At 55.7% G+C, this 129064-nt stretch overlaps 1 protein-coding gene and 2 long non-coding RNA genes across 3 annotated transcripts; 1 reads left to right on the plus strand and 2 right to left on the minus strand.

Annotated features, from left to right (window-relative positions):
- Positions 1 to 10140: 10140 nt before the first annotated feature.
- On the minus strand, positions 10141 to 11296 carry LOC142876371 (uncharacterized). Its single transcript, XR_012923267.1, has 2 exons — positions 11207 to 11296; positions 10141 to 10594 (listed from the first exon to the last, which is right to left on the minus strand). It is a non-coding gene; the product is annotated as an uncharacterized LOC142876371 (long non-coding RNA).
- Positions 11297 to 72720: 61424 nt separating this feature from the next.
- LOC105867360 (uncharacterized) lies at positions 72721 to 74960 on the plus strand. Its single transcript, XR_012913789.1, has 3 exons — positions 72721 to 72903; positions 74130 to 74381; positions 74594 to 74960. It is a non-coding gene; the product is annotated as an uncharacterized LOC105867360 (long non-coding RNA).
- Positions 74961 to 79024: 4064 nt separating this feature from the next.
- Positions 79025 to 115614, minus strand: SDC3 (syndecan 3). Its single transcript, XM_075995965.1, has 5 exons — positions 115372 to 115614; positions 87167 to 87284; positions 85910 to 86538; positions 83734 to 84025; positions 79025 to 82940 (listed from the first exon to the last, which is right to left on the minus strand). The coding sequence occupies exons 1-5, from the start codon at positions 115507 to 115509 to the stop codon at positions 82774 to 82776; spliced, it is 1344 nt and encodes a 447-aa protein (XP_075852080.1). The 5' UTR covers positions 115510 to 115614; the 3' UTR covers positions 79025 to 82773.
- Positions 115615 to 129064: the final 13450 nt, after the last annotated feature.

Here is a 129064-nt window from a genome sequence, read left to right on the forward strand (position 1 = left end):
GGGGCAGATGCGGGAACACAGGTCCACTTCATCCTCCTGCTCAGCCAGCTGGATCCTCCCTGTCCCTGGGGACCCGCTGGGGACTTGGGGTTTTCATGCATCTGATTAGCATAAATTAGCAGCTGTCAGCAGGAGGGAGGAATGCAGCATTCCAGAGGCCCGGCCTTGTTTTTGGAAACCTTATCGAGTTCTGCTGAGGGCTCGCCTTGTTCAGCGGCTGCGGAAGGCGGACGGGTGTTTGTGTACCCAGCAGAGGCCACCCCAGCCCCTGGTGAGCACAGGGCCCCCAGGCCCCCAGCCCCGCTCCAAGGACAACACAGAGGTGCAAGGAGGGACGCAGGGCCAGGCTCCCACTCTCCTCCCCCGACACTCCTCCACACTGAGAGCCCTCTGTCCAGGGTGGGGGGTGACGGGCTGAATGGCCACTAGCAGTTTCCCCACACGGGGAGCAGAGGTCATCCGGAGCTTCCCAGGCTAGGGCCACGTCCAGAGAGGCCTACCAGCTGGGCAGCACCAGCCCAGTTCTTTGGGAATAAAGCTGATCTTCCTGATTCTCCAAGGAAAGGGAAGAGGAGCGTCCGTCTATTCTACAAGGCCTAGTCATGCCAAGCCCCGGGTTGGGTGACTTCCCATGGGTGGTAGAGGGGACAGGGGTTTTATCTGCCAACATCCTTCAGTCCCACTTCTAACAACTCCACAACCTTCCTTCAGGTGAACCAAGGGCATGAGCTCTTAAACCATACCGGGTTCAAATCCCAGCCCCACCACTCACCAGCAGTGTGCCTGTCTGCCTCGGCTGCCTCACCTAACACGGGATCCTGCTTTTGGGACTTGGACGAATTGGGCCTTTAAGGTGCTTAGCGCAGCACTGGCCCAAGTGAGTGATGTGTCAGCTGTTACTGAGCGTTGCCCTGACCTAGAGGTTCTGCTAATGCTGCTAATCACAGGACCCCACTTCCAGCCACTTCCAACCAGGACATGTGACCTAGAGCCAGCCAATTGGAATCTCTCATCTCTAATTGATCACAGGGATTGGTCCAGGAATAGACAAGCCCAGCCAATCAGACTCTTTCCCTGGGACTTTATATTTGGATGTCATTAGAGAAGCTCTCTCTTTCCCTGGGATGGCTAAGCTGGAAAGATGTAAGCCCAGTGCTGTCTGTGGTCCTGCCCTCCCGTCCTCACCTGCCACATGGAGGTAGCTTGTCTGCAGTAGACGGTGAGGCCACCACCCAAACACAAGCAGAGCCCAGAGATATCAATATGCAGATTGAGAAAGCAAGAGAAACAGGGTGCCAGAGTAAATCATTGGTAGGGAAGGCTATACCCCATCATTTCCATCCCTGAGAACAGCTGTATCCTGTGATTTCCCCTACTGTGAGCCAGGACTTTCCCTTTCATTGTTAAAAATCCTGAATGCTCCAAGGTTTACTATCTCTACTGCACATAAGAGGAAACGGAGGCTCAAGGGGGTGGAGTGATGCCCATGAGGGCAGAGCTAGCAGGGGGTGGAGCCAAAGGCAGGACCCAGGCCTTGGAATCAAGGAGGTAGGGAGAGAGGCAGGACAGTCTGCTTCCTCATCTCCCTGTCCCTCCTTGGACTGCACACTAGCCCTATGTGGATGGCCACCTGGAAGGAGAGAGAGAATCCGGGTTTGAACTCCAGCTCTGCCATTTTCTGGCTTGTGTAAGCTTTGAGCAACTCACTTCTCTTCTCTGAAACCATTTTCCTCATCTGTAAAATGGGAGTAATGTTCCTTATTTCACTATTTGGCATAAAACAAAATGTCACATTGGAAGCGCCCAGTGCATAATTAGCACCCAATAAATGTTCACTTTTCCATTCCCCAAACTAGAGCATCATTCGTCTCAGCCCTCCAGAACCCTGATGCCTTGCTTGGAGGGTCTTCCTAGAGCATGCTCTCAATGCATCCTCAAGGCAACAATGGCAACTCCCATTTTAGGGATGGGGAGACTGAGGCTCAGAGAGGTTTGGCAACATGCCCAAGGTCACGCAGCTTGCTGACAACATTTCTCAAACTTCTATCAAGTGGCCCTGAGTTCCCACTCCAGACTTCTTTGCAGCTAGGGGCTGGGATCCCAAGTAGGAGATACAAGGGTAAGGTAAGCAGTGTGAACTGAGGGAGCCTGAGCCCTGTGAGTCTCTGCTCCCCACACACGCCAAGCCAGCTTAGACTCTGGGTCCTTGGTCATGGGCTCCCCCTGCTGGCCATGTGGAGAACCCCATCCAAGCGCCTGATGAATCCCAGGGAAGATACATAGGCAGGCAGGCAGGGCAGGAGCGTAGCGCTCAGACTACCTATGACTTAGGGCAAGTGATGCCCTAAGTTTCCTCATCACTAAATGGGGATAATCATAATGTCATAAATGAAATAATGCCGCGAAGTGCCAGCACAACGCCCAGACCAGTGGTTCTCACACCTGAGTATGCATCAGAATCACCCAGAGTGTTGGGTAAAACCCAGACTGCCGGCCCCCCACCCCAGAGCCCCTAATTCAGTCAGTCTTCCATGCAGGGCGAGAATTTGCATTTCCAACAAGCTCCCAGATAACGCTGAGGTTGCTGGGAGGAAAAGGAAAAATAAAGGATAGTTTTTAAAAGACCAAAAAGGGAGTCCAGGCATGGTGGCTCACGCCTGTAATCCTAGCACCCTGGGAGGCCGAAGCAGGAGGATCACTTGAGCTCAGGAGTTCAAGACCAGCCTGAGCAACAGCGAGACCCGGTCTCTACTAACAATAGAAAAATCATCCAGGAATCATGGTACACACCTGTAGTCCCAGCTACAGAGAAGGCTGTAGGCAAGAGGATCACTTGAGCCCAGGAGTTTGAGGTTGCTGTGAGCTAGGCTGATGCCACGACACTCTACTCAGGGTGACAGAGCAAGATTCTGTCTCAAAAACTAACAAACAAAAAGACCAAAAAGCACATGAAAAGATGCTGAAAATGTGAAAAAATCGGAACCCTCGTACATTGCTGTCGGGAATGTAAAATGGAACAGCCACTGTGGAACAGTTTGGCAGTTCCTCAAAACTTAAACATAGAAGCACCATATATGCAGCAATTCCACCTCTGGGGACCCACCCAAAAGCGCTGAAATCAGGAACTGGAACAGATATTTGGTCAACCCCATGTTCATAGCAGCCTTATTCACAATAGCCAAAGACAGAAGCCACCCAAGTGTGTCGAGGGCTGAACTCGTAAACAAAATGTGGTACGTCCATGCAATGGGATATTATCCAGCCTTAAAAACAGGGGAAATTCTGACACACGTTACAACACGGATGAATCTTGAAGACAACAGGCTAAGTGAAACAAGCCAGATGCAAAAGGACAAATACTGTATGATTCTACTTACAGAAGGTACATAGAGCAGTCAGCCTCAGAGACACAGAAAGCAGAATGCTGGTTGCCAGGGGCTGGGCAGAGGGAAGAAATAGGAGACGTTGTCTCATGGATACAGAGTTTGAGTTTGGGAAGATGAAAATGTTCTGGAGATGGATGGTGACGATGGCTGCACAACAATGCGAATGTATAATGCCACTGGACTGTGCGCTAAAGATGGTTAAAATAGTGAAATGTATGTTATATATACATGCTGTAGTTTGAATATCTGTCCCCTCCAAAACTCGTGGTAAAATTTCATGGCCAATCTGACACTATTGAGAGGCGGGGCCTTGAAGAGGTGCCTAGGTTATGAGGGCCGTGCCCTCACGAATGTGTTAACCCATTCAAGGATCAATAGAATAATGGATTAATGGGCTAATGGGTGGTCATGGAAGAGGGACTGGTGGCTTTATAAGGAGAGGAAGAGAGACCTGGGCTGGCACCCAGCCCCCCCACCATGTGGTAATCTCTCGGGACTCTGCAGAGAGTCCCCACCAAGAAGAAGGCCCTCACCAGATGTGGCCCCTTGACCTTGGACTTCTCAGCCTCCATAACTGTGAGAAATAAATTCCTTTTCTTTATAAATTACCCAGTTTTAGGTACCATGTTACAAGCAACATAAAACAGACTAATATATTATCACAATTTTTAAAAAAATAAATAAAAGAGCCTTCAAGTTGGACAGGATGAAGGATGGGCATTCGTCCAAGGAAGGGGAAGGTATTCTGGGCAGAGGGACCAGGGTGAGGCCAGCTTGGGAGGCCAGAGTCCCGGGGGTGTCCCGGAAGAGGCAGGGGCTGAGGCCTGAGAGGTCAGCAGTGACCAACTCACCTGGGGATGACAGTGAGGGGAGGATGCCACCCACCCCGCGGAGACAAGGTACCACGTCAACGCACCGGATGGGAGATCTGGATCTGTGGGGGGAGGACCAGAGCCTTATTTCTCTGAGGAACAGATGTTGGTGGCAGGTTTACATTTGGGGCCATAAAGCTTCTCCAGAAACATAGCAACCCAGACTCCACCCATCCCCCCAAAAGGAAAGAAAACTGCTTCTCCTGTGTCCCCTCTCTGCCCCCCAACCCCCCGCCCCCAGCCCCAGCCCCAGCCACTCCGCCCCCTCCCCCGCCCCAGCCCCCCCAGCCCCAGCCCCTAGCCCCCAGCCCCAGCCCCAGCCCCCCCAGCCCCAGCCCCTAGCCCCCAGCCCCAGCCCCAGCCAAAGCCCCAGCCCCCCAGCCCCAGCCCCCAGCCCCAGCCCCTAGCCCCAGCCCCCAGCCCCCCAGCCCCAGCCCCTAGCCCCCAGCCCCCAGCCCCAGCCCCCCGCCCCCAGCCCCCAGCCCCAGCCCCAGCCCCAGCCCCCCCAGCTCCCAGCCCCAGCCCCAGCCCCAGCCCCCAGCCCCAGCCCCCAGCCCCAGCCCCCAGCCCCAGCCTCCCCAGCCCCCAGCCCTAGCCCCAGCCCCAGCCCCCCCAGCTCCCAGCCCCAGCCCCAGCCCCAGCCCCCAGCCCCTAGCCCCAGCCCCCAGCCCCAGCCTCCTCCCCAGCCCCAGCCCCAGCCTCCCCGCCCCCACCCCAGCCCCAGCCCCTAGCCCCCAGCCCCCAGCCCCCAGCCCTAGCCCCAGCCCCAGCCCCAGCCTCCCCCTCAGCCCCCAGCCCCAGCCCCCCCAGCCCCAGCCCCCAGCCCCAGCCCCAGCCCCAGCCCCCCCAGCTCCCAGCCCCAGCCCCAGCCCCAGCCCCCAGCCCCTAGCCCCAGCCCCCAGCCCCAGCCTCCTCCCCAGCCCCAGCCCCAGCCTCCCCGCCCCCACCCCAGCCCCAGCCCCTAGCCCCCAGCCCCCAGCCCCCAGCCCCCAGCCCTAGCCCCAGCCCCAGCCCCAGCCTCCCCCTCAGCCCCCAGCCCCAGCCCCCCCAGCCCCAGCCCCAGCCCCAGCCCCAGCCCCAGCCCCAGCCCCAGCCCCAGCCAAGCAAAGAGAACCTGGCAACCCCGGCCGGGACAGAGCAGTGCTCCCGAGTAGCCACCAGAGGGCGCGCGGCACCCGCCATCCAATCCGCCTCCAGCTCACGGCAGAGGGAGGGACAGGAGGGCGATTGTCCTGGGCCGGGGCTTCCAAGGTTGTCGTGTTGAAAGCTGAGCTGGGCGCAGGACACCCTGAGTCATAGATTCAGAGCCACAGAGAGGTCGAGTGAAAAGGGACTGAGAATGGGGGCCTTTGTACAGAGGTGAGGCCCAGGAGTAGAAGGCCCCTGCCCAGGGTCACAGGGCAGGTCAGGGCAGAGCAGGGATGGGCACCCGGGGACCCACATCCCCAGCCACACCCACACCCACACCTGCTCCTCTCCAGGACCCCAGAGAGCGCCGCCCAGATGAGACCAGCGCCACGGCAAAACAGAACTGGGGGAGGGGCTATGGCATCCACCTCCACCCCAGTTCTCCCAGGATGCTGAGTCACAGGGAAACTGAGGCACAAAGAGATGAAGAGACAGAGGTTGCCTGCATCCCTTCTGAGCAGGTCAGGCCTCAAGGTGTGTCCCAGGGAGCCCTCTGTGCCCCTCCAGGAGGCAGGTTTGGGGACAGAAGCTGTGGTGAGCCAGGCAGGCCAGGCCACTGTGGTCCATGGCTCAAAGCCCAGCAGGGAGCCATTGATCCGCGAGACTGTGGCGGGAGGGCACTGGGGTCGGCCGTTGAGGGCCATGGATGGCAGACTCATGGGTCCCTGGGGCCTCCTCTGGGGCAGCTGGAGCTGGGGCAGGGGGTGTCCGGGAGCAAGTCCTGAGCCCCCAGACCTTGGGCTCCCCTCCCCTTTCAGGCAGCGCAAAGCCCGGCAGGCTCAGTGAGCTGGCCACCCGCTGCTTCTCAGTCAGGACGGCTGAACACACGGGACATGGAAGGAACCCCACACACTCCAGCCCTCCAAGTCTCTCCTCCCTCCCGCACCACAGGGCCGGGCATTCCACTATTAGGGATTCACTCCTTGGGATAAGAAGGCTGGAAGGAGCTCCCTGGGTGAGGGGGCGGCCCCTGATGAGAAGCCATGGCTTTGCAGAACTCAGCAGAGGCCGCCGTTGAGCTGCAAGTGCCTTGGAACATGTCGCCCAGTCAGCCCCAGCTCTGCCCTGGGAGCAGAGAGGGGCGGGAAGGAGCCCTGTGGAGCAGGCACCATCCCCGAGAAGGGAACATGATCCTCAGAGGAGGTAAGGGCCTGGCCCAGAGTCACACAGCAAGCAGCACCACAGAGCCGGGACTCGAACCCAGGCCTGTCCACTCCACCGCTGGCTCCGGGCTCTGGTCCCTGCTCTGTGACCAGGACAATTGTCTCCCCTCTCAGGCCTTCTGTGAAACGTGGCTGTCAATAGACACGATCTTGCAGGACCCTGCCAAGCTGGACACGGGCGCACAGCAGGGAGCTTAGGAGACTGCCGGGCCACCCCACACACCCCTACACCCCTTACCCATGACCTCGGGCCAGTTACTCAACCCTGCAGGGCCTTTGTTTGCTCATCTGTAAAATGGAGCCAATAGAGTCTCCCCTTCGCAGGGCACTGGACGTTCTGCACCTAGTGAGCGCTGGTCATCACCGGGCCCTTGGAGTGGGGGATGGGGGGTGAAGAGCGGGGCCTGGGGAGGGCGGAGCAGGGAGGCAGAGGAGGGACTCGCTCTCCGCCCAGCAGCAGCGCATGGACCATGTGATGGTGGTGGCGCAGGTCTGGGAGCCAGGGCTCCTGCTCTTTGGCCCTCGGACAGTCCACGAATCCCTGGACAGGCAAATCCCCGCCGGGGAGGTCCCGGCCTCTCAGACAAGCCCTTTGTCTGCTGGGCATCAGAGGCTACTTCCGGCCCCACTAGGACCTGATCAAACTGCAGCCCAGACCCGGAACAAAGGACCCTCACACCGGCCAGAGAGGCCCCAGGAGGTGCCCACTGTCCCCCGGCTTCCATGCCCCGGGTGGCTGAGCGGGGCCCACGCAGCCTGGCTGAGATCAGAGGCGTGGGGTGGGGTTGAGCCGGAAGGGACCCAGCGGGTGCTCGGAATCAAAGACTCCCAAAGTGCCCCTTGCAGGAGCCAGAGGGCATTTTATTACATAAATACGCGCTCAAAGTCCTCCAGTAGCTTCTGCCAGCCAGCCTGGCAGGCTCACCCCGGCCTGTGCCCCCATCCCGCACACGGCCCTGGCAGCCACCTCTCCCCCCGCCTTGTTCTCCAGACACACCAAGCCCTGCCTCCCTTGGGGACGTTGCCCCAGCTGTCCCCTCTGCATATAGATTTTTCCTCCAAGATGTGCACGTCCCTGGCTCTCTCCTTTCACTGGGGCTTTGCTCAGAGATGCTCGCTGACCCCTGACCCCTCTGCCACTCTCCCCAACCCGACCCTTCCTCTCCCTCTCCCACGAGGCTTTCATCCCCACTGCCTGGTCAAGGTCACCGACGACCTGCTGCTGCTGGGATCCAGCGGCCAAGTCCCTGTCCTGGGTTTAGGTGACCGGTCAGCAGCCTTTGACACAGGGCCGTGTCTGTCTCCTCTTGACCTGTGGGCAGCTTCTCTCTGGCTCCTCCGCCAGTGCCCTGTGCTCCCTGGCCTCCAGCTCAGCCCTGGCCCTGGCCCGCCCTCACTCCCTCCCTGCGGGCCCCACAGCCCCTGGCTTTCGGCACCGTGTCTCCCGGACCCATACCTCCAGCCCTAACCCGTCCCCAGAACCCCGGATGCCTGTGTCCACCCTCACTTCCAGGGTCCACGTGCAGAGTGACGGCACCTCCAAGGCCACGTGCCCAGACCTGCTCCCCAGCTCTGCAGGCGTGACCCCCTCACTCAGCCTCCATCCTGTCCCTCTGACTGCCCCCATCATCAGCAGATCCAGAACCTGACCGCTCCCATCCTGACCAGCCTGGATTTTTGCCAGAGCCCCCCAATTTCTCTCCCTGTACCCTTCAAAATGCTCCCGTGGCCCCTCACCCAGGGTAAAAGGCCATCGGGTGGCCTGCATGGCAGTCACAGCTGTCCCTCCCCAGCCTCTGCCATGACCCCTCCGACCTCCATCCCTGCCCCCCCCACTCCAGCCACCGGGGTCTCCTCTCTGCTTCTCCCATCATCCAGCCTCGCTCCCCAGGGGGGTTGGGGGGGGCCCTAGCACTGCTGTTCCCTCTGCCTGGCCACCCTTCTCAGATCTGCACTCTCGCTCCCTCACCTCCTTTGCCTCTCGGTTAAAATGTCACTGGAGCAGAGAAACCCTCCCCGGCCACCCACACACCCCAAAAAAGTGCCCCCATCAGCACTCCCCACCTCCTCCCCTGCTTAACTTCCGCCATGGCACCAATCACCGGGGACACTGTCTGCCCTGCCCGCCGCCCCGACAAGGGCGAAGCTCCGTGGGAACAGGGACCGCACCTGCTGTGCTCGACGCCAGCACCTAGAACCGTGCCCGGCACACAGTAGGGCCCGGAAACGTTGGCCGAGTCAGTGAGGGGACGAGCCTGAGCTGAGTGCGGAAGGCTGCGTGCGAGTCTGTCAGGCAGGGGCAGGAAGAGGCTCCAGGCAGCGGGAACAGCACGTACCAGGCTGAGGCACGAAGGGCGTGTGTGGTGTTGTACAGAGGGTCTCGGTGTAGGGCTGGGATCGGGCAAGGAGCCTGGTTATGAAGGGAATTTGTTTGCTCATTCATTCATTCAAAATGTTTTAAGCCCTGAGAGGAACCTGGCCCTCTGCCTATATAAAGGGATGGTACTTGGGAGCCATTGAGAGATCCAGAGCAGGGGCAGCACATATCACTTCTGGTGACAGGATGAAACCCCAATGCACCCCGGGTCCCCCCTGGCCCCAGGGCCCTGCTCTGCCATGGACTTCACTCCAGGGCAGCCTTTTGCAGGTCTGGGGAGAGCATGTCCTCTGAGGCTTCTCCTGCCAAGTCCGAAGAGCCACCGAGTCTCCACAAGAGCCAGCCTGTCAGTCTGTGACCCCAGTGTGTGAGTCCCACAGCCCAGAGGGGGTGTAACCCTCCTGAGTTGGGAGGACCGAGAATCCAGCCTCTCAGTTTCCAGGTGGGGCAGCTGAGGCCCACCAAAGACAAAGGACTCATTCAGGGTCACACTGTGCAAGGTCACACTGCGTAACAGTCACAAGTCTTTTGTTTACAAGTGACAAGCACCCAATTCAGACCGCTGTTTATATACACAGGAGAGGGGATTTGGCTCACAGAACTAGGATGTTGAAGAATGAACTTCAGGTACAGTTGGATCCAGGCTCAACCTGGGGCACATGTCACCCCTTGGACAATCCTTGGCCATGGGTCTGCAGAACTCTCAGCAGCCAAGTCTGGGTGTAACAGGTCTGGCCCCGGAGTTGGGGGGAGGCGGGGGAGTGTCAGCCCCACATGATACCCCAGGAAGGAGAAAGGGGCAGGGTTTTCCCAAAGGCAAATCAGAGTGCAGGTCCAAGAAAAGGGGGAAAGGAAGCAGATGTCCCCACACCCAGGGAGTCAGGGACAGAACCCCGAGCGGGACCTCACCCTCTGACTCCTGGCCACCGCCCATCCCACTTCCCCAGACAGCTTCAGGAGGATCAGCCAGACGTCAGCTTGGAGGACGGATTGGGCCAGGGTGGGGGCGCTGGAGGCGGGGGACCCGCGGGAGGTGGTCCAGGCAAGTGGTAATGAGCCCCTTGACAGAAACCGATCAATCTCCCACCCCCACCTCAGCAGTTTGCTGCGGGAAACACCATCGCGTCTCCAAGATGAATAGCACACCAACACCGTTATTAATGCAGCTTTAAGTGGTGTTTAGAATCCACTTCATTTTAAATAAAATGGCATAGATCTTTCCTGACTTGTGTAGACCCCAGAGGCCTGGCACGACTCGGCTGCTGCCTAAGCAGGGTGACATCTGGGCGTTCCCCCAGCAAGTCGCCCGACGCCAGGCTCACAGGACCGTGACAAACAGCAAGAGAATGCGCCCCCAGTGAGAAACCTAATGCTGGGGAGGACGGGCACGGAGAACTGCATCTGCCGCCGGTGGCAGTGTCAGGGCCGTTTCTCTGCACGGTCGCTTAGCAGGGTGTTGTCATTGCCAAAGAGGTCCGCACTCTTTGGTCCACTCATCCCGCCGCTGGGAAGACCTCTTAAAGCTGTAACCGGAGATGTGAGGAGAGCTTCGAGTGCCGCAGATGTTCATCGTGGCATTGTTTATAGCGGAGAGAAGGTGAAAATCACCTAAGTGTCCAACCAGAGGGGAATAGTTGTGCAGACTAAGGCAGGCCCATCTGTGGAATGTCCTGCCTCTGTTCAAAAAGGTTGCCTACAGCAATTATTATCTTAAGATCATTTGATTGGGCAAAGCAGAAATTTAAGGAAACTCAAATCAAAAGGAGGATGATTTTAAGCATCAGAGGAATTTCCTAGGGTTCAACATCCAGACGCACAACTGAGACACACAAAACCTGCCAGGTGCTCAGTTTCCAGATGGGGCAACTGAAGCCCACCAAAGACAAAGGACTTATTCAAGGTCACACTGAGTATCAGTCAGAGCTCTTTCGTTTACAAGCGACAATTCAGACTGACTTCTTTTAAAAAGGAGAAGGGATTTGGCTCACATAACTAGGATGTTGAAGAGTGAACTTCAGGTACAGTTGGATCCAGGCTCAACTTGGGACACATGCCACCCCTTGGACAATCTTTGGTCATAGGTCTGCAGAACTCTCAGGGCCAAGTCTGGGCATGATATGCATCTCCCCTGACCCCGCCAAGCCTCTCATCCCTGCTTCTCTCTGGCTGCAGTGTCCTCTCTCTGCAGACCAGTGTGACGGCTCCAGCCCCAGGGTTTACCTGCTGCCCTAGCTCCATCCCGCAGCTGTTGGATTCAATCTTCTCTTCCTGTTGAAAGAAAATGAGAGAGGGAGGAAGGGAGAGAGGGAGGGAGGCAGGGAGAAAGGGAGGGAGGGAGAAAGGAAAGGAGGAAAGAAGAAGGGAGGAAGCAGGGGAGAGAGAAGAAAAGAGAAAGAAAAAGAGAATTCCTGGAAGGGACACTTTAATTGGCTCAGCTTTGGTCAGGCGACGCTGCTGGTCCAATCCACTGTGCTGGCCCCGGAGGGCCACCATAGGCCACCAGGCCTCCGTTCTGGTGGAGTGGGGTGAGGTGAGGCAGGAGGACTTGACTGATATCAAAGATACCAGTACATAATCACAGGGTGCGTTAGTCGCCTATTGCCGCGTAACAAGTTGTCTTTAAAGCAGCATTTATTTTATCGCACACGGTTTCTGAGAGTGAGGAACTGGGGAGAGGTTCTTCTCAGTGATTCTGATGCAGGATTGCTCACCAGGTGGCAGTCAGAATGTCAACAGGGCCTTAGTCTTCTGAAGGCTTGACTGGGCTGGGGGAGCCACTTCCAAACTCACCCGCAGAGCGGCTGGCAGCAGGCTCGGTTTCTTGTTGGCCATTGCTGGAGGCTTCAGTCTCCCACACGGCTGTCCCCATGAGGCGGATCATGACGGGACAGCTGGCCTTTCCCAGGACAAATGATTTCAGAGAAAAAAACAGCCAAGACTGAAGCTGCAGTGTCTTTTATAAACTAATCTCAGAAGCGACAGCCCAGTTCTTCCGTTCTCATGAGTCACACGGACCAACCCTGGTACAGTGTCGGAAGGGATTACACGCGGGCGTGAAAACCAGGAGGAAGGACCATGGGGAGCCACTTCCCAGGCTGACACACCTGGGAAACGCTCATTCTATAACATGGTTTCAAGGCAGGCACAGTGGCGCATGCCTGTAATCCCAGCATTTGGGGAGGCTGAGGCAGGGAGATAGCTTGAGCCCAGGAGTTCAAGACCAACCCAGGCAACATAGTGAGACTCTGTCTTCTATGAAAAAAAAATTTTTTTTAAATCAGCCAGACATGGTGGCACACACCTGTAGTCCCAGCTACTCAGGAGGCTAAGGCTAAGGAGACCGGGGTTGCAGTGAGCTATGATGGCACCACTGCACTCCAGCCTGGGCAACAGAGTGATCCTGTCTCTAAAAAAATAAAAAAGTATAAAGGCTTCAAAGTGTATGCACTATATCTATTTTTAAAATAAAAGACTCAAGTGGAGTCCACACAATGCCCGAGAAAGCCTTCTTTCAAAAGAAATTGCCTTTGACTACTTCTGCTGGGTGACAGAGGAACTGACGGGCCAGATCTGAGATCTGCACGTATGTAGATGTGGGTTGAGTGACACTCAGCGCCTGGGTGTCCGTGTGCAAGCCCCAGGTCACAGACGGTGGCAGGGCCCTTGCAGCTTGCGCGGCTGGGGTTCAGGCGCGCGGGAGTGGAGTCCGGCAGGCTAGAGGCAGGCGCCTGGTGGGCCCCGGGCCGGGACTCGGGGCCGGGAAGAAAGTCTGCACCAGAGAAAGCAAGAGCCTGGTGGCAGGGAGACTCACAGCGGGGCCGGGATGGCGGGCGTCCGGGTTCTGCATAGCTCTGCACACCGGATTCCAGGACAAGCTCTGGCCCAGACACCTCAGCCGCGGCCGCAACCCCGGGCGAGCCGGCTGGGTGTGAGCAGGGAGAGCTGCCTCACAGGTGGTCCAAGCCGCCCTGCCACCAGGGGACCTCACCCTTGAGATGCGCCCACCCCTGCAGTGTCACAGGACTGGGCACGTGGGGCGGGCGGGCAGGGCGAGGCGCCGATGGGGACGTGGAAGGCGGCAGCGGCAGCGGCTGGGGAAGGAGATTGACCCACAATCAAGAGGGACGGGAGGCCCCCAGGACCCGGAGCTCCTACAGGACAAGCAGCAGGTGGAGCCAGCAAGACTCAGAGATAGATGCTGGAGCTACGGATGAGACTCTCATCACCTGAGGATTCTTAGAACCACAGAAGCCAGAGAAAGCACGCCCGGAGGAGCCGTGCTAGAAACCTAATCCGAACCCACAGTGCGACCAGCTGCTCGGTCTCGGCCCGCCCAGCAAGGTGAGCTCGCTCCTCCACAAGGAAACTCGCCCCGTGGTTGCACAGGGCTGGCTGGCAGAAAGTTCTTTCTGAAACTGTGGATAAACCTGTCTTCCTGTGGGGCCCTCTGCTTGGCCCTAGTTCTGCCCACTGATGCTTCGTAAAACAAGTCAGCACCCGCTGCCCGAGGGGCCGATGGCCGTCCTCGTCCCCGTGCGACCCGCTCTGCCCGGCAGGTGGCAGGCCGTCAGAAAGCAGGTGCTCTCCCCAAGCACAGCACGAGCCCTGCTGAACGCACTCCAGGCCCCTTAGAGTGGCACCAGCCGTGCCAAGCGTTGGTGAGGATGTGGAGTGACAGGAGCTCACTCAGTCTGCACGACCCACCCTTCCACTGCTAGGAATTTGCCCAAGAGAAGTGGAAGTATATGTCCACAAAAAGACATGCACACAAGAATGTTCTGGCACCTTCATTCACAAGAGTCAAAACTGGAACCAACACACATGTCCACCCACGAGTGAATGGAAACTCACACTGTGGTCTGTCCATACGACAGCAGGGACTCGGCAATAAAAGGAACACGACAATAGAGAGAAATCCCAAAGGAGATTACACTGAGTGAAGGAAGCTAGACACCGAAGTCCACATCCTGTATGGCTGCATTTCTAGAAGCTGCTAGAAAAGGAAGAGTGATCTATGGGAATGGGAATGGGCATGCGGGCGGAGGGAGGGATGGTGGCCAAGGGGAGCGAGAAGCCTGGCGGAGGTGCAGGAGTGTCAGACCCGCCCACAGGAGGGACGGGCGGGTGTGCAGCTGTCGGCGCCCACCAGGCCATGGGCTTTAAATGCGATCACGCTGTACACGGCGTACACGCCAAACATGCACCACGTATTTCAGGTTGTTCCTAGAAACTCTACCACGCAGTCCCTTAATGAATGATACCGCAAATGGTGGCCAAGCCGAGGGCCGTTGGGAACGAACGTGTGGACGGGCCTGAGCGAGGCGGACCGAGCCCGTCTCCTTAGCAGGTTTCCACCCGCTGGCCGAGGGCTCTGGAGCCTTCCTTCAACGCTTACGAAAGGCCACGCAGCAAGTGGACGGCACAGCCGGGACTTCGGCTCGCAGGCCAGACCTCCTTCCCCGCAGCGGAGAAGAAATAGAAACCAACGCTGGTGGAGTGCTTCGAGGTTCTCCAAGCCGCTTGACATCTGTAATCTCATTTCCTGGATTAATCCCATTTAACACAGTCGAGGGTGTAATGGATGAGACGGGCTGGGACAACTACAGCTTGCTCACTTACGGCAGGCGTCCACGCCGATGGCTCGCGGCCCGGGCCGGGCCAACCGCTAAGTATCTTGAATAGCCCTCCTGGGTTAAGCATTCTGCACTTCAGAGTCAGACAGATCTGGGCCGAAATCCAGGCACTACCACTAACTAGTGGAAGACCTTGAGCAAACCATTTAGCCTCTCTGAGCCTCGGTTTTCTCCTCCATAAAGTGGGGACAGCAGCAGTAACCCCCTTACACTGCTGCTGGGAGGACTGAATGACACAACAGCATCCGGTGCATAATAAACACTGTAAGTGTGGCAGCTGCCATGAGCACCGTCATTACTACTCATCCTCATAATACTCTTATGAAGTAGGTCCTAGTAATGTCCCCCATTTGACAGATAAAGAAACTGAGGCTCCAAGAGGCTAAATGATTTGCCCAAGATTATATAGCAAATAAATGGCAGAGCCCGAATTTGACCTTAAGTCCCCTGTGCAGCTGCAGAGCCAGCTCTTGCACCGTGGCACCACGCTGCTTCCTGCTCGGGCAGTGACAGGTGCAGCAGGGATTCTAAGGTGGGAAGGCGCGATCACAGCCCCCTCAGAGTCTGCTCGGTTGCATTTAGAGGCAAGGGAGCCCGAGGGCTGGCCAGGCAGGTATGGCCGAGATCGGGAGTCCCCTCTCTGGACCTTGGGCTCTGCCACTTTGAAAACCAGGACAGCACAGAGGACAGAGACCTTGAGCAGGGGTAAGCCCCCCACCCCAGCACGTCCCGGAGGATGACCAGGCCTGCTCTTCTACTAAGGTGCAACCAACACAGTCACCGGAGTCTGCGTTCAAAACAGCAAAAGGGTCAGGTTGGGTGACCCTAGTCAGGTCCCGGCTAACCGAGACCCCAACCCAGCCATGAGCGACAGTGGCTGGATAGGATGACCTGCGGAGTCCTGTTCAGCTCAGACTGTCCTAGTTTCCGAGGTGCCGGGAATGCCTGGGATGCAGGTGACCCAGCTCCAGGTGGGACTGGTCTTTGGAGGGACAAAGGGGATACCCCAAGGACAGCCCACTTGGAGTGAGGTCCCGGCCCCAGCCAGGGGTCACCACCCATCCAGACGGGCAGCCTGGAGGAAGAAAAGAACACCAGCTTTGGAGACAGCAGACCCGGCTTCGAATCCTGCTGTGCTACTCTCTAGCTCTGGGAACCTGGGCATCTCACTGCCTGTCTCTGGGCCTCAGTCCCTCATCCACAGAATGGGGGCAATCCCACTAGCTTTATAGGGTGTGTGGCACTTAAATAAAGTCCTGTAAATAATAAATGGTGCCCAGGGCCACTTTAATCACTGATTCCCACCTTCATTATCAGAAGTGGCATTTGTGCAGCCTTCCCAAGGGTCTGAGTCCCCAGATTCCAGGGACATCCACTTGGAATTTCTTCTAAATATCAGACCACAATCCTCTCTGCTGCTGCTGCTGCTGCTTGAATTCACAGAAGCAATGAACATCTGCAACAGGGTCAAGATCAACACTCAAGGAGAACTTAAGTCCTGATGCCTGAGACAGAGGCTAGAACAGTGGTCACTTTGGGGGCATCAGCTGGGAGGGCCACCAGGGAGCCCCTGGACCCAGGTGATGGTCACACGGTCGTATGCATATGCAAAACTCCAACATATGCATCTAAGGCTTGCAACTTTACTGTTTGTCAATTATACCACAATTTCCTTAAAACCCTCAAGCTCCCCCAAATGTCCAGGCACACACGTGAGCACATCCATGAACACACATGTCCGCCGTGTACTCTCCGGCAACGCCTGCCCGGACAACAGTGGCCGCAAACACGTGCCCCACAGCGGACAGTGCAGCCCCCCCTCCCCGTGCAGACACGGGTGACGTGCCTCCCCTCGTTTGCTCAGACACAGACGCTGCCTGGGCAATCGCCGTCACACACGGTGACCCTCACGGAGCCACGCGCCAGCTGAGCATGAGCACATGCGGTCTTGCAGGCCCCCGGGGGCTGGGAAGCCTTGGCTTGCAGCAGGCGTTGCTGGACAGACACGGAAAGTCGACAGCCACCTGGCTGGCGCGGGCACTGGCCAGCTCCCCGTCGGGAATTCCAAAGGGAGGGACACGTCCTCACACGCGTGGCTGGCGTCGGAGAGAGCCGTGGCCTCGGTGCTGTTCCAGCATGTTCCTCGTCCGCCCAACAGGTCTCCTGCACAGCCCCGCCCGGCCGATCTGGGGGGAGGAGAACCCAGGGTCTCGGGAGCATCAGGGGCTCCTGCCTGGCCCACCCTCTCTCCGGGCCAAGACCGCGCTAGATCAACCATGAGCCAGTGAGCACGCGAGTCCCCAGGAGGCCGGGCTGGGGGACAGGAGGTCAGGGTCATCGTGGCAGGAGGGGATAACATTTAAACAAATGTGCTTTAGAGCGGGACAACCCTGCTTTGTCCTCCAGCAAGGCCATTGATCAGCTGTGTGACCCTGGACAAGTTACTCAACCTCTCTGGGCACCAGTTGGCTCCCCCAGCAAATGGAGATGATAATATTATCTGGAAGGATGACAGTACATGGTGGGTAAGGAGGTGGGCAGGGAGTCGAGTGACATCACATATGCCCCTGGACATCGTATTAATAAGCACGCAACAGTGTGAGTCATTTTTATCAAAGGCCCAAGCACAGGAAGTGGCCTCTGGATATTCAGTGTCCCATGCATTGCAAAGTGACAGCCCACGAGCCCAAATGCAGCCCACAAATGGGCTTTGTCTGGCCCACACAGTATCTTTCTTTCTTTCTTTTTTAATTGTTGCCAACATTTAAAAATCAGATTTCACGTCGAAAAATCCAAATTTTCTGCTTCTCTTGAAAAGTTCAAAGACTTGGCAACGCGGGGCCAGGCTTCACCCCGGCATCCACCAGCCAGAGCTGCGTGGCCGGCATCCACCACGCCAGCCCCTGCCAGGTCCGACCGCCTTCCCGAGTCCCTGCTGGTCCACAGGGAGGAATGGGGCTGGGGGAGGGCAGGGACCCCCAGGGTCACAGCAAGCCAGCGCCGAGCTGGGGCTAGGACTCAAGCCACTGATTCCCAGTCCTTCCCACGCACCAGTGAGACTGCAAAGAAGGAGACTGGCCGTGCCCCCGAAGCTCCTGTGTCCACAGCCCTTGCTGGGGAGCCAGGCCGCCACCGGAGTGGGGTTCCCTCCTCTGAGCCTCAGTGTCCTCACCTGTGAAATGGAATGATCGCAGTCCCTCCATCACAGGGCGGGTGTGAGATGACTTTGAGTTCCCGCAGTAGAGATCTCAGAGCAGCCCCTGCACCGTCACTGCGTGGCAACGCCCGCCGTCGCCCTCTGCTCTCAACAGCTCCTGGCAGCGTGATGCTCACACAGGATGTCGCTGACTCCTCACAACCCGCCCCGATGTCACTCTACTCAGCTCCATCTGACGGATGAGGAGACTGAGGCCCAGAGCGGGGAAGTGAGACTCACACAGCCACTGGCAGAGCCAGGATTTGGGACTCCAGCCCGAGTGCAAGCCAGGACTTTCTGGCTCCAACACGCCATGACCAGAAGCGTCCGCACCATGCACACACGGGTGCTGAGGACCTGCCGTGTGCCGGGCACTGTGGCAGGCACCAGGGATATGGCAGGGAACACGACCGACAAGGTCCCCAGCCTGCAGGGGCTCACCATGTGAGAGATGGGGGCGGGTGACAATCAACACAGCCCCCAGGGTCTGGCAGTGGCGGCGCAGGAGGGTCTTGGGAAGTGCCTGGAGGGAGGCACAGCAGGAGCTTGGCTAGAGCAGTCCCGGGCTGCCCCAGTGAGGTGGCATTAGACAGGGACCTGCAGGCTGAGAAGGGACCAGCCATGCAGCAACTAGGCAAAGCCTTGGACACTTATCACACCCCAGAGCCCACAGTTTAAAAATCATAGTGCTCTCTGGTGTTCCCCAGGGCACGTGGTGACACCAACTGAGCCCTCGCCCCACACCTCATCCACCCTCCCCAGGCAGCCGTGAGCCACAGCACACAGTCCCTGCTCGTCAGGGGAGGACACTGAGGCTCAGAGAGGCAGACACTTGCCTGAGGCCACCCTCCCAGGAAAGGTGGGTGCAGGCCTGGGACTGCCTCGTGCTGCTGTAAGCCAGGCTAAGCCAGGCCCTCCCCGCCCCCCATCCACCGGGGACAGACCGCAGACCCACTGGCCTTGGTGTGGTCAGAACAGGGTCACAGGGTCACTGCCCAGCCCAGCAGCCCTCTTCAGCGGCAGTAAGGCTCTTGCAGCAACCGTTCCAGGTAAACGCAGGCTTCCAGCTCACGGGCATGGGCACACACGGCACACGCAGATGGATGCCTATGCACGCGCACGCACACGCACACGCACACTCGTACATTCTGTCCTCCCAGCCTGGAGGACAGAGGGGAGGGGGCAAGAGCAGTCAGGAGGAAACAGTGCTCTCCCCAAGGGGCAGCTCCTCATCACATCGAGGGGTGTGACCCGTCACCTAGGCTGGAAGCTTGGGCAGCACCTCAATTAGCACCCCTCCCATGCTCCCCACTTCCGGTCTCCATTCCGAGCCCACCCCAGCTCCGGCATCCGTCCGTCCCTGTCTCCTGCGTGGGAGAATCTTTCCTGCTCTCCCGTCCCCTCACTCGCCACCGCCTTACGCTGGAGAACCAAGGGTGGCAGCTCCTGGGGACTTGGGGTGGGGACGCTGGTTGAAAGGAAGATCAGAGCACTACTGGGGTGATGTCACCAGCTCAGGACACCTGCTGATGGACGAGGGCATCACCCTTCCAGACACACGCGTGCACACACGCGCGCGCGCACACACACACACACACACACACACACACACACACACACGGCTCCCGAGTCACGGCTATCAGGTTGCAGTGCTGCTGCTCCAAGACAAAACAGGAAATCCCACAACTGAGCCAGCCAGCTGGGGCAAGGGGCTGAGAATCTGAAACCCCCTCAGCTCTCTGCAACCACCCTTCCCCGTCCCCACCTCCTGCAAGCTGGGGCTCAGCTGCCAGGACCCTCCCTGGACACCACCCCACCCTAGGCGCTGACGGAGCCCGGACTTGGATTCAAGCCCCCAAATTCCTGCCCTGTGCAAGCCTCCTGCCCCACACAGGGCCTCACGTCTCCATCAGTAAGTCGGAGGTGGCTGATCTCTGAGGGTCCTCCCCGTTGAGATGCTCCAGCTCCACCTTCTGTGGACGTCTGGTTCCCAAAGACCCAACGACTGGGATTCTGCAAAGCCGAAGGTGCAGTCTGCAGGTGTGCCAGCAGGGGGCGGCCACGCTGCGTTTGCGGGAAGTCCCACCAGGGGATGGGGTTTCGGACTCTGTGAACGGGGAGTTCTCCCTTGTGCGTTTCCCACTGCAGTTTCCCTAGAGCGCCACTGGCACGCCTCCGTGCCCTCGCACCTGCAGTGCCCCGACGGGCTGCAAACCTGAGTGAGGCACCTCGCCTCTGGGGAAGCCTCTCCTGCCCCTCTCCTCTGGGCCACCAGAGAGACAGAGAGAGACCCACAGTGCCCGTCTGCCCCTGAGCAGGGAGCTTCCAACGGCTACACAGGAGTTCCCCAAAAGCAAATAATTTGATGTAGAAAGCCAATAGGGAGGAAAGTCATTTTTAAAAAAGAAAACACTCACTGAGGTCTAAGGGCTAACCAAACTCCTTTGGGCTAGGTGATATTACTCCCATTTTACAGAGGGGGAAACTGAGGCTTAAAGATAGCAGGTGCATTGTTCAAAGTCACCCAGAAAACGTGGGAGAAGCAGGATGCCGACTCCAGTCCGTTTCCATCTTCCTTCCACTGTTACCCAGGCCCGGCTCTAGCCAGGCGCCCCCTGACCTCCCAGCAAAGCCCTCTGGGTGGTCCCCAGAAGGAGACGAATGCAGACAGGTCCCAAACGGACTGGCAGCCCTATACCTCGCTTTTCCTTTGTTCTATCCCAACTCCAACCCAACTCAACTTCTAGCCTAACTGTGACTCTACTAATAGGAACGAATATGCACAACGTGCTGACTATGTGCCAAGTACTTTGGGTGCAACATTCAGGATCCTCAGCAAGGCCTGATACGAAGCACATTATTATCCTCATTTTACAGAGGAGGAAAGTGAGATTCCAAGAGGTTAAACCACTGGCCAACGTCACACAGCTAATCGGTAGCAGAGGCAGGATTCAAACCCAGGACTGTCCACTTCCGAAGCCCAAGCTCTTATCTGTGACTCACACGCATTCTCCCCGTCCTCCAGCAGAGAGTCCAGACCCCTGTCCTGGCCCAGCCTGAGCCGGACTCTCATCCTGGAAATGGGCCCTGCTCAGCCCGTGACAAGGCAGTCGAGGCCGCGACCCAGGCTCTGGACAGGGAGCTTCAGCGAAATGAAAAGGGGCCGTGTCCCCTCCCCGGAGGCACACGAGTCCCTAGACCCTTGTCCTACCTGGGCTCTGCACCCCACAGCCCCGCCTCTGTGACCAGCTCTCTCTGGGCTTGGGAGAGCCCTTTAATAGCTCTGAGCCTCCGTTTCCTCATCTGTGAAATGAGATACAGGTTGAGTGTCCCTTATACTAAATGCTTGAGACCAGAAGTATTTCAGATTTTGAATCTTTTCAGATTTTGGAATATTTGCATTATTATCAGCAGAGCATCCCTAATCCGAAAATCCAAAATCCAAATTGCTCCAGTGAGCATTTCTTTTCAGAATCATGTCGGCTCTCAAAAAGTATCAGATTACTTCAGATTTTCCAATTAGGGATACTCAACCTATGATAGTATCAGGGTCCCAGGGCTTGGGGGGCCTCCTGGCACACTCAGGGGCTCACCCCATGCTCCCTTCCCTTAAACCTCCTAATCTAGAGACCTGGCGTGGGATGCCTCCTGTCCGTTCCTTCTTTCATTCATTCAGCAAACCTCTGCACAGCCGCTCTGCGCTGGGCCCCAGCCGGAAGAAGGGGCAGCAGAGAGGGCCAGTAAAGACGCTAACTCTGCAGAGAGACCAGCCGTGCCTCTTAAGTGCCATGTGACCTCAGGCAAGTCGTTTCACCTGTCTGTGCTTCCATTTATCATCGTAAAATAGGGATAAATGTGGCGTCCGCCTCCAGGGTTGTTGGGAGAACTGAAAAGCAGGCAGGTGAAGTCTTAGCACAGTACCTCGCACTTAGTAAGAGCTCAGTGGTGGCAGCTATGTGGATATTATGGAAGTGTTTCAAAGTCAGAGGGGGAGAGGGGACAGCTGACCAAATAACTGACGTACAATGGGACCACTGCCAATACCAAGGCTAGCAAGGCACTGGGGGTACTCGAGGAAGGAGTCACACCGCCTGCCTCGGGAAATCAGGGAAGGCTGCCCGGAGGGGCGCCGTTTGAAGGCTAAGTAGGATTTCACCATGAGGATGAGAGAGGAAGGGCATTCCTGGCGAGGGGAACAAACGTTACAGAAGTTCGGAGACTCTTGGAGGCACAAGGAGATGCTCACGGTTGTGTCTGGGGAAGTTTGGGGACACAGAGCTGGAAAGGTGTGGGGAGATGATGGTGGACCACCTTGTTGGCCCGTCTGGGGGTTGGGACCCTCTCCGGGGGCACAAAGAAGCAGGAGAGAGACAAGATCCATTTGCCTTTGGGAAAGATGGTCCGGGTGGCCGAGGCTGGGGGATGGCACAGGGCAGACAGGAGGCAAAGACTGAAGCTGCACCTGAGATGAGACTCAGGGGATGAAGGAGGGGACAGTATTTGGACAAAGCCCCCAAGCCCCATGCCAGGAAGCAGGGGCTGAGGCAGGGGAGGGTGGGGCAGGGGGCGATCATGACCCCAGTCAGCCAGGACCAGAGCCGAGGCCGGGGGTGGGGAGGGGGCTGCCCGCACACTGAGTCACTCAGCTTATTGGATTTCTGAGAAATTGTTCCCCTCCACCGCCAAGGCCACTCCATTAAAGCCGCGTCATTGGTCAGCCCGGGAGAGGAACCCAGGTACTGAGCAGCAATTGGCTGGACAGGGAGGGGAGAGGTCCACGACCCTGGGACTTCTCCGAGTCAGCCCTGGAATTACTGCTCAGGGCTGACCACACAGGGAGAGAGGAGGGGAAGTGGTTAGGGGTGAGGACACTGGAGAGGCCAGCCTCCTCCAATCCCAACTCCACTTGTAACGGCTGTGTGACCTCAGGCCACTTCCTTAACTTCTCTGTGCCTCACATAAGGATAACTGTAGCACCAAAATGGGACAGAGGGTTGTTCTGCGGATTATTAAGGGAAACCGGTCCAGGGCTGGACATGCTGCAGCGGGCGGTGAGTGCTGCTGTTAGTGTTAGCAGTGGGGTTCCCTAGTGCCCGTGAACCCCAGCTCAACCCCCAGCCTTCAAAAGCGCCCCAAGATAAAACCCAAGCGCCTTGCTTGGCATCAAGATTGTTCCCACGGGCCCCTGTTCCCCTCTCCAGCCTCTTCTACCAGCCCACCCTGCTCCCGCCCCTCTGAACTTCCTGCAGTCCCTCCTGCCATCGTAATGTCCCCACCTCACACCTTTCCCTGGCCTGCTCCTTCTGCCAGGGGTGCCCTCACCTGGTCCCCTTGTCTCGCCGGTAAATCCCTCTTGTTTCCTCACTGGGCCTCGGCCAAGGCCGCCTGTCCTCTGGTTTGGGATGCATTCCTGCCCCCCCACCCCAGCGGGAGCGACCCCTCCCCCGTCTCCCACGCAGAGCCTGGGCTAACATTTGCCATCCGTGGTCCATGTTTGCTCCTTCCAAGACTAGGGACCCTGTAAGGGTGGGGGTCGGGCCCAAATTCCCAGGCCCAGCACAGCTGCAGGCCCTGGTCGTGTTGAGAGGCTGAATGAGCACAAAGGCACACGCGAGCCGGCCGCACGGGGCACTGCGCGCGAGGCACCGCGCTCCATCCTCACAGCTGCCCCAGGAGGCAGAGGGGACTATAGCGCCCACCTCACAGATGAGGAAGTCGAGGCTCAGTGATGCAGAACTGTCCGAGGCCACTCAGGTGAGAAGCGAAGATGAGAACTGGGGCCGACCTGCCCTGGGCCGGCTCACAGCCGCGGCCGCCCCGCCTCACTCCAGCCCAGTGGGCCCGGGCTCACCTGCCTCGCCCTGCAACCCTCCCGCTCTGGCGCCGACTAAACGTGCGGACTCTCATCCTGCCCTCTGCCGGGAGAAGCCACGTGGCACCAGAGAGACTTCATTTCCCACCTCGGCTGCCCTGTTTCTGGCTTCAGGACCCTGAGCGGGTTATGAGCACACCCTCTACGCCTGGGTCTCCGCAGTGGGGAGTGAGCGGCATGGCCCAGGGGCTATTGTGCCCGGGGTCATTGGAGAATTGAGTCGGGTGCACAGCAGGTGGCAGGCGCTTGGCTCCCCAGATGGGAGCTGATGTTTGTTTCGTTACTGTCTGCTTGATTGCCTAAGATGGACATTCCCCCATTCACAGACGAGGACACTGAGGCTCCAAAAGCAGAAACCACCTGCCTGCGGTCACACAGGTAGTGACAGAGCAGGACTCGGCATGGCACCTAGTCCCTCCCCCGAAGGACTCAAACTAGCCCTCAAGGGCCCAGTCCAAGCAACAGTGGCCAACATTCCCTGAGCACTTCCTGTGCGCCTGTTCTAAGCACTTTCCTTGGACCAACTCGCTTAATTTCACAGCCACCCTAATGCGGGCGCTGTGATTGTCCCCAGTTTACAGAGGGGGAACTGAGGCACGCAGCACTTAAGCTTCCAGCCACACGGCTGGCGAGAGTCTGGGCCAGGGTCGGAACCGGGCAGGCGGTGTCTGAGGGGCAGGTTGGCACAGGTTGGGGGTGAGATCGGGTTATGGATAAATAACCCGCCTGGTCCCGCCGCAGTCGGGACTCTGGCCACGCCTCGCTGAGGCTAAGCGGCCTTCCCCGGTCCCCAGCACTGCCGGGCGTGCCGGAAGCCGGCATTTCATTGCTGCCTAGGCCCGGCCCGGGGGCCCTTCCCGGAGCCTCTCCATCTTCTCCGCGCCCAAATGTCACCTCCCGTGGGACGCGTCTTCGTTCCTTCCTCCCTCGCCGCGCTCTGCAGCGCCAGGCCCCATGCCAGCCCCGTGCCAGCCCCTGCCCGGCCCTGCCCAGCCCCTGCCCGGCCCCTGCCCTGCCCCTGCCCGGCCCCTGCCCGGCCCCTGCCCAGCCCCTGCCCGGCCCCTGCCCTGCCCCTGCCCGGCCCCTGCCCTGCCCCTGCCCGGCCCCTGCCCGGCCCCTGCCCGGCCCCTGCCCTGGCCCTGCCCGGCCCTGCCCGGCCCTGCCCGGCCCCTGCCCGGCCCCTGCCCTGGCCCTGCCCGGCCCCTGCCCTGCCCGGCCCTGCCCGGCCCCTGCCCAGCCCGCAGACATGGCCGCTCGCCCGGGAGGCCGCTTGGTAAACAGACAATCACCCTCTCGTGGTGCCCTCCGGTAATAAGATCAATGAAAATAATAGCTCGCATTGGCGCCTCGCCTCCCACAGTCACTGTTGAGAGAGCTTTACATAAATTAACTCCTGCCTTCCCTCCCCCACACAACCTCCGAGGACGTGCTCCAACGCACGGCAGGGGAAACTGAGGCCCGAGGTCATGCCCTGCTAAATGGCGTGGGGGGGGTACAGGTCCAGAGTCCTCTGTCCTGGAGAAGGAGAGCAGGTGTCGTTTATGGAGCACCTGCTGCATTTGAAACCTCAACACCCTCACTCAGTGCCACAGTTAAATCCTACTTTTTGCCTCTTAAATCGGGAGGTGGATATGACAAGGACATTGCCATTCATCTTGGCAGGAGGTGGGGGGGCGGCTCTGAATCTGGAGCTAAACCGGACACCAAAGCCTGTGTTTGCCCCAGGCCAGGTGCCTCCCCGAGCTGGAGGTCTCTGCCGGAGGCCACAGGCGCACAAACAGGGAAGTGTCCGCAGAGGCTCCCTGGGAGGAGGTGACGTGTGGTGACATCTGTACTGGGTCTCGAAGGGTGACCAGGAGTTGGGGTAGAGGGTGCCCCAGCAGGTCAGAAGTCCTGAGGACAAGTCCCCATGCTCCCTTTTAATTGCAGGGTGACTTCTGCCAAGTCTCGCTACCTCTCTGAGCCTCAGTTTCTTCGTCTGCAAAATGGAAAATGGTAGTCCTGAGGTTGTCAAGACTGAGTGAGGTCGTGGAAGTAAAAGTGCTTGGTCGGTTGTCGCCGGGGGAAGGAGGAAGGTAGCTGGAGCACTGACCAACCGCTGCCTGGACGGCTTATCAGCTCCTCATGGAAATGACTCTTCTCTGCTCATGAAACAAGAGATAAAAGATATCTTCCTTCTACCAGTGGAGAAACTAAGGCCCCGTGGCCCAGAGAGGCTAAAGAACCTGCCCGAGATCACCCAGCAGAAACTGGGAGAGTCAGGATTTGAGCCGAGATCACCTGACTGCAGAGATCGGCACTGTGTCCCTGTGCCAGCTCTCCCGGCCACCCACCCCAACGGGTGGTTCCATCACAATTAACCTTCTCCCTGCAGGTGGCCTCTGGGGCAGTTTTCTGTTTCCCATCCACACAAGTAACGTTCCACTGAGCATCGCTATGCGCGACCCTGTTCCATAGTTTACATTATTTCCCTGGGACGGGCCCTCAAATAAGCTTACTGGTCCCAGAGATAAGAACATTTTCATGGCTTTTGATAAATATTTTCCATTTGCTTCCAAAAGGGTTACCAATTTGCAGTTCCACCTGCAGCATCTAAGAGAAATGTTTCCACTGGCTTCTCGCCAGTTATTTTTTTTTAATCCTCCAAATGTCTAAGATGAAAAATGGTATCGCATAGTTGTGTTGGCATTTTTTTTCAACTAATGAAGTAGAGTTTTTAAGGGCTGGAAACTTAATAGGGGCTGTATTAGAAGTCACCGGGCCTGGGAGAGAGACTGGAGTAGGTGTGAGGGCAGCGGGACTGGAGAAGGCGCGGCCAGGAGGACTGGCCGGGTTGCAGGGGCTTGGGGACAAGGCTCTTGCACTTGGTCTTTTCTCCTCCCTCCGCACTCTTCCCTGGCTCCTCCCAAGCTGGCCGCTCTGTCTCCTCTGGCTCTGGCTCCAACAGCTCCTGACAGAGGCCCTCCTGGGCCTCACTGGTCCTGGCCGCTGTCCTGGTCTCGCTCAGAGTAATTCTCCCACAGCCCTCAGCATGCCTGAAGCACTTGTCCATTCATTCCCCGGCCTGTTTCTGCCTCCGCCTCCAGAACGTGAGCCCCTTGAGAACAGGGATCTTCATCCTGTAATGCAGGGCCAGTGCCTGGAACATGCTGCTCGTTAATTAATTGTTTCCACTTGTGGGTCATCTCATCACCGGCCGGTGCTACCCTGCCTGCGTCATGTTGCCCAGAGGCACAGCCGGCCCCTTGTCCTGCGTCCCCCAAATCTGCCCCCAACACCACTTACCCAAGTCATGTGTGTACATAGCTGACTTCCAGGAAGTTTAGGGCAACAGGATTCTTTTTTTCGAAATGGGGTCTTGCTTTGTTGCCCAGGCTGGAGTGCAGTGGCTCGACCATAGCTCACTGCAGCCTTGAACTCCTGAACTTGAATGATCCTCCCACCACAGCCTCCAAGTAGCTAGGACTACAGGTGTGTGCCACCATGGCTGGCTAATTTTTTATTATTATTATTTTTTGTATTGATGAGGGTCTTGCTATGTTGCTCAAGCTGGTCTCAAACTCCTGGCCTCAAATGATCCTCCTGCCATGGCCTCCCAAAGTGCTGAGATTACAGGCGTGAGCCACTGCATCCAGCCAATAAGAAGTCTACGCCACCATGCCGTTCAGCCCCACTGCCCCTCAGGACTCTGCTTCCCCGGAGGATGGCTCCCCTTCCTCAGGACTGAGCCTCCGAGTTCAGTTCCCCTCATTCTGCTAGGACAACCTTACTCTCCTCTCTGACCAGCCTTTGGAGACACACTACCAGCCCTGCTCCACAAAAGGCCACCCACTCCAGGTCCCCCGTGGAGCGGCAGCTCAGGGAGACTGGCAGAGGCCTTGGAGTGTCCATTGTCCCCTCTCCCTCCCCCACTGGGCTCTGCACTGCAAAGGAAGTCCTCTAGGATTTATCTTCCCAAGACATGAATTACCACCCCATCGCCTGCCTTACAAGTGGAGCGGGAAGTGGAACAGACTGTTTTGGTTTTCAGCAATAATTTTATTTTCCTCTCTGTTCTCAAACGATGTCAGTCTACAATAACCACCACATAACAGTATTTCTCCCTTGGAGCCCCCCGGGAGCCCCTCTGGGTGCACAGGAGCTGTCTCTCCGTACAAATAGCAGGTGCCGTCCTCCTCCCTGCAGTTCCCCTGTGGGCAAGGCCCTGGTAACCTGCTGAAAGCCACCAGCGAGGCTCTGCTGCCAACCCCACGGAGATCACCAGTGGCACTTCCTTGGCTGAGCCTGAGTTTCGATGACGGCCCCAGAGGCCCCCAGGAGAGGGGTTCTGTTGGGTTCAAATGAGATCCCATGTTCTGAGAGAGAAATGACTGTTACCTTTAAGAAAAAACAAAACAGCTTGATCTGAATGAGTGGTTAAAACTGCAAGGCAAAGCAAAGAAGTGATTTGGTGCTAATGAGTATTGATTACAGAGAGGAAATTGTTTAATTGAGTGAGTTGGTAAGTTGGTTGCCAAGGTAACTTCTCACTTGGAATAAAGTCGTCACCACAGTGGCACAAACGGGACCTGGATAGGGCCATGAGGTGCTACAGAATCTTCCTTGGTTGGCGACCAAGAGTAGGCAACATCAAGACGTTGGGAAGTACTTGAGAAGGGAGGTTTAAAGTCTTCCCTGACGTAACCAAAGCTATTTCCTTTCTACCGAGAAGAGAATCTCGCATGAGCCTGAGAGCAGAGCCTCTGTCTTCACTGGACCCGTTGTCCACAGGACAGGGGGACAGAAACCTGGGGCACCTCTCTGTGGCCAGTGAGCAGCTCATCAACTTTCCACTGGCTAGAAAGAGTGGAAGTGAGAGAAAGGAACCATTTTCTTGAGGTTTAAAAGAAAAGCCAAGACTTACTTGCATAGACATTGATAACAGTTGAGCTTAGAAGAAAGGTGACAGTTTGTGCCTAAGGTTTATATTTCTTTACATTTTGCTCTATACTCGACCATATTAAATGCTGAAAATAGGCTGCTAGAAAGATCAGAGCAAAACTGACATCCCAATCCGGCAAAGTTTGGTATTTTGAGGCATGTGCTTTCTTCACTAGCTTTACCCTTTTGTCTTATGTATATACCCTTAGCTTCCCCTCACCCTGATTTCCTCAATTATTTTTACCCTAATAGAGTCATACGGTTTGGTAAGCCACCTCAAATTCTTTTTTGGAATGAGGGTATAAATAAATTAAATCTGTAATTTCTGTATGGTGGTATAATGATGAGACATAAATTTTTAATAGAAAAATTAAAGAGACCAAGTCCCGAAGTTTATTTTATTTTTTTTTATTTTTTATTTTTTATTTTTTATTTTATTTTTTTTTTTTTGAGACAGAGTCTCGCTTTGTTGTCCAGGCTAGAGTGAGTGCCGTGGCGTCAGCCTAGCTCACAGCAACCTCAAACTCCTGGGCTCGAGCAATCCTTCTGCCTCAGCCTCCCGAGTAGCTGGGACTACAGGCATGAGCCACCATGCCCGGCTAATTTTTTTTTATATATATATATCAGTTGGCCAATTAATTTCTTTCTATTTTTAGTAGAGACGGGGTCTCGCTCTTGCTCAGGCTGGTTTTGAACTCCTGACCTTGAGCAATCCGCCCGCCTCGGCCTCCCAAGAGCTAGGATTACAGGCGTGAGCCACCGCGCCCGGCCAGTCCCGAAGTTCATATGCCACCTCTTAGTTACCCCCTGCCTGGAGTGGGCGTTTCCGAGGTAGCTGTTACAGTGTTCGCCTGGCTGCAGTGAACAGAACCCCAGGGTTAATATCTAAAAAGATACTAGACCTCTATTTGCTGCTACCAAGGGAGTGAAACTGTCACAAAGCCTGCAAAATTTTGAGCGGTTGTTTTTCTGAATGGGTGTCATGTGGCTGTGGCCTCCGTGGGATGGTTAACAAAAAATAGCTGGGAATATATCCGTGTGAATTGACATGGGTGAGGTGCGATTTAATTATAACCATCAAAATCACGCTGGCTTATCACACGTCGGACTGTGAGCAGCTGTCCTCCATCTCCTCTGAGGACAGCAAAAAAACGGGAAGGCAACCGGCAGTGGCTATGTGTAAGAATTCTTAATTTAACGTTTTAAAAAACTCTGTTTTTATTGTTGCACAACAAAGTTTATCACCATAGTGATAAAAATTCCAGGCATTTCTCTGTGCACACACACAAGCATATTTTTTCTCAAAAAATTTGAGTCATATCATACCTTTTTGAAACTTGAGTTTTTATTTACATAATATGTCATAAATATCTACACCAACAAGTTACCTTCTATATCATTTTTAAGGCTATCTAGAAATTCCTTCTATGAATGGGACCATCTTTTATTTATGTATTTGCCTATTTTTGCACACTTAGGGGGTTTTTTCTTTGGTTTGGGTGGATTTGGGGAGGGGAGGGTGCTATTATAAACTTCAAAACATCCTTGCAACTAAATCATCAGCACATTCATGATTATTTCCTTTGAATAAATTCTAAGAAGTGAGATTTCTGGGTCAATTTGCATGCAAATTGTAAAGCTTTTCATAGATATTTCCAAATTGCAGAAAGTTTTTAAAATCAAATTTACATCTAGAAACCATTTCTTTAAAAAGATAATTATTTAAGTATACATAGAGAAAAAACAGAAAATAATTCGAGCAAAAGCATGAAAGTCAAAATCACTGGCAGTCGTGCCGGTAGGACGTCTGTCACCTGTCACCACCACCTCTGCTCTCCATGTTTCTCTTCCTCCCTCTCTCACTCTCTGACTCTCTGTCTCTGTCTCTCCTGTGTCTCTACCTAGCTCTCTGTGTCTCTCTCTGTCTCTCCTATATCTGTCAATCCCTTGCTCTCTCTCTCACTCCCTGTATCTCTCTCTTTCTCCTTCTCTGTCTCTCTCTATCCCTTGTTTCCTCTCTCTCTCTCTCTCTCTCTCTCTCTCTCTCTCTCACTCGTCAACACTGAGGTCACTCCTCACAGAGTCCCACAGCCCGGGCAGCACTAATAACTCCTGGCTCCTGGGCAGAGCTTGGGCGCCAGCAAAGCAATTTCACATGTTATTATCACCCTCTTCCAGGTGAGACTCTGAGGCTGTTCCTTGCCCAAGGCCTGCAGCTCACACCCGTCTCCAGGTCCAGGACTCTCAAGGCTCCAAGCTGTCCCCACCACTTTTGAAGACCACATGCACACACCTGCCCCTCACGCACACCCACCCGCCGCCTTGGGGAGCTGGACCTAGGGCCAGGGGAGGAAGCTGGGGGGGGGCATACAGCTCTTACCTCCTGCTGGGGCTGCAGTCTGCAAAGGCATCTCCAGAGTCTGCTGCTCCCTCCCTGTTCTCACCATCCACATCCACAACCCCCCTTCCCCCACCACCCTGCACCTCCACCCTCCTCCCTCTCCCCTTGCTCTTCATCAGAGAACTTGTCTGTCAGGCCTGGCCTTGCTGGGAAACCACCCCCACCCCGCACCGAGTCCAGTCCCTCCTCATCCTCAAACGGCACCCTGCTGACCCCTGGCCCAACACGCGCACCCAGGACCCAACAGCCAACCAGCCAAGTCTCTGCTGACCCTGGACTCAGGGCACGTGCTGCGCCTTCCGCCTGCACCCCAAGGACCGCCCACACAGGGGAAGATGCGCCAGCTGCCTGGGGGCTCTGCTGCCCTCTCCCCACTCTTCTCTCCTTTCCTGTTTCCCCTCCCCCTTTCTCTCCCCTCCTCTCCTGTCCCCTCTCCTTCCCACTGTCTATACTTTCTCCTCTGATCTCCTCAAGCCTCATGGCTTTAAATACCCCATCTACACTGTCAACTCCCAGATTTATATCCGCAGCCCAGACGTCTCCCATGAACTCCAGACCTGGGACTCCCCACGCAGGTGGCTCCCAGGCGACTCGAACATAACACATGCAGACAACATGCAGACAAGCTCTGCGGTTTCTCCCGCACAGCCAGCTCTCGGGCGTGCCTCGGCCAGCACCACCCGGTCTTCCCCATCTCAGTGAGCATCATGGCCAGCCACTGGGTCGCCGGAGGCAGGGACAGGACGAGGAGCTCTCCTCCACGCTGTCCTGCTCCTCACTCCCGACTCAGGCCCTCAGCGAGTCCTGTCTCTTCCACACCCAAACCCGTCCCGCTGAGCAGCTTCCCTCCCTCGCAGCAGCCAGCCCTGCAGCCCTTCTCCAACCTGGACCTCTAGCCTCGTGAGGGAGCTGCTCCTTACAGAGACCGGCCGCCTCGTCTCCTGCTGGGCACCTGCTAGAGCTTTCCAGGCCCTTAGAACAAACCTCGGGCTGCACCCAAGCCCAGGAGCCCTGCGTGATCTGCCCCTGCCTGCCTCTCCCAGGCCTCTCTCCCTGTTGCTCACCACCTCCACGCTCCCCTGGCCCCTCGTGAGGACACACCAAACCCATTCCCACCTCAAGGCCTTTGTCCCTGCTGTGCCCCTGCCTGGGTCCCTCCTCCCTCTCATGGCTGGCTCTTCTCATCCTTGTGTCACTTACTCAGAGATCTCATCCCTGACCACTTACCCCCTTTAAGAACATCCCCCTCTGGTTCCAAATGAAGAGTAAAGTTATTTTATTCTATATCTGTGAAAAATGATGTTGGGATTTTAATAGGGATTGCATTGAATCTGTAGATCAGTTTGGGTAGCATAGACATTTTAACAACGTTGAGTCTGCCGACCCATGAGCATGGTATGGATTTCCATCTGTTTACATCCTCTGCTATTTCCTTCCTCAGCGTTTCATAGTTCTCCCTGTAGAGGTCTTTTACCTCCTTAGTTAAGAATATTCCTAGGTACTTTATTTTCTTTGTTGCTGTTGTAAAGGGTATTGAGTCTTTGATTTGGTTCTCAATTTGACTGTTACTGGCATATAGGAATGCCTCTGATTTGTGTGTATTGATTTTGTATCCTGAGACTTTACTAAATTCATTTATCAATTCCAGGAATCTCTTGGTTGAATCCTTGGGGTTTTCTAAATATAATATCACATCATCAGCAAACAGTGAAAGTTTGATCTCTTCTGCCCCCATTTGGATACCTTTAATTCCACTTTCCTGTCTGATTGCTGTAGCCAGGACTTCCAGCACTATGTTGAATAGAAGTGGAGATAGTGGGCAACCTTGCCTGGTTCCAGTTCTAAGCGGGAATGCTTTCAGTCTTTCCACATTCAGTATGATGTTGGCTGTGGGTCTGTCATATATGCCTTGTATCATTTTTAGGTATGCCCCTTCTATGCCTATTTTATTAAGTGTTCTTATCATGAAAGGATGTTGAATTTTGTCAAATGCTTTTTCTGCATCTATTGAAAGGATCATATGGTCTTTGTTTCTGCTTCTGTTTATGTGGTGAATTACATTTATAGATTTGCGTATGTTGAACCATCTCTGTATCCCTGGAAAATGCTCAACATCTCTAATCATCAGGGAAACGCAAATCAAAACCAAAATAAGATATCACTTATCTCCAGTAAGAATGGCTTTTATCAAAAAGTCCCAAAATAATAAATGTTGGCGTGGATACGGAGAGATAGGAACACTCCTACACTGCTGGTGGGACTGCAAACAAGTTCAACCTCTATGGAAAGCAATATGGAGATACCTTAAAATGATACAAGTAGATCTACCATTTGATCCAGCAATCCCACTACTGGGCATCTGCCCAGAAGAACAAAGGACAATCTACAAAAAAGATACCTGCACTCAAATGTTTATAGCAGCACAATTCACAATTGCAAAGTTCTGGAAACAACCCAAGTGCCCATCAATACATGAGTGGATTAATAAAATGTGGTATATGTATACCATGGAGTACTATTCAGCTCTAAGAAACAATGGTGATATAGCACATCTTGTATTTTCCTGGATAAAGCTGGAACCCATACTACTAAGTGAAGTATCCCAAGAATGGAAAAACAAGCACCACATATACTCACCAGCAAATTGGTATTAACTGATCAGCACCTAAGTGGACACATAGGAATTACATTTATTGGGTATTGGGCAGGTGGGAGGGAGGAGGAAGGGGTGGGTATATACATGCATGATAAGTGAGATGTGCACCGTCTGGGAGATGGTCACACTTCAAGCTCAGACTTGTGGGGGGAGGGGGGCAAGGGCATTATACTCAACCTTAAAATTTGTACCCCCATAATATGCTGAAATAAAAAAAAGAACATCCCCCACCTGTCATCTTCTATTTTAACACACTACCTGTAACAATTTGTATTACTTTTATTTGCTCTTTTTTCCCCATCTCCCCTAATATATGCTCCTCAAGGTCAGAAATCAGGTAATTGAATAGTTGGTGCTTAATAAAAATTAACTGACCAAAGAATTGAGTGAGGTGCAACTTTGGTATCAGACACACCTGCGTTCTCCTTCCTGCTCTGGTACATGGCAGCTGTGTGGCCCTGGACAGGGTCCTCTACCCTCTTCATCTCAGTGTCTTCAGTGACAAATTGGGAATAAGAATCCTGTCTTATAGCGTTGTCATAAGTAGAGAATGAGATGACATAAATGCATTTCTTAGCATAATAAATGCATTAAAAGCAAATAAATAAATAAGTGCTCGATAAATCCTGACCTTATTAAGCACATCTATTGGGCGAATAGGTAACCAACCCTGTAAAGGGTGTAATTAGAGATGTGGAGTCCAGGGCTCAGGACAGGGGAGTGACCTGTTCAGGGTCACATGGCTAGTAATCGGCAAGCCAGGGCCCCTCCCAGGGCTGTCGGGGCCAGCCCCCAGCATGTTGGTTCCCCGACACAGGGTGTGTGTGGGCCACAGTGCACGGTGCTGGAGTGAATAGGTCAGCACCCAGAGAACAACTGGGCCGGGAGAAACAGTGAAGAGAAGGCAGCAAGCACCAGGACTGAAGCAGACCAGGACACAGGGACAGAACGAGCAGGACATCAAACAGTGGCCATGTAAAGACTTGCTCCAAATTTGCCTAAACATGAGAGAATTTGGGTCTCCATGTCCTGGTTTTGATGTGGGCTCCTGAAGCCACCCAACTGACCCTGCATGCCAGAATTCCACCTTGCTGACCTGCGGGACTAGCCCTGGAAGGGCAGGGCTTCAAGGTGGCAGAGTGACCACCCAGGCATCCCCTTGGGACAATGCGGCCAGGGGAGGCAATGCACCAGCAGGTGGGCTGGGGTCCAGGCCCATCCCGGAAAAGGCCGGCTGCGAGTTTCCATGGCGCCCGTCACCATGGTAACCAAACCTCCACGGCAGGACTCCAGCAGAGCCAGGAAAGACAAGCTCCTTTCTTGTCCATATCCCAGGAGCCTGCAGGGGGCGGAGGGGGGGGTGGGAGGTGTGGAGGAGGGAAGTGAGGACAATCAAGCTTTCTGAACCAGGATGGGGTGGGGGCAGGGAGAAGTGGAGGTTGTCTTCCTGCTCAATGGGTCAGCCACAAGCTACCAGGATGCAGCACCCTATTTCATGCCTCTGTGCCTATGCTCACGCTCTTCCCTCCCCTGGAATGCCCTCCCCCAGGCCTGTCTCCCCAGCACTCGAGTGCCACCAGCTGTCATCCTGCCTCACCAGCCCTTCCAGGCAGATCAGCCCTTCCCTCCTCTCGCACTCATCCGCAGCATGGCTGGGTCACACAGGCTTGGGGAGGATGGTGGCGGTAAGAGCAGAGGCTCTGGAGTCCGAGAGACCTGAGTGAAATCCCAGCTCTGCCGTGAACATGTTGGGTGTCCCTAAGTCGTTACGTCTCCTCTCTGAGCCTTTGCTTCCTCATCTGCCATTTGCCCGCTGTGTGATCTTGGGCAAGTTTCCAAACCTCTCTGAGGCTCCGTTTCTTCTGACCAATGTGGTGATGCCCCTGAGGGGTCTGGTGCACCATGATCGCTGGCACTTGCAGTGAGCGCTGCCTCTCTGTCCCCTGGGGAGTGGACTTCCAGCCCCCGGCTGGGCCTGGTTTCTCCCCACACTCACACCCAGCCTCCCCACCCCTGGACCAAGCCCTCCCTTCTGCCAGGAGTCCTGGCCCGGCCGGCCACGCCTTTCAGAGCAGGCTCTCTGAGAGGCACGGAGCCCTCCCCGCCCAGACCAGGCCTGGCGTGCGGGCACAGCGCTGACATTTCCCGCCCGAGAGCAAGCACTGTGAAGGAGGATGGACTCCCCTTGGGCCTCCTGACAGCAGGGCCAGCCTTTGGGGTGGCGTGTGTGTGTGTGTGTGTGTGTGTGTGTGTGTGTGTGTGTGTGTGCCTGAATGGCTGTCAGCGTGTGCTATAACACACACACACACACACACACACACACACACGAGTGTGCCCAGAGTCTCACAAATTCTCCCATACACATACTACACCCAAAACTGACGGGGAAGTGCAAGGACACCCCTGGCTACTAAGGCCAGTGTCCCAGGGACCACCCCATGACCTCATTTCTTCCCAAACTGCCCCCTCTGGAGCCCAACCCCGAGCCTCTCTGCTGCTTCTGGAGCAGGAGCAAGAAGTGGCCCTTCCTGGCCTCGTCAACTGGGACTCAACTGAGGGGAGTGAAAGGCCAGGTCATGTCCAGATGACTGGTCTACCTGTCCCCAGGCTCCACCTTTAGATGGTGCTGGGTACCTGGGAACATGCAGGCAGCACCCCTGCCCCCACTCCTGCTGAGGGGACTCAGCTAGGGGCTGTCACCTTGCCCCCACTCCCGCTGCCACCTCTTTTTGTGTTGCCTGGCCCAGGCTTGGGTCTCAGACCCCCCTGCCCCTTGGTTCCATCCTGGGCATCAGAGTCCACACAGCCAGGCCACATGACCTGCCTCCTGGTCTTCACAACCACCCTGAGAAGCAGGCAGAGCAGGTGGTCACCTCCCCAAGCCCCAAAGCTGACATTCATTGAGCACTTGCTTGATGCCAGCCACTGTGCTAAGCACTATGCCTGTGCTTCTTCCTTGATCCTCACAATGACTCCATAAGGGAGATTATTTTATAATCCCCATCTATACAATGAGCCGCAGAGAGGTTCAGAAGCCCAGCAAAGAGGGTGTTCCAATGAGAATTTCAATGCAGGCATTCTGGATGCAGGACGCAAACTCCTGAGTCCTCCTGAGTCCTCCTGAGTCTTCTTCTCAGCCACACCGAACACAGCACAGCTGGAATGTAAAGGGACTCACAAAGTGACATCCCAGTTCCCCTCCTGAGTTTCAAACCAACAGTGAGAGACATGCAGGTGACAGTCGATGGAAAGCAGAATGCCCGCTCCGATCATGCACCCAACAAACATTTACTGAGCACCTACTGTGTGCCTGCACTAAATGCTGGAGCAATGACAAAAGCAAACAAAGATCCTTGGTCCCATGGAGTGGTCACTCCAGTGGGGGGAGACACAATAAACAAGGTAAATAAATAAATGAAATAAATAGTGTGTTGGTGGTAAGTGCAGAGGAGAAAAAGCAGGAATGGAGAACAATATAAAGTGCCAAGAGGTGTGGGGGGCATTGTGATTTCGAGAGGCTGAGAGGGTGGTACTTGAGTTAAGACCTAAAATGAGTAAGTGAGGCCATGCATTCATCTGGGGGAGGAGCATTCCAGGCTGCAGGAACAGCTCATGCAAGGGCCCTGCAGCAGGAGCACGCCCAGGGAGTCCAGAATCAGCCTGGCCAGTGTAACCGGAATGAGACGAAAGGGAGGGGAAAGGCTGGAGCAAGGCTGGATGAGGCCAGAGGGGACCCAGGCCCAGATGCCAAGGGTTCTGCGGGCTTCCCTGCAGATTTGGCTGATGCTAGGGTGAGCTGGAAACGCAGTGACATGACATAACAGATAAAGCTGCCTGGAGGAGGAGGCTTTAGCCAAATGGCTAAAGCTGCCTGGAGGAGGAGGCTTGCAAATAGCACACCCCAGAATTAGACTTGTCCTCCCTGTCTCTGGCAGCACTGGGCAACCACAGACCTCTCCAGAGGGGCAAAGCCAGCCTGCTGGGGCTGGCTCCTATCAGCGAAACACCCAGAATGTAGCCCAACTCCAGGCTGCCTGGGCTGGAGAGAGCATGCCCAGTCCTGGGCCCCAAGCTCGCCCATCAGCTCCGAGGGCAGGAGCCAGAGAGAGGCAGAGGGACCAGGGATGTTACCAGTGGACACGTTTCTGCATTTAGTTATAAAAAGGCAGGACATGAATCTGGCCTGGGCATCAGCCAGTGAGGCCCGCAAGCATGGCCGTCAGCTCCCTTGACGGGATAACAACCCCTTGCGTCTGCAGAGAAGTATACATTTGTAATGTGTTGCCCATTTTACAGAGAGGAAAACTGAGGCCTGCAGCCTCAGAGATAAAATTTGAGCTGAAATTTGAAACCAGATCTGTCTCACTCTGCAGCCGGTGGCTCTGCCACATACCCTAGGAACTGGGGTAGTGTCAGCATTTCAGCCGAGCCTGCAGCACTGTGTATGTTCGGAAGCCGTATGGGAAAATGTATAAGATGAAAGTATTAAAAATAATAAAGTATGTGCATGTTACCGCAATAAAAATATAAACAAAGCAATAATAAAGACTAGTAAATACAAAATAGTATCCGTTTGTCAATAATCCCATGCAGTCCATAATGACGGTGGCTGGCGTCGGGAACGCCGATTGCTGTGCCCGGCACCCTACATACGTCCCCGTATTCATCTGTGGGACCGGAGACACGTGGGTGACCATCCCCCCTCATACTCCCACCTTTGAATCTGCAGCTCTCAGATATTTCTTGGGATGACTTAAAGGACCGATGTTCTCAAGAGCTTTCCCTTCCCTGCGCCTCTTTTATTCCTTACAACATCTGGGCGGAGTTGCAGCTGGCAAGACCTGCAGCCCCTCAGCTGAGGAGACCCGAGTTCAGGGTCTCAAACCGAATATAGACTCTTTCCCTGTTCAGCCAAAGCTCGGAGGAACCCGGCCCTGGGGTAACCACCCAGGAGGCCTCGGGCCTTGTCTAGCAAACGGAGGTGAAGTTGTTGGTATCGGGTTGCTCTGAGGTCTAAATCCGAGAGCTCATGTGAAGCAGCCGGGTGTAAGGAAGGGCATGGTTATTAGTGGGCGAGAGTTATCCCTACTGCTGGCAGAGACTGGGAATAATAGAACGCAGTTTACAGCAGTGGCTTTCACAAAAAAGGTATTGTACGTGCAGCCTCTAGATCAGTGGCTCTCAAACTCTAGCGGGGGGGCGGGGGGGGGGGTGTTGAAACACGGCCTGCTGGCCTGACCCGGAGTTTCTGATGCTGCAGCGGCTCTGGCGTGGTTCCCAGGTGATGCCGAAGCCGCGGGTCTGGGGCCCAGGCTTTGTGGAGCACAGCCTAGTTCACTGGCTCTCTCCACCCCGGCTGCACGCTGGCACCGACCGGGCAGGCTCCCGCCCTCAGAGCATCCCAGGGAATCACTCGGCGGCACAGCTCTGGCACTGAGAGTTCCAAATGCTCCCCAGATGATTCTAATGCAGCCAAAACTGAGGACCATTGCCCTAAGTAGAGGAAGGCGAACTCAGGGGACGTTGAATAAGCCCGCCTGTCGCACCTGCCACACTCACCAGTCAACTCTGGGGAGGGAGTCTAGAGAGTTCTATCATTGCTGATGACAATAGAGCTAGCATTCCTGGGGCACTCACACACGACAGACTCTATCTTACATACTTTGCATTGAGTAATTCATCAGATCCTCATTAACAACCCCATGGGGTCAGAAATAGCATTATTCGAAATTTACACTGGAGTGTGATACACAAGAAAGTTGGGTCACTTATCAAGAATCAAACAGGGCCGATTGCAGTGACTCACACCTGTAATCCCAGCACTCCGGGAGGCCAAGGTGGAAGGATCACTTGAGGTCAGGAGTTCGAGACCAGCCTGAGCAAGAGCAAGATCCTGTCTCTACTAAAAATAGAAAAATTAGCCAGGCCCGGTGGCACACACCTGTAGTCCCAGCTACTCAGGAGGCTGAGGCAGGAGGATCGTTTGAGCATAGGAGTTTGAGGTTGCTGTGAGCTGTGATGATGCCATTGTGAGGACGCACTCTACCCAGGGCAACAGAGTGAGACTCTGTCTCAAGAAAAAATAAAATAAAACAGGCTGAGCCTCAGTGTCCTTGATCTTGACCACTGTGCTAAGCGGAATGTATTCATGGGTAATTCTTGTGATATGAAGATTTTTTTTTTAGTGGGGGGTAGGAGTGAGTCTCATTTTATGTCTACTCTTTGCTCTAAAAGGCTTTCAGGGACATCGGGCCAAATACGATATGATGCTGGCTTGTAAATATCTGTTGGTTTACCTTTTACAAAGCATGCGATCTTATTTTGAGGCCCCAGTGGCATGATCTCCCTCTACCACCCTTCCCCTAGACCATGCTCCAGTCAAATAAACTGCTTTTCAGTTCAATTCAATTCAACCAACATTTAGGAAAGGCACACTTTGTGCCAGTCACCAGGCTACAGCCTGAGGTCTGAGGCACAGAGGGGCAATGACCTGCCCGAGGGCAAGTTAAAGGCAGAGCCTGGGACAGCTCATCTCAGGCTCTGGGCTTTGAGGAACTGAGGGACGAACTAGGGAAGGAAGGTGGAGGCGCGGGAACTGCGAGAGTGCTCTGCCCTGCTTGGGAAAACCACAGGCTGGGGTTTGGTGTGGCCTCTGATGGCTCCTGAGAAAGGCCTCAGAGTCGGGGGCTGGCAGGAATCGGAGAGGAGCAGGGATGCCAGGCTCGGCTCGGCTCGGAGCAGGCAGCAGCTCCTGCTCACACGTACGCCTTGGCTCAGTTCCTCCCGACCTCCATGTGCCCTCACCCCTGCTCTGACCCAGCCGGCAGCTCTCCTACCAGAGGGGCAATTATCCCAAGCAACCAGGAAGGTCATAACCAGGGGCCTAACTCCAAACATGGCTCTGATCTGGACTTTTCTCTCCCAGTGACATTACACACACAATCCTTGTATCTTTCATAATGTCGATTTGTAAATATGAACATGGTAAATAGCCACAATTTTTGTTAGCCTATTTGGGGCATATCTTTTTTTTTTTTTTTAACCATATCCAGAAGGCTTAAAAAAAAAGAACAGAAGTGGCCCAGGCCCCTCCGGCTCTGAGAGGCTCTGTTGACAGATCAGAGGACAGCAGCCCAGAAAAGAAGAATGACTTGCCCAAGGCCAGACCAAAACCCAGGACTTCTGACCCCTAGGCAGGTCTCCTTGGGATTACAAAGAACACCTGCACCTGAGAAACCTGTTCTTAAATGTCTCAGGCTCTAAGTGGCCTCATGCCAACTCATGGCTTCAGCCACCACCTGTATGCAGGTCACCCAGCCTAGACCCCTCCCAGAGACAGCCCCATCCAGAGATCCCCGGGCACCTTGAACACTGAGGGTCCAACTCTGAACTAATCACCTTTCCCTTGAAATCTGCCCCCACCTGTGCTCCCTCCCCCACCACCCTCAGCTGCTCAAGCCAGAATCACGGGGTTACCCTGGCACCACCCTCTCTATCACCCACAGCCCCAGTAAAGCAGCGTGGCCCGCGGGTCCTACCTGTCTTCTCCATTTCTTGAACCTATCACTTTCCCATGCCCTCCACCACCACACAAAGGCCGACCTCATCATTTCACCCTTCATGCATCAAAACCACCTCTCCCCTCCAGTTCACATTTTCCCTCAACAAGGGCCCGAACACTAACTAACTGTGGGCCTGGCACTGTGCTGGGTGCTGGGACGCAGGGTTGAGCAAGAGAGCCGAGATCCTGTCGCCACCATGATTGGGTGAAACCCCCACTTGACCACGCCTCTCCCCTGCCCAGACCCCTGCATGGCTCCCCACCACCCCGGGATCAGGGCAAACTGATTTTGAGCCCCGGGATCAGGTGCAAACTCCCCACACGGGTGTTCACAGTCCTGGCCCCTCTTCTCCCCATTGACTCCCTTCCCGACTGGTCTCCTGCCACTCTGCGCCACCCAGGCCCACCCAAACAAGCTGTTGGCCGTTCTCCCAAACATACCAGCTCAGAAGCCACCTCCTCTGCAAAGCCTGACTCAAACACCCGCCTGGCACGGTGAGTTTCACCTTCCCCTAGACACCTAGGATGTGTGTGGGGCTGTGTCTCCAGGGGCCGGGGGACTGAGCCAACGAGGCAGCGATATGCTGTGCTGAGGGGTAGCCCAGCAGACGGAACGGTAGAGCAAAAGCCCAACTACCTTTTTCATTCACTTGCTTTTGTCGTTTCCTGGAAATTCCTCCAGTTTTCTAACCTCCCCTGCTGTAATAAGTCCATGCCTTTCTCTTCTTGTCTAGGTCTGTCCTCCGAGCCCAAAGCACGGCCCATCCATCCTGCTTTCCCTTGACTGGGCCACAAGTCAAGGAGAACACACATCTGGTGAGGCCAACCAGGGAAAGGCCCGGCCCGGGGTCTCAAGGCCTCGGCCTGTGTGCCAGAACTTTCCGAGGCACTCGGGAAGACGGTGCCCCTGAAGCGGTCCCGCAGGCCGTGCGGTCTGAGGCGGTGAGTCACCTTCTGGCTGCAAGTCAAGGAGCTCTCACTGCGCCCTTGTTTGGATAAGCCAGGGACACGCACTCAGAGACGGGACCCCAGCCCGGAGACGGAGGGGCAAGGAGGAGGAGTCACTGAGACCCCGCGAGAGACGGGGAGACAGACACACGGACAGAAGGACCGGACAACCAGAGGCAGGACGGCAGGGCACGGGAGCGAGGAGAAGGACGGCGCAGCAGGCCCAACACAGAGGGAGCCGGAGCACGCGGCTGCAGCAGGGCCGGCTCAGAGCCGCCCGCGCTCGCCGTGCTCCCCACCGCGCTCCCGCCGCCCGACCGGCCACGGCGAAAGCAGGGCCAATGAGCTGCCAGACCGGGACATTACCTCACCGCCGCCGGCTGCCATTGGTTGGCCCCGCCGCCCGGGCAGGCTGTTGCTATGACAGCCCCGGCCGGCGTTGCAGAGGGGTGATAGGAGGAAGCTCTGGGAGGGAGAACCACGTCCAGCCTATGGTGGGGCTGAGACTCCCCCACTCAGCCCCGGGGACCCCTACTCGGGCCCTGAGGGCAAGGCCGAGCTCCTGCTGCCCCAGGGATCAGAACTCCTCTAAAGACGCCCCCTCAGCCCCCTGCCACAACCTGGCCCACAGTCCCTGCCAAGACCACCCCGCCCCCAACCCTGGAACGGCCCACCCGTCCATCCGCGCAGCCTGCAAACAGCAGTGAGCACCATCCACCGCCAAGTGCCACGCTGGGTTCTGCAAACGCAAACCCGAATGCTCCTCCATCCCTGCCCTCACGGAGCCCCCCAGTCTGGACAAGCAAACGGTGCCGGAGGAAAGTACAAGGCGCTGTGTTAAGGACCGAAAGCAAGCGAGCACGGGGACTGAGAACACAGAGCAGGGCCCGACTCAACCGGCCGATGGGGAAGGCTTCTGGGAGAAGGGGAGGCAGAGCCAGGACTGAAGGAGAGACGCACTCGAGGAAGGGGGGGAGGTACTGAAGGCAGGGGACGGCCTGCGCAAAGAGTGGAGACAAGAGAAAGCTGGGAGCACTTGGGGCACCGCGGCAGGAAATTAGGTGTGGGGGAGGGGCTGAAAAGGAGAAGGAGTTGGAAGTAAGGCTGAAAGGGGAAGCAGGAACAAGACCCCAAAGGGCTTGAAAGTCGTGTGGAGGGATCTTGGCCCATATCCTCAGGCAACTGGAGGGATGGAAGGGGAGGGGACTGTGGTGGCCAGGCTTGCATTTTAGGAAGATCTCTCTTGGCTGCTGGAAGATGGGCTGGAGGGGGCTAGGAGACCAGTCATTGCAGGGACTGGTGAGAGATAGGGCGGGGGCACTAAGACCCCTAACTAGAGTGGAGACCGGGGACGAAACTCAGGAGGAGGTACACAGGACATGGAGCCACAGGATGCCACCACCCTACCTGGGAGGCTGGGAGGGCTCCCCCCATGCAACATCAGTGTCAGCTAGTGTGTGCATCTTTTGTCTCACAAGTCATTGTGTTAAAAAGATGCCTCTTTCCACATCTGCTCCCACACACACCCAGACTGCTATTTCATCTCTGTTCCCAGCACTTGGCAGAGCTTCATCCCAAGTACAATTCCACAAATGTTAAGCTGATCTGAACTCCCATGAGCCCCCACTCCATGGCCTGCCCCCAGCCCAGCCTCTACCCCTCCTTCCCAGCCTCCATGCAGCTCTCTCCCATCTCGTTAGTCATGCTGTGGTCACCACCCAGGAGCTGGGGCAGGTCCCCCTACACCATATCTCTCCTTCCTGTCACCCCCCAGCAGGGAGGAAAAGCTGCCTATCTGTTGGATCAGATTTCTAAAGACTGATGGGGCCTATTTTCTGGTTAGCAGGGTCATTATAGTCCAATCATAGAGTTGCTATGAGAATTAAATAAGGTTTGTTGCCTGGCACATGTAACTATCTAATCCATCAGCTATGGTGATGACATTATTATTACCAGGTGTGAGAGGAGGATGGAGGGGCCTGGCTGGAACTCCAATATGGCACAGCCCTGCACTGGGAGACAGGATGTTTGCTTAGCTCGTCACAAAGTGGTGTTTTGACTTCTCATTTGTCACATGTACTTGTTATATGCTCCCCTGAGGAAAAACACAAGACAAAGTATCATGGTGAGAAAAGAATCCTGGATTTTTGCCATAATGCCACATTAATACCATCAAAATCTCACCTAAGTCCCTGATGCAATGGTTATCCTCTTGGGAGGTATCCTCTCCCAAGGAACAAATGTAGGACAATCTAGTTAGTGGCTTCTTAAATGTCAAAAGACTCAATCCAGATCTTCTGATCAAGAAACCTCCAGCATGTCAGAACTGGCAGTGCCCTTAGAATCTTCTTCTTCAATCTTTGGTTTTACAGATGAGGAAATTGAGAACCAGAGAAAGCAAGTGACTGCTCAGAGTCACACTGTTGTGTCAAGCGGCAGAACCAGTCTTTTTAGGCACATGGCTTCCACGTCACTGCACTTTTCCAATTCTGGTCTGTCTTGCAATTGAACAGTGGCTAGAATCTCCTCCAGCTAAGGCAAGGGCTTTTACACACATTATTACTTTAAACACCAATGACAACTCTGCAAGGTGGGTATTGTTATTCCCATCTGAAAGACCCAGAGAGATGAAGTGACTCATTGGTGTTACTGGATGAAACCCAGGTCTGTCAGACTCCAAAGCCCATGTTCTTGCATGGCAGTATGTTAGCTCTGGGGCTGTTCAGTACAGTTGACTCTGGGCTTGTGGGCATTAGAGAGAGTTACCAACATCATCCATGGAAAGAAAAGGGGTGAATCCTCCACTTGATGAAGACAAAAGAGGGCTTAGAGTCTTTTGCACATCTGTGTTTTACATGCCTATGCTGTTGTATGGAAGTGTTCCTCTAAAGGAATAATATGAGTTAAAGAGTTGTTCTCCACCTGAGGGTCAAGAATGGGATCACCCGAGGCTGGGCACCATAGCTCACACCTGTAATCCCAGCATTTTGGGAGGCCAAGGTGGGAGGATCACTTGCGGCCATGAGTTCAAGACCAGCCTAAGCAACATAGTGGGACCCTATCTCTACAAAAAATATGAAAAATTATCCAGGCATGCTGGTACACACCTGTAATCCCAGCTATTCGGGAGGCTAAGGCAGGAGGATCTCTTGAGCCCAGGAGTTTGAGGTTGCTGTGAGCTACGATGATGCCACTGCACTCTAACCCCGCCAAGAGAGTGAGGCCCTGTCTCAGGGGGAAAATATGGGACCACCTGAGAGACTGATTTTGAGGCTTGGGCATGTTTTGTGGCTGAGGCACCACCACTCGTGTTCCCTGAGAAGAGGGGCTTCGGGACGAAACAGGAGAGTAGATTTTACTGAGGTCAGTGCATTAGTTTGTGGGTCTCAAAGTGGCTGTAGGTTCAGGGCATCTTGGGGGAAGGGCCAAGTAGGTGAGACAGGCAAAACAGTTCCAGTGACAAATTAACTGTGTCAGTTTCATTGCTGCAGGCTCCACAGCACAGTACCCTACAGCCTCTTCCACGGTGACAGAGGACAGGCAGTGTCCCTCAGCACCGGAAGAGATACCATCTTTTACTCAGGAAAAAAATGGCTTGTTCTACATCTTCAAGAGGGTCTATTTCTAGCTCTAGAAAACACTATGACTGAATCAGCAAGAAAAAAACTGCTGCATCTGGCTCTGGAAATATCTCTGTTCTTGGCTCTGGAACATATTCCAGAGACATTTTTAGCCCCACAAGATTGTCAACTCCAGGGAAACTCCACAGCTCCAGAGGACTTTCTGCTCCGACTTTTGGAATTCTCCAGCCTGTTTCTGGACCCTTCCTCCCTCATTTTGCACTGTCCTGCCTTCCTGGCCCCAGCAGATTATCCAATCGCAATTCTGGAAGACACTCCAACTATGAAACCAAAGAGCTCTCCGTACCTGGCTCTGGAGGGCTTACCCTCCACAATCTGGAGGACGCTGTGACTGGCCTGGAAGTCTGACTGTCCACACTCTTCATCCAGGATCTGGACTTGACACCTCTGGCTTAACAGAGTGGATCATCCAGGGATCCGGAGGTCCCAGCAGCTCTAGGTCTGGAGATGCATGTGCCCCTGCCTCTGGATGACTCTTTGGAATAATCTTCATTCCTGGCCTCTGGAGTAGGAGAGGGAAGTTTGGATGGGTTGGGGGGATAGGGAGGTAAAAGGAGGCACAGAATGGCTGCTGTAGCATCTGTTCTGATCAGCAAGTTGGGCTGGATTTAGCTCCCATGGACAAAGGTTAGAGGTCTAGAATTGTGCAGATTTCATTTACATGAGCAGCTTGGTAAAGTTGTGGGTACAACATGCAGAACTGCTTTGGGGTCCTGCAATGCATGAGGCCCAGAGTGGGGGAAAGGAGGCTGTGGTACCCCCACCCCAGCTACTGACCCCCATGAGGCTCAAGGAGTCTGAAGATGAGGTATCCTGGCCAAGATGTGCAGAATGATGGACCATCACCAAGCCTCTTCGTGGACAACAGGCATGAACAAGTGGAGCCAGGCTGAAAAGGAAGCACATAGCAGAAGTCCCATGAGGTTTGCAGTCATGGCCATTTAAAGGCCTTCCTTACTATGCCAAACACCTATGCCCTATCCCTGCCCTTCCGTATTCTTCTTGGAATTACCAGGGCTAGAAGTTTAAAAATTATATTTCCCAGACACCCTTAGAGTTGGGCTTCAACTAGGTTCTGCCAGTTGGAGGTATCCATGTGAGGTTAGGTGGCAGGAAGGAGGTAAAAGTCATTCCATTTCCAGAACTAGCATCAGAGGGGTCCAAGCTCCTGTCTCCCGATCAATGGCAATGACACCAGTCCAGAAGCATTGATGATTTGTATGGACTCACGAGCTCAACATGACACTGCATTCCTTTTTCATTCCACTGGCCCTTCCAACACTTTTGTAACCAATTCCCTGAATTAAATCACTCTGTTTGATGTACCTAGAGTGGTTTTGGTTTTCATGACACTTATCAAGGATTTATCTGTGTCTCCTATGTGCCAGATGTTCTAAGAATGAGGAATATGAAATTGAGCAAGAGTGGAATGTTGGATGCGGTCAGAGAGGTTGGCAGGGGCAATGCCATACAAGATCTTTTAAGCCATAGGAAGAAGCTTGGGTTTCAGTCTGATTTTAGTGACAAGAGCATGTTATGCAGGGAAGGGAGGGATCTGATTTATGACTTGGACTTCACGACAGATTTATGACAAATGAACTCTAGCAGCCTGGAAGGGTGAGCAGGGAGAGTTAGGGGGCTATTTGAGGACTTCAAGCTAGAGATGAGAAAGACTGAAGCTGGCAGGGAGGGGCTTGTTGTTTTGACGTTAGGTTTTGATAATGGCAGGACGTAACATAGTGACCTCCAGCCAGATGAAGAGCAGAACTCCTTATTACTTACAACTTCAAATGGGAGAAGGTTGCCATGCAGGGCCATGGAGAGATTGCACCCAGGGAAGGGTAACAGTAAGCTGGAATGTAGGAGGGCAAGCAGAGTGAGGTTGGCTGGGCTTTGGGGCTTCCTGTGGGTTGAGAATTTTGAACGATTCCACAGACCCAAGGCAGAAGGTGTCCTCCTTCAGTGTTTAGCAGAGGAGCCTCTGAGCATTTGATGTATTGATGTAACTCAGGAGTGTTAGAGCTCAATAAGGGAAGCGGCTGGGATATAGGCTGAGCAAAGTGCCCACAAAGGGGAATTGGGAGTTTTTAGCCAGAATCTCAAAACTGGGTCTAGACAGCACTTGTGAAATGTTGTATTGCAGGGTGACAGCTACAGAGCAGTGGGTGTGGCCAGTACCTGCTTTAGAGGTATATCTAATGAGACGTAGGCTGGGTGCACTGCATGTTGGACATGAGGGAAAGAGAGGAACCTTGAATGACCATGGACTTCCAGAAGCAGAGGGCTTGGTTTTTGAAACCTTGATAAAATTTTTAAATCTTCTTCTTCAAAGAATTGAAGGGCTGACGCGATAGTAAGAAATAACCAGGGCAAGTTGGACAGAAATAGATTAGGATCTAGAGAGGAAAGTGATCATAGGAGCCACCTTTGCCCCGAGGACATTGACCATGAGTAATACACAACAGGCGCAAAAAAACAATATCAAAAATAAGTTGGTGGGGGACAACACCACTGATGTTATAGACATCAAAAAAAGAGAACAGGATGAAAAATTCATGCTCATAAATCTGAAACTTTAGATGAAATGGGTAAATCCCTAGAAAAATATAGTTTACCGACACTGACGCAAGAGGGGGAAAATGTTGCAACCCCTTTGGAAAAGAATTTGGCTTTTTCTAGGAAAGTTAAAAACTTTCTGTGACCAGTAATTTTTTATAGTCCTAGTATATGCCTTAAACAAATCCATGCATATATGGGGATCATAAACATGTATAAAAACATTCTTAGAAGTACAGAAACACTGTTAATAGTAGCAGAAAATTGGAACAAACTAAATACCCAACAAGATAGAATGTGGCATGTACATTATGGTGGAATAATATGCAACAACAAAAATGCATGAACTATAGTTATACACAGTAGGGTCAGTACTGCAAACATAATACTTAAAACAAGGATGCAGACACATAAAGAATATATTCTGTGTGACTTAATCAGTATAAAGTTCAATATATAGGCAATACTTATATGCACATATATACACACTTTTTAAAAACATTTACAAGAAACTTTTTCATTCTTGTGGGATCTGGAGAAATAAAAACATAAACTTTTGAGTGCTGGCAATGTTATTCCTTTACCTGGACAGTGATCACACGAGTGTTTGTTCATTAAGTCATGCATTTATTTTCATGTACTTTAGATAATTTCTGTTTGACATTATAAAAAGGGTTCCAAAGAATGGTGCTAGGCAACTGGATGAATAATGGTGCCAACTCCTGACTTAGAGATAGTTTCGGAAGAAGGATATGAAGCGGGAAGCTGGAGAATCCACAAATGAGAGACCCACCTTCGCCATGGAAAGGTTGGCATGCCTGTTGGACATTCAAGAAAAGATCTTGAGTGTGTCATCGAGGACAGGGCATCAGAGGAGAGACCCAGACCCTCCAACTCAACTGAGTGGAAGAAGATATTTACAGCAGACACGACTGACACAGAACTCACCTCCAGAACACATAATGAATGCAAATGAATATAAAAAAGACAGACAGCCTTGTAGAAAAATGGGCAAGAGTCTTGAACACACTAGGTTTTCATGTAAAAATTACATAATTGGGCCATTTTGTGGGAATGAAGTGAAACTCAGTAGCATGGAATCCCCCTCATTGATTTAAGAGACTGGCCATTTCCAGAAAAGGGCCTAGGACGCAAGAAATTGAGACATACATTATTGGTTAAGTCTCTGCCAAAAGGCGAGAGTTTAGAAAGTACCGATGCTGCGGCCAGCAGAACCTCACCACGAGGTGGAGATCAACCCGTCAAAAGCCTGGAAACACTGGGCCTCCGTTGGTCGGGTATCTTGGACTGGTGTCCCATGGCCCAATCTTCAGGACTCAACCAAATAACGTCATCCCACCATGTCATGGACCCGAGTTTTCTACCAAGCACCCTTAGCATTAATGCAAGATAGTAATGTTGTTCGTCTTGATCAGAGTGAGAAATTTATAGGTCCGTGCACACATATTTCTTTTACCATAACAAGATGACAAAGAAATAAATCCATAATATCAACACTTTTGTATAAGTCGTGTTTACAGCTGTAGTAAGAAACTTTATAATCGTTGTTTTATCTATTTTCTGCCTGCTTTTTATGATGTTTAAAACAAAATCCAAGCAACTAATTTTATATCTGATTAGATTTACAGAAGTTGCTTAAGTGCTTAGGAATAATTTGTTCATCGTTATGTGTAAGTCTCCCTTGTCAGGTGTTTGAAAGTGTTTGAATTGGCTAAATTAAATTTGTAATTGTAGTTTGAAATATCTAAAGGAATTTGCTTAATTAAATGTTTAAATGATGTTACAAGTTTATGGGAATTTAATCTATCAAATTTATGAGTTAATTGGATATGAATCAATGAATAACTGTGATCTTGCTTTTATATACAAATTATTAAGTTCATAAATAAAATATCAAGATCCATAAGTCGAAAAGAAAAACTAAAGCAAGAGCTAGATTCTAAGATCTATAAGTTTAAGAAATTAGATATTGATTGAAACATAAGTAATTGTAATTAGCCCTCACTAGCTGAATTCTCATATCTGAATGGCTTACCCCAAAAATGTTGCTTCACACATTCTAAACACATAAAAGATATGTGGTAATGAATATGAACATGCTCACTGCTGGAAGCATTTATATTCCATACAAGTCCAGGTGGGAGGACATAGCCCATGCTACAGGTAAATCTCAGCTGATCTCCCATGGGAATCTAGTTTTTTGTTTAATTATTATTATTATTTTTTTTAAATCTAGTCGAGCATGTAATTTTTGTTTAATTATTTTCCATACATCGTCCTTACCTCTGCCAGACACCTGGGGGCCCTCCCAGCCCACGTCCAATTCAGATGGATTCTTTGGCATCTTGAACCTATTGATCTACTTGGTTATTTACACAGTGTTCACGTGTTCATTGTGCTACAGAAAGAGAACTCCCTTCATTTCCTGTACTGAAGAATATCAGTCCACACGAAAACCTACCCACTGATTGTTCATTCAGGGTTAAATAATTGGGTGATTTGTAAATAATAACAAATAAATTTTTTCAGTTTAAAATGCTTTATTTTCTGCAGAAATCCTTGGAAGTTTGCTACATACGTGTCTAACAACGTTCTTGAGATATTTGAGTTCATTGGTTGGGAGTTTGGATGGGCCCAAAAAAACATATAGACTCCAAAATGTTGCCTTCCAACATGTCTTCAGGAACAGAGTGGGTTCCTGTGATGGAAATGCTTCCACTTCCCTTGCGGGCACAGAGCCCTTCTCAGAAAGAGAAGGAAGCCTTCCCTTCTTTCTTGACCCTGGGACACTTTAATTTCCCATTCGATTTTCATCTTTGCCTGGGAAATCCCGAGGGAGGCTGATTGATTGATTCTCCGAGAGGTGGCTCCGTGCCTGGGTCCTCGGCTGAGCTCAGAACCTCCCTGACTCCCGTGTTGGTCTTGCTGGATGTCATTGCAGACATTGAGAAATGAATGATTCATCTCTCCCCGCTCAAAGGACTGGCTTCGGGGCAGCTTTCTGAAGGCCAAGGATCAGTTCATAGAAATGTTAAGACATGTCAGAGCTGATGTGGGTGTCGGTTGTGTCATCGCGTCTTTTAACCCTGGATGTTACAGTGTGGAAACTTGAGGGCCAGAGGACGAAGCCAGGCCTTCCTGAGACACCGATGAAGTAGCATCAGCTTGTTCCTCCCCTCTGCCACTATCTTATCCGGCATTCATTTGAGGGTTCCACCCCTGGGTACCACGCTGGGGAGCGTCACACGGGGGCTGTATTATCGCCATATGTCAAACGAGAAAACTGAGCTCAGACTGCGTAAGTAACTTGCCCAAGCATCCTAACACGGTTCTCACAATGCCAAAGTCCCTCTTTGTTCCAGGGTCTAGGTCAGTCACTGCCTTTTATTTAGGGCATGTGAGCAAGTTACCAAGACGCTACCAGTGTAATGATGAAAGAAGGTGTTAACAGTGATTGGCAAAAGAGGCCCTGAGGTTCTTTGCATACACAGAACTAATGCAGGTAACTTGATTTTAGACCTTTTTCTTCACACCAGTAAAATGATTCCATGAGTTTTCACTCAGACCTGAGGGCCTAGCTCTTGGCCATCTTCGGGGGTTGATTTATGTGGCTGAGACACAGATAAGATTTGCCACCCTCTCTCTGGAAGCAACCGAGGAGTGTGGAGTTTGATGGGGTCTCAGAGTGAACAGTGACCCAGAAATATCGAGGGGCCCAGACACCAACTCCCTTTGCCTCTGAAGCAGATGCCAGTCTCTACTCTGGACCGAGAGACGGTCCTCCATCTTGAAAATTTTGCATGTCTACTCTACCTCTGGAAAAGTCTGACTATGAATTGGGGAACAGTCTGTTTCTGGCTCAAGAAAACTCTCAATCCCAGCTCTAGAAAATTCTATTCTGGGAAAACTTTTACACATGGCTCTTGAAAGCCTTCCATCCATGCTGTAGGAAACTCCCTCTGATGACTATGAAAAATTCTCTGCCTGGGGTTTAAAAAGTACAAAGTCCAAAAATCTAGAAATTCTTTTACCACAAGATCCAGAAAACCCACTGCCCTTGACTATGGCAAATCTCCAGCCCTAAATCTGGAGATGTCTGAGCCCAGCGGTGTGCTGATAAATGTTTAACAATGGGCTCTTGGCAGAAGGAGGCGCTCTTGGCTCTTGGATAGTGTTTGCCGATTTCCATGGTGTAAATTCTCCTACCATGCTGACGTGAAGTTACCAACACAACATCACCGAAAGCAGATTTGGGAGAGGATGCATACACTAGCCTCCTACAATTTCCAGAATGAGCCGGCTCTATCACCATACCGTTTGAGGCCCTGAGAGTGGAGGACTCTGACCCCTGAGTGTGGTGGATTCTGAATCCCTGGGTATGCAAGACACTGAGGCCCTTAATCGGGAAAAATCACAGCCCATGGGCTCTGAAGGACTCCCAGGCCCTAGATGTGGAGGACCCCAAGCCATGCATGTGACAAACCCCTTGTCACTGAATATATAGCATCCCTCTCCAAATCAAGAATGCAACTCAAAGACTTAAGGGGACACGAAAGACAAGAATGTTCTGAACAACTGATGCTCCTAGTGTCCTAGTATATCCCGACAATATTCTAACGGCTTCAGTAGCAGGTATATATGTGAGACGGTTTCTCCATTCTGGGGGACCTGGAGTTGGACCACCTGGGGGGCAAGGCCCATTTTCTAGCTGACACAGGAACCGAATGGTTGTTGTCACAGGCATACTGATGCCTGCGTCTGAGCACAGAGGGCTCCAGGAGATGGAACAGGGGGCGAGGAGTAGTTTGGGTGGGACACCAGGGTGAATGTGCAGGTCTTAAGAGGTTGTACAGACAGTGACAGGCTGGTGGGTCTAACTAAGCCGGAGACATCTGTGTCAAGGACGAATTTACATCCATCAACGTCACAGTCCGTGGAGGGCGGGCTGGGACACAGCCTGGGTGGCAGAGAAAAGACCTGTGCCTTGGGGACGAGTGGAGACGGCCCTGCTTGCTGAGCAGAGCGACCATTCCATCATTCCTGGCTCAGAAGACCCCCGGGGTGTGGCTGTGAACCCCCACCCCAGCTCTGAACAAAGCCCTATCGCTGTTCTAGAAAAGCTAGAGTCCCGCCCTGTCTCTGGAAGACAGCTCCCCCCACCCCAGAAGGCGTCTCCTGACACTCCCGGCCCCGGAGGACTCTCCCGGCTCTGAGGAGGACCGAGGGATGCTGCATTCCGGCCTCCGGAGCACATGTGGTCTCGGCTTTGGAGGGCTCCGTCTGACAAATGGGGGAAAGCACTTTGTAAAACGAAAAGGCTCTGCCTGGCACGCGGCAGATGCTCGGTCGACGTGTGTGGAATGAAGGAGTGGTCCTGGGAGATCGCTGCAAACTGCGCTGCACAGCGCGCCTCAGATATTATTCTTACTGTGACTAAATCCGGCAGTTATCAGGGGTATTATGGGAAACTCCATATTTCTCCCTAACGAGGTCCTTTCCTTATGAGTTCTCCCCGGCCCGGCACGCAGGGCCTGGCGAGTGGTGGGCATCAGAGAGCGCCTGGTGGATGGGTGGGTGGATGGATGGATGTGATGGATGGATGGATGGATGGGATGGATGGATGGATGGATGGATGGGTGGATGGATGGATGGATGTGATGGATGGATGGATGGATGGGATGGATGGATGGATGGGATGGATGGATGGATGGATGGATGGGATGGATGGATGGATGGATGGATGGGATGGATGGATGGATGGATGGATGGATGGATGGGTGGATGGATGGATGGATGTGATGGATGGATGGATGGATGGGTGGATGGATGGATGGATGTGATGGATGGATGGATGGATGGGATGGATGGATGGATGGATGGATGGATGGATGGATGGGATGGATGGATGGATGGGATGGATGGATGGATGGATGGATGGATGGATGGATGGGTGGATGGATGGATGGATGGATGGATGGATGGATGGATGGATGGACTTGCGGGCTGATGGATGAGGGCCGTGTGCAGGGGCGAGTCGCTGAGGGCGTGGCGAGCGGGTGGGGAGATGGAAGGAGCGGAGGACGCGTCTGCCCACTTGACAGGCACCTCCCTCCTCCCCTCCTCTTCCTCGCTAAACGAGCCCCAGCGTCACTCAAGTCTCCCGCAGCTTAGCAGGGGCCGCAGCCCCTCCCCGGGCAACACACACGTTTGGCCCAAGTCCACCGCGGTGAGGTCTCTTCCCTTGCTGGGGGCTGTTTAGGAATGGCCATGAGGGGAAGTCTACTGGGACCCTCCAGGCATTCTGCTCTCATTAAAGGAACACAAACAGGGGGCCTTCCCTCTTTTGGCCTTTGAACACTGATGCGTGAGGATGACACGCCTAGGGACGCGGCAGCCATGCTGCAACCATGAGGAGGCAAGACAGAGGACATTCACAGCACCGCGAGGCAAAAATATAGGCAGAGCCTGGGTCCCCGAAGCTCGTCACCGAAGCACTGAGCTAGCCAACGTGTGTGGGGTACATGGGCGGACAGATGGGTGGATGGTAGGGCGGGAAGACAGGTGGGTAGACATATGTGGGAGATGTGGCGGTGCATGGCTGGGGGTGGCTGTGTGGATACACGTGTGTGTGTGACATGTAAGGGACTGTCAGCAGTGTCACCGTGTCCCTCTGAGAGCTCTCACCCCGGGGCAGCGCCGGCGGAGGAGAATCGGGCCTCCCCAGTACTCGCCTCCAAGCCCCCATGCTCCTCCCCGCCCCATGGGTCCTGGGTCCACCTGTCGAGGCCAGTACCTGCCTTCAGTGTTTGTCACCGTCCCAGAAGGGCTTGTGTCCCCTGGTCTCCTTATGCAGAGCCTCTCCCCCCAGAGAGATGTTTGGTCTGCAGCGCAGCTCGGGTGAGACAGGCCGGCACTGCGGACTCCGACAGCCCCGAGTCCCAGTCCTGGCCCTGCCCCTACAAGCCACACGTCCCGGGCCGTCTCCTCTCTCGCCCGCCTAGCACCCGCCCCTCCTCTACAAAACGAGGATGGCAGTGCCACACACAGGGCTGCACTGTTACGAGGGTCCGAGGAGGTCATGTAGGAAAGCACCCAGCACCGTGGATAGCCCCCGGGAAGTCGTCAACAAATGCTGAGTCCTCCTGAAGTTTTGTTTGTTTGTTTGTTTGTTTGTTTGTTTGTTTGTTGTTTGTGACAGTCTCGCCTCGTCACCTGGGCTAGGGTGCAGTGGCATCACTATAGCTCACAGCAACCTCAAGCTCCTGGGCTCAAGTGATCCCTCTGTCTCAGCCTCCCAAGTAGCTGGGACTACAGGCACACGCCACCACGCCCGGCTAAGTTTTCTATTTTATCGGGTTTTTGTTTTTTGTTTTTTTTTTGAGACAGAGTCTCACTTTGTTGTCCAGGCTAGAGTGAGTGCCATGGCGTCAGCCTAGCTCACAGCAACCTCAAACTCCTGGGCTTAAGCGATCCTCCTGCCTCAGCCTCCCGAGTAGCTGGGACTACAGGCATGCGCCACCATGCCCGGCTAATTTTTTATATATATATCAGTTGGCCAATTAATTTCTTTCTATTTATAGTAGAGACGGGGTCTCGCTCTTGCTCAGGCTGGTCTTGAACTCCTGACCTTGAGCAATCCGCCCGCCTCGGCCTCCCAAGAGCTAGGATTACAGGCGTGAGCCACAGCGCCCGGCCTTAAGTTTTCTATTTTTAGCAGAGACAGGGTCTTGTTCATGCTCAGTCTGGTCTCAAACTCCTCAGCTCGAGCAGTCCTCCCACTTTAGCCTCCCAGAGTGTTAGGATTACTAGCATGAGCCCCAGCACCGGGCCCTCCTGAGTTTTTTTTAGCCAGCTCAGCCCCAGCTGGGTCTGCATGGGCCGGAGCCAGGCCTTGGCCAGCACATGAATGCAAAGGAGCCCAGGACAGAACAGCCTCTGCCCCATCCAGCCATCCGGCTGTGAAACCCTGTCTCCAGGCACTGCTTCTTAGAGCCAGCCGCAGGTATCACGGAAGGACTAGAGGAAACTGAGCAAACCTCAATTGCTTCCTCCTTTCTCGTGCCACCAGATCTGGCAGGGCGAGGCCGCAGCGGGGAGCCCCAGGAGCCTGCAGGCTCAGAGTGCGGCGGGCTCAGCAGGCTGGGCCCCGGCCAGGCCGGGCTGCAGGCTCCAGCCCTGCATCTCCCAGTTCCCTCCTGCACAGAGACCAGTGGTCCCAGCATCCCAGCTCAACTCTGCTTCCCCTTGGGGCATCCCCTGGTACCCGAGACAGCCACCATGCCCTATCAAGGCCCTTTGTGGTCTGTCCTCTTGTCCCCTCCTGTCCCCACACTCACCTGTGGCTCTGTCCGCTGCACTATCCACCGCACTCACTGCGCCTCGCACAGGCAATTCTCCTGGGCTCGTCTATCCCTGCCTGCCCTGTCCCTCGTCCTCTGAGACTCGCCCCAAGTGTCCAGCGCTCCAGGAAAACTGTCTGGGTGCCCACCTGGGTCAGACCACACACAGGACCTGGAAATTCTGCACTTAACGCCATGTGTCACACGGTCTCGGTGGACCTGGCTCCCCACTAGACTGAGCACCCCACGGATCTTGGCAGCGCAGCCGTGCAAGGCCATGCCTCGATCATTCCTTCACTCACGGAATGTTTACTCTGGTGCATCCAGGTGGTGCCCTCTCTATTGTGGGCATGTGACCGGCCGATGACAATGACAACGCTTCGGCTCATCCTTGGTCCTGTGTACTTCTCGAAGCACTTGAACTCTCTCCTCTCATTAGTATGAAGCTCTCAAACAGATTGATTCTTGGCTCTGAGAATTATTAACTGTGTGTCCTTGGGCAAGAGACGGAACCTCCCCTGAGCCTTAGTCTCCTTATCTGTCGCTCATGGATTCAACAAACATTTGTGGAGACACTGCTGGAGGCTCTGTCCCAGGTGCTGGGGACACCAGCGTGAGTAAAATTATCTCAGCCTCTGCAAAGCTCACAGTGCACCCAGGCAAAGAGATGGACAGTTCAATGACCAGGACAGTAAAGACCCCACCCGGGGCTGGGGAGGGGGATAGAGAGTCGTCTGGGGGCTCCGGGAAGGCTTTCTGGGGGAGGTGACGCCTTGGTCAAGCCCTGTTGGGAGGGTTAAATGCTAGCTCATTTGCGAGCCATGAAAGGGACTCCAGGGTGTGCGGGACGTCCCTGCACAGTGCCAGCACGGGCTGGATGTGCGCTGAGGCTCGCTCCCCTACCCTTCCCTGTGAGGCAAGCAGGGCAGAGAGCCTTCCCACCTTCCACGGACACGAGCTGCCACCCAGGAGGGAGGCGACAGACTCAAAGCCCCCTGCGAGGCGGCTGCAGAGCGGGGTGCCGACCTCACTGTGCTCTCCCCCAAGGCCGGACCCCCCCCCAGCTGCCCGCACTGGCTGGCCTCCCTCCTGCGGGGCCTGGGATACCCATCCAACCCGGACCGCCCAACCCCAGGCAGCCCTCCCAGACACTTCCTCACCACACTTCCTTCACTCTGACTTTGATAAATAAAGGCAGTTGTAGGACAATTAGACTCTTCTCTTCTCTCCAACATCCCAATTGGAGCGAGATGCATGGTCCTCTCCTGTGCGTCATTGTGCCAGCCGCGCTCGGGGCTCTTCATCTTGGTCTCCTCACGCAGAGCAGGAAGAGTAATGGCTCGGAAGCCGCTGCCGCGACACGCCAGGAAGCCAGCAGGCAGTCCCCACGCAGCCCGGGCTAATCACTGTGGATGCCTCCTGTCACATGCTGGGGGGGCCCCCAAGTAGATCACGGCCTTGTAACCGCTATCATCGATCACACCGTCTTGGCACTCCCCAGGGCACCTGCGCAAGTGACGAGCACATGACTTGGAATCTGAGGACCCAATTTCAAATCCCAGCTCTGTTACCAACTTGCTGTGTGACCTTGGGCAAATTGCTTGCCCTCTCTGGCCCTCAGTGGCCCAAATAGGAGTGATCAGCCTTAACACTATCAAATAGTCGACAACCACATATGACAGGCTTTCTAAAGAACCAGGCACCTATCACCTCTGTGCTACCTACCCCTCTGCCAGCCTCTACCCCCAGAGCGGGCAAAACCTGACCACAGAGGCGGGAGGGACAAGATAAGCAGGGCTCCTCTTGGTTCAGGGACCTCAAAATTACACACAAGGCTTCAGATGCACGGAGGAAGTAGCTCCCTCACACTTCTTCCAAATGACCTAGTCTCCCGTGCAAACCCCATCTCACCGACACGGTGGGGGGGGGGGGAGAGGGCAAGTTCATCACCAATTAAATAGAACTCCGTCCCCCTCCAGTTAACTGTGGTCTTTGTGGGGTCAGCTCAGCTGCCTTGGGGTAGATGCTCCATGTGTCAGAGTTTCCCCCTTCCCACTTCTCCTTCCCGATCCAGCAGCCCAGGGAGAGGCAGGAGGAGGAAGCTGGTGGGGCCTCCTGGGGCGGTGGTGTGGGGTCTCCCGTCTCTGTGTTGCCCACCTGGCCCATACCGGCACCCGTCCAAGGCACCTGTCCCTGCTTCTCTCGGCACTGGCTGCCGTCCACGTCCACACCGGCCTCACGGACCAGGGCCTGGGCCACCCCACCCCCGGCTGTGCCCAGGGAGCCTCCCTCCCCCTGGTCTGTGCCCCCCCGCTGGTCTCTTGAGCTCAGGTGCATGCTGGGATTCAGGACCCCTGCACAGCCTTCACAGGTCCTCGGGACCCGGCAGTGCTCGGTCAACCTCCTCTAACCGGATCCTTCCTTCTACCCCACAACCCACCTGCCTCCCCATGCTGGGTGAGCTCCAGGACCCTGCCTGGGGTTCCTAGTACCTGTGGGCTCGTCCCCATGGCCCGTGGCTGTCTCCTTGGGACACACACACATCCTCACCCTGTCCCCCTCACCCGCACCTGTCTCCCTGCATGGCGTGGTGGCGGCCCCTCCGCTTCTGCTTCTGTGTGTGGGACCCTCCCCCCCCCATCCCTCACACTCCTCTTGTGATCTCAGAGCCAGCCAGGCTGGGCTCTTGATATGCAAAGAGGACTTTGGGGACTTAGAAAGCCTTTCCCCTCTCAACAAAGCCGGCTTTCAGGACCATTATCTGCCTAAAGACTGCAGGATCCTTTTCAGCCAAAAGCTGAACATCAATTCTCTCCTTTTGTCCCCCTGATCCCTGATCCTACTCCTCCATAAGACCGAATGCCTCTGGCTGAAAGGAAGAGAGTGGCATGAAAGCAGCTCAGCCGCGTTAGATACATACACATATCTCGTTCCTGTTACACCAGACTCTGGGTGTCCGCGTGGAAAGGGCCCTTGGAGAGAACCTCACCCACGCTCTCCCGCACCCACTGCAGGGCCCAGAGAGGGCAAAGGCTGGCTTCAGGCCACACAGCGAGGCAGTGGCTGAGCAGGAGCGGGAAGCCGTGTGCCGTGATGCTCTCACTCAGAGATACCCCGAGTCTGAGCACTTTTCCAAACTCTGCGAACCAGGGTCAGGTCTGTCTTGTTCACCAGCTCGTCTGCATCACGGAGCCCAGGGTCCGGAACACAGGGTCGCCACGCTGCTCCGTTTTCCGCCCGAGTCGCACCTGAGTGCTCCCCACCTGCACCTGCCGTCGTGGGGCTGGCGGCTGCCTGAGACGGAATCGTGCCCCCACCAGCCCCCTCCGCCACACAGGTGCCAAGGGACCTCCTTACCCCCACCCCTGCTGTCCTCGGCTTGAGTCCACCGTGCCTCCCTGAGCCTCAGTTTCCCCACCTTATACATAGCAGTTTGACCAGACAGTGGGTTTTAGACACTCTTTAGCAGTGGGAAAACAGAGCTGCTCTTTGTTGAGCAAGGAGACAGCTCCTTCCGCAGTGCCCGGGAAGTGGAGAGGTGGGCACACACGGATGAGTCATGCGAATCAACGTCTTGGCTTTGCCGCTCCCTAAAGCACAGCTGCACGGAATTTGAAAATCAGCGAACTGGATATTTCCTTAGGGTCCTTACAACACCAGCTTGATTAGAATGTAAGACTCAGAGAGTCTAGACACAAAGTAAATCAGAACTGCATTAGCTGCAAGTAACAAAATTAAAAAGAAAAGCAAAACTGAACTGGGGGATGAATCTAAAAGGGGTGTTCTTGTTCTCACTCAACAAGAAGTCCAGAGGAAGGCAGGCCGGGCTGGGAGAGGCACACTCCAGTGCCACCGTCATCCTTCCCTCACTCCACTCAGCCACCTTCCACCTGCGGCTTCCCCCTTGGATCCATGGCCTCAGGATCACAAAATGGCAGCTGTAGCTCCAGCACCTCATCTGTGTTCCCGGCAGGATGAAGGGGCCTGGCAAAGAGCTAAAAGCTCAGAACAGTTGGGTGACATCCCTTTCAAGACTCTCCTGGAAACCCCGCTCAGTGAATCTGCTTATTTTCATGGGCTGGAGTGTGTCACGTGCCATTCTGATATACTAGGGAAAATGGGAAAAATAGTTGTGAGTTTTTCTTTTTTTTGAGACAGAGTCTCACTTTGTTGCCCAGGCTAGAGTGAGTGCCGTGGCGTCAGCCTAGCTCACAGCAACCTCAAACTCCTGGGCTCAAGCGATCCTCCCGCCTTAGCCTCTCGAGGAGCTGGGACCACGGGCATGTGCCACCATGTCTTGCTGAGGCTGGTCTCGAAGCGATCCTCCTGCCTCAGCCTCCCAGAGTGCTAGGGTCACAGGTGTGAGCCACCGCACCCGGCCTAGCTGTGGTTTTTTAATCTGGGCACATTGCCATCGTGAAAGGAAGCCTGGGCTCTGTGATTAAAGATGAAGAAAAGGATGGCAAGTAACCATGTCAGCCACAGGCCGGTCCCAGCTTGTGCAGTTTGGGGCATGTCCCTTCCCCTCTCTAGCCTCAATTTTCCTATTTCAAAATGGGAGAATCGGGCCCGATGCCGTGGGACTTTATCCAGCTCCAACTGCCTATTGTAAACCCGACTCCACTACCTACTAGCTGTGTGAGCTGAGGCAGGCTACTTGACAATGCAGGCTACTTGACAATGCTTGGCCTTAGTTTACCCATCTGTAAAATGGGGGCAATCATGGAGCTTGCCTCATAAGATTCTGAGGATCGAATGAGCCATCATATGTCAAGTTCTCAGGCTGACAGGAAGTCAGAGTAAGCATCCATCAGTGACGCTGCTGCTACTGCTAAGCTTGTGGCAGCCATGAGTCCTGAGTTCTCCTTCTGCCTGCCCCTGTGTGCTGTGTGACCTGAGGCAGGTGCCTTCCCCTCTCTGAGCCCCAGCAGCCCTGAGAGTTGCTTTCAGAAGCTGGGCTGTGCTGTGGCAGGACAGCGAGTCCCTTCCTGGGCTGGGAGCGGGGACGGAAGAGGAAGGGGTCGGCTGATTTCCTGCGGCTGGGGCAGTGACCTGGGCAGTGGGACTTCCTGTTTCCCAGAGGAAATCCGGGGCTGCGTGTGCAGCCCCTCCCCGCCCTCCGCTCCCCTCTCTGACTGTGGAAACTGTCGCTGGGGCAACCCTCCTGCGTCATGTCCCCTCGGCCCGGCCCCTGCAGGGAGAGAAGCAGCAGCCGCAATTGCCCTTGTCTCCGGCTCTGCTGCGCCCTAAACACGCCGCGCTTCCCCCCTCTCAGCCCCAAGGCCTCATGCCCGTTTTCCAGGTGAGGAAACTGTGGCCCAGGGAGGTGAGGTCCCCAGCCGCAGGTCACAGGTCACGAGGCTGATGAGAGGGAAGGCTGCGGTTAGAGCTCGAGTCTTCTGAAAACGCGGGCCAGCCGCATCCGGGGTCCTCCGCGCCAAATGGGCTCTCCGTCAGGGCCCCCAGACTCTGGAAGAGCTGGAGCTTGACCCTCCGGCGGCCCAAAGACCCAGGATGTGACTCTCGGCCACCGCTGCCTCCCGGGGCTGGGAGTCCCCTACTGGACTCATTTGTCCGCCTATAATTCGAGGACACGGACACCAGTGGCCCCACCGTGGAAACCGGACACAAACAACCACATCACAAGGCGGCCAGCCCGCCACGCCCTTAGCTAGGCTCAGAGGCTTTGGAGCAAGGCAGCCCCAGGGGCAAATCCCGCTGTGTGCCTTGGGCTGGTGGCTTAACCCCTCTGAGCTTCCACGTCCTCATCTACAAAATGGAGGTCGAATCGTTCCCTGGAATTGCTGTAAACAAATCACCACACACTGGGGCCTTAAGACAACAGGCACTTATTCTCTCACGGTTCTGGAGGCCGAGAGAGTGAAATCCGGGTGATGGCAGGGCGGCTCCTTCCCGGGCTGTGGGAGCTCCTGGCCCTGCTCCCTGCTCTCCCAGGAAGCCCTCATGGCTGTCCCCCCACTCCGGGCCGTCCGTGGCAGCGGCCAGCCCCGGCTCCCCGGGTCTGAACCCCTGCGCTGTGCCCCTCCAGCTTCCAGCTGCACTGACAGCCAATATCTATCGAGCACTTTCTGTATACCAGGCACTGTTTATGCGCCAGAAAACATCATCTCCTTCGCCCTCAGGACAGCCTCGTGAGGCAGCAGCGGTTCATACCCCGTTTTACAAAGGAGAAAATTAAAGTTCAGAGAGGTTAAGTGACTTGCCTGAGGTCACCAGCTAGAAAGAAGCTGTGTGAGACCTGGCGACTCTGACCGGGAGCTCTCACTGCTAAGCTTCCTGCCTGTCAGACAGCAGCCCCTGTGTCCAGTCCGCCGACAACACGCCCGCCTGGGCCTCCCCCTGCCCGGCGCTGCAGGTTCGCCAAGCGTCCTTCCAGTGGGGTGGGGGCTGCCGACATCTGTCCCTGTGCCTCCCGCTGTGCAGCCAGCCCGGCGGCGGCGCCCACAGCACTTGGGGCCCAGGCTCAGCCGTGCGGAGGACAGTCTGGGCACGGGGTGTGCAAGGAGTGGCGAGCGGAGCCACAGGAAGGGGACACTGAGCAAGGGGCGGCAGGAGACAAGGTCGGAGGTCAGGTGGGGCCTGGCTGGGGCCTTGAGGGCCACCTAAGTGTCAGGATGGGCCCCAGCAGGGGACAGGGCTCTCCGGAAGGCGATGGAGCAGGCAGGGACAGGGCCGGACGCGTACTGAAGAACCCCAGCAGCGCAGGCTGTGCGGGCGGGGTGGCAGAGAGGCCCGGGCGGTCTGCAGAGGGAAACTGTCACAAACCTGGCTGCAGATGAAGAGCTTGGGGGCCGACGTTTCCCGGGTGCGTCTGGGCCGAGGCCCTGAAGTGGCGCCTCCACCCCGCATGTGTGCGGACCCCCGTGTGCTGGCTCGTCACTAGGACAGTCCCCAGTCTGGGTGGCCATGTCCTAGCTAGAAGGGCGGGGCAGGCGTGGAGGTGACCTGAGAGCAGGGGCCCTGCCCCCACCCCTCCTGAGCCAAGCCTCCCAGGACGGTAATAGCTAAAATCGCATTTACTGGGCAGTTGTGAGGTGCCCAATGCTGTTTTAAGCATTTGAGGTGGATTAATTTATTTACTCTGATGAGCAACCCTGTGAGGCAGGTGATATTATTATGCCCATTTTATAGATAAGAAAACTGAGGTTAGGAGTATGGCTAAGGTGCCACACATGCTGAGGAAGTGCTAGAGCTGGGCTTGGAGCTCACACCCAGGCCGAGGACAATCCCTGCGCACCCAGGAGGGGCTGAGAGAGAGCCAGGGCCAGATGGATTGGGGACAAGAACTCGAGACAGCACAGCCATGACTGAGTGTCGTGTCGGCCCCAAAGCCCAGGCAGGGGCCAGACAGCCCAGAGGGCAGGCCCCTTCCAGAGCCTGCCACTACAAAGTCTCCTCTGCCCAGTCTCCCCAAACCAGGCACAACTCCCAGTAGGGGCCCCCATAATCTCAGGACTGAGATTATGTTTCTGCCACACGCAATGAAATGAAGGCTCAAAATAGAAAGTCAGGTCAGCGATAAGAAAGAAAGTTACATTTCTTATGTGCTCATTTTGTGACTTCATACCTGACATCCTATCAGCAAACCCATTGCAGAGATGAGGAGACTGAGACTTAGAATAGTGAAGATGAGCATGGTCCCTAGCCATGAGCTCACAGTTTTCTGGGTTCGGATTGAGTAAAGCTGATGTCGGGTGTGAGACGCCGGGGCTGGATACTCTGACAGTTAAATCCTGTCTAGGATGGAATCCTGTCTCTGTCACTGGGTCGCTGTTCGACTTGGAACGGATGGCCTGTCTGATCCTCAGTTTCCATGTCTGAGACAGAGCTAATAGTACCCTCCTCCATTGACTCAGTCCACATGCGTTCACTGAGCATCTACTACGTGCCAGGCGCTGTGCTAGGAACCGGGCGCAGCAATGGATAACCCTTTTGCGGTGTGTCAGGGTCCACCTAGTGAACGACAGGCCAGTCTCCCTTCGCGCACCGGTGGCACTGGCCGTGGCGCCCTGGGCGTGCAGGGCGCAGTCACCTGTGTGCCTGCCGTGCCGGCTCTACGATGCCCGACTGAAGCTGTGGGCTCCTGGAGTGTCGCCTGAGAGGAGACGGGGGTGAGCCCCAGTGCCACCATGCTTTCCAGGACTGCTGGCCCAGGGGGCCAGCCTGCTGCCCTGCTGCCAGAGGCGTGGCCACAGGAGGGAAGTGGAAGTCGAGGGCGGGGCTGGCGGTCAGCGGCCGCTCTGGAGCGGGAAAGTGTTCCCGTTCCCGTCTGGAAGGGGAAGCCCCGGGAAGCCACCCAGCCAGGCTGCCCGGGACAATGACTCCCAGCCTGCCATCCGGAGAGAAGCCCCATCCAGGGCCAGCCCTGGTCAGGGCGGTGGAAGGCAGGTGCGTGTGCGTGTGCGTGTGTGTGCATGTGTGTATCTCTGTGTGGGTCTGCGTGTGTGTTCATGTGTGCACACCTCACAATCACCAAGTCGCAGAGGGGAGGGGTGCCCCAGACCACCCTATACACGCAGTCGTACTGAGGCAGACACACAACGTCCCCGTATAAAAATCCCCCAGACACACAGACACACACACAGACAGACACACAGACACAGGTACTCAAACACCCAGGCACATCTACAGTCACGGACACACCACACATCACAGGCTACATACACAGGCATGCACCCGTAACCACACACACACACACACACACACACACACACACACACCTTCACACAAGGGCATCCACAGAGACACATGCAAACACTCGAGCGCTGGCAGGACGGAAGCCCTCAGAGACTGGAGGGTGGTGGCGACTGAGCAGGCGGAAGGGCTGCAAAAGCCTCCAGCCAAGGAGGACGAGACATGTGGGTCCCTCACTGGAGCACAGGACAGAGGACCACAGCAGGAGCACAGGGCCCAGAGGAGGAGCGACCAGCTCTGCTGAACTGGGCTGAGATCAAGGAGGGCTTCCCAGAGGCAGTGACACTGTGCATTAGAAAGAGGAGCCTGGCATTTCTCAGCCCACCCACTGTCATAGGAATTGCTTTGCTGTGTTCTTTCCTAACAATTAAATAAGACACCAGGAGCCCAGAGAGAGGAGGAGGGATGAGGGGTGCATTTTGGAGTGTGCTCGCCACTGGGGAGAGGCCCTAAAAGGCCACGCCTCAAACCCCCCCACCCTCCTCATCCCCAGCCACTGTCTGCCATCCTGCCATCAGTGCCCCCTCCCCTCCTCGTCTGCAGTCATCACTGTTGCTGCAGACCACCCAGAAACCCTGTCCCTGTTCCAGGTAACAGAAAGTGCTTCCTTCCCTACAGGAATTTCTCCACCGCACTCCACGTGGGTGGCACAGTCCCAGGCCCCTGGGATTCTGCATGTGGCTGCCGGAAGAGAGGCTCCTGGTCTCCTGCCTCCCAAACTAAAAGGACGTGACCCCAAGCTGCCTGTGGCCACATCTGCCTCCCGCCCCCAGCACAGAGAAGGGCCTTCTGGAACAGAATAAGACGAGTCTGACAGTGAGGGAGGCAGAGGACAGAGGACGACAGTCCCAGCCACACTGCTCAAGTCTCTGATCCAGGTGCCCCTGAGCCGACACCATCCTACGCTTGCCAGAGATGAGAGCCAAGAAGTCCCCTTTTCGCACGTTCTGCCTGGGTTTCTGTCACCTGTAACTAGAGGAGACCTGACTAGCACAGTCCCCTCTTCACTCTTCCTCCCATCTGTCCTTGCCACTTCACTGTCTCCCACCCTGCACCCGAATCGGTGCCGCCCCTGCCCCTTACTCCTCCCCCACACCCGGGTGCATCCTCCTGTGCACCTGACTCCTGCTCTCGGCCGTGCACAACCAGCACCCATCCTCCCGGGAGGCGGCTGTCCTGGGGCTCCACGGCAGCTGAAGGCCAGATTTTGTGGGAGGCACCTCTGGGCTGTATTCAAGGCAGAAAGCCCTGGAAGTAAAGGGGTGGGGCGCAGCTGGGCTACAGCAGTGGCAGGCAGCCGGCAAAGCCTGACCTCCAGGCCTGGGTGAGGGACCTGGCCCTCCTCTGTTAGCAGGGCAGAGGGAGCAGGCCAGCCCTGGGTCAGGCCTGGGTGTCTCTGCCCCATTCCAAAACCTCAACCCCCATGCTGGTCTCTCTGCCTGCAGCCTCTCCCCTCCAACCCATCCTGCACTCTGCAGCCAGCGAGAGCTTCCAAACATGCGAATCTGAGTGTCACTCCCCTCCCACAGACTCCACAGCCCTCTGTGCCCTAGGAGATAATAGCCTTTAGTCTGGCTATTAGCTAGGATATAGGTTGAGCCTCTAAAGCAGAGACCGAAAATAACCCTGGCTTAAAGAGGAGGGAAGTATATTTATCCCTCATAATAATTCACACATGAACCAGTCACTGGCTGGTGCTCCTGGGTTTGGGAGACCCAGGTTCCTTCTGTCTTGTTGCTCATCATTCCCGGGCTGTTGCCTTCATTCATATGTCCAAGATGCAACCACGTGCACCTTCCCACCAAAGGCAACGGAAAAAGGTAGAGGGGAGAGCATGCCACCACCCTTTAAGTGAACAACACTGAAACTCCCTACAAGACTTCTGCTCGCAACCTATTGGCCACGCTGGTCACATGGCCCCACATGGATGCAAAGGAGGCTGGGAAATGTAGTCTTTCTTCCAGGCAGCCATGTCTTATTGCCGTGGAGGGAAGGGAGGAGATAGTACTGCACAGCCAGCAGCCTCTTCCACAGACTGGCATTCATATCTTTGCACGTGCTGTGCACCTTCACCCGCCTTCCCTCTTCTAGCTCCCGGGGGCTTGTTCACCTGTAAAGACTCAGCTCAGATGGCCCCAGTTCTGGGGGCCTTCCTTGACCACCAGCGCCCCAGCCTGATTAAGGGTCTCAGTGCCCACTGATCGCACGGTGCCGCCTGTAAGGGTCCATCTCCCACCCTAGATTTTGGAAGCGACCCCAGGGCAGGGATTGCCGCTGATTCAATTTTCTGTCCCCCTGCCCGACACCAAGCCTGAAATGAGCAAATGACAAATGAATGAGAAAACAATGGACTATTGAAATTAACTGATAAATGATTATTGATTGAACACATGGTTCTGAGCCGGGAGGCTCCTGTGCATTAATGGTGGGCTGATTAGGCAGGCAAGACTCCCCTGGGGGTCTCACCTCCACATATGCTGTTCCCTCTGCTGGACATGCTCTTCCCCTTCTGGGACCATCGAGCTCCTGAGCCTCTCGCCTCCTGAGAGGCCTTCCCTGGCTCACTCCACACTCCAGCAGCACCGTCTCCCATTACACAGTCCCCCCTCCCCTCTGGAGCTCGCAGAGCCTCGGTGACTGAGTGGCATGCCACGCACTGGCATGCCCATAGTCTGGAAGCTCCATGAGGACAAGGTCTGTCTCTCCTCACTGTGTCCCTAGAGCTGGCCCAGTGCTAGGCTCACAGTTGCTGCCCAGGGAAAGTTAAATGACAGCCTGACTTCTTGGAATGTCCCTAAAAGAGCTGACATTTGAGTCTGGAGGAGGGCTGGGATAGTATGTGCAGCATAAAAGGGCAGGCGGCAGCCTCAGCTCTGCATGGCAGGTGGCACCAAGAGTCTGTGTCCAGAGGAAGGGCCTGACTGAAAGGCCCGTGGGGACCAGGGACAAGCAGAAAACTACCCACAAGTCTCTGATCACAGAGCCCGGGTACGGTCTGAGCATAACAAAGGGTTGGGAACCACACCTTCATCTTGACTGCTGGGGAGAGAGGGGCTTGCTGGGAGGCAAGTTACTTAACTACTCTGTGCCTCAGTTTCCCCATGTGGAAGGAGATAACAAGAGCACCTTCCTCATGGGATTGTTGCTGAGATTAAAGGGTTAATCCACGTAAAGTGCCAGGCCTGGGTACACTGTAAATGTCTGCAGACAACATTAAGGGACAATGAAACTACTCCAGGGTCGGAGAGATGCCTTGCTGAGCCTCAGTTTTTTTCATCTGTGAAGTGGGGGCACCAGCACCTAATCCCAGGGGCTTGGAAAGATGCAGTGAGATGAGAATGTGAGGGGCTTGGCACCGTGCCTGGCACCAGGGGATCCTCCACCCCACCCCGTGTAGACAGGAGAGGAGTGGGTGCCGAGAATGCCAGCCTGTCTGCCCGCCGTAGGCGGGAGCCTGGCCAAGTGGGGAGACCCCCTAGTGACTAATCTCATTAATGGTAATCATCACCCTGATGCTCGTTAATATAATAACGCTGGGCTCCCAGCCGCTGCCTGGCTCCGGCGCTGGCTCCGCGGTGCCTCTCTCTGCCTGGCGGGGGGCACTGCAAACACTCATTACACTCCAGTCCCTGGGGAGGCCGCCAGGAGAAGCAGCTATTCCGGGCACACGGCTCAACCCCAGGCTGCAGGCGCTGCTTTTAATAAGTGCCATGGCACACACTCAAGCACGCACACGCACAGGTGTTCATACACACACACACACACACACACACACACGACTGTCAGCGCATTGGAGGTTCTCCGCTGACCATTAATATCAATCCCTCACGCTGATTGAGCCTTACGTTCTAACAATGATCAGAGACACGTATTAAATGCTTCCCACCTGCCGGGCACCGTTCCAAGTGCCCTGCTTGTATTAACCCATTTCATCTAAATGGGTGTTCCTGTTGTGCCCATTTTGCAGCTTAGGAAACTGAGGCACCTGAGGTTATGGGACTAGTCCTGAATCACTGACCCATGGAGCAATTAGCTCCCCAAATCCCGACTATCCCAGCGATTCCGGAGCCTGGTTCTCCCCATTGCTCAGTGGGGAAACGGGCCAGAGAAGTGAAGCCATTTGCCTAGGAAGACACAGTCAGGGCTGCCTGACTTCTGAGTCCGCCACGCCACTTCCCAGGGACAGAAGCAGGGAGGGGAATACTAGTCCTTTCTTAAAATGGAGAAACAGGGGCTCAGGGAGGTTAAAGACTTGCCCAAGTCCACATAGGGATTGAAGGAGAGGGCCAGGGTCCTCGGCCCCTCTTCCTGCCTCCCACCCTCGCCCCGCCCAGGAACCTCAGAGGCCTCAGTGCCGACGCAGACCGGCTGCGCGGCCACAGTGGCGTGGGCATCACAGGGCCTCGGCCGTGACGTTCTGTGCAGTCACCTCCCAGCTGCGTGTGCCTGAGCAAGTCACATCACCCCCGGGCCTGGGTGTCCTCAAAACAGGGCTAAGAGCTGACACCTAGGCAGCATTAGTAATGTTCGGGGCTATCCTGTGTGTGTAATGTGTCATTTTAATCTCACCACAACCCTAGAAGGAAGATATTATGAGTCTATGATTTTTAAGATTCTGTTATTCTCTAAAACTGTGTGATTCCCACAGGGTCTGTTAGGAAAGATTCCACGATCTTAGGACTCCACTAGTCTGGGATTCTTAGGTAGTGGAAGGTTCTATCAGTCCACAGACCTGCCGGTAGGGTGAAAGGATCAATGAATGGTGATTCACTGGGCCTGGGCGCAAGAGGTGATCTGTCAGCCTTGAAGGCCACCACTGCCGGCCCCCTGCCCTTGCCCCTCCCTCGGCTATGACATCAGGGCCAGCCGGAGCGGAACAACCTGTCTCTATGGCATGGCCTTGAGTCCAGGGCCAGCGGGGACTGCCAGAGAGCGTGGTGGTGACTGCGCAGACAAAGGGCTCTGTGGCCGCCTCCGCCAAAGCGCTGGCCCGGCTCGCACACAATGCAAGGACCTTTCGAGGCTGCACCCCCGCCTCTTCCCGCAGCCAGGGACACCCAGAAATGCAGCTGAGTCCAGTCCCCGCTCCGAGGCCCAGGGGAAGGAGGGGGGAGGACAGGGAACAGGACGGCAGGGGCTCTCCGCTCCCTCGTGGCTGCCACCCGTTCTAACCTCTCTACCTCTGCCCACGCTGTTCCCCCCTGGCACCCTCTCCCTCTGTGAACCCTCCAAGGGCCGCCCCAGCCCTCTCCTACCCAGGCAAGACCTCTCCACGGTTTCTCAGACGTCAGACTCGCCAGCATCTCCTTTCCTCTCCTGTCTGTCCTCCCTGCCACCGGAATGACCTTTCTGGAACACAAATGCGACCTTGTCACTCTTTCTGTAGATCTAGACTCTCAGACATGGTATTCCAAACCGCTCCCAACCCAGGTAGCATCGCTTCTGTCCGGCTTCAATTTCTGCTTCAAATCCGTACACTAAGGCTTGGCCAGGGGCCGTGGGCTCGGCCTTCCAGACAACATGGGCACCGGGGAGCCCGCCCGCGGCTGGAGCAGCGGGGACCTTGCCTCCGTCCCAAGACACAGACACCGAGGGTCCCCTCCCCCCCCAGCTCACTCCACACACACACACACACACACACACACACACGCACACGCACACGCACACGCACATGCACACTAGTTGCTTGTAAGGCAAACTCCAAGCCATTCAGCGTGACGTTCAAGGCCCTCTCTGACCCAGGCCCGGCCACTCTCCTGCCCTCCCCCCATGAGCCTGACACTCCCGCTCGACCTCCGTCCTTCCCCAGACATGCACCGGACGCTCTTCTCATTGTTGCCCCTCATGGGGGAATGTTTTCCTCTCTTCTTTTCAGAGAACTCCTACACAGCCTTCAAAACTCAAATCAGGGCCGGGCGCTGTGGCTCACGCCTGTAATCCTAGCTCTTGGGAGGCCGAGGCGGGCGGATTGCTCAAGGTCAGGAGTTCAAAACCAGCCTGAGCAAGAGCGAGACCCCGTCTCTACTATAAATAGAAAGAAATTAATTGGCCAACTGATATATATATAAAAAATTAGCCGGGCATGGTGGCACATGCCTGTAGTCCCAGCTACTCAGGAGGCTGAGGCAGGAGGATCGCTTGAGCCCAGGAGTTTGAGGTTGCTGTGAGCTAGGCTGACGCCACGGCACTCACTCTAGCCTGGACAACAAAGTGAAACTCTGTCTCAAAAAAAGAAAAAAAAAAAAAAAAAGAGAAATAAAACAAAACTCAAATCAAATATTTCCCCTTCCGGGAAGCCCCAAAGTTAATTGTCCCCTCCTACGTCCTCCAAGAGACTTTTGTCCCGTGCCTCTAGATCACTTCACAGGCTGGATTCTGAGCGGCCATGAGTCAGTCCCTGGCGTCAAACAGAAGGTAGAGAGTCCCCTGGGCCTGTTAGGAGCGGGGTGATGGTTACCAGACCCGCAAGGCTTTCTAAGAATTGGGACGGATCGATCACAGTATCGGTGACGCTTGTATCTGACAACTTCAGGTTTACTTAGAAGCCTAAAAATAATGTCAAAGCTGTGCTTTGCATGTCACTTTTTCACTCTAGAAGCCTGCCTGCTTTATCTGTGGGAAGAGAGAGCATTATTTACTGCGCAGACCATATGCCCAATAGTTGTTAGAATGCGATTAAGTAAAACACAGCCTCCAGCAGATCAGTGCAGACACGGGCCAGCCCTTGCCTGCAACGTTGCCAACGTCCCCAGGGTCTGACTCCCTGTCTGGCGGCGAGTTCCCCCAGGGCCACACCGCAGGCCTCGTGCAGCAGGCACGTGCCAATGTTGGGTGAAAACTAACAAACTAGAATGAGCACATGCGCTCCAGGTGGGATTGCCTAGGCGTAAATCCTCACCCCGCCGTGTGCTAGCTGTGTGATTTAGTCACATTTTTAACGTTTCAAAGAGATCTCTTTTCTCTCGCCTGTAAAATGGGTGTATTAGTAATATCTACCTCATGGGGTGATATTATTACTATGACATCTAATTGGAACACTGTATAAAAGGGGCCAGGGATAGAGCCTGGCCGATAGTGAATACCCCGTCCAAGTTCACTGCTGTTTTCATTACTGTTGGGTTGAACTGTGCGGTTCAGACTTCATCACAACAGGAATCAGATCGCCCCAGGCAGTGTTTACCGAGCACTTCCCGTGTACCTCGCGTGCACTTGCGTAAGCCCATGACGACCTCAGGAGATGGGAACTGGGGCCGCCCCATTGCGTTTCCACGGGAAGCCAGGCGCAAGAGGCAGACGACTGGCCGGAAACCTCCTTGCCGGGGAGCAGGAGGGCCCGGAGTCACAGCGGGCAGCTTGGCCCCAGAGTGGGGCTCTTCGCCTGCACACCACGCGGCCGCCTCGAGAGCGCTGGGGGCTGAGCCGGACTTGAAGGACAAGCCGAAGACAGAGGAGCCTGCGGTGGGAAGAAGGACCGGGGACTCCCCCTTATGCCCCCCCAACAGCCAACTCAGGGCTCTCCGGCCGCCCTGGGTCCCTCCCGTGGGCCTCTCCCTCCTTCCACCCTGTTCCCTGTTCTCGCGCCACCACCTAGCCCACCCAGCCTCCCTCAGGGCCCCTCCCTTCCCTCCATCCTCTTCCTCAGGCCTAAGAGTTCATCCTGCCAATGACTAACACTGCCTGGGAGTTCCCAGAGGGGGCGATGTCAGAGTAGGGCTTTGAAGGACCCATAGGAGTTTGCCAGGAGAAGAAGGGTAGAGGGGAAGTTGAGGTCGACTGGACAGTTGCCTCACCTATACTCAGCCTCCTGGGAATCTCTGTGCTTTAGTTTCCCCCACCTGTAAACATGAGAGTAATGAATACCTACTACTTCTCAGGGTTTTTATAAAGATTAAATAATCTACTACGTGTAAAATAATTTTATTTAATAAACATTCATGTAGCATTTGTTAAAAACTACATAGGGCATGGGTTTACCATGCGCCAGGCACTGCTCTAAACACCTCACACGTATTAAAAACCAGTTAGCTCTGGGAGGCCGAGGCAGGCAGATCGCTCGAGGTCAGGAGTTTGAAACCAGCCTGAGTGAGACCCCATCTCTACCAAAAATAGAAAGAAATTAATCAACCAACTAAAAATATATATACAAAAAATTAGCCGGGCATGGTGGCGCATGCCTGTAGTCCCAGCTACCCGGGAGGCTGAGGCAGGAGGATCGTTTGAGCCCAAGAGTTTGAGGCTGCTGTGAGCTAGGCTGACCCCACGGCACTCACTCTAGCCTGGGCAAGAAAGTGAGATTCTGTCTCAAAAAAAAAACAAAAAAAAAAAACGGTTAGACCATGCCCAGCACATGATAAGTTCATATGTGTGTTTTATGTTGTTATTATTACAGTCGTGTGCCACCTAACACTTCAGTCAACCACAGACCATATATATGCTGATGGTCCCATACGATTATAACAGAGCTGAAAACTTCCAATCGCCTAGTGACACCGTTGCCGTCATAACGTCATAGTGCAAGGCCTTAGTCACATGTTTGCGGTGGTGCTGGTGCAGACAGACCTACTGCGATGGCAGCGTATGCAAGTCCAGCACACACAGTCATGCACAGTCCGTAATACTTGGTAACGATAATAAACAACTATGTTACTGGTTTATGTATTTACTATACTTATCATTTATTCTAGAGTGTACTCCTTCTACTTATAAAAAAAAAAGAAAGTTAACTACAAAACAGCCTTTGGCAGGTCCTGCAGGAGATATTCCAGAAGAAGTCACTGTTGAAGAAAATAATTTCTTTATGAATTCAGTGTAGCCTGCGTGTCCAGTGTTTATAAAGTCTGCGGGAGTGTCAGTACTGTCCTCGGCCTTCGCATTCACGCACCACGCGCTCACTCACTCATGCAGAGCGACTTCCGGTCCTGCGAGCTCCATTCATGGTAAGTGCCCTATCCAGGTGTACCACTTTTTACCTTTTGTACCATATTTTTACTGTACCTTTTCTATGTTTAGACATGGTTAGATACCCAAATATTTACCACTGTGCTGCAACTGCCTGCCGTGTTCAGCACAGTAACGCGCCGTGTGGGTTTGCAGCCGAGGAGCCACTGTCTGTCTGGGTTTGCGGGAGTCCACTCTATGCCGTTCACAGGACGAAACTGCTCGAAGACACGTTTCTCAGAGTGGGTCCCCGTTGTGAAGCCGGGCGAGACGGTACTGGGATATCTCTGTTGTTAGTGCCGTGCACCTGCTGTGTCAGCCATTGCGCCGGGCACTCACACCTGCTTGCTCTTTGGGTCCCTACAAATCTCTGCAGCCATCGCTGTGCCCATGACACAGAGGGGAAAGCCGAGGCTCAGGGGTCAAAGCGGCTTCCCCAGGAAGAACTTGCTGCCCCAGCTAACGGAGGACCAACACCTGGAATGCCCCAGACCCACGCTCTCTCCCTACAGCACGCCATGGCTGGGAAGAGTCTGTTTCAGCATTTCCAGCAAGACAAGACAAGGTCTAGACTTGGCCAGAGCCTTGAAAATTGGGGGGGCGCTGGGGGGTGATGACCAAATCCAACGTCCTTCAAAGTGGGAGGAGGGACCCGAGCAGCCCATCGCCCGGCACAGCCAGGGTGCAAGTGAGGTCAGGGCTGCCCTGGGAGCTGTAACTCACTGCTCGTGTGGCACGGGCAAACACCTCTGGGGGAGGGACAGAGCCGAAGCCACCTCAGTCATCACACTTCCATGTGAGTTATTTCAGAAGAGCCAGAGAGTCACTTTGCATAACGGGGGTCAGGGGGAGAGAAGAGGCCCATGAAGGTGCTGACCATCTGGAAGTGGACGACATAAAGCCAAGGAAAACAGATATTTCAGGAGTCACAGTAGGGACAGGGGCTGGGGCAGGGGCTGGGCCCCGGACTTGGAGTCAGAGGACCAAGCTCTGCACTTACCCGGGTGTGACCTCGGGTAGCTCCCAGGTCCCTCTGGGAATCAACTTCTTTTATTTCATAACACTTTATTATGGAGAATTTAAAATATAAACTTCCAAAGACAGAATAATATAATGAAGCCCCTCTGTGCCCATTTCTCAGCTTCTGTAGTTATCAGCTCGAGCGCAGGTGACTTCCCCTGTGTCCTCGCTCGTTCCCCTCATGTGACTCCGAAGCCGATCCCAGACCCTGTCCCTGCCCCTGCAGGTGCTTCCGCTTGGGACCCTAAAAGATGAAGACTCCTTTTTAGAACAACATAACTACAGGGCTCTCACCACATCTAAGAGCACTGACCGTGAGCCCCTAATGACAAACATCCTCAGCGTTCAGATTTCCACTTGCCCCATAATTGGCATTTTTAAAAATATAATTTGTTTGAATCAGGACCTGAATCAGGTTCTGACATGGATTAGTTAACATGTCTTTTAAGCTTATGTATAAATTCTCCATCTCTCTCTTTTCTTCTTCCTCAGAGTTTATTTATCAAAGGAACTTGTCCTATAGAGTGCCCCCGAGGTGTGGATTTTGCTGACAGCTCAATGTCTTTATCTGTAAAATGGGGGTAACTAACCGTTCCCAAGAATTAAATGAGATAACGTCTATGAATGAGCACTGATGACTGGAAGGCCCAACAAACGCCACGTGTTAATACGTCCTTGGCCTTTCAGTGATACCCGAGCACTTCTGTCGTCCTGATGACACAGTGGGGCTCAGAGAAGCCTAGTAACCTGCCCATGCTCACACAGCCGCTGACGGTAGGGTGGGGGTCCCCAGCGGGGCCTGGAAGGAGCCATAAGTTCAGGCAGACCTGGCTTGAATCCCATTTTTCTAGGGCCTTGGGTTTCAGGTCGAGATTCAGTTTCTTCATTGGCAAAAGCGGGCGGGAGGCCAGACCTGCATGGGGCTGAAATGAGCCGATGTGAGAAGAGCTCTCGGGGTACCTGGCCTAGCGTCTCCCCCATCCCTTTCGCTGTCTGTTCTCTGACTCTAATACCCCCGTGCCCACATAAGGCCCAGCCTCCTTCCCTGCGGAGCGGGGGTGAGGCCCGGCCCTGGTGGAGACAAACCTGGGTCCCTCAGGCCGGCAGAGACAGGGTGGGCGGCAGGAAGTTGAGCACACTCTGTTCTCAGGGCCGGCAGCTGTGACCTCTTGGGCGGCAGGAAACAATCAGCTATTCTTCCTCCTTCCCCCTCTGTTTTGTGGCTCACCCCCTGGGCGCAGGGGCCTAGAGGGAAATGCTCCAGCTCCCAGCAGTGCCCAGCCCATCTGTGTGGCCCCAACGTATGGTTTGAACCTATAGTTTCCAGGCACCGGCCCGGCTCTAACCAGCCTGAGCCTAAGTCACTGTTCCCAGCTCAGCTGACACTGACAGTTTGATTTCTACCCAGGTTCGGTGTCATTTGTTCATTGAAAACAGCCTAGGGGGGCCTGCAAATAATAATAACAATAAAAATGACAGCGACAACAGCAATAATAATCGCTTATGCCTGCCTTATGCCTGCCATGGCACGTGAGGCAGCATTGTCATTGCCCCATTTTACAGGTGAGGAAACCGAGCACTGAGAGTTTGATCAACTCACCCCAGGCCCCATGGCCCGTCAGTGGCAGGGCTGGGCTTTGAATAAAGGTTTGCCAGGTAAAAAGTTGGCACTGCAAAAGAGGAATTAAATCCAGCTGCCAGTGGTCACGCATGCCAAGGGTCATGCCAGCTGCTTTCAATATATTATCTCGGTGACTCCTCACAGTGGCCTCCAAATAGCAACCTTATTGTTCCATTTGCATTTGAGGAAACCGAGGTTCAGAGAGGTAGAGCAATGTGCCCGAGCACACACAGCTGAGTCTGCCTGAATCCACGATTCTTCCAAGCTGAGAGTAAAATCGCATCACTAGAACTCAAGAGAGAAAGTTCTGAGGCTGGGTGTGGAGGCTCATGCCTGTGATCCCAGCACTTTGGGAGGCTGACGCAGGAGGGTCACTTGAGGTCAGGAGTCGGAGGCTGCAGTGAGCAATGATGACGCCACTGCACTCTAGCCTGGGTGACAGAGTGAGACCTTGTCCCCTCCCCAAAAAGAGAGAGAGAGAGACATGATAGAGAGGATGACCTCCTGAAAGCTTCCTGGTGGACAGCCACGCGTGGTTGGCTTTGAATCTTGGGAACCCAACCCCTTGCGCCACAGCAGGCCCCTGTCTGGACCTCCCAGTGGCAGGTCTGGCCCCTTCACCCCATTTTATAGCTGTGCAGACTGAGGTTCCCAGGTGTCAAGCTGTCTGTGGTCCCACAGTGAGACCCAGGCCTCAGGGGTCTGTCCCTGAACTGCCTAGCTATGAGGGGGCCCTGGAGGCAGGGCTTGGAGGTGACGGCTGAGGAAGAAAGACCCCCAAGACCAGTGTCATAACAGCCAGAGAACTAGTTATTGCCTATTTCTTCAACAGACCGTCTGCGCTCTGTGAGCAGGGGCCGCACCTGCTGGCGACCCTCATCTCCGGGCTCCAAGCACAGGGCCAGGCACGGAGCGGACACTGCAGAAACTTTACTGGAAGGAAGGAGGGAGGGGAAGACAGACGGACGGAGGGAGGGCTGGGTGGGATCATGCAGCAAGTCCACAGGCCTCAGGCTCCAACCCGCCTCAGGACCCTCGGGACCTTGCGTGACCACATTTTAAGAGGAAGAAATTTCTAGAAGGAATACCGGTATTTGTGGGACACAAGAGGTTTCCCCTGGAAGAGGGGAGTGTGTGACCACGACACCCTGGCCTCAGGGCTGTCCGACTGCAGGGGCAGAACAACCCCGGTGCCCCCCTCGTGGCGTGAGCACGAGTCCGGGCAGCTCCAGAGACGCGGCCTCGGCTGCAGTCAGGGACTCCGAGCAGGCAGCGGCCCCTGAACCAGGGTGTTCCCAGCGCCCTGGCACGGGCTGGGGAGAGCCATTTCTGCACCACGGAGGGGTCCAGGGCTGGCTCTGTGGCCGCCAGCTCTGTGACCTGTGATCGCAGGACACGGTCTGTGATTCTGGGCCGTGGAACCTCCCCCATCCCGAGGTTCTATCCTGTTCCGTCACCAAAGGCCCCGTGCGCTGGTCAACTGCACAGGGCACTGTGCTAAGTGTTTTTCCTCACCACAGTCCATGCAGGGCATGCTATCCCATTTGACAGGTGGGAAAACCGAGGCTCGGAGAGGCCACGTGGCTTGTCCAGAATCAACGCTAGGACATGTCAACACCTGGACATGGAAACAGGCCTGGCAGACCTCAAGGTCGTTCTGTCCTAGTCTGATTCTGCTCTCCTGTGGCCCTGAGATTCTCTCTTTGTGGCTTAAAACCAGAGTTCTCCCCCTGGGGGCAGACCACAGGCCCCCTCCCACCACCGCAGGGCCCCGCCCAACCCAGCCCATCCTGGCCCCACCGCAGGCGGCTTTGTGGTTTCCTGACACCTTCACCCACCGGCAGCGTGGCCACAACAGTTCCCGAGAGGCGCTGGTGGTCGATTTTCCCTGCCTGGTTCTCGATTTCTTTGAAAAGGGGAAGGTGGCTGGGGCCCAAGGTGGGACCGCAGGCTGCTCCTCCCCACATGGCTATATTTAACTCACACTCTGGCCACAGCATATCATTTCAGCTTAATTTTATTTCCTCTTATAAATGGGCACAGCACGGGAAATGTTAAAAAAAAAAAAACAAAACAAAAAACAACAGAACCAAAAAACCCCAGTTCCTTCTCAAGGCTGGGACAGGTGAGCACCCACAGCAGGCAGGTGCCTTGGTCTTTTTCCCACTGTCTTTTTCCTCCGCTCTTCCTTATTTAAAGTTTTGGCCGTGAACTCAGGACAGGTACGGTTAATAAACAGGTTACGGGGAGGGAGGGGCGGGGGAGGCCGGGGGGAGGGAAGGACAGACTCCCACCCGCCCCGGCCGGTTCTCGGAGGGCTCTGTACAGGAGAGGACTCACAGGGTGGGGGACACTGTCTTCAGGGGCTCTCTGGAGCCGCGCTGCCTACGAGAAATATGTACATGCATTCACCACGCCAAGGCCAGATGCGCTAAGGTGCCGGCGGGCACGGGGGAAGCTGGGGCCATCGGCCCTCAGACGGCGACTCCCGCAGCCCAGTCCTGGCGTCTAAGTCTGTACACAGTCTGTGGGCTTCTATTTACAGGCAGGAGGCCTGGGGGCAAGTCCAGGGCTGTGGCTGTCAGAAGAAATCCAGGAGGCCGAGCAAGAGGCCACTCCTGCCCTGGGAGGCCGAGATGGGTCTGCTCCTGTGCCCAAGGGCCCACCTGGAGGCCTGACCGGCGGCTCCGCCAACCCCAGAGGGCCTGGCCCGAGCACCCTAAGCCCTGCCCGCAGCCTGCCCAGCCCCGCCCTGGCTGCCACCCATTTCCTCCAGTGATTAAAGGGACCAGCCTTTCAGGCAAGGTCCCCGTCTTGCCCCCTGGAGACAGGGGTGGGCCCAAGCCCCAACTCTCCAGGCCCCAGCCTGCCATGTGCGAGGGCAGCCAAGGCCCCACGAGGCCCCTCAGGCCACACAAGCTCCCCTCACTTGGAATTTGTAGTGCTTCCCGAAAATGCCAGGGTCCACGGTGTACCCTGCCCAGGAGCACCGGGGTGTGTGTGGACCCTCGTGCGCAGGCCCCGCACGCTTCCCCCCGCATGCAGGAGGGCAAGTGGGGGTGCCAGGGCCCTGCGCCCACATTGCACACGGAGAGTGCCAGCCTCGCCTTTTGGCCCGACTTGCTCTCAGATGGCCTTGCCCCAGCCAGGCTGGCCGCACTGGATTTGGGCTGAGCAGACTGTTAAACTTCATGAGGACGCAGCCGGAATAAGGCCTTGGGTCCAGGGCTCCACAAACAAGGCCCTTGGCCTCTTCTCTCAAATGCTAAGGACGCAGAGAAGAGAGGCCAGTGGCAGGAGGCCAAGCCCCAAGCCCCAAGCCAGAAGCCAGCCCGAGGCTAGGAGGAGGCAGCCTGCTGGGGCCACCCCACGAGGGGCTCTGGCCCTGTGCAGACGCTGCACCCACTGCTGGGTCTCCCACCCCAGTGCCGTGTGCCCTGCAGCCAGCGGCCCAGACCCTCTCTCCGCCACCTCCCTGGTTTCTCAGCCTCGGCCTGCCCAGGTCTCCGCACCAGAGCTGCTGTATCCTGCTCCCCAGGATGACTGAGGCCGAGCCACCCCCACCCCGCCGTGCATCTCAGGCTACAGAATGCCCCCCACTGCCACCTGTCCTCCAAGGTGGGACCAGCTGGCTTCCTCACAAGGCCCCAGGCACTGCCGAGGGGAGCTTTGGGTCTGGAAGCTGGAGCCTGGCCTGGAAGTAGGACCCCTGATTTGTGGGACAGCCCCCAGAACCTGGCCCTGGCTGCCTTGGCACCCCCACTCTCACCCTGCAGAAGCCACTGCCAGGGAATCTTGGAAAGGGAACAGAAATAAAACCTGCCTCCCAACTTGAATCTGGGCTGCGGCTGAGGGGCGGTGTGAGCACCAGCCAATCACAACTCACGCCATGTCTGTTTGGCTCCGCGAGCCCCCACCAAGCACACCCCCCCACAAGGAGTTTTGTGGCCCCACATCTAAAACACCTACGGAAATGGCCCCACTTGCCAGGGTAACAAAGGAGGGGAAGGCTGGGCCGCGACACCTCCCACTGTCACCTGGCCTAATCCCTCAAACCCTGCACAGCTGCTTCCAGCTGCGGCCCCTCCAGCTGCAGCCAACTGCCAAGTCACTTGGCCAAACGGAGGGTAGCTGTCCACTGGGAGGGCCCCAGGGCAGGGGCGGGGGGCTGAGGTTGGCCTGGCCAGACAGAGGGTGCAGAGGGCATAGGCAGAGGGCCCGCCCTCACAGGCACTTTGGGGACTTGTGTCCGGGAGGCAGTCAGCCCCCTAGCTCAGAGCAGGAAGGGGACACAGGGACACTAGGAGCCTGACTACATGCCCCTCCGCACTCAGGGCCTTTGGTCCCGACAGACCAAGCACCCTCCACAGCCTGGGGCCAAATTTCAGGAACCAACCCCTCCTTTCCCCGGGCTCAGAGAGGCCCCAGGCTCCCAGCTGGTGGGGCCTGGCTACAAGCCTCCCCATTTATGAGCTACAGAGGGGAGGGAAGAAGGCAGGGGTGAGGCCAGGCCCGCCAGGCGTGCACCGCCCTGAGGGCTTGTGGCCCCACATTTGACTCCAGAAAAGGCAAGGGCCCACCTGCTTCCCTCTAGTGTTGAGAACACGGGCCTGTGGGTGCATCCACGTGGGATTGTGTGTGACACGGGCAGGGCTGGTGGCTGTGTGGTTGGTGTGGGTGCTGTGGCGTGGGACTAAGTGTGACGGGGCAACTCAAGGTGACCCAATATGGGCTGATTGTTCCGGCTTGATCCCACCCTCCCGATGAGCCTGAAAGCAGGAGACAACGTGTGTGGTGCCAGAGTGTGTGTGCACTGGGGCTGGAGGGAGGCTACACTGTCACCACTCGGTGACCATGACTACTGACTTGCATTGTAGTAAGTGTCCAGGGATGTCAGCAACACAAGAGGATAAACATCTTTGGAAGAACATGTGTGTCTGCGATATGTCTTGACTGGCTGAGTGGTCAGGACTGTGTATGATTTTGTCATCTCATGCTTTTGTCTTGTGTATGACTGTGACAATGTGACAGTGTGGGCGACGGTGTCTGTGCAGAGTGGCCCCACAGGAGGAACACCAGAGCAGCCCCTTCCCGACAGCGGCCGCCCTAGCACTCTCACGAAGCCGTTTCCTCAGGGAAGACGCAGAAAGAGGTGAAGCCTGGGGCGCGTGTGCACTTGGCGGGGGAGAGGGAGAATTATTCAGCGACCCCAGACAGGCCAAGACAAAATAGGCTGGCAACAAGGGACATCCTCTCACCCAGGCAGAGAGGCCCTGGGACAGGAGTGAGAGGGTGCAGTGTCTACATGGTTTCAAGGGCTGAGTTTGCCAAATGTTTGTCCTGGAAACCAGCCTGAGTGCCTCTCTGCCCCAAAAAGGAGACCTCAGAAAGCCCTGTGGGGACCAGGTTGGGGCTCAGGCCCATCTCTAGCCCCATACTTTCTTCCACCAGCCGATTAGGAGCTTCCTTCCTCCTATCCATCTGACATGAGGTCCCGAAGCCCCAGGCTGGTGTGGAGGAGACGAGAGATGAGCTCATAAGGGCACAGTCTGGGGCAGATGGCAGTGCCCTTTGTTCCTCAAGGAAGATCTGTGTGAGGCTGGCAGCCTGGTCAGGCGTTGGGAGGGAGGGCAGAGAAGAACTGGGGCCAGGCTCTCTCCCAGGCCCAGCCCCCCACCCGGGCTGGTGGGGCCAGGCTGGGGACTGGACAGAGGGCAATGTTGAGGCTGCAGGGAGGCACTGTGGCTCCGCTAGGCATAGAACTCCTCCTGCTTGTCAGGCTTCTGATACGTGACGCTCGCCTGCTTGGGCTCCTCCAGCGTGTAGCTGCCCTCGTCCTTCTTCTTCATGCGGTAGATGAGCAGTGTGACCAAGAAGGCGGCAAAGAGGGCGCCCACCACCCCGCCCACAATGACAGCTGTGGAGGAAGAGGGTAGAGGTCAGGGCCCACAGGCAGGGTGGAACCGGGGCAGAGGGCCCTGGGGCTTGGGACTGGGGGTCCTGAATCTAAGTTAGAGTCAACAGCACATCCACCAGCACTGGCTACTGTTAACAGGCCTCCCTGGCTCCGTTCTAATCACCTACCACACTCTAACTCATCGAATCCTCACACCAGCCCTGCGAGGGAGCTGCTATGGTCTTCACCGAATTTAAGATGCCACCAATGATAAGATGCTCCAGTATTTTATAACCACTAGGAAAGAGAAAATTCCACCAACTAAACTACAACATGTCTCAGTTACAGAAGAGTTAACATATGAACAGATGTGCAACGCAGAACTAACTAAGGGCAAAATGACTGTACCCATTCTACGGATGAAGAGGAGGAGCCTGGAGAGGTTTAGTTCCTTGCCTGAGGTCACACTGTTCCTAAGTGTGGAGACAGGATTTGGACCAAGAGTCCAGAGCCTCTTTAGGAGAGGTGGCCAGGGCAGGTCCACAGGGACTGTGGTCAAGGAGTGAGGTCAAGCTAAAGGATGGGCCAGAGATTAGTATCCAGGAAGTACAGTCCCGGGGGGTCAGCCGCTAGCATGGCCCAGGAAAGCAGGGGTCAAACTCAGAGCCCAAGGAAGGGTCAGAGGGCACAAAGGAAAGTGCCGGAGATGAAGCAGGGTGACACTTCGGGAAGGCGAAAGGGCAAAGGAGGAACCGCCTCACTCTGGGCTCCCCCACTCACCCCCATCCCCACGTGGCCCAGACCCAGGCCTCACCTACGAGCACCTCCTTCCGCTCCAGGATGCTCTTCTGCGGCAGCTGAGCAGCTGAGCTGCCTGAGTCAATGGCATTGTCCAGGAGACCAGGGCCTGGGCGGGCACCCTTGGGCAGCGTCCCAGGTGGAGGTGATGGCTTGGCTGCGGGCCCTCCTACGGCCACCACCTCATTGGCTGTGTCTGGCTGTGTGGTCTCTTCTTCCGGAAGCTCAAAATCTCCACTGGGCCCCCCACTCACCGGCACCTCTTGCTCACCACGGATCATGGTCAGGAAGGACTCCGGAGTTGGGGTCTGCAGAGAGTGTGGCGTGAGCCCAGGAGTCAGGGCCCAGCACCTGGCGCAGGGCAGCAGCACACACACACAAGCCCTCCACTCCCATCCCACCACCCCAGGGGCACTGACACTCTCTAAGCACTCACTGTGCACCAGGCGCTGTATTACACACCATCCCCACAGAGGCGGTGGCATCACCCCTGCCCCTCTGGGCAGAGGCAGGCTCAGAAGGTAGGCGACCTGGCCCAGGATGCACAGCTAGTAGGTGGCAGAGGCAGAACCAAAGTCCAGATCCACCTGACTCCAGGGTCTGTGTTCCTAACCTTGCTACTACACTCTGTTCTCACTCTAGCCACACCTGTGCCCATCACACCCCTCTAGCTGCCTCAGTGACAATCCTGGGGATCCCTGTCAGAGGGTCGCTGGGTGCAGCTATTACGGACTTGGGGCCGGACCAGCCCTCATGCCTGAGGCAGAGCTGAGTCCTGGAGCCTGGAGGTCCGTCCAAGAGCACAGCTGGCAGTGTGCGCCATGCCCACTCTGCGCCATAGGGGCAGGCATCCCTGGAACCAGCGCAATGACTGCAAATCGAATCCCAACTGCACTAGTGCCACATGGAGGCAGGACCAGAGCTGTGGGAGCCCTCAGGCAGGGGTGTGGCCACTTCACAGGTGGGCGTGGACAGGGTGGGCCTACAGTCCCCGCTGAGAAGAGGCCACACCAGTGACCTGGGCTCCCTGCCCTGTCATTGTTTCTTCTTCCTGCTTGGCCAAGTCTCTGTGACAACACCAGGCTTGCCCCAGCTGCTTGAGGAGCTGAGGGAAGGGCCCGTGTCCTGCCAGAGCTGGCTAGGGAGTCAGAGGGACTGACACCGTGCCACAGGCAGCTCCGCAGGCTGAGGGCCTCCCCAACAGGGCCAGCCGCAAGGGCTCCAGTGCCCCAGTCAACCTCACCACCTCCCCCCCTTGCCTGGCCCGCCCAGCAGGGGCCAGACTGTGGCTCCCGTCACTGGACCCATCGCCCACGATGTCCCAAACACACACGGCCCTACAAGACTGCTCGGCCTCTGGCCCCAGCTGCCCGGTTCAAATCCTGACTGCCATTGCTGCTGTGAAGCCTTGGAAACAGGCTGCCCTTCCCGGCATGCAGGTGCCTCGTCTGGGAGACGAGATGACCACAGTGCCCAGGCTCACGTGAGGGCCGGAGGTGACGCAGGCAAAGCGCTGGCCTGGAGTGGCACCCGGGCCGCACGCCACAGGGGAGCCGTGGTATTCTTCTCACATACCCCACTCTGGACCACCCTCAGGCCAATCATAACGACCACCCTCAGGCCAATCATAACAATAAGAACGATGACAACTGTAACAATGGCTGAGCGTTTGGATTTTCACTGTCACCAGGCACTGTTCTAAGCACTTGGGACACATCAGGAAATGTAGTCCTCACACCCTATTATTTTCGCCTTTTCACGGGTAAGGAAACGGAGGCAGAGAAAGGACCAGGGACCAGCCTGAAGTTGCACGACAGGAAGTGGTGGCAGAAGGACTAGAATCCAGCAGCCAGGGCTCTGATCCACACTCTTAGCAAGAACACGCAGGCCGGGCCCCCATCACCAGCACCCATGGTCACCCAATTCCTTCCCCACAACGCCATGTCCCCACATTAAGATCCAACCACCCCAGCCTTGGCTCTCTGTCCCTCTTCCTTCCCCACCCATCTCCATCTCTGTCCCCATCCTGTGACTCACCCCCAGCCTGGTCCTCTGGCCACATTGCCTCTCACCCCCACCCGGTCCGGCTCATCTCTTGACGCTCCCAGTCCTCACCCCTGCCAAGCTCCAGCCCCCAGCCCCTGACCCTCCCTCTGCTGCCCTCCCTCCCCGCCCCATCTCCACACCCTCACCTGAGCCACCTCAGTGGGTCCGGGCGCAGTGGTCCCCAAGGGCAGGGTGCTCCGCTCAGGGGTGTCAGGCTCCTGGGTCACAGCCGGCCTGGGAATCGCTTTTGGCCGGGAGGTAGCTGTGCTGACCATCCTGGGCGTGGGGGCCTCGGTGTCCAAGACAGCCACCGTGGTGGGAGGGGAGGGCGCCTCGGGGGTGGTGGCCCGGGCGGTGGCTGCTGTGGTCAGCGGAAGAGGCAGCAGCCTCTGTATGCCGGTGGTCCTTACGACGGCAGTGGTGGCCGTGGAAGGGGGTGCCTCGGGAGTGCTGAGGGTGGCAGTGGCCACTGTGGTGGGCGCTGTGGCCACAGTTGGGGCCCCTGTGGTCGTGGCCCCTGTGGTCATGGCAGTAGTGGTGGCCGTGGTGGTGGCGATGGTGGTGGCTCTCTGGCTGGGCTCTTCTGGGAGGTCTGTCACCACCAGGGGGCTGGTGGCTGGCTCCGGGGTGGGGCGCTCGGAGGGGAGCTCTTCAAATGGAGTGCCCACAGGCTGGATGTCCGTGGTGGGCAGCACGGCGGGCGTGGTGGGCACTGCCAGGGCCACGTCTGGGCTGAACCGCATGGCTGTCTCAATGCCCGACTCCTGCTCGAAGTCTGAGGGGTGGGGGAGAGGGAGAGAGCTCGGGAGCTGGGTGGTTGTGAGGGCGGAGGATCCCACGTAAGCATCGGCATCGAGACGGGCTCCCGACCCCCTCTTTGCCCGACCTTCCCAGGAACAGAGCGGCCGCAGCGGGTGGGCGTGCGCTGGCCGGGGGCTGCGCCGCCTGCAGGCGGTCCTGGGACGCAGGTTGCGGGTGGTGGACGGCGCCCCGCCCCTCGCCACAGCTGATTGGACCCGAAGGGACCAGCTGACCCAAGCTGGGCCAATCAAACAGTCTGCTGAGTGCCTTTGCTCGCAGAGGGGGCTGCTAAGGGCCTGGGTCACTGAGGGCGTCTGCCTTTCCCCACAGAGGCCCGAGGGCAGAGTCCCGGGGCTGCAGAGAGCCAAGCGGTGCCCAGAGACGCAGAGACAGGGGACCCCGGAGAGCTGGGGCACCCAGGCTCTGTCCACCCGGGCCTGGTTCCATCCCCGGGAGGATGTCCCGCCCTTCTTGCGCTTGGGGTCCCCGAGATGCCCCTGCCTGAGCGCCACACCACACACCCCTGCCTCGCTGGAGCAAGCCTGGGGATCCTCAGAGTAGGGTCTGCACGCAGACTGGCCGCTGCCGACAGGGGTACTTACAGCCCGAGCCCGACCCCGAGTAGAGGTCGTCCAGCTCGTCATCGGGAAAGGAGTCGTCGTCCCCAGAGCCCTCAAGGTCCACGGGCCTCTCAAAGTTCTCGCTGCGCCAGCGCTGAGCCTGGAAGGTAGAAGCACAGGGTCAGCCGCAGGCCAGCAGCCTGGACCCATCCAGAGGGACAAGAGATGTGCTCAGGGGCCACCAACGGCCAGGTACCAACCAGATGACCACTGCCCACCCCCTCCGGGGCCACCTGACGGCCACCACGGGGACCCCTGGTTGCTCTGCATAGCAGAACCAGGTTTAGAGCTGGCCAGAGTGCTGGATTTGAGTCCTGGCTCTGTCACCTACTAAACATGGGACCCGGGGCAAATTATTTAATCTCTTCATACCTCAGTTTACTCCTTTGTAAAACAAGGGAAGAACACCTGCCTTGTTGGGCTGTGAGTGTGCAGTGTGCAAATTCACATGCAGTACTGACGGCACCCTGGTATGCAGCAGGCGCTCAGGCCTCGCTGTCACTCTCCATGTGGCCAGCGTCATCAACCCCACTCACAAGTGCCTTTCACAGACAAGATCCCACTGAGTCCTCAGAACAGGTGTTGTGGGAGGGGGGATGTGAAGGCCATCAGCCCATTCCACAGATGAGAGAACTGAGCCCCACTTGCCCCAGATCACCAGAGAGCAGGCAATGTGATGAGATCCAACCTCTGCTTGGGACCCGAGTCTCCCACTCTAAATTCCCAAAGCAAGGCAATTATCAATAGTACTATCAGATAGACATGGTGTTGGGGGATTGGCAGTGGGAGGTGGGGGGAAGTGCCGTGCATGGGGAGGGAGAAGGGACTGCAGGCTCCAGCAAAACAAGTCAGTCTCTTCCCCTACTTACCCCAAAGTATCTCAAAGCCCAGAGGCAGCTCAGAGCCTGTATGCTACTTCCACTGCTGTTGAGAGGGTCTCTGGTGGGGGGGAGTTAGGAAGGGTGAGAAGGGCTTTTCCAAGGGTCTAGCTCACTAGGCCCAAGACACTTCTCAGAGCCAAAACCTGGGAAGGCTGGGAGTTGGGCCCCTGGGTCTGATTGTCGCCCCACTCCTGCAACCCTGGGGCTGGGGCCATTGCTAACGACCTCAAAGGCAGGAGCACACAACCCCAAAGAGGGTGTGCTCCTCGGCCCTCCACCAGCCACACCTTCAACCCTGGCTCCAGACTGAGCCTAGCCACAGTCCCTGTCCCCTGAGAGCTTTCAGGAGGAAGGTGAGATTCTTGGCACTAAGATATGAAGGACATGGCTTTGGGTTTAAACAATTGAAATCAAAAGAGAAATGTATCTCAGGCAGAGGGAATAGAATAAGCAAAGTCTCCATGGTGGGAAAGTTCAGCCTGTACCCTTGGAGCTGACCCTGCCTGACCCCCAGGCTCACCCAGCCTCCCTCTACTCCCCCAGACAGTGGACCCAGCACCCCGGCCCCTTTCTGTTCCTGGAGCATGCCTCTTTCACTCATGCTGTCCCCTCTGCCTAGAACACTTTTCCTTCCATCCTCTCATCTTCCGACTTGCTGGCTGACTCCCATTCTCATGTCACTTCTTTTGAGAAGCCTTCTCGCTTTGAACTTTAAGAGTGTCCCATGCTCCTAATTCACAACATCCAACACTACTCGTGGGCTGGGTTTGCCTGGGTGTGTGTTTGTTCAATGGCTGTGACCCACCCCAGTGAAGGCAGGACAGTGTCTGGCACCTAGCAAGGTGCCTGGCACCTAGTAGGTATTCAGGAAATATCTGTTAGGGATGGGGCTGGAGATGGAAGAGATGAATAGTTGCAGGGCAGGGGTGGGGTGGGGGCAGGCTGGAGTTGAGGGTGGGGAGGTCGGCTGGGGCCCCATCACAGAAGAATTTCAGTGTCTGGGGATGACTTCCTCTTGGAAATTGGTCATTTTTCATCCTGTCTGCACATGAGAATGTCACAAAAGCTGAACTCAGTGGTTCAGCAGGTCTCAGCATCTGCCATGTCTGAGTGGCAGTAGGAGCCCTGGGGGGAGTGTGAGCACGAGAGGGGCTGGATCGGCACTGCACATGACGGGCCCCCCTCTGGAGGTCACACGGAGCCAGAGAGAGGATCTCAATCCTGGCTTCCCACCACCAGCCTCAGCCACCTGCTCCAAAGCCCTACCCAGCCCAGCCAGGGCAGGGAGCCAGGAGATGCCCCCCTCGCCGAACACACACACAGTCTCAAAGTAATGAATTAATCAGTATTTACTTTCTACCAGTGAGTCATGGAGTGGAACAATTAGTGTAATTGCCCCCGTGATGAATCGCTGGGGCTTCCTCCTTTTTAGACATTCCAGGAGCACAGAGCAGCTACGGTCCAGCTTTCCGCAGCTCCCGTCTCTGCCCCGAGGGACAAATCCCCAGGACACAGGTTGGGGAGGCTAGCGGTGTAGGAAGCTTTCTAACCTCCACACCCTCAGCCAGCCACGCTGGAATCCCTTAGGGACTTTCTGCTTCTGTCCCCTCCAGTTTCTTGGCAAGCAGCCTGAAGTCCCAGCAGAATGGGGACTGAGCAGGGAGGGACCAGGGCTCAGGCTCCTGCTTCCAGGCAGGCCTTCAGTTGGGACGAGGGATTCTAAGAGGTCTCTAGACCCTGGGCCCCCCAAACTGGGGTAAACGCAGGTGCCAAAACAGGGAGTCCTCAAGATCCTTCAGTGACCAATGCCACGCACCAGCCCCTGACTCCCTGCTCCCAGAAAGGCCTGCACACATCCAAAGACCTTTCCCAAAGCCAGACAGACCTTTGAAAGACACACCCAGAGACACAGAGAGAACGTGCACAGCCACACCCTGACACACACTCACCTAAAGGCAGCCATAGAGAGGCATGGGGTGGTGGCATGCCTTTGGGTACAAACAGGCTTGTGCATGGGAGGGAAGGGGCTGCTGTGCAGCTCGGAGGCTCAGAGACAAGCACCGAGCCTCCTGTGAATCCACCAGCCTCCACTCAGGTAGCTCTCACCTAGATACTATTCATCCCTAGCTCAGCAGCCATCGACATGACAACCGTTACCATGGCAACCATCTTCTCCATGCTAAGGCCCAGGAACTGCAGCTCCCCACAGAGATGGGGGTGCAGGAGAGGAGGAGATCACAGAGGGACAGAGAGGATGACAGGGAGGGGAAGGCGGAGCCAGGGACAGAAAGGCAGAGGACAGAGGGAGGCTAAGGGCAGCGGCCAGGGTGGGGCGGGTGGGCTGGGGGTGTGAGAGGGAGAGAGGCCAGAGTGGGAGGCGGAGGGAGAGATTCTCCCACATCTTAATTTAGCCTCATGCTGATCAGACAAAGCTGGGGAAGGGGCCACCTCAGTGATTTTCCAAACCTGCATTGGAAAGAACAATCTTTCTGAGCCATATGCAGTCCCCAGATCTGGCCTGGCGGGGAAGGGGGCCAATAACCCAGCCACCCCTGAGCTCACCCAGGGAAGCTCAGCAGAAACGTAGTGTGGGGACACCTGGGACCTGCTGGGGTGGGGACAGGGGCTCAGCAGGGCCCTCCCAGGAATGCTATCCGGGTGCGGACAGCTGCAGCTCCCAAAGGGACAGAGAGGAGAGAGGAGGAGGTGGGGCACAAAATGCCTAAAGAGGGGGTAACAAACAGCCTCTGACCCCCAAATGACCCCTGCATTTGCATAATCCGTGCATAATGAGCATAATTACCCATGCCATTCCCTTAAAAGAGAACTGAATCCAAAGGCCCCAGGACCCACTGGCCTCTCCCTGACCCACATAGCGCCCCTCCAGGTAGATGCACACCCTCCAGTGCCGGCCATCCACACCCCAACACACACACACACACACACACACACGGGACAATGGACAGACGGCACAGCCCAACACCCTCATGCACACACTACACACACACACCCTGCACACACCAGCACACGCACCCCTCTCCTCACCGCACACCCCGGGATGCCCCACACAGACTCAGCAAAGTCTCATGACCGCATCCTTCACACACTCACCTCACCCGAGGCCCACACCTCCCACCCCACGTACACGTATGTTCCTCCAAACCACACCTTGCTCATACACGTAGCCCCCAGCGGGTGCACCCGACTCCACCACAAACCTTGCAACTCAGACAGCCTTTCCTCAGGCTCACACCCGCACAGCCCGCACACCATGAGCACCCCACTGCAGAAGCACCCAACCTGCCACTGCCGACCTGGGAGCAGGCACCTGGCAGAGACCCCCACACACAAGCAACTGGTGAAGGTCTGAGCTTGGGACCCCAGGGGAGTTGCTGAGGGTTCCCAGGGGCTCCAGAGCCCCCTGCCCCCCCACCCCCCCGAGGAGGGCCTGCCCCAGGCCAGGCGCTGGGAGCGCAGTACCTGCACTGCCTCCTTCAACCGTCACAACCCCCAGGGCTTTGTCGTCCCCATTCCACGGACTCAGACACAGAGGCTGCGGTTTAGAACTGAAACTTGAGCTGGGTCCTCAGTCTCTGACACTCCGAGCTGCCCCCAGACCCACCAGATTTGCACACCTGTGAGCCACGGCCTCCATGGCACCCACACCCACCCAGGGTCTGCACACGCCCCTGTGCACACACCCCAGTGCACACGCGCACACACTGCAGCATGCACGCCCGGCACACATGCCCCGGCACACATGCCCCGGCACCAGCACACACACATGTGCTCCCGAACACCCACTCCGCTCCCCACGTGTGCGGCTGCATGTCTCTCCCTGAATAGGCAGCCACCTGGCAGCCGTACCTGCCTGTCACACGCACGCCCACCACCAGGCTCCACACACACACACACACACACACACTCACACACACACACACATGCAAGCACGCTTTTCTTCCCAGGCACACACGAGTGCACACACAGCACTTGAGTGAGACGCAGCATGCTTCCCAATGACCGACACTCCCTGCCATTTTTCCTCGAACCCCCCTTGTCACCACCCTGCCTTGAGCTGACCCACAGCCCGGTCCTGCAGAGGCACCTCAGGCTCCCAGCCCAGAAGGGACCAGGCCCGGCAGCCAGCAGAGCCCCCTCACTTGCCAGTGCCCCCAACAGACCCTCCCCAGAGGGCTTCAGAGCAGCTGGGGGGCTGCCTGGCTCCCGCCAGAGCACCCTGCCAGGGCTGGGGGTGGCGAGGGACCCAAAGGGATGTCAGGTAAGTCTCCTCACGCCTGTCCCACCCTCTCGTCACTCCCTTGGAGTGCAGGGACGTGCTCGGGAAAGCCAGCTCAACCCTGCCGTCCCCTCCCCCTGCCCACCCCACTCACCACTCAAGGCCAGGTCTCTCCTGCCCAGCCCCCATGGCGGCCCCACCCCTCACGAGCCTTCCCAGAAAACCAGATAGCACCAAGATGGAGCCAGAACGAACCAGCATCTCCCTTCTCTGCCCACAGGCTGTCAGGCAAGCCACTCAATCTCTCAGCTCCTCAGTTTTCTCATCTGCAAAATGGGGATGGTGACAAGACTGTGTGGCTGGTGCAAGCAGCAGACGGAGCGCAGAACCCTGCACCAAGCAAGGGCTGAAGAACTAAATGTGGCCGTGATCACTGTTGCCTTTGTTAATATTTCTGTCATTATTTCAAAGACTCCATCTCCTTTAGGCCTCAACCTTCTCCAGAGGGGAGCAGCGCTGGGATGACTACACCCGGGCTGTAGATGAGACTACTAATGCCCAGAGAGGTTAAGTGGCATTGCCAAGGCCACACAGCAGGGGAGGGTGCAGAGAGAGGAAAAAAGAGAGAGGGCGAGTTACAGAAACAGACAGACACACAAATTAGGTCAGCTGGCTGGGGGCCAGCAGCCCGCAGCCCTGCACCCCTGCGCAGCGCTAATCATGTTGCAAAAGCTAAGAATAAAATCAAGTGTAATTAGTTCTGCCCGAGCTCGCTTCCCCTAATTAGCCAGGCTCTGGCTCTGCTCTCCTGGTGACTAGAGGCAATGTGAGCAAGGGCTGGGAGCCCAGCCCTAGGTTCAGTCTTGGGTTCAAATCCAGCTCTGCTTACTTGCTGGGTGGCTTTGGGCAAGTTACTTACCCCGGTTTGGTTAAATGAGGACGATAATAACGCTCGCTTCACAGAGCAGCTGTGGCGTCAAGCTCAATGATGCACAAAGTGCTCGTGCTGCCCGCACACAGTTGGTGCTCAATAATCATTTGTTGGTGTCCCCATGGCATGTGCTTCCCACCTCAGGCCTCAACTCTAAGGGTAAACTAGGCCTGAGAGATCACTGGGCTCAACTCCCCCTCCTACAGATGTGGACACTGAGGCGCAGAGAGGGGAAACCTTGCTTTATCCCGGCCCTGGGGAGAGGGGTAAGGGGTGATTACCCTGCCAAGCAGCACTCAGAGAGGTCAAGTGATTTGCTCAAAGACACACAGCAACCTAACGATGGGCCCCTGGAAGCAGGGTTAGTAAAGGAGGGGGGTCTCAGCAGAGCCCTCTGGATCCCTGCAGGCTCTGTCCCCAAAAGGCCCCCAGTCCTGTGAGAACGCAGTGCCCCTCACGCTCACCAGCTCCACCCCGGAGACCCGGAGCGTCACCGCAGGAATGTGGGCTGGGGCCAGGCTCTGGGCAGCAGGACAGCCAGGGGGCTACACAATGCAGAGCCTGGACCGGGAGGGGGATGCCGCGGTGCCCACCCCCACCGTCCACAGCTGCCCTGGCTAGGGCCCAGCACCCCCACCTCACCTGCTGCTGGAGATGACGGGCGTGAGGACTGCACCTGCTGGGGAAGGGGCTACAGAGCCCAGTCCCCAGGAGCAGAGGGCCTGGGGGAGGAGCAGGGCGAGGACGGGCAGAGAAGGCCCGAGCTGACCTCAACAGGCCCCCCCTGAAAAATCAGCCGAGCGCAGGCAGACACTCACCCTCCCACTTGCCCACACTCCTACGCTCACACTCATGCCCTCTCGCCGCCCCGTCCCTACCCCCTCTTCCTCCACAAGGGCAGCTCAGAGGGCAGCAGACACCCCTTGGGGTACATCGCACCCCAGCAACCTTCTCTGCAGTGGGAACCCTGGCAGCAGGGGCCTCCCCAGCCCAGGCCTGCGTCTCCTGCCACCTCCAGCCCTGTGCTCCCGTCTTCCTCCCAGACCATCCCCAACCCCATCCATGCCCCCACCCAGCCGATAGGAGAGCAGGAAGCATCCCGGGCTCAGGAGGCCATAGCTCCAAGACCAAAGGCAAGCCCTCTTCCCCCTCTTGTGCATTTCCATGACCATAAGTGCACGACCCCCACTTATGAAATGAAGTCAGGCTTGGTGATCCAAGGCCCTTTCAGATTCTCACACTCTGGGCTTCCAAGAATTCAGCCCTCATGTCAAGGAGAGCCAAGGCAGTGTCATTCATCAGAACGAAAAAGTGGAAATAACCTAGGTGCCCAACAGCGGGGGACTAGTTAAATAAGTTAGTGCACAACCGTCACATGGAACATCACGCAGCAAACAGCAACTGAGTTTTCAAAAATCCACACTGTCTAATTAGGTTATTAAAAGAAGTAAATGCATTATAGAAGGCTTTTTACTGGTTTCAAATAATATTTAAGGATATGGGAAAATAAATGCACCAGGAGGCAATGCCGTGTGGGCTGTCAGCAGGAACGCGTGGACAGTTCTGTCCCAATACCTACGTGGCACTGGGCAGACTTGCCCTCCCCGCCTGCGCTTTAACTGGCAAGAACCCCCCCTTCCGGGGCTCGCTGGAGGAGGCGGGGCGTGCCTGCCCCTCAACGGACTGCTCAGTAAATGCTGGCTATTAATTCTAGTATCATCATTAAGTTTAAAAAATAGGTTACAAAAAGTATGTAGAACTTGATCCTGTTTTAATGAACTCACCACCAAAGTGCATTTCTAAACACTGGATTATACTAAAGGTTCCCAGAGGCTCTCTCTGGGTGGTGGGACCACAGACAGCCTTAATTTCTGCTCAGGACATTTCTGTTATTTTCCAAATTTTCTACAATAAACTTATGGCACTTTTATTATTAAAAAGGGCACATTCTTCCTGAGGCCCCATCGGTGGCATTCTCTAGTCTGTGAAACGCCTCGGCCAGGGCCCCTTCGTTCTGGAGAGAATGTTCGTGAGGAACCTTCCAAAGAAGGGGGGCGGGGTGCTGGGGGGCAGAGAGGAAATGAACACAAATGCCTCTGAGGGAGCCACGAGCCTCCCTGCAGACGGGCTGGCGGGGCGGCCCTCCCTCCCCTGGCATCAGCCCACTGGGCAGCCACCAGCCACGCGGACCCACGACACCCAGACGCCCATCCGCCAGCCTTCACCCACCAGCCTCTCCCCTCGCCTGGATGGGGCAGAAGGCCCAACCCTGGGAAAGCCAGGCCCCCTCCTCCACTCGGGGCTGGCACGCCTCCGTCACCACCCCGTCAGCCCCAGCCACCTGCCCTGTCGTGTCACTCTCTCAGTCACCCCGACTCACACTGCTCATTGATTCCTGTCCCCAGGCTGAGAGTAGGACCACCCACCGAGGTTCCAGACCCAGCAGCCCCCCACCCCGCCCCCCCAGCTGCCCACCCCCTCCCACACATACCCATTTCTGGCTCTGGGAACACGGGCTCTCGGGCCCACTCCTGTCGCTGGAAAACCCTTCCCCACCCTCTCCGCCTGGCCAGCTCCCACTCGTTAAGCACCTACTGTGTGCCAGGCTCTATTCTACGCATGAGCTGCGTCCTCACGAAGCTCCTCGGGCTCACACAATGCCTCCCTTGTGAGCCTGCGTGAATGTCACACTCACGCCAACCGCTTCCCTGGTCCAAATTAGGAAGTCCTTTCTTGGGGACTCTGTACCTCCACTGTGCTGCCATTTACCGAGGGGGTGCCCCACCAACCTAGCTCCCATCACCCCAGTCGGCCCCTTCCACCAGATGTCACTGAGCCCACTTGGCCCCCTGGGAAGCAGATATCACTGTCCCCATTTACAGATGAGACTGAGGCTGTTAGGCCACCAGCGGGAGCCCAGCAGGATTTTAACTCTGGCCTCGCTGACTCTGAATCCTGTGCTCAGTGAACTCCCAAACCCTGAGGATGCACGCAGGAGTCCCAGTTTGAGATATGACTCTCGTTCCAAGGGGGTGTTTCTGGAGGAGGCCGGGGCCATTCTGCCCCGTAGCATGAACGGCAGGTACGACCCCCACAGAGGGAGCCCCTGCTATGTGCAAGGCTCTTTCTGTGCACACTGCCTCACTTCCCTTCACAAATATCTTACCGCAAGGGATTATCATGGGCAAACCAAAGTTCAGAGAGCCGAAGCAATTGGCCCAAAGTCACACAGCAACATGGTCAGGATTTGAACCCAGGATTAGCTGAATGCCAAGGACTATGCTCTTTGTACCATAGCGTACGCCTACTGCCAGCCCCTATCGGTCTCCCCAAAGAAAAGGCTCCTCCTCAAGGGCAGAGCAGGGGTCAGAGCCCACCCCCACCCCACCCCGATGCAGTGGCCAGCACAGAGACAGACAGATTGACTGAATGAATGGGAATGGTAGAAATGGAGGACAAGGCACACTCGCATGACAGGTGGCCCAGCTCAGGTGAGCTGCCCCACTCACCACCCCAGTGGCTCCCAGCAGGTGCTTGTGGGATCCAGGCTCCACGACTATCTTTGCCAACAGATGCAACAAAAACCACCCACCCCTGGGGCCCAAATGCCTCCAAGGAACAGCCCAGTGTGGAGTTAAGTGTTCCGGCCCTTGCTCCCCACTTCTAAACTGGGCACCTGGTCAAGTCCCTTCACCTCACTGGGCCTCACTTTGCCCTCCTGAGAAATCGGAGCAACGATCCCCACCCAACACATGAGACACCAGCTGCCACGTGCCTAGCAGCGGACAGGTAGGTGGTCAGTAGGTGCTGGGATGTGACACTGTGTCCCTACGCAAAGCTCACCTCCCTGACCACCTAATCCACCCAGTGACCTCTCCACCTACCCTGCTAGTCTGTCCACACCGGGCTGGTCCTCATAGCTCACCACTGCCTGAAATTGGCTTGTTTATTTCCTGGTTGAACAGGGATATCTGTGTTCCCCTCCAGCCACTCCTGGGGTCAGTGACTGTGTCTGTATGGTCACTTCTCCATCTCCAGGGCCTGGAATATTTCTGCGCACAGTCAGCCTCCATCAATATTTGTTCAGGGAATACTGTGGGTTGGGTCACCCCTGCAGACCCACACCGCCTACCTCTTGCCCCAATCACTATGGGATCCTGGGCCAGGCCCTGCTCTTCTCCGGGCCTCAGTTTCCCTGTGTGTAAAACCAAGGGGATAGATAAGTGTTCTCTCTGGCCCTTCCAAACTCCAGCCAGGAGGATTCCAAGTGAGCTGGGAGGAGGGAAGAGAAACTGAGACTGATCCTAGCATATTTTGTCATAAAATGTTTATGCAAATTATATGCAAAACCATGCAGAGCAGCAGGCTCCCAGTGCAGCCTGCGATTCCGCCGTTTCTCCACCAGACAGACCTGGGCTGGGAGATAGGCAGCACTCGCTGAGCACCCACTAAGCGCCAGGCCCCCACTGACATCATTTCATCTCAGGAGCCAGGTGAAATGGGCCTCCTGACTACACAGACTCAGAAAGGCCAGGCGACTTGCTAGAGGTCAGTGCGCTCAGCTAGAGTCAGGCCGGAGCTCAGGACTGGGCCAGGGAGGGGAGCCTGGTGGTGGGAAGGGGCTGGGGGAGCAGAGAGGGGCCCCCAGGACAGAGGGATCCTCAGCCCAATCTTGGGGCCACCTGGAGCCAGGTGAGGGGCTCCAGGGACCTCGCCAGCCCTCAGGCTCTGCTGGGCTGACCCGGCCTCTCCCAGGAAACTGAACAGACGCTGCTAGAGGCAGGCCCCACCCTTCCAGCTGCCGGGGAAGACTGCAAGTCTCTGACACCCGCCCCAAAGCCCACCCGGCATACACCCTGCGGACACACAGCACACACGCACATAACTGAAATGTCCCTGTCTGTACGTGCACGTGTGTGTCCAGGCCCAGCCTCCCAAGACTTGGGGCTGTGGTTTCCCGCACCCTCCTGTGTGCTGGGTTATTTATAACCAGCACAAACTCACACCCACTGGAGATGCGACTCCCCACCCCCAGCCTGGAGCTGTCCCACGGGCTCCTGGGCTGCTCCACTTCAAGGGGCAGAACAAGCCAGACTCAGAAGGTCTGAGCCACGGTGGCCTTAGAAGTCACCACCATCGCCCAGATGGAAACTGAGGCATGGAGCAAGAAGCCAGACAAAAAGACCAGAGAAAGGGCTGGCAGAGCCCCCAGAGTCCTGCCCAGGGCATACGTGCCCTAGGATCTGCGTGGGACGCGGGTGGGGCTGGAAAAGGGAGGGGCAGATGGACGCCCAAGACCCCACCCTCATCTCCCGAGTCCTGGGAGACAGGCAGGGCCTTGCAAACAGCAGGAACTCTGAATCTAGACTACTTGGTTCCAAATCCCAGCACTGGCCTGCAGCAGCTGTGCAACTCGGGGCAGGTCAGTCTACCTCTCTGAGCCTCAGTTTCTTCACCTACTAAGTGGGCATAATAACAGCACTGACCAAAAAGTGTTGGGAGGATTAAATGAGATGATCCAAACAAGGCTCTCGGCCCAGAGCCTGACTACTTCTCAGCCCGGTGACCCAGGGCAAGCTGCCTGGCCTGGGCTTCCGTCCCCCCGCCTGCAAGTGGGACAATGATACAGCCCAGAGGGTCATGGGGACGGGAGCACCAGCTCTCACACACAGTAGGCGCTCAGCGGGCACAGACTCTGTCCTCCCTTCCTCCACTCCCGGCCCCCGTGGCTCCGGACCACCCAGCTCCCCTCATTGGTAACCAAACCTCCCACCACGGAGCACCTCCTCTGTGCCAGGCCCGGCGGGGACCCCTCCAGACACGGTGCCACTGAATCCCCTAGAGCCCCTCTTCAAGGCGCAGACGCTCCTCCCAGTTTTGCAGCGAGCACCCTGCCCTGTTGAGTGCGGATGCTCTATAGGTACCTGGGAGCGGGATGGATGCAAGAACGGATGTGATCGAGACTGCAGATTCGGTGGCACGAGGGGACCCCGAGCCCGCACACACCGGCGGGAACGCGGAACAGCCCAGCCGCTTCAGAAAACAGGCTGGCGGCTCCTGGAAATGTTAGAGTCACCGTGTGACTCAGTGATTCTACTCCTGGGGTATACATTCAAGAAAACATACGTCCACATACAAAAAATATATATAGCAGCATTATTCATAATAGCCAAAAGGTTAAAACCACTCCAATGCCCATTAACCGATGAGTGGATACGTAAAATGCGGTATGTCCATACAATGGAAAATTACTCAGCAAAAAAAGTAATGAAGTCCCGATGAACACTACAGTGTGGACGGACCTTGCAAATATGTTAAGTGGAAGAAACTGGTCACAGAGGACCACATATGGTGTGATCACATTTATATAAAATGTCCAGCATGGGCAAAGCCATAAAGACAGAGAATAGATGAATGATGGCCTAGGATGAGTTAAGGAGAAACAGGGAGTGACTGCTAATGAGTGCAGGGTTTCTTTTGGGGATGATAAAAATGTTCTGAAATTGGTGGTGGCTGCACAACTATGTAAAGATACTAAAAACCACTGAATTAAACACTTTTGATTGGTGAATTGTATCATATGTGAGCTATATGTCAATGAAGGTGTTGTTTTAAAAAAAAATGAATGTGAGACTGAGGCTCAGAGAGGGTGAGATACTTGCCCAGGGTCACACAGAAGAGCTCAAACTCAAATTCAGGTCCTCCTGAGAAGCCCAGTGTTCCTTATCCTGACAACACTCTCACCTTGTCCCTGCTCACCTCCTCTCGAATTTGAGCATCGTCCAACCAAGCCCCAGGTGAAGCCACCGCAGCCCCCACCTCTGGACAGCAAACATTTACTCTGCAGACCACAAGCGGGAGGGGCCAGCTCGGCAACGGCCTCTTTTGGGCTTGTCAAAGGCCACTCTGTCAGGTGGGCCGTTGGAAGGGGGCAGGCTCAGTGCAGAGTCTTGAGAGGGACCCGAGGGAAGGGAGGTGACTCCAGACCGAGGCTGGCTGCCACCTCCACCCCCACACCTCAGGTTTCCAGCTGCTGCCCTCAGCGGTTCTGGGACGCCCCACCCAGCCCTCTGTCCCTGCGGCTGGCCCCAGCTGCCCTCAGGAAGAGGCATGGGGATATGGCCCTGCCAGCGGAGGGGGCAGAAGTGTGTCCCGGCCCCAGTGGTGAGGCGTCCTCTGCTCCCCGTGGCTGACTGGGGCGGGCTTGAGGAGAGACACCCCTGCACCACCTCCGGGGCCACCCCTCCACCCGCCCACCTCCACCTGGCTCCCAGGCACCAACCTCTGCCCAGGACAGCTGGCAGCCGCCAAGGCCCTGGCAGTGCTCACAGAGCAGAGGCGGAGGCCCTCTGTCCTGAGGGCTGGGGCTGGGCTCGGGCTGTCAGGCCTTTGTCTGGCAGTTCAGCAGCCCCTGCCCCTGACCCCTACCTGGCTGGACTCAGGTATGAAGCCTGAAGCCCCTTACCCTGCCTCCAGTCCCACCCCTTGGCTTCCCCCTCCCTGGCCCCCGGCCCCCATGTGGCCACGAGGAAGGGAAGAGGCGACCTGGCAGAACCTGACAGTGCACCCTGCCAGGCAGGGGCCACAAAGAACTCCACAAGGACCCCTGCCCGGCAGGGCAGTCCCAGTGACGGGGTGGAGGGAGCCAGAGAAAGGCCCAGTGCTCCAGTCCCCCTCCCCGGCCTCTCCCCCAGCCTCCTGCGGGTCCAGCGGGTGCCATGAGTCCCGGCAGCCCCTCCTCGGCCCGAAGGCAGAGCTCTCACTCCAAGCTCAGATGGAGCCCAAACACCCGCCAGGGCAGGAGGCCTCCGTGTGCCATCCCCACCCGCCCTGCAGCCCAGCGACCAGCCTCCCAGGGACCAGCCTCACGTGACACTTGAACGTGGCTTCCCTCACCCAAGCTCCCTCAGGTCTCGGCAGACCCAGGCTGCCCACCAGAATCCCTCCCCGAGCCTCCCGGGCAGCTTCTGCCCCTGGGGCCCCAACCACACCCGCTCGGTACCCTCCCCAAGAACCCCTCCCCTGCAGCTCACCAGGGCACGGCCGGCCCAGGGGGCCTGGTGGCCCACCAGCCCCAGCCCCCTAGGGAATGAATGAATGAGTGAGTGAGTGAGTGAGTGAGTCCCAAATGGTGTAGCCACCAAAGCTCTGTAGTGGACAGTGCTTGTGGGAGAAGGGCCTGAGCTGGAAAGATGGGCTCAAACGTGGACATGAGGCAAGGAAGGGGCCGTGGCCAGAACACAGTCCTGTCCCCAAACCCCAGGACAAGGACATGGGCGGTGACTGCCACCTCTGTGGCCACAGAGAGCTCTCATCACCCCTCCTCCCCCCGCCGCTGACCACAGCTAGTCAGCAGCCTGTGGGCACCGCAGGGTGCGGCCTGCAGAAGCCCGCCGCACGGGCTTACGGCCACCCTGTATGGCGGCCATCCCCTTGGAGACACAGCCATCTGACCGTGGAAGTGAGGGAGGCAGGGGCTGGGGAAGGGGCGCACAATCTCAGTGCACCCCCACCGCGCCCAGCAGTGCAGGATGCCACCCCCTCCCACAGCTGCCAGGGACGTCTCGCCTCTGAGCCCTGGTCACACCGACCCCTCCCACCAGGAGCGTCCTCCACGACACCTCACGACGGAACAGCCATTGTCAACAGCAGCACCGCTCGCATCTGGGCTCCCCCAGTGGGGCCGTCTGGACCCGCGACCATCCGGCAGCCCCGACGCCTGCCCGGTAGGCGCCAGCTGCTCCCCACAGCTGCGACAACCCAAAGTGCCCCGTGCGTTTCCCCAGCAGCTAGCACCTTCGCTGCCAGCCCAGGCCAGCCTCCTCGCGGACGCTCCCCCACCCGGCATGCGTCCCTGGCCACCACCCCCTCCCTGCTCAGGGCCCCACCCAGCATCTCCTGGCTGGGCATGGTTTCCCCATTCCGTCAGAAATGCTCTGTCCAGAAGCAGGGCTCCCCGGGAAGCAGAGTCCCCAGATGCTCCGGTGCTGAAGACCCTGACCCAGGGAGGAGGAGGGCCTGCCTCTCTGGCCCAGCTGTCACTTTCCTCAGGGACGCACAGCCTCACCCTCTCCCCTCCCCCCTCGCCAGCTTGTCTGCACCCAGGACTTGGTAAATTACATATAACTGAATCTCTGGAGGGACCCAAGGTTGGTCTTTTTGTTTGTTTTTGGTGGAGAAGTGTCCCTGGAGGTCAGGCAAAGACAAAGCTCTGAGGCCCTGTGCCCCCCACCCCGCCTTAATCACTCGAGCGAGGCCAGATGACCAGCTGCCCTTCTGGCCTGGGCTCCTAGACCCTGGGATTAAGAGCTGGGATTAAGGACAGACACATTCCTGGTAGCTCAGAGCCCCAGCAGCGTGTGTGTGCATGTGCATGTGCGTGTGTACACAGGCATGTAAACGCACACATCCAAGCACATTCATGGGGTTCTGGGCATGTATCTAGGTACATCCCGGTGTGCAGGGGTTGTGCAGGGTGGGCTCGTATGCCTGTGTGGGTCTTGGCGTGTTCGTGTGAGCATGTGTATAAGTGGTGGAACACGCGCACATGGGGGACTGTGTGTGTCTGTGTCTCTGAGTTGTATGCATAGAACAAGGGCACGTGTGCGCCTTCATGTACACAAATGAGTCTGTATGTGGGCACATTTCCAGGTGTGCATCTGACCCTCCCCAGGTAGGCACAGTGTCTCCCAACTTCCTCTCCCATCTCTCAGGAGCTGCCAATACCCACAGTCTCCCACCACGTCGTAGCTGAGAAAGGGAGAGGGACAGCAGTTGAGGGACTCCTGATTCCCCCACATAGGCCACAAACACTCCTTCCTACACGGACACCAGGGCCCCATGCATCAGATGCACACATGTACAGACACGCAGCAACACACCGGCACACATGTGCATGCACACACAAGCCCAGCTGCTCACCTGCACAGATGTACAGATATGCAACACACCAGCACACATGTGCATGCACACACAAACCCAGCCGCTCACCTGCACAGATGTACAGATATGCAACACACCATCACACATGTGCATGCACACACAAACCCAGCCGCTCATCTGCACAGATGTACAGATATGCAACACGCCATCACACATGTGCATGCACACACAAACCCAGCCGCTCATCTGCACAGATGTACAGATATGCAACACGCCATCACACATGTGCACGCACACACAAACCCAGCCCTTTGCCCACAGCCTTGCAGACCATGCCTCCAACACAGCTGGAACCCCTTCTGGATCTGAGATTGTCCCTGCAAGCCCCCAGCTCCCCACCTAAGAACAGGATTCAGCCAAGCCAGGGCTCAGCTCCCAGAAACCACATAAGGGCCACCGTCCTGGGGGAGCTGTTCTGCTCCTCACCATTGAGTGACCCTGAAGAGCTACGAGGGGCTGATTCCTGTGACTCTTTGCCCTCCAAACGCCACTTCTGGAGGGACAGACAAAGGAAACTGTGAGTTCTGGGCCCAGGAGGGTGAGGATCTAAAGAAGAATCCCTCTAGCCCCAGCCCTAACTACTCCCTCACCCCTTGAGACCCTTGTCCCCCAGGGATGTCCTCAGGTCCTGGCCCCTGAGTCACAGTCAGGGAGATGAGAGGTTCCAATCAGCCAGGGAGCCAGTGAGACAGGGGCCTCCTGGGAAGCAGGGCAGGGGAGGGAGAGAGGAGGGGGAGGGTGGGGGCAGGGAGGGAGGGAGAGGGCTGTGAGCAAAGACAGCTGAGGAAGAGGCGGGCAGGAGGGCAGATGGAGGAAGGAGGAGGAGGGCGGGCAGGGGGCGATCGCTCCATAACCAATCCTGAGCCTCCAGAAGCCCACAGCAGGTCCACTCGCCAGAAAGGTGGAGTCCAAAAGGACGCGGTACACCCTTCCCCGCCCCGCACCTCCTCCCTAACTGAGGCTGGAAACTCCGTCCCCTCACCCACTGCTCCCTACTGCCACACTCACTCCCTTCTCCCAAGCTTGGGGGGCACATGAGCAGGAGACTAGGGAGAAAGGACAAGGTGTGACAACAAGGGAGAACTAGAAGTGAAACAGACTGAGGATGTGTGACAGCAGGGAAAAGAAACAATGTAGCGATGTCAGGATTTGTGCAAAGAAACAAAGTATCGTGTGCACGGGTTGAGCAGGGAGATGATGTAATGGGGGATTAGCAGCTGCGACAATGTATCCAAGGGAGGGCTCCAAGGTAGTAACAATGTAACCCTGCAGGGACCCAGATACTATGAAGCAATGTAACAAAGTTGGGCCTGGCAAAGCATCATAACATGTAGCAGAGGAGCAGTGCCTGAGAATCTAGAAGACGCAGGCAGGGGCTGACGAGGGGCTCACCTATGCTTGGGAGCTGGGAGGAGGAGTCAGTGAAGGATTCCCAGAGGAGGGAACATCTGTGTGGGTTTTGGAGGATGCATAAGAGTTCACTGAAGAAGAGAAATAGTCCATGAAGAGGAACAACACATGGGTAGACGTGAAGAAAAGAGACAATGGTATGTTCTCTGCTCAAGGAGCAGCCAAGGGTCTTGGCTAGAGGCAGTGTGGAGCGTACGAGGCAAAGGGATGACGCTAGAGAAGTGTGTAAACTGCATTGACAGGAAATGATTTGGCATAGAGAGTACTGGGCATAGGACAGCTGGGGTGGTCAGGGAAGGCTTCCTGGAAGTGGGGCCTGCATCTGGGCAGAACAGAGACAGGTAAAGGGAAGAAACATGGCACAGAGGATGATGCCCTGCCCCGGGAATCAGGAGACTCCTAGTACTAGTCCTTAGTTCCAGCTCAGCCACCAACTTGCTGTGTTACTTCGAGCAAGCCAATGTACCTCTCTGAGCTTCAATTATCCCAAATGTAAAATAAGCAAGTGGAACTACAGGATCTCAGAAGATACTCACTATAACTTGAGGTCTATGCTTTGGCTTCAGTTTCCCCTTTGAGATAATGAGCAACTTGGACAGGAGTATTTTCAAGGGCCCTTCCAGCTGAAATAATCTCCAGTCCTCTGATCTTTCTGCAGTCTGGGCTAGCCTCAGCCCATGGCCCAATATGGACAGAAAACACGTGGCGGAAAACAGATGCATGTGGAAGTCAAGAGCCCCCAGGCCTGAGAATGGGCTTCCCGACAACAGCCACATGAGTTCAGGTACCTAGCAAGGCCTGGCTGACCTTAACTTCATCCTGTCCAGGGCACCACACTTTACAGTTTGCAATGCATGAGACATCATGGAACAGTGCTTATGCACTAGATTGGACTCTGGAGCCAGACTGCATGAGTTCAAATCCCAACTTGGCCATTCACAGCTCTGTGACCTTGGATAAGTTATTTAACCTCTCTGTGCCTTGATTTCCTCTTTTGTACAATTGAGATACTAATGGTATCTCCCTCATAAGGTTATTGTAAGGATTGAGGTTTCATACATGAGACATTTGGCAGAGTGTCTTGTACGTGGCAGGCACTCAACAGGCAGAAACTAATATTGTCACATCCGTGCTCCTGGCATCTCATGCCACCTCCTCAGGGCAGTAGAGCTGCCCCCATTTCACAGACCGCACCCTCTACCTGCAGGACAGAGCCCAAATGCCTTGGTTTGGACTCAAAGCCCATCTTGTGAGCCAATGGGGGCTTCCCATGTTGAGGTTTTGTGGGGTTCAGCCCCAGAACACCTGGGGCACAGGAGGTACCCAGTGAGTGTCTGTTAAATGCATGAAACACACTCTCATCAGAAACAGCGCCCCTACAGCAGTAACCCCTCCACCCCAAAGGAGGTGCTCCCCTCCCCACCCTCCCCAAGTGGGAACCGCTGCCTTTAACTAGCTGTAGTTCCCTAATATACCACGACCTTTCCTGCGCCCGAGCCTTTGTCCACCCTGGTCTCTCTGCCTGTCAACGCCACCTTCCTGCAAGGGCTAGTGCAAAGGCCGCCTCCCTCACGGAGCCTTCCCTGAGTCCAGAGTCAAAACCAGCCTCTGGTTCCCTGACTCGTTGCCGTGGCCCCTCTCCTGTGCCAGCCCCCTCGGCTGACAGCTTCCCGAGGTCAGGGGCCAAGCTGAGCCCCTGGGGGTCTCCAGTTCCCAGCACAGGTCAGACACAGAGGGGCATCAGTAAACCACGGCCAAAGCGTCTGGCAGGTCAGCAGCAGAGTGTGAGTGAGGACGCAGTCCCGGACTCCCTGTCCAGTGCTCCTTCTTTGCTCAGGAAACCAGACTCACCGCCCAGCCCCCAGTTGGCCTGGACTTGACCGGCCATGCCCCAGCAGTCTGGGAGACGGACGCCTCCCACCCCAGCCCAAGGGGAACCACGCGCAGGCCACGTGGAGGAAGCAGGCCCCCCATCCTCCCCAGCCCAGCTGTCCTGCCCCACTTCCCCCCCGGCCACCCTGTGTCCAGCCTTGTCCTCTCTGGCCTCGGGTCCTTCTAACATCAAAGTTCCTCAAATGTGGAGACTAAGGGGCCCCGGGCCACCCATCCCATTTCCCCATTTCACAGATGTGGAAGTGGAGGCCCGCGGGGATAAAAGGCTGCCACCATCACTTGACCTCTTGGGGACAGCAGGATAATTAAAATAAAAGTAGCCACCCAGCAGCTTCCTTCTAACCAGCTGCACCTCCCGACCCTCCTCCTCGCCACGGCCTAACGGGTTGGAGCCCCAGCCCCACTGCACAGAAGAGGAAACTGAGTCCAGACTCGCTTGGCCGAGTTCACTGCTAATGGCAGAGCAGGGACTCGACCCGTCAGGGAGGGGGAGGGGGGAGGGTCTCCTCAGCGCTTCCCTTCCGCGCCTCCCTGAAACCTGGCAGACACACCGCCCCAAGCAAGGCACGCCGGACAGGCCCAGGAAACACACGCGCGACCCCACTGACCACTGGCAGCCCCTGGCTCAGGGTCGCACGCAGTAGGCGCTCAACAAGTGCCTGGATGAACAAGGCGACCAAAAGACGGCCCCTGTGCACAGGCTCCTGCGCGTTTGCCTTGGCCACCGACGTCCCTGAACGAGCACCTTGGGGAGCCCCCAGCCTCCGGGGACAGGGCCCTTCTAAGTGCCTCACCTTGAGCAAGCCACTCAACCCCTGCTCCTCTGTGTCTCCACCTGTAAAATGGGGTGACAACACCAGCCTCGCAGGAGGGTCACGGTGCGGATTAAGCGAGGTAAAACGCAGTAAGCATGAGAACCGGGCCTGGTACCTGGCTCGCACTCCTAAGTACTGGCCGTCATTGTCACTGTCATCGTTGGTGCCGGTGTCTGCCTCCCTGACGCAGGGAGCATCCTGAGGACGGGAACCAGGCAGGATGAAGCTGCAGACACCCCACCCCACCCCACCGGCAGCCAGGCCAAGGGGGCAGTGAGCACGGGGCAGGCCACACGGGGCAGGCCACACGGGGCAGTGAGCATGGGGCAGGCCACACGGGGCAGACCACACGGGCAAAGACTGCCCGGTCACCCACACCCTGCTGGGCCTGGGACAGGAGCAGTGTATGGGTTCCGCCGGGCACCCAAAAAGCAAAAGTGCCCTGCTGCCCACCCCGCTCTCCAGGAGCCTAGCCTACTCAGTCCCCACAGCGTCCCCCAAGCCCCAGCCCAGGGAGGGGACAGGTCTAATAAGCCACCCACAGCCCCTGGTGCCCACAATCGAATTGGCAATCAGTTTGCTGCAATTAGATTTCCCAGATCCTGCTGGTGATTGATTCTAAATTACCCTCATTAAAGTCTGGGCTGGCGGCAGGGATGGGGGAAGGCAGGATGGATGGGGGGTCTATCTGGCAACACAGGGGTGCAGGAAGCTCTAGGGCAGGGTTCCCAACCTATGGTGAGTTGCATAATTATTTCATTATATATTACAATGTAATAATAATAGAAATAAAGCACACAATACATGTAATGCACTTGGATCATCCTAAAACCACCCCCCCCAGGTCCGTGGAAGAATCGTTTCCATGAAAATGGTCCCTGGTGCCAAAAATGTTGGGGACCACTGCTCTAGGGGTGCTTGGGCCAAAGCTGACCCCAGGGTGAATCAACACTGCTGGCAGCTGAGAAGCTCATGGCCCACCCCAGAAAACGCTGGTCCTGAAGGGGTGCAATGACAAGATCAACAACGGGGCAGACCGAGCTCTGCAGAAGTGGCAAATGAACACCAGGCTCCACCAGTTCCTGCCTGCTGAGCTTTGGCAGGTGGCTTAACATCTCTGAGCCTTCTGAGTAGGGGGAGTGCCACCCCCATCTGAGAGCACTGGAATGAGACCATCTAAGGCTGGAGAACCAGCCCAAGCCATGCAAGGCCCCAGGCTGCCTCTGGGCCATCGCCTATGGGATGTCAGGCTCTGGGGTGGACCGGCTCCCTAGGGCTCTCCCAGCCCTGAGGTCCTGAGTAAATGTCCCCAGCCCTACCCCGGCCAGGGCTGGAGTGTCGCCACGTCCTGGGCTCATGCTGCAAATAACAAGGCCTCCCTGGTGTTCTAGGACTGGAAGGGCCTAGAGAGGTCAAGTCTTGCCCTCTGCCTCCAGACCGGCCTGCAGGCTGCCCAACGGCTCTGGGGAACCAAATTCCCCGAAACTCAGCACCATGAGGCACTAGAAAGTGCTTCCTCTAATCTGACTTAAATCCTGCCTGCTCCAGCGGGGAGTCTCAGCCCCTGTTCTCCCTCTAAGGGTAGTCCTCACCCCCGGGGTTCTCCTTCAGTTCAAACTGGGTTCCCACACTCTCCAAGGGAAAACCCCCCACTCCCAAAAAGCAATTCTTCGGTAAGACCAAGAGAGGGACAGGAAAAGAGCAGAAGCCAAGCAGGGAAACGGGAGGCGCCAGCATGCGCAGGAGCAGCCCACGCCTTAGTCACTTCATCATTTACTTCTTATTATTTATTCTCAAACAACCCGGAGGCCCATTAAAGAAAAGGAGACTGAGGCTCAGAGAGGGTGCGTGAATCTGCCAAGGTCACAGAGCAACCCTGGACCAGCTGGCTCCAGGGTCCTGCTCCTACTACTTCAAGCGGCACCCTCAGGCCTGCAGACCCCAAAACAGACTGAGCCCCAGGGCCTGGGTGCCCCCCCCCCGGGCTGGGACAGTGGGGGTGGTGGCACCCTCTCCACCCGTGTGATAGGCCAGCTCAGCGTTCCCTGCCCTCCACCCGCAGCGGCCAGGTAGGGGGACGGCAGACCGTTTGTCTGGGCCACCCCCACCCCCACTGCTGGGCCCTCGGCCTCGCTCAGACTCCCCCTGTAATCACAGCTTCCTGTTTGGCGCTGAGGCTGGGCCTGGCCGGTGGGGGAGGGGAGCGGCCGCCCCTCTGGCCAGGGCAGCTCTGGGGAGGGGGCCGGAAGTGGAGTGAAGTGAAGGCTACCCCGCCAGCCTCCTGGCATCCTGGGAGGCTGGGAGCCAAGGCCAGTGGGGGTGGGGGCGCAGCCAACAAATATGTCCTGGGAGCCAGCCCGATGTCCCCAGGACGGGATGTTACAGGGGACAGAGGCCTGGAGGGGCCAGCGAGACGAGCCAGGTGGTCCGGGACCAGCCCAGCCCCCGCTCCTGCTGGGGTGGGAGTTGGGGGGATGGTGGGAACGAGGGGCTGGATCCTGGGCAGCTGCTGGCTCCGGCCACCCTCCCTGCCCCCACAGACACAAAATCACAGGGCTCCAGGCAGCTGGGCCAGAGCCCGGAGCCACAGCGCCCTGTCCCGCCCAGGCGTGGTGGTGACAGCGTCTTGGTGCTCAGACCCTCAGACCGCAGCCCCGCCCCATACGCCCCCCTGGCGCCTCTCGGCCCACGGGGACACGCCAGCCTCGCTGTTCCCCAACCCACCCACACAGGAAAGGACAGGACACAGCCCTGGCCTGGGTTCCAGCGCTCACAGCCCTGGCTTCCTTCCTTCCTTCATTCATTTATCCCCTCATTCATTCACTCACACCCACTGGAACCCAATTCTGGGCCAGGCCGGGCGCAAAGGGGCCCCTGGGGGTTCCGTGAGAAACCAGGCAGCCACAGAGCCTGCCCCAGGGTGCTCACAGGCTACGGAGAAAGCACCCTGACACCACGCCTGGCTGCTGGGTGACCCCCACCGAGTCACGCTCCCTCTCTGGTCCCCAGTCACTGTTAGGCCGGAGAGAATCTTAGATGCCATGAGGCCAAGACTCAGGGCTGGGGCAGCAGGGACATGGGTCAGGCTCCACGCAACTTTCCAAGGGTCAGAGGAGGTTAGAGGCAGGCCGACACCTCTGCAGAGAGCCAGCCCCAGCACTGCAGGGACCCTGTGCACGCCGGGGAGGGGGGGACGCGGGGGCGGGGGGACCAGGGCTTTCTACACCCCACTCATCCTGAGCTTCCACACATTTCCCCTTTCCCGTGCCCTGACCACATGACCCAGACACGCGGCCCCGCATGAGCGCACGCGCTCACACACAAAGAGCACACGAGCCCCTGTGAGCACACACGCACACACACACACACACACAATCTCCTGACGGTTTATAAAGCTCTCTCCCCCTTCCCCGCCCCATCCATTCCCGGTGGCCCCCAAAGTGGCCCCTTGTACAGATGACAGTGCCTTGCAAGGAGGCGGCAGGTACAGGAAGGGCCCTGGGTGAGCCCCGTCCCCATCTGCATCGCTGTCCCCCAAGGCTACGGAAGAAGTAAATGAGAGAAGACACGGGACTCGCCTGGCAAGAGCGGGCACTTATTAAACAGCAGCTAACACGGCTTAATGTTGGCAGCAGGGAGGCCCAGAGAGGTAAAGTAACTTGCCCAAGATCGCACAGCAGGAGGGAGTGGAATGAGGACTGCAGCACAGTTCTATTAGCCTGCCAGGCCCTGGCTCAATCCAGCTCTGTCAGTTTCTGGCTGTGTGACTTTCAGCAGCTTACTTAACCTCTCTGTGCCTCAGTTTCCTCATTTATAAAATTGGGGTTCTAATAATCCCTACCTCAAAAGATCATCATAAGGATTAAATAAGCCAATACATACAAAGTGCTTGGTGGGCCAGGCTGTCAGTGGGCATTAGCTGCTGTCTCTACTGCTAAACCCTCAGAGGTGTGGAGCCTGCCCGCCTGCCCGCCAAACTGTGCCCTCAGCCCCTGCTGGATGGGGGGGGATGGGGGGGGCAGGGGGAGATGGGCCCTCGGAGGACTTTATGGCATTTCACCCCAGCTTGCTCACCCGCTCCAGCCCTCAGGAGCCCTACCGCAGCCCCAGTTAGGTGACCCGTCCTCTCCCCGAGCCACTCTAAGGGAGCGTCCCAGCGCCAATGGCTGCTGGGGACAGCTCTGTCTTGACCTCCTTCTCCCCCTTAGCATGACCCCCTCCGCCACCCCGCTGCTGCCCGGCTTTTCCAGAGCCCAGCACAGTGCTGCCCCACACCACTGGCCTCCCAGGGGCCCCAGACCCCAATCCATGGGGGGAGACCCATTTGTTTTCAAAAGGCCAAACTGCTTTTCTCTCCAGCAGAGCTGTCTCATACCAACCCCCAGCACGAGGGGACAAGAAGAAACACGCTGAATTCACAGCTGGAGGCATTGTGCTGCTCCCCAGACAGCGGGTTCAAATCCCAACTCTGTCATTAGTGTTTTGTCACACACTCCCAATAACGGGCTTATAAGCCAAGTTTTTGTCCCCAGCTGACAGGTAAAAGAGCTGAGGGTCAAGGCAGGCTACAGCTTGCTCAGTGTCATGTGGGGACCATGTCCCTGGCTTAGCTCAAACCCTCCTCCTCCAGGAAGCCCTCCCTGACCCCCTCCAGGCTCCCTCCTGCAGAGGCCCCATCTCCCCAGCGCCCACTGCAGGACAGGCTGCGCACAGCCTGCGGGAGCGCAGTTCCTCGTCTCCGCACCCCTGCGAGGCTCACACTGTTACTGCCCCCATTTGACAGAAGACGACCTTGAGACAGAGAGAGAAATCCCTAACCCGAAACCACACAGCTTGCGTCTGTCCCCAGAGCCCTGCTGCCTTGGGTGGTAACAGGCAGAGACCCCTGCAGTGTCCCCGTGTGTTCCCTAACTGCTGGAAGGGGGGGGGCTCACCTTAGAGCCTGGCCCGGCACAGCCGGGGGACCCTAGCTTTTCATTTTTATAGTGAGGACAGTCTCACTCCCGCGACCCAAGGCTTGGGTAGCCTGGAGGGGAGAAGCGCGGGGACCCCATGATTGAAATGGGAGGTGGGGGAGCAGGAACCACCAGGCCTGGGGGTGAGGCTTCAAAAGAATTCCCTAATTGACCCCCGCCCCCGCCACACACACACAGCCTCCCACCCTTCCACTCCGCACCCCTACCACCTTCCCAACCACAGAATGGCAACTCTGTAACAGAACAAGAAGTCAATGTTTGCTGAGCACCTAGCATGTGCCAGGCGATGTCCAAAAAGCTTTCCAAATAAACCCCTTTCATTCTCCTATTCTCCCCATTTTTATAGCAATGGAAACTAAGACACAGAGAGGTTAAGTAATTTTCACAAGGTCACACAGCCACAAAGTAGTGAACTCCCGTCACTGGGCATATTCACACGAGACTAAGTGGCACCTAAGATCCCTTCTAGCCCTGGACTTTTAAAAGAACATGTTTCAAAAGCTAAAATTTCCAGATTCTCCACATTCAAACCCTTTCTGGGTTTTAAGTACAGCAGCTGAGATGGCCCTGAAGGCAGATGTCCCTCCGAGTCCTGGTCACTTGCTCTGTCAGGAGAGGGAACCCCCAAAGGAGATGCCAGGGGACACACACCCCGACTCACCACCTGCAGCATGAGTGAGACCTGCTGTCCCCGCCCTGAAAGCTGCACACACGCACCACTCCCTCGACGGCTGGCGGGCGGACCAGGGTCCCCTTACCCCTGCGTCCCTGAGCAGCCACTGCCTACCTGCCAAGGCCGCTCCCGGAGCCTCCCTGGCTGGGACTCTTCTGGTCTAAGCTCAGTCCGTCCTGCTGCAGCCAGAGCCCTCTTGCTCTGGGGTGGCACCCTGGCAACCATGCACCAGCCATCGACCCTTTTCCTACCAGGCCAGATGAGGACAAGAGGGGCGAGGCCCCACCTCAACTGCCTGCCCCCCAGGAAAGGCGTGAGGCCCCCAGAGGGACATCCGCCGCTAGCACCTCGCTGGAGCCGCAGCCCCTTCTCTCCCCACAGCCAAGCCCACCATCTCGGCTCCAGGCGCAGCCCCTGGGGGTCTGCCGGATCTGCCACCCAACAGTGGGTCCGAGCCAGGCCCTCAGATTCAGGGCACCCTGCTTGCAGAGGGCCTACTGTGCACCAGGTCCTTCAATGCGCTCACCTAATTCCCTCCTTCCTCGGGGTGTGAATTATCGGCCTTGTTTTACGGATGAGGAACAGTCATTCAGCAAAGGAAGTGATGTCCCAGCGTCACACAGCTCTGGACTCCCACCTGGCCCCCAAGTCTAAAGCATTTTGTCCTGAGCCCCTTTTCATTCATTTCTACTCCAAACATGTAACTGAGTCCCTCTGTGTACGGACGGGCCCACCTGTCATCTCATTTAATCTGCATCCTCTGAGGAGGGTATTATTAGCCCCATTTCGCAGAGGGGAAACTGAGGCTCAGAAAAATGAGATGACTTGCCCAAACTACACCATCAATCAGTGGCAGCAGGATTTGAACCCAAGGCTGTGTGATTTCTGAGTCTTTGATTTTAAGGATGGTCTTTCAGAAATGTAGCTGAGAAAGTGACCCTAGCTGCTAGGACAGGCTGGGTCCCCACCGCTCCCAGGGATCTCTTGTCCTCACCCCACTAGGGGAGGACTCGGGACTCCCAGGCCACCAGGTGCCTCACACAGGTGGGCACTCAGCGCTCCCCTCCCCCGGCTGACAGCCCCCAGATAGGGAAGGCTGAGCAGGGGCTTGGCAGTCCAAGAGGCAACCTGGGGGCCCTGCCCACCGAGTGTGGCCCACAGCAGGAAGGGCCCTGCAGGACAGGCTGGGTCCCTTTCAGTCTGGGGAAGGTGGGGCAGCACAGCCCCTGGAACCAGCCAAGGAGGCTGGACTTAGACGTCCCCAGGATCTGCACCTGTGCCCGTGCAGAAACTCCCTTGGGACCCCGGTCCCTCAAAGGGGAGGTGGTCCTTCCTCCCTCTCCCTCCTGCTCTCCCCTGGAGCTGGGACCAAGCATGGCTGCGGCGGTCACTCAAAGGGACACTCAGGGGTCACTTCCTACATACACTCACCTCTACCTGCGCACACTGGGACCCCCAGGGTCCATGCCCCACGTCCGGGTCACGCAGGCACCTGCATGCACACGCTCGAGTGTGCACTCACACGCGCCCATGGTCCGGCACACGCCCACCTGAGGTCTTCCCCTACTCGCCCTCAGCCCTGCAGGCGGCGGCCATGGCCAACAGTGGCCCAGCGGGCACTGGCACACAACGCGCACAATGGGTCCCCTCACACGACCCCACACACGGAGGCACGGTGCCCCCCCCCCCGTGGCGCTCCCATCCTTCACCCGCACACACCCACAGGACCCTGGGCCCCTCGCTGAGGTGGCTGCACACACCGGCACCGAACAGGGTCACCCTCACTCGCCCCCTCAGGTCACCTTCACCAAGTCGCCCTCCACCTCCCCCTCGCAGGCCCCCACTGTCCTGGCAGGCGGAGTCCGGCAGCGACCCAGGGAGGAACCAAATGCACCCCCTCCCCCAGCGGGGGGATCGACCGGATTCCCTAAAAGTGGCGGCGATCTGGGCACACCCACGAGGCAGGAGCCGCGCTCACTCCAGCCCAAGACACACCCAGCGCGGCCCGCGCCCCCGGCCCGCCGCCGCCAGGCCTTCCCGGCTTCCCAGGCCGGGGCAGGGGTCCCGCTCGGCCCGCGGCAGGCGGGCCAGGGAGCCACTGGGCGGTGGGGGGCACAGAGCTGACGACCCGCGCTCCAGGTGCCGCCCGGCTTCTCTGGGGAGGGGTCCCGGAGGAAGGAGAAGTGAGCCCCCAAAAGATGACCGGTGGCGGGGGTGGCCTCCCCCCACGATGCCGGCAGCGCAGCGCCCGCGGGGGCCGGGAGCGGAGGAGGGGCGCCCGGGGGAGGGGTGCGGGTGGCCGTGGGGGAGGGGCAGGGAGGCAGCCGGGGGACGCCGCGGGGGTCCCGGGCGGGGGTCCCGGGCGGGGCGGGCGCCCGCGCGGGGGGCGGCCCCCGGAGGCCGGGGTAGGGCGGGCGCGCGTCACTCACCCCCGCGGCGCGCCCCGCCAGCAGCAGCAGCAGCAGCGGCGGCAGGAGCAGCCCGCGGGCCCCGGGCCCGGCCGCGGCCCCGGTCCCCGCGCCTGCCCCGCTGGCGGCCCCTGCGCGGTGCGGCGGCCCGGGCTTCATGGCGGCGGCGGCGGCGGGCGCCTTTGTTCCCGAGGCGGCGGCGGGGCGGCTGCTCGGCGGCGGCGCGGCCCGGCGGCTGCACCGACGCGCTCGGCTCGCGGGCTCCGGCTCGGCCGCCCGGCTCCGCCTCGCAGCTCCGCGCCCACAGCGGCCGCGCCCGCAGGAAGCGTGCGCCACCGCCGCCGCCGGGCCGCCCCCAGCGCGGGCGGAGCGGGAGGAGGGGCAGGGGCGGGGCGGCCGGAGCGCGCCCCCCGCGGCCGCCGCACGCGAGGCCGGGTCCCCGCCCCCGCCCGGCCCGGGAGCCCGCCGCCCAGCCCCGGGCGCACCCCAGCCCTGGCGCGGCCGCCCAGGTTCGGAGCCGCGCGGCCGTGCGACCCGGGACGGGTGGCCTGCCTCGCCAGCCTCGGTCTGGAGAACCGGAGCCCGCGGAACGCCCCTGTCGCTGTCGTGGGGGTTGCCAGGGAAGGGCCCTGCGTGGGATGCCAGGGCACCGGCCTGGCTCGTTTTAGGCTCCGAGTGGATGGCGGCACGTGCGCTGTCATCAGCAGCACCCCGTGCGGCTCCACTCGCAGGTCTCTTCCCGGACGCCCTTCCTCACCCGACACCCACCCACACGGTCTGCAGAGTGGGCCAGAGGCCGTCCAAGACCGCGGGCTTCGATGTCTCCAGGACACCGATGGGCTGGGTGACCTCAGACCAGGCCTGGTCCTCTCGGAGCCTCAGTCTCCCCACTGCACCGTGTGGCTGTTGACTTCCGGGCCCTGTCACTGTGGGTCTGCAGAGGAAAAGACATGCAGACCTGGGGGCTAACCTGCTTCTCCACCAGCTGTGTGGCCTCCAGCAAGCCCGCCAGTTTCCTGAGACTCAGATTCCGCCGGGTAGAACGCGGCCACCCCTCAGTGCAGGGGGGTGTGCAAAGTCCGCTCCGGTAGCAACACCGTGCGCTGGGGGTCCTTCCCCCGCGTGGTCTTGCGCCTTTCCCCAGCTGGCGGACCCCACGCTGCCTGCTGATCCAAGTCTCCCCCGGCTGTGAGCTCCAGGCAGCGGGGGAGCTTGGGCCTGCCTTCGTCACTGCCATGTCCCCAACCCCAGCGCAGGGCCTGGCACACAGTGGGTGCCCAGCACGAACTTGTTGAATCAATGAATTTTGCTTGTCATTTACCTGGGATCGCTCCCTCCCACACATATAGGGGGACACGGTGGTGTAAACATTCATTAAACCCTGACCACATGCCGGGTGCCAAGCACTTTCCACGGGTAGTCTCATTGTCTCGGGAACTTCTGAGATCCTTGCTGCCAATATCGCCACTCCTCAGATGGAGAAACTGAGCGCCAGAGAGAAGAGGTTAATGCCAGGGGGCTGTGTGCCTTGGCCCTCAGCCACTGTCCTTTCTAGCCCCTGTCTCCCAGCACCCAGCTCAGGGCCTGCCACGAAGACATAGTAATAGGAATTGAATTGAGTTGAAGCTGGAACCGTTCCCCCAAGGAAGGGGAACCAGGATGAATGGAGCAGGTAGGAGAGGGGTAGGGTAGGTTGGCCTGGAGGAAGGGACTCTGGGCACCAGCCGTAGGTTTTGGGTAACAAAGGTCAACTCAACATAGGGTGGAGTGAATTAGAACTTCCCTGAGGGGGAGTGAGCGTCCAGTCCCTAAAGAACAAGTAAGGCCAGGCTAGCTGCCCTTTGGAAGAGATTCTGGAGGAGAGAAGGATGCTTTCCAAATCTGAGGTTCAACAACTCTGAAGTCCCAGCCTCTGAAAATCCCGTTCCCAAATCTATTGGCATTCTGGCCCCTGGGCACGTTGGGCAGATGGGCAGGGAGAGGCTGGTGGGTCTCAGCAGATGGGGGCTGGCGTGAGCTGCGCTGGCACAGCTCGGAGTGGGAGAGCTCTAGCTCTGCGTTGGGCAAGAATCCGGGTCCAAACCCCAGTTCTGCCAGTTAGGAGCTGTGCTATGTTGGATGTGTGACCTAACCTCTCTGAGCCAGTTCCCCAACTGTACTACAGAGAAAATGATCACGTAGGGTTCATTCATTCATTCAGCAAGGGTAAACTGAGTGCCTACCGTGTGGTGAGGATGACATGAGCTTGTCCCTGCCATTGTAATGGGGGTTCAACAAAGGTGACTGGGATGGAGCTTATGGAGGAAGGCGCCATATGTAAGGAAAACATGATCTTCCAAAGGGGCTGAGCAGGCCCAGGAAACAGACTGGCTCCCAGGAGGCCCCAACGGCCGACAGGGCTAGGGGTGGTTGTTCCAAGGAGCCAGACGTCAGCTTGCGTAAGGAAGGACTTTCTACAGGTGGAGCCGGCCACACAGGGCAGCGGCTATTATCAGGGGCAGAGTACCCTGCCTTGGGAGGCATGCACAGCTCCCAGGACACGTAGCAGCGAGACCATTAGGAGGGTTCCCATGCACAAGGTGGGCAGCGAGCACAGCCCGTATTCGGAGGCTCCCACCAGCTCTGAGACTTCTGGAAGCAGCAGCCCCCTCTTCCCTGCCACCCTGGGGAGAAGGTGGCGGGCGGGGCAGCGGGAGCCTGTGATCTGGACAGGCTGGGAGCGCCACCTGCTGTTCCTCAAAGATAATGGCTGCAGCTAGTACTGGGACGGGTCCGCACCCCGGGGGCCCATCCTGCTCCCCGCCCCCTGCCCAGGGCCTCCCCAAGGCTCCCAGATGTGCGCGTTCACCTCCCCTCGAGCACACGCCCATTCGCAGTCACCCTCCCCCGGGCCTCCCTGTGCATCCGAGCCACACCCCAGCACACTCAGGGTCTCCCCTCGCCGTGTCGTAACCACCCCTCAGCCACCTGTCACAACACTCACAGCCCACCTGGCCACTCAGAGCGCACACTCTCTCCTCTGGGAAGACTTCCTGGCTCCCTCAGGGTGGTCAGGGCTGGTTCTGCCTCGCACCCTGATCACGCCCATCCTGCACTCCACACCCACTTTCAGTGTCTGCTCCCTGAAGTGGGAGCACCTCAGCACGCCCCATGGACAGCAGCTGTGGAGCTCAAGTGCAGCCAAGGGTGTGCAGGCACTGCTCTATAAAGTGCACGCTGGCACCCCATTTCCAGCTGAGAACCCAAGGTGCAGAGAAGTTAGGGGACAAGCCCAAGGCCCCAAAGCTGGCAGGACAGCCTGACCCAGGCCAACAGTTGCACTGCAATGCCAAGTGCAGAGGGGGACTGGGAAGCAGTCACTGAGGGCACCTGCACAGTCGCACAGGTACACAGCAACCTGCAGGCGCACTCAGGTGCAGCCTGGCACCCACGCAAGCCCCCAGGCACGCCTAGTGGCCGTGTCTCACCACGCCCAGCCCACCCGCACCCTGGTCAGACCTCCCTCTGCCCTTGCCTGGGCCTCCTGGCTCGGGCAAGGCAGCGAAGGGGGAGGAGGGGGCCTCAGCCAGTGTCTCTGAGGGCCACTCAGGGGGGCCGAGACGCCTTATTCAGAGGTGCACCCCCAGGCCTAGCACGTAGGGGTGCCTAGCAATGATCACCTGACCCCTCCTGCCCCCAGCAGTCTGGCTACACAGACTGGCTCTTCGGAACCCATTCCCATGTGGCAAGGAGAGCCAAGATGTATTGAGGGCTTGCCATGTGCCGGGCGCTGTTCTGACGCTTGCCAGACACACTGTCCTTTACTCCCCCCACGGTCCTGCAATCGGTCGGGGTACACGGGGTTGCTGCTGTGAGCCCCAAATGAGCTAACACTTCTAACGGAGCCAGCGCTTAACAGCCAGTAATGGAGTTTACGCTTTACTTTGTCCCCACTATACAGCTGGGGAATCTGGGGCTCAGAGAAGCTCAGTAACTTGCCCTAGGTCACACAGCCAGGCAGCGTGATGACACCTTCGGCACCGTCCTATGCCATCCCCACGGGCACAGGGAGACTCTGTGGTCCTACCCAGCCCTCCCAAACACCAGTGCCTTCTGCGCTCGAGGCCTCCCCTCCCGACCCCCATCTCCCCTCCCCACCCCAGCCTCCTCCCAGCACCACTTCCTGTCTTGCCCAAGCATCGGGACAGAGCCAAGAGCTCAGGTTTGCTTCCCAGAAAGTCTGAGTGACAGCATTCCTGGATGTCATTGACCCCACAGCTCAGGAACCAAAAGAGGATTCTGGCAAAAGGGCTCCAGACCAGGAGGACCCAAAAGGCTGCTGCGAGGACCCACAGGGCCTGTGGGGGCCCGGGGGCAGGCCTGGTCTCCCTCCAGGGGGAGTCCTGGCACCCAAGGGATCCGACCTGTGTGAGGGTCTCTCGGGGCCAAGCCCCGGCCCGAGTACTGAGCAAGGCAGGTGAGCTTTGCCAGACTGCCCTGTGTGCTGGGCAAGCCCTTCCGAGATGAGGGGTGGTGACGCCGCAGGGCACGCAGCTGTCACGCATCTGAGGATCCGAACCCAGACCCCTCCTAGGACTGTTAGCTGGGGGGGGTTGCAAACTGTGGAGCCCACAGAGTTCCCCAGAGGTGGCTGAGGACTGGTGTGGGTGGCAGGGGGGTAATCAGGTTTCCTTTGAGCTCAGGAGCAAGGCTGGGCTGGCCTTGCAGGAAGGGCGAGGCTGAGCAGCCCCCAGCGGGACCCATGGCTGTGAAAGCCCCCCGTCTCCGGGTCAGGTCTGGCCTGGTGCCAGGCCAATGGTGGGGTGGGGGGAGAGGAGGGCTCTGGGACCCCAAGCTGGGTAGGGGTGGAGACAGGATGAGTCCTGCTTCTGTGGGGCCTGAAGCTTATATAATCTGAGGAACTCATGAGTACAGAATTAGGAACAAGGCCTTAGAAGGGGGCTGTGCAAGGGAGGGGTCCTGCAGCCTCAGCTCCATTCGTAGTACAGCAAATGTACGTCTGAATGGAAGCCCCCAGCCCCCCTTGACAGCAGGACTGGGAAGGGAGGGGCTACTACCACGGAGAGGTAATCTAGGAAGGCTTCTTGGCGGTGGTGACATCTCACCTGGCCCATAGCAAGCAGGCCTCGGAGAAGTGGGTGCTTGGAAGTGGTCCCGTGGAGGCTGAGCCCCACCCGGGATGCCAGCCTCCGAGGTCTGGAGCGCCAGTTTGAGGGTTCATCCTCATAGCAAGTGGGTGGATGAGGCCTAGAACATTCTGAGGCGTTGTGCACGGTGACCTAGAATAGACGGAGCATGCAGGGCCTTGTCCTGCTCCCTGACCCACCCTACCTTATCTGCCCAGTGCTCAGGTGAGAAAACTGAAGCCCAAAAGGGAGAGACGTGACTGACCCGAGGTCGCACGGTCAGACTGTGGCAGAACCGGGACTGAATCCAAGTGGCTGCACTCCCCGTCCTGGGGGCTTTCTCTCCAGCCCCTTCTCCCTGGCCCTGCTGCCTGCAGAAACAGGACAGGCCCTCCCACACCCGGGAGCCTCATCTGCGGCCACAGTTCATCCCACTCTGGCCAGTCCAGGTCACAGGGCTGCGGGGGCGGGGCAGGAGCACCTGCGCACACATCTGCCTGCTTCCCCGCGTGGGGGTGGGGGAGCGGGTGGGGGACAGAAGAGGGAAGGGCACTGCCCTAGAAGCTTTTCCACCAACACACCCCCGGCCTGGGAATAAATTGCACATTTGCAGTCATTTTCCTGGAAGAAAATAAAAGCCTCTAAAAATATATTTTCTTTCTCATCTCATCCTGCGGCTAGAACAGCCCAGCTGCGAGGCGCCCAAAGTGGCAGTGCGGAGAGTGGCCGGGCCAAGGGAGCAGGGGGAGCCCCTGTACTGAGGGCGTGGGAACCCGACCTCCGAGTCACTCTGAGCACAGCTGTCCTTGAGGTATTTCTCGGGTCTGGTGGGTTTTGTTGTTTGGATTTTCCAACTCTTGGAGGCTAGCATTCAAACTTCAGCCTGCAGTTGCTGGGCCTCCGCGGGGGCGTTGATGGGGCGACCACCCAAGGGCGGAGGCAGGCAAGAGACAGGTAGCTGCTTTCAGGTGGGACGCCCCTGCTCCGCCCCTCACCACTTTGTATGCCCCTGACAGGCACTTCCTGGGCCTCAGTTTCCTTCTCTGTGAATGGGTCAGATCAGGGCCAAACCTAATTCCCAGCACCCTGCAGGTGGCCCTGCCACTGGCCATGGTAGAGGGCAGGAGTGGGGGACTGCCCCTTCCTGGCTGGCGACCTGGGCCAGTGTCCTCCCCTGTGAGTCAGAGCCGGGGACGGTGCCCGGGGTTGGAGGTTGGGCGGTGACAGCACAGGGCAAGACCCACAGTCACGGCTGCGCTGGCCGCACTGTTCAAGCCATTCTCCCTACGGTCTGCCCCAGGCCTGAGGTGGGAGGGCTGTGGGACTCCCCACTGGAACTGAGAGAGGGAAACTGAGGCTCCTCCGGGGGGCTGCAGGCCCCTGGAACAGGATGACCGAGGGCCCCCAGAGCCGCCCGTCCAGCCCTGCCCTGGGACGTGCCTCCACCCTGGGCTCTGCGGTGCCCCGGGAAGTCTCCAGAGTCCCGGCAGTGGGCAGCTTGCGTGCAAGTGGGGGGAAGAAACAGGTTTCCAGAGGCCCCTCCCAGGTGGGGACAGGATGTGCCTCTTGGGGCCAAGTGCCACAGGGGAAATGGGCCTTCTGACCCGCCCAGAGCAGGGCTGGGCCGCGCCTGTTTTTGTGCTATGTGTTAGTTACCTACCACTGCGTAACAAGTTGTCCCCAAACACAGGGGCTAGAACCAACAACAAATATTTATTATGTCATGAAGTTTCTGTGGATTAGGGATTTGGGAGCAGCTTAGATGTGTGGTTGTGGTTTGGGATGTTAAAGAAAAATGTGAGTCACAATAAAATTTTTCTTTTTTCGTTTTTTTTTTTTTTTGAGACAAAGTCTCACTCTGTTGCCTGGGCTAGAGTGAGTGCTGTGGTGTCAGCCTAGCTCACAGCAACCTCAAACTCCTGGGCTCAAGCAATCCTCCTGCCTCAGCTCCCGAGTAGCTGGGACCATGCGCCACCATGCCCAGCTAATTTTTTCTATATATTTTAAACTGTCCAGCTAATTTCTTTCTATTTTTAGAAGAGATGGGGTCTCACTCTTGCTCAGGCTGGTCTCAAACTCCTGAGCTCAAATGGTGCACCTGCCTTGGCCTCCCAGAGTGCTAGGATTACAGCACGATAAAATTTTAAAGAGTTTATTTGGGTATGAAGCAATTCATAATTGGAAAACACCAAACTGAGGGTGGTTTTGTGTCCCGACGATGAACAAGTATTTAGGGGTAAATGTGGAAGCAAAGCAAAGAAACGATTTGATTGGTTGCCTCAGTTGGTCTAACCTATGGGAAAGTCCCCAGTTACATAATTGTAAATGTCTTGGCTCCTTCTGATTGGTCGAGCTTAAGTTCTGTTTTTCTGTGTTATGGGCATTTATAAGAAATAGCTCAGGTTTCACTTATGTTTGCAAATCATGCCAGGTTGGGGTCACTTACGAGACCTTCCTGGTTTTGTGTGCTCAGGGATTCTTGAGCACATTTTAATTTACTTTGACAATGCCCCCCTTTCAGCCGTCCCTTCGGCAGGCCGAGAGTGAGACCACGCAGCGTGGCCTTACTCTGGGTCACCACTGCGGATCAGCCGTTGGAATGAAGAGTCACACAGATGTCGTCGTCGTCAACAGCTGCACTGGGATGTGAGGCCAGGAAGTCGCAGTTTCCAAAATCGCAGTCTTCACAGGCCCGAGGGGTGGGGTTGTTCATTTCTCCAGGTTGTCTAACCCTGATGGCAATCATTTGATGTGACAATGGCTAAGAAAAGCATTTAAGACCCTTGAGACGCTACAAAGTGCCGGGAAGGTGAACCCAATGACTATAAAGAGGATAATAGCCAAGGTTAGAGAAATTCCCTGGAGCAGAGACTCAACCACCTGAATAAGTCAACCGAGGAGGCAGCGCCTCTCTGATGAGAGACTTTAAATTGCGGGCAGCAATTTCTTATTAACATAGAAACAACATCTTTTAAAAAAATCAGTAAGAGCACGAGCTCCTCCTTTTTAAGCTGTGAAGGTATCAAGAATTATGTTAGAGTGCTACGGAGGCCACATTGCTCCTTTCAGGTTGTATTGCTTGAAGGGAATTCAAGTGTTCTATAAAATTAAAAGAAAACAAATGTTAACATTTGGAGCAGATTATGATCTTAGTTTGTTTTTGTTTTTGTTTTTTTGAGACAGAGTCTCACTCTGTTGCCCGGGCTAGAGTGCGGTGGTGTCAGCCTAGCTCACAGCAACCTCAAACTCCTGGGCTCAAGCGATCCTCCTGCCTCAGCCTCCTGAGTAGCTGGGACTACAAGCATGCGCCAGCATGCCCTAATTATATATATACATATATATTTATATATTTTTATTATATATAATAAAATATATTTAATATAATAAAATATATTAAAAATATATATATATATATTTTTTTAGTTGCCAAATTAATTTCTTTCTATTTTTGGTAGACATGGGGTCTCATTCTTGCTCAGGCTGGTCTCAAACTCCTGACCTTGAGCGATCCACCCGCCTCAGCCTCCCAGAGTGCTAGGATTACAGGCGTGAGCCACCGCGCTGGCCTGATCTTAGTTCTTGTGTCCACAGGTCAGCAAGTTGAGATTTCTAGATCTGAGTTTGAGGCATCTTTAGATGGTGGAATGCTGTCTCTGGTTATGTCATCCATCGTGTTCTGGTGAACTCTCCTAGGGACCTACATAGCAGCAGGCATGAAGGTTGTCCACTCTTGATCTGTTGTAGTGACTTTTTGGAAGCTTAAAGTCACCCAGTTTCAGCTTGAAGGACTCAAGAAAAGGACAGTTTTAGTTTTTAGTGAAACTAGAAAATTTCAGGATAAAATCTCAAAGAAAACAAACGCTACTAGAATTTGATAATGGGTATGCTATGGTTTTTTACTGAAATACAATCTTTTTTATAGGCACTCCTATTTTTACCCAAAATGATCAATTACTGTTTTTTTTATTAAATAAGTCATTTCATTAAACTTAAATTATTTACATAAGTGTGACAACAGTCATTTCTATGTATATTTTAAAATATAAAAATTTAATCAGAGCTTTGGTAATATCCAAGCAGTTTTATTGACTTTTTGTCAGTCAGCGTTAGTTTTTAAAAACTGATAATGAGAAATCTCAGATTAGACCTTCAAAAACTTCTCTAGGCTAAGAAGCCAAGCCAAGGACTTGCCCAATTATGTTCTGTTACAAGAACAGATTCTTATTGAAACTATGCAAATACCCATATTGCAAATAAGAATATTTAAGAAAAGTTTCCAAATTCTGGAGCAATCATGTAGGAAGAAAAAGACAAACATTCTATTTTTGTTTACAAAGGTATATTTTATCAAATTGCTGTAAGTTATAGATAGCTTAAGAAAAAAGAAAAGACAGTTCCTTACAACTAGAAAATAAGACATTAAAGAACCAGCAATTTAAGCGTTTAAATTGAAGCGTTTAAAACGCTTCAAACGAAAAATCATAAAAAATATTTTCATCAGTTAACTCAGTCTCATGTAATTTTTGGTTTTGCTTGACATTGGGTTAGCAGTTTTGTGAATCCATCAATTTCCCATTATAGATTTGAAAATTTTTACCCAATCCAATAGCATGATCTTAAAGTTATTGGAAACCTGTACTTGTCAGAGTCTTTTATTTATTTATTTATTTAACGAATGTCTTGTAATTTTGCATCATAGTTGCTTACAAATGCTTTCAGGAAAGAAATTTGGTTGTTTTTTTTTTTGTGGCATACAGTGTTTTAAAATAATAATTAGAATTGTGACTGATAACATTACACCAAGATATGCTAGATTGCTAGGAATTCCATACATTTTCTGGGACACTCATATCAATAACAAACACAACTTGAAGGAGAGTGAGCCTCACTTATTATTTGACAATGCCTCTCCTGCAATTTAACATCTCAAATAAGCCTAGTTAGTTGAACATCTGTTTTTATAAGGAGAGGAAATAAGTTCTCATGAGATACTTCAATGATGCTTCTGGAAACTCCCAAAGTTAATTTGAGGTCAAAATGATTTATATCAGCATTCAATTTTGCGAAGCTGTCAAAAACGTCAAAAAGTTTAAAACACTTGATTAAATCGGATCACAGGTCACTGAAACAATAACAAAGTGACAAAAGATTTTAAAGGCAAATACAGAAAGTTGCATGGTTGCAAAAAACCCGGCTTTTTAGGATTAAAAAAGACTCATTTTTCTTAAATAATTAAAGAGCTAATAAAAGACAGCATGAAGCATAAGAAATCATCTTGATAAAACACAAAATCTTTGTTTTCTAGGCCGATTACTTAACAGGTAGAGAGAGAAACTTCCATGCTCAAGAGCAGACCAATATTCCAAGGTAACTTTGTCTTTTTAACAGAAAGAAAACCCAATTCTAACTTTGCAGCAGGACATTATTGAACTTTAAAGTATATATAAGAAAAAAAAAAGTATATATAAGAAATCTATTAAATTTTAGCAGGTGGACCACACATAACATTCCTCTTGACCGGACGCAGTAGCTCACACCTATAATCCTAGCACTCTGGGAGGCTGAGGCAGGAGGATCGCTTGAGCCCAGGAGTTTGAGGTTGCTGTGAGCTAGGCTGACACCACTGCAGTCCACCTCGGGTGACGGAGTAAGATTCTGTCTCAAGAAAAACAATTCCTCTTTCACAGGCCTTCTACAACTTTCTATATATGTTCAGTTTTCGTCTTAGTCTTTTTCTTCTTTTTTATTCTGGAACAATCTGTCGTCTTGTTTTAAGACAAAAGTACTCTCTTTTCCCCTTAATGAAAACATGTATCTTTTACATTTTTCCTTATTAACGATATATCAGTCTGGGCAACAGAGCAAGATCCCATCTCTACAAAAAATAGAAAAATTAGCCAGGCATGGTGGCACACGCCTACAGTCCTAGTTATTCGGGAGGCTGAGGCAGGAGGATTGCTTGAGCCCAGGAGTTTGAGGTTGCTGTGAGCTAGGCTGACGCCACGGCACTCTAGCCTGGGCAACAGAGTGAGACTCTGTCTCAAAAAAAAAGAGAAAAAAAATTCTTAGCCCTTAGTAACCTTAATTTTTAGCAAAAATTAGGAAGAACATGATTTCACAGTTTTTAAATAACATGTTTCCCTATGCCATAACGTAGGACATGCTAACCAGTGGACACAACTAAGTCTAGTTCTTTTTTACTAAGAAAACAAAAATACATAAGCTTAAACTTATATTCAGGAATTAATGTTTTAGTAGATTATCTTAGATAACCTAGATATCTAATGACTATCAAATTAATATCAGAAAATAACTATGATTATTTTGGTAAAAATGGGAGTCACTATAAAAATATTGTATTTTAATAAAAATAATTTTAAAGTTTATTTTTAAAATAATTTTAAATTTTGCAAACTGTTTTCAGGCAGACATAACATAAAACAAAAACTGTCCACTCTGGGAGGCCGAGGTGGGCGGATTGTTGGAGGTCAGGTGTTCGAAACCAGCCTGAGCAAGAGCGAGACCCTGTCTCTACTAAAAATAGAAAGAAATTAATTGGCTAATGAATATATATAGAAAAAATTAGCTGGGCATGGTGGTGCATGCCTGTAGTCCCAGCTTCTTGGGAGGCTGAGGCAGCAGGATTGCTTGAGCCCAGGAGTTTGAGGTTGCTGTGAGCTACACTGACGCCACGGCACTCACTCTAGCCCAGGCAACAAAGTGAGACTCCGTCTCAAAAAAACCCAAAAAACTATTTGTCATCGAAGGTTATTTTTCTTTTGACAAATTCTGTAACAGAGATAACTTGAATTTAACTAGGAAAGCTAAGTAGAATATCCATTTTTACTATATCACCAGAATATTCTTATTTATTAAAGATTATGTAAGTCATGTGAACTTGAAAAGTATTTCTGTTAATTCCTTTCTTTTCTGAGAAAATAATTTATGTAAGTACTTTTCTCTAGGTGAATTCATAGTGACTTTTCAATATTATTTCTAATAATACCATCTGGAGGTAGAATAATACTACATACAAATGACATAAACATATATAGACATGCATAAACATACAAACGGACACAAAAAGAGATTCATGACTTCTGATCTGAAGTTTCAGCCATGTGTCAGGGACGGTAATAGAAAACTTGCTAGCTGGATCTAAATTGTGTTTTGACAGTTCAAGTTACCTGTTCAGATGGTTAAAACCTTTTATTAGTATTTACAGAAAAGACTTCTAAGATTTTTTCATTTGCCAGTTTATTTCTTTAAAAATTCCCACTTAGATTTTTCTTTTGGTGAGTCATTTCCCTGAAGCCTGCATTTTAAAGACGCAAACATCTGCAAGACAGAGAGAAACGCCGTTTCCTCCAAGAAGGCGTTTTGGGGCATATTTCCCTGTTATCAGGAGTCAATCTTGTTGAGCCTATGGACTAAATTTTAGGTGAGTGACTGAGGAGAAATCCAGTCTCTTTCCAATTAGTCTCAGGGGGTTGCTTGTATAATAGCTTGGAGTTGTGTGCGGGATCGAGATTGGAATTTAGTTGTTGCAGATACTCTTGGGTCATTTGAGGACCTAATTTGTATTTATTTATTTTTATTATTTTTACAGCTTTATGGGGTACATGCGCAGATTTGTTATGTGAATATATTTGCGTAGCAGCGACGTCTGGGCTTTTTGTGTGACTCTCCCCTGGTGGGTCACACAGTACCCATCAGGTAACGTCTCAGCCCACACCCCCACCGGCCCCCGCGGCCTTCGGAACCCCTGACGTCCGTCATTCCACTCCGTGTCCGTGTGTGCACGCTGTGGCTCCCCCTTGTGAGTGAGAATATGAGGTAGGTGAAGTTCTGGTTCTGAGTCCTTTCACTTGAGACAACGTTCCATCCACGCGGCTGCAAAGACATGCTTGCATTCTTCTTTATTGCTGAGTAGTATTCCTCAGGGTGTGTGTGTGTATGTCTGTGTCTGTGTATATATACTTATATATAAAAATATGTTATATATACTATATATACATATATTTGTATATATTTACTATATATAACATATTTTATATATATTTACTATGCTATATATATAGTATATTTACTATATATTTATAAATATATCTACTATATATTTATTATGTATATTTTTATAAATATATCTTATATATATATGTGTATATATATATATAAACGCCACTTTTTCTGAAGATCTCATTTTTTTTTTTTGAGACAGGGTCTCCCTCTGTTGCCCAGGTTAGAGTGCAGTGGCATCATCACAGCTCACTACGGCCTGGAACTCCTGGGCTCAAGCGATCCTCCAGCCTCAGCCTCCTGAGTAGCTGGGACTACAAGCATGTGTCACCACGCCCGGCTAATTTTTCTTATTTTTAGTAGAGACGGGGTCTCACTGCTGCTCAGGCTGATCTCAAACTCCTGAGCTCGAGTGATCCTCCCACCTCGGCCTCCCAAAGTGCTGGGACTACGACATGAGCCACTGCATACAGCAGATGAGGACCTAATTTTTAAAGGAAACTGGTGTTGAGTTTATCAGATGGAAATGGCAAGAGATCAAAGAGGTTAGCAGATTAGTGTGCTATAGA

This window comes from Microcebus murinus, chromosome 2, assembly GCF_040939455.1.
Source record: "Microcebus murinus isolate Inina chromosome 2, M.murinus_Inina_mat1.0, whole genome shotgun sequence".
NCBI classification, from domain to species: Eukaryota; Metazoa; Chordata; class Mammalia; order Primates; family Cheirogaleidae; genus Microcebus; species Microcebus murinus.

Coding starts and splice junctions, on each gene's coding strand:
- SDC3 (XM_075995965.1), bottom strand. CDS start 115,509: ATGAAGCCCGGGCCGCCGCACCGCGCAGGGGCCGCCAGCGGGGCAGGC. Junction 86,539..87,166: donor CTCGGGGTCGGGCTCGGGCT/GTAAGTACCCCT, acceptor CCCACCCCTCAG/ACTTCGAGCAGGAGTCGGGC. Junction 84,026..85,909: donor GACCCACTGAGGTGGCTCAG/GTGAGGGTGTGG, acceptor CACTCTCTGCAG/ACCCCAACTCCGGAGTCCTT.